General features: G+C 41.4%; 1 protein-coding gene, 1 non-coding gene and 1 pseudogene across 2 annotated transcripts; all 3 read left to right on the top strand.

Moving 5' to 3' along the window:
• The first annotated feature begins 9457 nt into the window (after window positions 1-9457).
• Window positions 9458-9604, top strand: LOC145537875 (small nucleolar RNA SNORA79). Its single transcript, XR_014076470.1, has one exon. It is a non-coding gene; the product is annotated as a small nucleolar RNA SNORA79 (small nucleolar RNA).
• Window positions 9605-53660: 44056 nt separating this feature from the next.
• On the top strand, window positions 53661-55547 carry LOC145537648 (heat shock transcription factor, Y-linked-like). The gene is made up of 2 exons (XM_081568505.1): window positions 53661-54307; window positions 54741-55547. Exons 1-2 carry the CDS (start codon window positions 53795-53797, stop codon window positions 55473-55475), a joined length of 1248 nt encoding a protein of 415 aa, XP_081424631.1. The 5' UTR covers window positions 53661-53794; the 3' UTR covers window positions 55476-55547.
• Window positions 55548-71895: 16348 nt separating this feature from the next.
• Window positions 71896-104624, top strand: LOC145537735 (MYND-type zinc finger-containing chromatin reader ZMYND8-like; annotated as a pseudogene).
• The last annotated feature ends 39555 nt before the right edge of the window (window positions 104625-144179 follow it).

The following is a 144179-nucleotide window of genomic DNA, read 5'->3' as shown; positions in this document are numbered from 1 at the left end:
TCATAATTCAAACATATGAAGGCTGAATATCACGCTGGTAAACAACTAACAAATCACTGTGGAAATACAAAAAAAATATCAAAATATGCATAGAAACGGATGAAAATGAAAACACAACAACCCAAAACCTATGTGACCCTATAAAATCAGTGCAAAGGCAAAGGCTCATAGCAAAAGAGACTTACCTCAAGAAACAAGAACAAAGTCAAACAAACAACCTAACTTTAGGCCTAAAGGAACTAGAGAAGGAACAAATGAAGAATCCCAGGGTTAGTAGAAGGAAAGAAATCATATAATAGGGCAGAAATAAATGTAAAATGAACAAAAGAGACTAGAGCAAAAATCAACAAATCTAAAAGTGAGTTCTTTGAGAAGATATATAAAATTGACAAACCATTAGCCAGACTCATGAAGAAACAAAGGGAGAAGAATCAAATCAACAAAATAAGATATGAAAATGGAGAGATCACAATAGATAACACAGAAATACGAAAGATCATATGAGACTATTATCAACTAGTACATGCCAATAAAATCAACAACTTGGAAGAAGTGGACAAATTCTTAGAAAAGTACAACTTCTAAGTACAACTTAGTCTGCCACTGAGCCCTTTCAGATTAAGTCAGTGTCTTTCTGGTCTGCCTGCCCCAGTGGTGAAATTTGCTTTTGAAGTTGAGGTATCAATCAAGGCATCTCTGTGGATCCTGCAGGGATTTTGTTGTCCCTGGTTTGATATTCAGGCTGAGCCTGAAGCACAGGAGAGTATAACCCAGTGCTTCCCATTTTCAAATTTGTTTTCTCTGTGGCAGCACTGGCATTGAACTGGGGATACCTTAGGTACAATTCCCTAGTGTTGTTTCATTCCTAGTACATCATATATCTACCCTTAAACTCATCACAAAAAAAACCCAGAAACAACAAAATAATAGAAAAAGAAAAGTGTCAGCCATATCCAACAATGGAGAGGCCCTGGTGTACCATGCTGAACTGCTCCCCACCCAGGCTTTTTCTCTCTGAAAAGGCTTTCACTTTTGAAGTTTTTGGTCTACACATTGCCTTGGGATGTCCAGTGATTTTGCAGACCTAAACCAGGCCTCTGATAGAGGGAAAGAAAATGGTGTTCCATGAGAGCTGGGATTTTCATTTTCATACTCTAGCTGCTATCGGTGACAAATTCCCCACAATTCCCCTACAGGCTCCCAGCTGCCACTCCTGTCATTAACGTCCTATGACACTCGGACGTTGTCCCAGGGCATGCTACATGTTGAAGGAGGGTAATGTATGCAAAGTACACTGTACGTATGCAATTGACTCTGCCTGATTATTATTATTGTTATTATTATTATTATTACCTTTTTTTTTTTTTTTGCTCCAACGTTGTGAACAGTCTTTCTCTAGTTGGGGCAAGCAGAGGCTACTTCTCACTGCAGACTGCAGTCTTCTCATTGAGGTAGCTTCTTCTGTTGCAGAGCAAAGATTCTAGAATATGGTGTCAGTTGTTATGGCCTGGGGGCTTAGCTACTCTATAGCATGTGAAATCTCCTGGGGCCAGGGATTGAACCTGTGTCCCCCTGCATTGCCAAATGGATTCCCAACCACTGGACCAGCAGAGAAGTCTGACTCTACCTAATTGAAAAGATGAAATTAACATGAGGAATGCCTACAGAAAGATACAGAAATGCTCAAAGAATAGGAAGAAAAGGTTAGCAGCCAGGCCTTTTGGGGCATGAGAAGCAGGCAAATTTGGGGATCAAAGTATCAAGAGCCCACTGATATTTTCTTCTGCATCCTACTCTTGGGATGAACCAAGGCCAACCACTTTTTGGAATTGCCTTCGAGCTTCAAAGTCCAAAGTGGGAGATAGAGAGGGTTTCTTTGGCGTGGCCACTCACTGCATGCAGGGGACAGAATGACTGCCTCTCAAAAAACCAAACATGTCCCGTGACACCAGAAGACAAGAGAATGGAGGCTGACTGGGCACGAGCATAGGAAGCCACCATTGGTTTGGAAGTTAATGGAAGCTCTGATCCTGCTTCTTCCCGAAGCCAGATACTCACAGAACCCTCACGCACTCGGGGACATAGTGAAACACAGCCCTAAGCTCACCTATGGGTCTCCTGGTGAAAAGCTCCGAGATCCCCACAGTAACACTGTCTCCTCTCCATCCCCATGTCCTCGTCCATCTCCCCAGCACCTACAACTTCTCCACTGATGGCTTCCACAGTTCCGCCCGGGAGCCAGGCTGTGCCTGGTTTCCAGTGTGCACGATGGTGTGGACTGGATGAGAAAGCTGTCCTTCCAGAAACATTGGGTGAAGGAAATGTACAACGCTTACAGGAACAATGTCGGCAGTGACTGAGCCAGGGAGAGGGCCATCCATGGTGGTTGAAGGGTCTGCCTGCCTGGGCTCCAAGAGCACCCCAGGACCAAGGGAAATTCATCAAGAATGGATGCTGTCACTCATATCCCACCTGCTCAGTGCCAGCTTCCAAGAGGCTTACAAATCCTAGCTCACTCAATGTCACCCTCATAACACCCGCTGGGAGAGGATCTCATCATCCCCACTTTGGGTCTGGGAAAGCTGACAGAGAGATGACTTGTCTTGCCTATCCATGATTATGCCTCGAGCCCCACCGTGGTGCTCCACATGTGGTTCTTGGACCAGCGGCAGCAGGGTCACCTGGAGGCTCCTTGGAAATGCAGATTCTCTGGTCCCCATGTGAAACCTGTCAGATCTGCAGCTCTGGGGTGGGCCTGGCCCTCTGCATCTTAACTGGACTTCCAGGTGATTCCGATGATTGTTGAAAGTTGAGGACCACGGGCTTTGCCCTGACTACGCAGGCAGTGGTCCCTGAAGCAACCACACGAGTTCTTCTCCTGGGTGCTTGCTAGAAATGTAGACCCCAGGCCCCTCCCAAGGCAACTGGGTCAGATCTGTGTCTTTAACAAGACTCCCAGGTGATTTGTGAAAACACTTGTTGGCAAGCTTGGTTCATTTTGGGATCCCCTGAGGAATTTACCGTTCTGCTTTTTTTGGCCTAGCTGCTGCTTGGCATTGGGACTTACTGAGTTCTCTGGGGGATTCTACTGTGTGGACAAGTTATGAAAGCCACCAGCTACCATGTCAGGAGAGCATTGGTTTATCACACTGAACAAGAAACCTGCAAGTTGCTGGAGGCAGGGTTGATTCACCAGTGATCCTTGATCACTATTTCTGGAATTCTCTAGGTCTTTGACTCTTTACAGGTGAGGCTGCTTCTCCCCCAGGAGACACGTGGGGATGTTTTTGATTATCACAATTTCTCTAAGCAGCTACTGGCTGGTAAAGGAAATACTATTTGTGTATGTGGATAATAAAATGTGCCACCTGCACCTTGACTCCATTCTCAGAAAGAGTAGAGTCCCAGGAAGATCTTCGGGCCTCTGACTGGACAGAACCCATTTCTAGTCCCAACGCTGCCACTTTCTTACTCTTCAAGCCTTAGTTTCTAAGTCGGTGAAATGGGGATAAAAATAATTCTGCATCCCTGGTGACTGAAAGGTTTGTTGTTCATGCATACAAAAGGCAGGATTCTGTGCCTGGAGTACAGCAGGCACTCAGTAGCATTTATCACTAGTTCCTTTCAGTTTTGCTTGAGAGTCTTTTAGATTCTTCTCTGTTGTCTGCTTTCTACGGATAGACCATCAGTTCTTCAGGACAGATTTTCTGTCTTTTCTGTGTTTGCAGCCCTGGCAACAGGGCATGGTTACTGAGCATGTCCTCTATGAAAGGCTCTGTTATGAAGGCTTTTTGTCCAAGAGTAATAGCTTCTTTTGCTCTTTGCAGCATCTCTGTAATGTAAGAATTTCACATAGTTAAGTTCTCTATTGATTTATTTGGGGCTGTGCTGGGTCTTCGTTGCTGCATGAGGTTTTTCTCTAGTTGCAGAGAGCAGGGGGCAACACTAGAGTTGTGATGCAAGGGCTTCTCGTTGCAAGGGGGTTCTGGTGGCCACGGCTCTGTTCTTGGAAAAGAAGGAGCTGCTAAAGTCCTGGGTCTGGACCTGTGTGCACCACCCCACAGAGCCTGCCAGCCCCCACCCCACCCAGAGGCCTGGCAAGTGGATCGTTAATGTCACAGAGCTTAATTTGGGAGACATGGTTTGCCACTTCCTGCTTCAGAAACAGATTCTAATGAAATGCAAAAATGATTAGGGTCTCAACAGATGAAACCTATGAGAAGATGGAGGGTCCTGAGAGAGGGGTTCATGAGAGGGAAATCTTAGAAAGATTTACCTATATCATTCCAGCCTCCTGGAAGGCTGCTCCCCTTGCCCAGCTCTTTGGACTCATCCTTTTCCAGCCTCGGCCTCACTCCAGAGCAAGCATTCCCTTCCAGCTCACACTCCAACCTTTCAGCTCAGTCAGGCCTGCCTGCACTTCCTCCCCTAACTCCCAATATTCCTCCTCCCCTCTTGTCAAGAAAGAGTTACCTTTGTGACATATGGCTTCATCACCGACCCTCCACGTGGAGTGTAAGCTCCATTAGCTGAGCACCTCCTGTGTGCTGGTCTCTCATGCACAGTCGCTCTGCATGGGCTGTGAGCAGAATATGCAGGCCGTCTCACCCATCACTCAGTTCATGGCCTGGCTACAAGCAGTCAGCACCTAAGTGTAACAAGCTTATCAGTTGACCACCAGATCTTTGGAGAAAAATAAAGTGGAGAAAGGAGAACAGAGCAGGCTCTAGGGATAGGCAGAATGGGAGTGTATGTGGTGATCAAGGCCTACCTGGTTTTGAGGTGACAGTAGGACAAAGGTGAGAGGAGAGGAACTAAGCCAGGTCCGCATAAAAGGGGTGGAATTTCCGGAGAGGAACCAAGGAGTTCAAAGGTCCAAAGGTTGGAGCTGCCTGTGGAGAGACATTGTGCCCTCAGGGATGCACCAAGCAAAGGGCAGTGTGGGTGGGGGTGGTGTGGTCATGGAGGTGCCTGGGGACTTCGGAGGCACTTCCACATTTTGTCCAAGCACTTATTTTTAAAACAGATTTCTTTAACTTTAACAATGAATTCATATAGAGGAACTTCGTTACTTGGCTGTCCTTAACACTGGTGATTCAGGGGCCCCAAAGCAGGGGCACAGGTTTGACGTCTGCTTGGGGAACTGAGTTCCCACATGTCACATGGCATGGCATGGCATATATTGAGTTTGGAGGAGACAATATTAATAATAGCTATAAGAATGACCATGGGAAAAGCTGAGCGCCAAAGAATTGATGCTTTTGAACTGTGGTGCTGGAAAGACTCTTGAGACTCCCTTGGACTGCAAGGAGATCCAACCAGTCCATTTTAAAGGTAATCCATCCGGAATATTCATTGGAAGGACTGATTCTGAAGCTCCAATACCTAGGCCACGTGATTGGAAGTAGTGACTGATTGGAAAGGATTCGGAAGATGGGAAGGATTGAAGGCAGGAAAAGAAGGTGACAACAGAGGATGAGGTGTTGGGATGGCATCACTGACTCAATGGACAGGCGTTTGAGCAAGCTCTGGGAGTTGATGATGGATGGGTAAGCCTATGGCAGGGTGTACTGCATTCCATCGGGTCGCAAAGAATCAGACATGACTAAGCGAGTGAACTGACTGATAGGGGTGATACACCAGGATCTGACCAAATCAGTGGTGTGAATCTAATGAATTAGCACATGGTTCCAGAACTGGTGTACCAGGTCAAGTGCTGGTCTCAGGTGAGCCTATGTGAAGCCCTCTGTTGCACTGGGAGGGAGAGTCTAGAGCTCCTTTTCCAAGTTCAGATCTAATTGAGAAGAACCTCTACCCTGAGCATGTGACAGAGATCAAAAGAAACTTTGCTTCTGTCAAAGTTAGTTTGAGAACCTGCTTAGGCTCCTCGTCGTGGGAACCCTACTACATGCCCACTCATTCTTACCTGGAGAATGACAGAGAAGTCCATAGAGCTGTCATTGCTATTCTCTTGCTTTCTCATGTTAAAGGGGGTTTCCTAGGGTGGTGTAGCAGATGTTTTGAAATGATGATTTACTATCCTGAAATGAAATACTAATGGATAATAAAACCTCCTTAAAACCAAAATGTTCTTTCCCAGGAAATTTTTAAAAAGAAAGAAAAACACAAGTATCTTGGAGATCAACATCCAGTACTACAAAGAGAAATAGGGAGTGAACACCCTGTTGGTTCAGTGGTTAAGACTTGACCTTCCAATGCAGGGGGTGCAGCTTCTATCTACATGGAGCTAAGATGCCACATGTCTCGAGACCAAAACATAAAACAAGTGATATGATAACATAAACATAAAAGAAGTGGTATGATAACAAATTCAGAAAGAGCTCAGAAATGGTCCACGTATTTTTTTTTTTTTTTAAGAACTAAGAGTAGATCATTTATACTCAAGCGTTCCTCAGATGGCGGTAGTGGTAAAGAACCCACCTGTTAATGCAGGAGACATAAGAGACAAAGGTTTGATCCCTGTGTCAGGAAGGTCCCCTGAAGGAGGCCATGGCAACCCACTCCAGAATTCTTGCCTGGAGAATCCCAGGGACAAAAGAAACTGGGGTCTATAGCGTCACAAAGAGTTGGACACAACTGAGCACACACATGTATTTATACTCACAAGAACGCATGCTCCAGTAGGTCAATGTTTGAGCACACACACTTGCACCCAAATGTGTCCTCACTGAGGATTCAGCCTGGCAAATGCAGGAGGACACAAGTGTGCAGTCTCAGCCATTGAGAAAGCCATCGAGGTACTGTGGCCATCATGTGATTGCCACAAACTGCAAAGCAACCCATGGTTAGGCTCTGAATAAAACAAAATATAGACTTCTCAGGTTTACACAATAATTGCAGCTCTGGAAAACTTTTATTAAACTTATGGGACAAAGTGCAGATAAGGGTCTCCACTCAGCGTATTATGAATGGTTTTGGACTTCCTTAAATATCTGGCAGAACATTTGAGAATCATTCATGTCTAACGTGTATGCCATGAAGCAGGCACCTGCCCCCATGTGTAGTGCCCCCCCATATCATGACAACAGTCAAAAATCACACCCCTAGAATGTGTCACAGTCACTCCTTCTTCTTCAAGAACTGCTGGTCTAGGGCCGCCCTCCCTTAGTGAGCCAGGATGAGGTAGAGCTGACAGAGATGCCGCTTTATAAACTAAAGTGAAGTGAAGTGGATTCACTCAGTTATATCCGACTCTTTGTGACCCCTTAGGCTATACAGTTCATGGAATTCTCCAGGCCAGAATACTGGAGGGGGTGGCCTTTCCCTTCTCCAGGGGATTTCCTGACCCAGGGACCAAACCCGTTTCCTGCATTGCAGGCAGTTTCCTTATGAGCTGAGCCACCAGGGAAGCCCAAGAATCCTGGCTTCGGTAGCCTATCCCTTCTTCAGGGGATCTTCCCAACCCAGGAACTGGGCTCTCCTGCCATTGCAGGGTCTCCTCCATTTCTCCTATGGGATTCTTTCCCAGTGTAGTAGCTATAATGATCACCTGAGTTAAATTTGCTCATTCCAATTCCTTTTAGTTCCCTGAATCCTAAGATGTTGAGGTTTACTCTTGCTCTCTCCTGCTTGACCCCATCCACCTTACCTTGATTCATGGACCTAACATTCCAGGTGCGTATGCAACACCATTCTTTACAGCATCAGATCTCTACTTTCATCTCCAGACACATCCCTAGCTTAGCTTCATTTCTGTTTTGCTCCAACCACTTTAGGATTGCTGGAGTCATTGTTGCAGCTCGGTAAGGAGGCTGTTCCTACTGGCATCTAGAGAAGGCTCTGCAACAGAGATTTGCTGGATTGTGCCTGGGTTGACAGACTTGGTTAGAGCAGGAAAAACAGGAGACAGGGGCTCAGTTTTCAATTTTGCAAGTTTGAGATGCCTGCTAGATTCCTAGGTGGAGAGGACATGAGGGTAGGTGGAGGCTTGAATCGGGCCAGGTCAGGACAGGACATGTAATTTTGAGAATATGGATTTATTCATGGGGTTGGATTCAAAGCAGTAGGTTTCATAACTTAGGGGAGGTGGGGAATGAGGGATGCTACTGGCAAGTGATTGTTGAGCAGGGGTGCTGCTAAATTTTCTGCAGTGCACAGAACATTCCCCATGACAGAGAATTATCCAGCTGTAATGGCAGTAGTGCTAACGTTCAGAGACCCTGACCCAGAGCATAAAGAAAGAGTGAGAGGCCTGAGCCACTTGCCCATGTTGTTGTTTAGTTGCTCAGTCCTGTCTGACTCTTTGCAGCCCCATGGTCTGTAGCCCCCAGGCTCCTCTGTCCATGGGACTTTCCAGGCAAGAATACTGGAGTGGGGTGTCATTTCCTTAGAAATATAAAATATAAATATAAAAATATACACTCAGGGCCGGGGCAATGGGATGACCCAGAGGGATGGGATGGGGAGGGAGGTGGGTGGGGGGTCCAGGAAGGGGAACACATGTAAACCCATGGCTGATTCATGTCAATGTATGGCAAAAACTATTACAATATTGTAAAGTAATTAGCCCCTAAATAAAATAAATAAATTTATAAAAAAATAAAATAAAATAAAATAAAATATATAGTAACCTTCAAGGTAAGGCCCCACTGCACAGAGAAATATAGTTACCTACCCAGGATCATGCATGGTTTGTGGTTGAATTTGGCCTTTAGACTTGGGTCTGTCTGCCATGTAGCTTGTGTTTTCAACTAAGACAAATGAACTGCAATGTTGCAGGACAGGGCATCTTTTCACTTTCATGGACCCTCACCACTTAGTGTTGTAGGGTTCGTTGTCCCAGAGGTAGGAGTCAAGGCTTAGGTGAGGATTTTTATGGGAGTGGAATGAAGCACAAAGTGCTTTTTTCAAGGAAGCAGCTCCCACCCATTGAAATAGTCCTATCCAACCCTGAATTTTGAAGAAAAGAGAGATCCTCACACCTGAAAACTTTCGTCTTTTTTATTCTTCCACTGTCAATATCACCAGCCTCCTTGCTTTTCTCTGCAGAAAGCAAGACTTTGGAAGCCAGAATTTCTTTGAGGGCATGGATGCAGGGCCGGGTACCCCGGATTTCCAGATGTTGTCTTGATTTTTTTTTTTTCTTCTTACACAGTGAATGAGATGAGGAAGATCTCTGCTTTACTGAATGATAAGAGCATCTGCCAGGATGTCCTGTCTAAATATACTATTCCTTTGAAGGAGCCATTATCTGGTGCCTCCTGAAAGACCATTCTTTACAGTCTGCCCATGTCTTCTGAATAAAGGAGTTTTTACCTTTTTTTAACTTAAAAAGAAGTGCTTATAATTTTGTTTTAAAACTTTGTTGGAGGTGGGGCATGACTCATGGCATGCAGAATCTTAGTTCCCTGACCAGAGATGGAACCTGTGCCCCCTGTAGTGAAAGCATGGTCTTAACCACTGACTGCCAAGGAAGTGCCCTTAAAGCATTTTGTTTGGATGGCTGTTCCTCTTACGGATGGAGACTTAGGTAGTGGGATTTTAGTCCATCATGTATCTAAGCTGGCTTGTCTTCCTTCAGTACACCACAGGGATGACTTGGGCGTTGGTTAGTGTGTTTTGATTTTTGCAGAATCACATAGTTGAAGAAAAAGAAATGTTTTGATTTACATAATGAATGCACATGGGAGCAAACAAAGTACGATCCCATTAGGGCCCACCTGGCTCTTCTGTCCATGGAATTCTTTTTTTTTTTTTTTTGTAATAAATTTATTTATTTTAGTTGGGAGCTAATTACTTTACAATATTGTAGTGGTTTTTGCCATACATTGACATGAATCAGCCATGGGTCCACATGCGTTCCCCCATCTTGAACCCCCCTCCCACCTCCCTCCCCACCCCATCCCTCTGGGTCATCTCATTGTCCCAGCCCTGAGCCTTTGTCTCATGCATCAAACCTGGGTTGGCATTCTGTTTCACATATAATAATATACATGTTTCAATGCTGTTCTCTCAGAACGTCCCACCCTCACCTTCTCCCTCAGAGTCCATAAGACTGTTCTATGCATCGGTGTCTCTTATTCTGTCTCGCATATAGGGTTTCGTCACCATCTTTGAAATTCCATACATATGCATTAGTATACTGTATTGTTTTTCTTTCTGGCTTACTTCACTCTGTATAATGGGCTCCAGGTTCATCCATCTCAATAGAACTGATTCAAATGTATTCTTTTTAATTTCTGAATACTATTCCATTGTGTATACGTACCACAGCTTCCTTATCCATTCGTCTGCTGATGGACATCTAGGTTGCTTCCATGTCCTAGCTATTCTAAACAGTGCTGCGATGAACATTGGGGTATATGCGTCTCTTTCAATTCTGGTTTCCTCGGTGTGTATGCCCAGCAGTGGAATTCTTAAGGCAAGAATACTGGAGTGGATTGTCCCCCCTTCCCCAGGTCAAAGTACGGAAAGATGATTAATGAAAAGCCAATCTATACCTGCAACTTATGATCACTGTTCCTCTTTATCAACTTCCTCGCCCACCAAAAAAAAAAAAATGTGACCAGTGTTGGCTCTTTTTTTTTTTTTTTCATCCTGTGTCCCTGTTGTCTCTATTTAGTCCCTTGGGTAGCTCTTTTAAACCTCAGTCTGGGTGATCTGGACCCAATTTAACAATGTCTAGACACTTTTGAAGCAGGGAGTCCAGGGGAGGGCTGCACTGTGTGTCTCATGTGGGATCTTAGTTCCCCAGGGATCAAACCTGTGCTTCGTGAGTTGGAAGATGAAGTCATAAACACTGGACCACCAGGGAATCCCCTGGACCCCTTTTTATTGTCCCAGCTGGAATGTGAGTGCTACTGCCATGTAGTGTGTGGAGGTCAGCATTGCTGTCAAACATTTTGCAGTGTCAGAATTGCTCCAGGCCCTCTACCCTGACCCCACTAGGCCCAAATGTCCACACTGAGAAACCTAAGAACACACATATTAGTATTTGCGTTTCCTTTCCTCCTTTTTTCCCTTTCTTTTTTCTTCCTTCCTTTCTTTTCTTCCTTCCTTCCTTCCTTTCTTCTTTCCTCTCCTTCTTCCTTCCTTCCTTCTTTCCTTCCTTCCTTTCTTTCTTTCTTTCTTTTAATCCCTGGTTTGCATTTATAGCCTAAGCTGTCTTCCTATCGGCTGAGAAGTTCGAATGTTGACAGCCAGGGTGAATTCTGCATGTATTCCCGATGTAGAAGAGCAGAGGTAGAAGGAGTCCTGATAAGCTACTAGGAGACAAATGAGAAAGAGAAGCTTATCTTTTCTCTCTTTGGAAGACAGTTGAGTCCATACACAGTTGAAAGTTTGAGAGACTTAACTCCTAAAGGTCCACTCCCAGGGAGCCTAGAGCAGTCCACTCCCTGGCTTTGGGTGGTTTCTCCTTAGAATACACATTACAATAGCTCATTGACCTCATGTTTTGTGAAAAGAAGTGTTTTATTTTTCATTGCTCTTGATTATGAATATTCAGTTTTTAGGCTAAAATTAAGAGATTGCACTTACTCTAGATACACCCGGGGAGGCAACATGCCCTTTAGGCTTCCCATGTGGCTTTGTGGGAAAGAATCCACCTGCAAGTGCAGGAGACGTGGGTTCGATGCTGGGTCAAGAGCATCCCCTGAAGAAGGAAATGGCTATCCATTCCAAAATTCCAGCCTGGGAAATCTCATGGACAGAGGAGCCTGGTGGACTGCTGTCCATCAGGTTGCAAAGAATCCGACATGACTGAGCACACATACAAACAAAAGCAAAAACAAACAAACACAAAATTCAGTGTAGACACACACAAGTACACATGCATGCTCAACCTTGAGTATTTTGGTGATGTGTAGATCTGTTCGTATTAACCCCAAAGTTTCATACAAGGTGCACAAGGATTAAGGCAAATCATGCAGCATTTTCTTTACTCATGGACAACATTGGTCCAAAACAGGAGCTTAAGGCCTTACCTGCCAATTGTGAACACCTAAGGAACTTTATATGGCCAGTGCGCAGGCCTTCCCTCATGCCGCTGAATTCAGTCTCTGGGAGTGGGGACAAGTAGTCAGGGTTATTTTTCTAAAGCTCTGGACTGGAGCCATGCCAATGTTAAGCCAAGTTTAGCAGTCAGCAGCTGGCACAGTTTCCAGTCTGTGAACAGAATCTGGCCCCCAACTTGTTTCTGTAAATAAAGTTTTATTGGAACGCAGCCACATGCATGTAACACAGTATTTTGTGGCAGTTTTGGAGTAGAGCCTGTACTCCTGCAGAGATTCATTTACTCTGTAGCTTGTTATGGAAAATATTGGGTGACCCTTGCCCAATATGATTAGTTGTGTTTTTCGGTAACAATTGTGTGGAATCTGTTAACCACATAGGAATGTTGTAGAGAACAAGATGTCCTCCTGTAACATGGGCAACACTGACATCTCCAGCTACTCCGCTTCATGGGAAGTATTTTTGTGAGATACTTCTTTTCCAACTTTACGCATGAAAAGGCTGCCTGTGTTTTTCCTCTGGAATGCAGTGGTTCCTCATTTCTGAGAGCAGAAATGACGAAATGGGCCTCCTGTCTTTCCCCTTTTACTGTCATGTTCTCAGTTCAACAGTTGAAGTCCTAATCATACTACTGTTTAGTTGGAACTTCCTCTTTTCTATGTTCATCAGTCCTCCTCCTCCTTTTTTTTGGGGGGGTGTTGTTCATTTATCCCTCTTTCATGCTGTCTGTTCAGTTTGTAAGAGGCCTCTCCAGTAAAATTGAATGCACATTCTTCCCCCTCTAAAGTAGCTGCACATTCAGCCATTCTCCTTGCAAGCATCTTCAGTCCTGGCCCTGAGAGTCTCTCTGAAGGGCCCCAGATCAGCAGGTACACACACAACAGACAAGCACATGAATGCACACGTGCACACTCGCGTGAGAATTTTTAGAGCTATTTCTTTAATGACAAGATTGTTGTCCCAGTTTACTTTGAAAGCTCACTTTTGGATTCTCCCTGGTGGTCGACCCCAAGTGTGTCCTTGGGACAAGACCCTTCCTAATCTTGCCTCATTATGGTGAAAAATGAAGTTAGAGCAATTTGGGCCTCCAGTCTCCTATGAGTAAGTGGGTTGGGTGGGGATTTGGGGTGACTGCCTGTGGCCCCTTAAAATGGTAAGTCTCTGGTGTGTGGAATTATGAGCATCACTCCCCCCCCCCCGGCTTCTTGGGTGCAGGGCAACATGCAAGGGTCATGTTAAGGGGGAGAATGAAGGCTTTGGAGGAGCCCTGCATTCCAGCATTCAGTCTGTACCTTGGTCTTTGTACCAGGTTGGTGGATGGAGGTGACGTTCTGGGTAGGGATAGCAAAGAGATGGGAGAAGTCAGCAGTGAGCTCAGAGCCAGTGGAACTAACTCAGAGGTGGCTCATCTTTGTTCCTGAGTGATCCTTGAGGGATCCCACATCCTTTCTGACCTGCTTTCAGGGATCAGTCAGAGGAACTTGGCACCCCTTATCAGAGCCCAAGAGCATTCGGGTCTATCGGAGGTGATGTCAGGGTGAAAGACAATGTTTCCTGTCTGCATAGTCTCTCACTGTTTTCTGGGACTTTGCTGCTTCCACCGTTTTGTCCCCTTGCTATGGTTTGGGAGTCACTAGAGGTGACAGCAGAGGAAGAGGGGAAGGAATTCAAGAAATGCAAGCTCATGGATCCTTGGGAATCTGGGCCAGCTTGGTCAAACAAAGACCCACAGCAGACATGGGGGTTGAGTTGGTGGTAGGGACAGGTGGGAACTTTGGACCTGAGTCATTAAGTAGAGGCCTTTGCCCACAGTCAGTGTGAGGAGGAGTTGGCACCCTACCTGAGCAATAAGATGCACGTTCATGTGCAAGACTAATCAGTCCCTATTCCTCAGATAGATGCAAGGAGCCAAAAGGAGATACAGCACACCACCTGGAGTATCTGTCTGTCTTCTATTTTCCCATTCTATAAATATTTATTTGGCTAGGCAGGGTCTTATTTGTGAGACGCGGGATCTTTGACCTTCCTTGGTGGCATGTGAACCCTTAGTTGTGGCATGTGGAATCTAGTTCCCTGACTAGAGATCAAACCTGGGCTCCCTGCATTTGGAATATGGAGTGTTAATGTCTGTACCTGCAGGTACCAAGGAAGTTCCTATTTTCCCTTTCTTTCTAATGTGAGCTTGAGATTAGGATGACAAAGAATGAAGTCTCTGGGTAAATGAGGAGCTGGGCTCCCCGTATTTATCAAAGAATTGATTCTTTTGAACTGTGTTGTTGGAGAAGACTCTTGAGAGTCCCTTGGATTGCAAAGAGATCCAGCCAGTCCATCCTAAAGCCAATCACTCCTGAGTGTTCATTGGAAGGACTGATGTTGAAGCTGAAACTCCAAGACTTCGGCCACCTGATGCAAAGAGCTGAATCAATTGAAAAGACCCTTATCCTGGGAAGGATTTGTGGGCAAAGAGTTGGGCATGACTGAGCAACTGAATTGATTACAGTATCATCAAGAATTCTGTGTGCATACAAAACTGAAAATAAAAATCAAGGTTAATGGTGAAGCAACTCTCCATAGTCAGAAGTAAGAAATAGGATTCACAGAAATACACAGAGCGGAGATATAGAGGTGTCTGGGAGAAGAAAATGGAGAATCAAAGTGGGATACAGCAGTCAACTCGGGATTAAAAAATATAAATTAAAACAGATCCTAAAGGTTAGATTCCTAAGGTTATATCATTGATAGCAAATTTAAAAACAAATTAAGAGCTTAGAAAGAGAGTAGACTCCCAGATCACAGTTGTTTTCTACCTTACTATATATGAAATGTATATATATGAAATATTTTAATAAATAGGTTTGCTTAGTAGTATTATTATTATTATTAGAAAGGCAATCATTCATTTCACTTCACTTCAGTTATTCAGTCATTTGCAACCGCATGGACTGCAGTATACTAGGCCTTGCTGTGTCTCACCAGTTCCTGGAGAGTACTCAAACTCATGTCCATTGAGTCGGTGATGCCATCAAATCATCTCCTCCTCTTCGTACCCTTCTCCTCTCACCTTCAATCTTTCCCAGCATTAGGGTCTTTTCAAATGAGTCAGCCCTTTGCATAACGTGGACAAAATATAGAAATGAAAGTTAAGGAAATAATAATGAAAACAAACTTAAAAATGATAATAAGCATAATTTAAAGAGAGGTCTAGGTATTTCCTTTGAGTTGTTTGTTATGTGATGCAGTTCAGTGTCAGATAGTCACTTGTTCCAGATTCTACTTGTCATGAATGGCTACGATTGACCCTCAACTGAACAATCTCCATATTAGCTGCTGAGTTTTAATCTGTTGCACATGTTACTTCTGGGGTATTTTACCCTTCTTCATTTAATTTCACTTCCTTTGTTTGCAAGTCAATTCTGTGTTGATTTTCCACCCTGAGGTGAGGGAGCAGCGACCCCCATTCAAGCTCACATGCTCAGTGGTTTGGTGGTGAGAATGGGAACATTGAAAACAATTACCACTGAGATATCTGTGGATTTTTGAATGGATGGACCACTGTGGGCTTACCATTTCCAAAGGTGTCATGTAGTTTCTTGATCCACTCTGTTCAGGTACCTGGCTGTTCCACAGGTCCACTGAACCAAACGAGCCCTGCATTTCATACACTTTCCAGGTCTAAGCAACTCAGTTTCTCAGGTTTTCTGCAAGGCAACTGATTTTGATTGTCTATGTGCTTTGTCCCGTGGCAAGGTCCGTGAGGATCAAGTGAGTGGGTGGTGAGCAAGGCACTGTCCCAGATGGGCTATGCATCTTACTCACCTGTATGGTCCCAGGCACTCTCTTTGCTGGCTGTGCCAAAAGGGCACGGTTGCAGGTGTGCCACTTGTCTCCAGAATGGAGCCGATCTCAGGCTGTGAGGCTGCTGGCCAATGTGAACTGTCCATGAACCCAGGAAGACACGGTGAACAATCGGCAGCCTATTCAGAGCTTGGTGGGAGATGTCGTCTCTGTGGCTGAGATATGAGCAGCACCTTGGCTTCTGCCTCTTGCTGTCACACACATTGCACTCTGCCTCCCTGGCAAAAAGGTCGTAAAATGTGGCTGACGTGGTCTCCTTGTGTATTTTCCAGTGTGTAAATGCTTGTTTTGTGAGCATGACAGCATTCACTATGTGGCCTTACAGCCTTTTTGGAAGAAAGGTTGTTTTTTTTTTCCCATAATTTTTATCTCTAGTTTCCCCACAGTTTAGGTTGCTATACCACCTTTGCTCTGTCAAATTGTCCTCAAGACATTAAAGGCTGGCCTTTACCGCAGGGTAGATGATATGGTCTGGGCCTACCTTTTAAGACCCATTAAATGATCGTGTACAGGAGTTTCTGAGTCACTTCCTTGCGGATAATTGCATTTAAGGATATAGTCTGTGTTTTTGTTTTTGTTTTGTTCTCCCCAGGTAGGCTGCCATCTGCGCTCACAAGCTCCCCATTGACATCGATGTGAGAGGGTTTCCTATTGTGTGCAAGCTTCTCCTCCTTTACGAATCCCTCTACAAAATGGGAATCCACCCCCAGAGTAATTTATCTCTGTTTATGTTTCTTATAGTTTGTCCTTCCACCTCTTGAAGAAATTTGTTTGCCTTTCTGGACATCTAGGTGGTGAAATTCCAGTTGGGCTATTTCAAATCCTGAAAGATGATACTGTGAAAGTGCTGCACTCAATATGCCTGCAAATTTGGAAAACTCAGCAGCAGCCACAGGGCTGGAAAAGGTCAATTTTCTCCCAATCCCAAGGAAAGGCAGTGCCAAAGACTGCACAATCTACCGCACAATTGCACTCATCTCACATGCTAGTAAAGTAATGTTCAAAATTCTCCAAGCCAGGCTTCAGCAATACATGAACCATAAACTTCCAGATGTTCAAGCTGGTTTTAGAAAAGGCAGAGGAACCAGAGATCAAATTACCAACATCCGGTGGATCATCAAAACACGCAAGAGAGTTCCAGAAACAAACACACAAAAAACCCATCTATTTCTGCGTTATTGACTATGCCAAAGCCTTTGACTGTATGGGTCACAGTAAGCTGTTGAAATGTCTAAAAGAGATGGGCATACCAGACCACCTGACCTGGCTCTTGAGAAACCTGTATGCAGGTCAGGAAGCAGCAGTTAGAACTGGACATGGAACAACAGACTGGTTCCAAATAGGGAAAGGAAAAATTCAAGGCTGTATATTGGCCCTACTTATAAAACTTACATGCAGAGTACATCATTAGAAACGCTGGGCTCTCACGAAGCACAAGCTGGAAACAAGACTGCTGGGAGAATTATCAATAACAACAGATACGTAGATGACTCACCATTATGGCAGAAAGTGAAGAAGACTTAAAGTGCCTCTAGATGAAAGTGAGAGAGAAGAGTGAAAAAGTTGGCTTAAAGCTCAACATTCAGAAAAACTAAGATCATGGCAACTGGTTCTATCAGTTCATGGCAAATAGATGGAGAAACAGTGGAAACAGTGTCAAACATTGTATTTTTGGGCTCCAAAATTACTACAGATTGTGGTTGGAGCCATGAAATTAAAAGTCATTTACTCCTTGCAAGGAAAGTTATGACCAACCTAGATAGCATATTACAGAGTACAAGGGACTGGTGCACCAGGATGACGCAGAGGGATGGGATGGTGAAGGAGGCGGGAGGGGGATTCTGGAAGGGGAACACATGTACATCCATGGTGGATACATGTCAATGTAAGGCAAAACAAATACAATATTGAAAAGTTAAAAAATAGATAAATAAACTAATTTTAAAAAATAAAATAAAATAAAAATCAGGGAAATTACTTTGCTAACAAAGTCCATTCAGTCAATGCTATGGTTTTTCCAGTAGTCACGTATGGATGTGAGAGCTGGACTGTGAAGTAAGCTGAGCACCGGAGACTTGATGTTTTTAAACTATGTTCTTGGAGAAGACTCTTGAAAGTCCCTTGGACTGCAAGGAGAACTAACCAGTCCATGCTAAAGGAGATCAGCCCTGGGTGTTCATTGGAAGGACTGATGCTGAAGCTGAAACTCCAATACTTTCTTGCAAAGAACTGACTTATTAGAAAAGATCCTAATGCTGGGAAGGATTGTGGGCAAGAGGAGAAGGGGACGACAGAGGACGAAATGGCTGGATGGCATCACTGACTCAATAGACATGAGTTTGGGTAAATTCTGGGAGTTGTTGATGGACAGGGAGGCCTGGCATGCTGTGGTTCATGCAGTCGCAAAGAGTCGGACACGACTGAGCAACTGAAATGAACTGAACTGAACTGAGTTGAAGGGCCAGGCAACAGAGTTAACAAGTTGTTCTATGGAAGTTGTTCCATGTGCCAATGATCCTTAGATGCATTTATGCAGAAAGAATTGGTTGAAACATTTGCGATTTCAAAAATTTCCTAGCAAGTTTCAACTGGAAAGAAATCCTGGAGCCACTGAAAGTGTTATTTACTGTTACTATACAATATATTTTTACTTGTGGAACACAATAAATTCGAATATGTATGTATTTAAAACTGCTAATGGAGGTGTTTAGTTGCTAATAACTTTGTATGCTTAAATGAATCGGTTTTATATTTGAGCTATGCTTTTTCATTTTACCGTGCTTTATAAACTCACTAATTTTCTTCTTGGGATTTAGAAACAGTTTTATCATAATCTGAATTTTAAACGAGGCTATCCTCAGCTTTTTGTAAGAATGAAAACAATAAACTGGAATTAAAAATATCTCTCCACTATCTTCATTATAATAAATGATGACAAGAAGAAGCATGTTAAAGCAAGGGACAATGTGGATTGTCACAATCTAGTTTTCCTCTGCTTTTCCTTCTGAAACTAGAGGAGTGTATTTTCAGCCTCAACAAGTTTAAGTGTACCTTTCATACTAAAACCTTCTACTAGCCAGATGATTGGTAATACACGTGCCCCAAATCAAAGGGATTTTTCTTCTCCATCATCAATATCAGTTAGGCCACCAGAGCAAACTGTGATAGATCAACCTATGGTTTTCAATCACTTGAACATTTTTCTATCAACACTCACATAACAGCTACATCAAACAAATGATCATATTGAGAAGTTTGCTACTATGGCTACCTCTATGTCACAGTACCACATCTTATCTCCATGACAGAGCAGTTATTTTGGACTAATGATTGAGATGTCTAACTTTCCAGTTAGGTACAGAGATATGTCAGCACATTATGGTCCTTTCTCTAAGCTGGAACATACAGGAAATTCATGGTTCCCAGCGCCAATGATCGCCGATACATCTGCTGCCTCTCTTTCAAGGTTAACTCATCAACTGTCTTTCTTATATGAAAATTATGCAAATTACAATGATCTAACAAACAAGTGTCAGCTTATGCAGGGTAATGAAGAGTGAAATTAATGCTGGTACACGTTAATAAATTCTTACATCTCTTATTTCAACAATAAGATATATGCTCATCTTAGTTTTTTTTAATAAGAGTAAAATTACACTTTCCTTCAATATCTGGCTATTGGACCGCATTTTAATATAAACACTTTACTTCCAGGAACTTTTTGATAAGCATCCTATGTAAATTATATATAATCAATTGTTTGGAAAAAAAAAGGAAATGAAAGCAAAAGGCAAAGAAGTCATGGATAAAGTGACTTTTGAAATCACTCAGGCTGATCTGAATGGATATCAAAATTAGGATGGTATGGGAGAAAGCAGAGATACAAATCTATCTGAGAAAAAGCAAATGCACAGTATGTATCTTACTGCTGTCTCAGCTGCATCCTAGTCTCTCACTTAAAAGAAAAAAGTTAGACATGAGGTTATCTCCATTAAAAAGTATGTTTCACACTTGAAAATATATGTGGTGTAGCCTGCTCAGTAATCGTGATCAGGATGATAATATCAGAGAGAAGATGACAGAGTGAAAAATTGTAACATAGCACAAAATAGATATTTTACAAATGGTATTATAAACGGTCACTTTTGCTCTTCTGTCTTTGATGCATATGTTTATTTCCTACCAACAGGATTTCACATTATTTTTCCAAATGTATATTTTGATGTTTCTTGCCTGTTCCTGCAAAGACAGACTTACATCCTTCTGTGGAATGCAACACCTCAGCTTGGTTCAGATATTCTTGGAAGACCTAATATCTGCTTGCTTTAGTAGCTTCATTAAATGCCTCTTTCACTGTCCTTCCGTAGCTGCAGAAGGCAAACTACTTTCAGTCATGTTAAGCCCTTTCTCACCACTTTGCTTCAACCTTTTCTTGCAGTTGGAAGGCACCTGTTAGCCTACCTACCAAAGTAAGCACAGATATCAGGCCTTCTATGTATTTACACACATTTCCTTATGTATCTTGCACATCAGCAAACATATAGTGCCTGCCAAATGAAGTATTTTAAGTACTTTCTGGGTTAGCAGTAAAGAAGTGTAATAACCAATCAAAAGATATATTCATTACTCAACAACATCCCATATCCTCCAGTATCGCTATAATTGACCCTTATAATTGACTGAGAATTTTTTGCTTTATCAAATATGTATTATATTTATGTGCAAGGCAAATGAGATAATTCAAGTTATAGAATGATTGTATCTTCTCAAGAAATTTACAGTCTATTAGAACTCATTCTAAGCATGTTGCTTCAGCCTGCACTTCCATAAAATTCAATAGGAATTATACATAAATATAAAACAAAATGTTAGCATTCAGTTTAATCATCTAGCAAAATCATGGAGAAAGCGTAGCCCAAAATCAATGGCTGCTGCTTAATATATTGTGCAATGAAATACTCTGAGCAGAGTATCTGCTTGCTGGCCTGTGCTACCCAGACTCTTATGAACTCTATTTAGAACTGTGGGCGATCTCACTTGTAGCCATTCCCTTAGGCAGTGGTGGCAACATCGAGTCATGTCCGTATGTTTGTTTGCTACTCCACATAGGGCAACACCAAGTTAAGGTCATCATTCTCATTCTTGCAGCTAATGCACAGTGAGGTCTGGGGAATCTTTGCGTAGATAAGGGAGTTGTTCACAGGAGCACATTCTTCTTCTTGCACTGAAAATTGTCTTTAAAATGCAGGTCAGAATATTATGCATTAGAGAATTAAGCATTTTGCAGCAAATCTGAGTCACTGAAATTGGTGTCCTTAATTATCATTTCAAGCACTAAGTAAAATAGCCTCAGTTTAGATTTCAGGCATCGTGATATGTAGGCAAAAGTGCATGCTTTGAGCAGAATCTACATAAACGTGATTGCATCTTCGATTTAATTGCCTTCTACAGACTATTCCTTCTGACTCCCTTTCAGCTTCTTTTCATATTCTACCTTATTTAAAAAAAAAGGCATGGATATTGGCATCAAGATATCTCAAGTTGACAAGCCTCTGCTTCTATGCACTCCTGAATAATATCAAATTGGCACATATTATCAAATTATGCCTCAATCATCCAACCTAGGGAAACCTGGCTACATCCTCACATATCTTGACACATTACACCTTTGCTCTATTCCTATATGTCTTTTTTTTTTTAATAAATTTATTTTAGTTGGGGGCTAATTACTTTACAATATTGTAATAGTTTTTGCCATACATTGACATGAATCAGCCATGGGTTTACATGTGTTCCCCTTCCTGGACCCCCCACCCACCTCCCTCCCCATCCCATCCTTCTGGATCATCCCATTGCCCCGGCCCTGAGCCCTTGTCACATGCATCGAACATGGAATGGTGTTCTGTTTCACATATGATAATATACATGTTTCAATGCTATTCTCCCAGAACGTCCCACCCTCACCTTCTCCCTCAGAGACCATAAAATTGTTCCATGCATCTGTGTCTCTTATTCTGTCTCACGTATAGGGTTATCGTTACCATCTTTCAAATTCCATATATATGCATTAGTATACTGTATTGTTGTTTTTCTTTCTGGCTTACTTCACTCTGTATAATGGGCTCCAGTTTCATCCATCTCAGTAGAACCGATTCAAATGTATTTTTTTAATGGCTGAGTAATATTCCATTGTGTATATGTACCACAGCTTCCTTATCCATTCGTCTGCTGATGGACATCTAGGTTGCTTCCATGTCCTGGCTATTGTAAACAGTGCTGCGATGAACATTGGGGTACACGTGTCTCTTTCGATTCTTATTTCCTCGGTGTATATGCCCAGCAGTGGGATTGCTGGGTCATATGGCAGTTCTATTCCCAGTTTTTTAAGGAATCTCCACACTGTTCTCCATAGTGGCTGTACTAGTTTGCATTCCCACCAACAGTGCAAGAGGGTTCCCTTTTCTCCACACCCTCTCGAGCATTTATTGCTTGTAGACTTTTGGATAGCAGCCATTCTGACTGGTGTGAAATGATACCTCATTGTGGTTTTGATTTGCATTTCTCCAATAATGAGTGATGTTGAGCATCTTTTCATGTGTTTGTTAGCCATCTGTATGTCTTCTTTGGAGAAATGTCTGTTTAGTTCTTTGGCCCATTTTTTGATTGGGTCGTTTATTTTTCGGGAATTCAGCTGCAGAAGTTGCTTGTATATTTTTGATATTAATTGTTTGTCTGTTGCTTCATTTCCTATTATTTTCTCCCATTCTGAAGGCTGTCTTTTCACCTTGTTTATAGTTTCCTTTGTTGTGCAAAAGCTTTTCATTTTAATTAGGTCCCATTTGCTTATTTTTGCTTTTATTTCCAATATTCTGGGAGGTGGGTCATGGAGGATCCTGCTGTGATTTATGTCGGAGAGTGTTTTGCCTATGTTTTCCTCTAGGAGTTTTATTGTTTCTGGTCTTACGTTTAGATCTTTAATCCATTTTGAGTTTATTTTTGTGTACGGTGTTAGGAAGTGTTCTAGTTTCATTCTTTTACAAGTGGTTGACCAGTTTTCCCAGCACCACTTGTTAAAGAGATTGTCTTTTCTCCATTGTATATTCTTGCCTCCTTTGTCGAAGATAAGGTGTCCATATGTGCGTGGGTTTATCTCTGGGCTTTCTATTTTGTTCCATTGATCTATATTTCTATCTTTGTGCCAGTACCATACTGTCTTGATGACTGTGGCTTTGTAGTAGAGCCTGAAGTCAGGCACGTTGATTCCTCCAGTTCCATTCTTCTTCCTCAAGATTGCTTTGGCTATTCGAGGTTTCTTATATTTCCATACAAATTGTGAGATGATTTTTTCCAGTTCTGTGAAAAATACCATTGGTAGCTTGATAGGGATTGCATTGAATCTATAGATTGCTTTGGGTAGTATACTCATTTTCACTATATTAATTCTTCCAATCCATGAACACGGTATATTTCTCCATCTGTTTGTGTCCTCTTTGATTTCTTTCATCAGTGTTTTATAGTTTTCTATATATAAGTCTTTTGTTTCTTTAGGTAGAAATATTCCTAAATATTTTATTCTTTTTGTTGCAATGGTGAATGGTATTGTTTCCTTAATTTCTCTTTCTGTTTCCTATATGTCTTTATTGTATCAGTGTTTACAATCCTGAAAAGGTTAAGAAAATATAGCTCAGTATATTAGTTAGACAGTGTGCATGAATTCATTTTTTTTTTCAGTCTGGTGCCTAAAATAGTAAGAGTGAAAAAGTAAATTTCAGGGAGGAAAATGCAGAAATTTTGGAAAAAATATAAAATGATGGGTAAGATCAGAGGATGGAATTGGATGCTTAAAGTGTAACAAGCAAATGGGTAAATGCAGGACACAGAGGTCAGTGTGACTTTAAAATTGTTTCCTGACAGCATAATTTTATGTAGCCAATCACAGAATAGTCTTACATACAAAATATTCTAAGAAACCCTGAAATGTAGAACAAAGATGTATCTTTTAAAGTGTTATTGCTTAGGATGTCACTAGAGTGAAATCATTTAACTACAAAAATAACTTCCCACATTTGGTCAAAAAAAAAAAGAAAGAGAAAGAGAGAGAGAGAGAGAGATTTTTGGTATCAGTAAGGCTCCCTGAGTTAGAATTCTTAGTTTTCTTTTTTTTTTCCTGTTATTTGTGATTTGGGCATATATGAATGTGACAGGGCTTGTGTGTGTGTGTGTGTGCATAGGAATAAAATGTTTGTGCATGTCTGAGTGTTCTTTTTGACTTCCACTTTACAGATTTTTCCCTAAAAAATGATTAACCCAGAAATATAAATAGGGAAATGAAATACAAATGTAAATGAACTTACAAAGGACTACTTTCTCTATTCACAGGGGTGAATTAAAAAGATTGAGATCAATTAGTTAATAACCAAGCTATTTCAGCAAAACACAGCTAAAAACTCTGGAACTTTCACGGTCAGCCAAGCATAAATTGAGTGGGACCTTAGATGTCTACTATCTGTCAATAACAAAACAGTCTCCCTCTATTATGGCAGTAAGAGAGATGGACAACTAGACATGTGAATTTTATATCAGACTTTCATGTAATGGAATATTCCTTCCCTTTCTAGCCAGGAAGATACAGTTAAGAATTATGGGGGGCAGGTAGGCTGCACACTCATCAATAAGGAAAAATACTCTTGGGAATCAAATGAAACAAAGAATGAAATTTGGAATTCTGTTCCCACAAGGTGGAACATGCCTTCCTCATGTCCAAGTATATCAGAAAGACAGTTAAAATAGACAGAAGGTATAACATCCATATTCTTCTCACCTAATATCTTCAAATTCCAAGCTGCACCCCACTGCTAAGCTGCTGACTATACAGGACTTCTGGCTTCAACTGTCTGTAGCAACCAGCCGATAAGAATTTCATGAATATAATTTATTTTGATATGCATTGGTAGTGTGTGTCTTAAAAAGGCCACAAGATTTGAGAGCTGACTCGAAGTGGAAAATTTTGTACTCTCAGTCTTCAATTTTTTGGGGCTTCAATACACATTCACTTACTTTCCCAACACTTACCCTTCGTATGTAGACAAAAACTGCAACATTAAGAGGAGAGGAATGGCTTCTTCACAGAGAAGGCAATTGGGAAAGCAAAAATGAAGCATGTAGCCTACTTTCCTATATGCTCAGTAAAGTCAACCCATATAAGTATTTCTAAGGGCTACTAGCATGCACAGGTCAAATATGCTGCTCCCAGGATTACAGAGCTTGATTGAGATGTTTTAGATTTGCCTTACCTCTCATCTCCTTGCTCAGGTCACATGGCAGGCATGCCAACACCTCCAAAAATGGTGAGGTCTAGGAAGTATTTAGAGACAATGCCTGCTGCTGCATAAGACCAAGGTTTTACATTCGAGTGGCATGTGGGGTAAGGGTTCCATCTCAGCATTCCACGTGACTCTACAGAAGTATTCCTGCTCTGGAAAGCTCTCCAAAAAATTTTGTAAAATTACATTTTGAGGAAGGATAGGAAGGAAACTGACAAGAACTGCGTGCTTTCTCATTGTCCTCAATCTCACTTATCACCCTATGTACTATGAGAGATTAATATGCTTTATGAAATATCCCACAAGCCGTGCTACAGTTAATTTATGATGTTTTGTTGTGTCTGACACTCGGAGACCATGTACTGCATTATATTGGGGTCCCTGTCACATTCATGTCCATCGATTTGGTGATGCCTTGCAACCATCCCGTCTGCTGTGTTTCCCTTCTCCTCTTGCCCTCAATATTTCCCAGTATCAGGTTCTTTCCAGTGATTTGGCTCTTGGCCTCAGGTAACCAAGTATTGGCACTTCAGATTCAGCATCAGTCTTTCTGTGAATAGTAAGGGTTAGTTCCCTTCATGGTTGATTTCTTTGATCTCTCTGCTCTTCACAACATTCTTCTCCAGCCCCACAGTTGCAAGGCATTGATGCTTTGAAGCTCAGTTCTTGTGGTCCCTCTCTCAGCTCCATACATGACTGTTGGTAAACAAGAGTTTGTATATTCAGATATTAGCCAGGAATGTCTTCACATTTTATTTTATTTTATTGTTTTAATAAATTTATTTATTTTAGTTGGGGGCTAATTACTTTACAATATTGTAATAGTTTTTGCCATACATTGACATGAATCAGCCATGAGTTTACATGTGTTCCCCTTCCTGGACCCCTCACCCACCTCCCTCCCCATTCCTCTGGGTCATCCCATTGCCCTGGCCCTGAGCCTTTGTCTCATGCATCGAACATGGAATGGTGTTCTGTTTCACATATGATAATACACATGTTTCAATGCTATTCTCCCAGAACGTCCCACCCTCACCTTCTCCCTCAGAGTCCATAAAATTGTTCTATGCATCTGTGTCTCTTATTCTGTCTCACATATAGGGTTATCGTTACCATCTTTCAAATTCCATATATATGCATTAGTATACTGTATTGTTGTTTTTCTTTCTGGCTTACTTCACTCTGTATAATGGGCTCCAGTTTCATCCATCTCAGTAGAACCGATTCAAATGTATTTTTTTAATGGCTGAGTAATATTCCACTGTGTATATGTACCACAGCTTCCTTGTCACATTTTAATATGTTGAAAAGATTAGTCAAAGCTTTTCATCTAAGGGACAGGGTCTTTTAGTTTCATGGCTGCAGTCCATGCCCTCAGTGGTGTTGTAGGTCAAGAAAACGATTTATTTCACTGATTTCATTTTCTCTTCATTGATGCACCTGGAAATGATGGGACCAAATGCCACATTCTTAGTTTTTTGAATATGAGTATCATTCCAGGTTTTCCATTCTCCTCTTTCACCTTCATGAAGAGGCTTCTTAGTACCTATAGCTCTTCTGTCACTTGGGTGATGTCATCTTGATAACTAAGGTTATTCATAACTCCCACATAAATTTTATTTCAAGCTTGAGATCCATCATGGATTTTACTTTTCATGATGTTATCTGCAGAGAAGTTAAATAAGCAGGGTAACAGATATATAGTTTTGACATATTCCTTCCTGATTTTGAACCAGTTAGTTGTCCCATGTCCAATTCTAACTGTTATGCCTTGATTAGCTTACACATTTTCTAGGAGGTGGTCTGGTATTTTTTATCTCTTTACGAATTTTCCACAATTTGTTGTTGTTGTGTGTATGCTTCACAGTGTACACGTCATTAACAGGGACAATTAAGCAGATATAGATGATTTCATGGTATTCCCTTGCTTTTTCTACGATCCAGAAATCAAGTGATAATTATGATCAAATCACTAACTATACATGCCCTGTTTTTTTTGTTTGTTTTTTTTTTGTCGTTGCTGTTGCTGTTTTCCTCTTTATCAGGTAGTCAAATAACAACTGGTAGTTTCCTCTGAACTTGCCATATTACTTCTACAAGAATTAAATTATGCTCATGGCAGTCTCTGATCTTCAACACCCACTGAATGGAGTTAAGCTTCAAGATCCGAAATCTGACATGTGTACTCTTGGGAAAATGTCAGGAACGTTCAAAATATAGCTAGATATATTCAAGTGTTGATTTTTGAGCCAAATTATGCTATTATATTTTATGTGGAAAAGTTCTGCACTCCATGCTGAGAACAATTCCTCATTAACAGAAATTTCCGGGTTGGGGGTAGAAAAACGACAACAAAATGTGCTAGATTGCATGTCAGAAGTCAAAGTAGTATCAATTATGTGTGTATGAATGGTACTTCCCATCAAATAGATTAAGTCATGTCAACTAATGTTTCATGTTTTGTTATCAAGGAAAAAATGAATAACAAAGCTTTCCAGGTAAAACCGAGAAGTTCCAAGAAGGCAGAAATGTAGGAGAACGTGAAATACATGTCTCTCAATGAATGGATCACAAACAATACACCGATGCTGACAATAGTTCTCCCAGAGTATCAGATCAATACTAACAAACAGAAGACTGGTCACCAGAGTGGCCCATGTGGATATCAGACATACCTGATTGGAAAGGAATTAAGATGGGAGAAGGAGGATGAGAGGAAGCAAGACAAAACTTGTGCCTTGTGGTGGGAGGTGGAGAAGCAGGGAAGAGATTTCCAGCAAAAAGCAAGCCCCTTCACTAAAGGGTAAATTACTTTGCACTGAAAGGAAGCAAGGTAAAACAGCTAATGACATATAATTTGTATATAGAGAGAATCACACAGACAATGTGTATCGTGGCCCTACCTGCCCCAAAGTGCAATACAGCTCAACCTGTGTGCACGGGGTCTGGAAGCTGAAACATGGGGTTTAGAAAGCCCTCCTGGGAGAGGACTGCCGTTGACAATGTGGACATGACATGATGGAACACATACAAATAGTTGTGTAGCAGGGACTGCCTATTGAGAATTCTCAAACTGCTAAAGAGGCAGGACCTTACTTTCTGTGTCACACTCAGGAGGTAGAGATACTATTACAGCCCCTCCTCTTCCCACCTGTTAACACCTACTACAAAGCAATAGAAAAAGGCCAGCCAGAAGTATCACTCATGTTCCTACAACCTGAGGATAAAACAGGATCCCATTAAAGCCAAATATTTTCTGCCCATGGCTGCTGGCTCCTATTGATAATTGGCACCACCAGGTTCCAGCAGTCCAAGCAGCTCTACTACCTCCTGTGCTCACCAAGACAGACCACAGTGCTCCACAAGTGTCTCAGGACAGACTTCCTTGGTGACCACATTAGAGGAAGGATGAAAATTACATCTGAGACTCAGGAACAGAGCCATTAAGGCAGTGGCTAGCATATCTTCCAACAAGTTGAGCATGCTGCAGCTTAAATACACATGATTAATGACACAGACCCTGTGTCTATGGAATACATCAGAAGACAATAAGAGTTCAAACGAAAGAAAATGCCCAGGCTCAGGCAGCTGTAAGAATGCACAGGAGTTATAGCAGTTTTGAGTCTGAACTGTCCCTAGGGAGATCCAGAGTCTAATTATTTCCACCTTTGGAGAGCTTCCAAAAGAGATGTAATTGTCCTGTGACTTATGTTGGGGAGGACACTGATCAGATGAGGCACTAGGGAATATGTATTATTGTGATGCTTTCAATTCTTGTGTTGTCGGTGCACTATTTTTCTCAGTTGTAGGCTTCTTTGTTCCCACACACTGATTTGGTCTTTAAAGATTATTTCAACCAATTTTTGGTATATATATTTATATTTTTATTTTGGTTTCCTATTTGCTGTGCCTTTCGGTGATGTTGTGTGTCTTCATTTTTTATTTATTTTTTAATCTTTTTTAATATAAATTTATTTATTTTAGTTGGGGGCTAATTACTTTACAATATTGTAATAGTTTTTGCCATACATTGACATGAATCAGCCATGGGTTTACATGTGTTCCCCTTCCTGGACCCCCCACCCACCTCCCTCCCCATCCCATCCCTCTGGGTCATCCCATTGCCCCGGCCCTGAGCCCTTGTCTCATGCATCGAACATGGAATGGTGTTCTGTTTCACATATGATAATATACATATTTCAATGCTATTCTCCCAGAACGTCCCACCCTCACCTTCTCCCTCAGAGTCCATAAAATTGTTCTATGCATCTGTGTCTCTTATTCTGTCTCGTATATAGGGTTATCGTTACCATCTTTCAAATTCCATATATATGCATTAGTATACTGTATTGGTGTTTTTCTTTCTGGCTTACTTCACTCTGTATAATGGGCTCCGTTTCATCCATCTCAGTAGAACCGATTCAAATGTATTTTTTTTTAATGGCCGAGTAATATTCCATTGTGTGTATGTACCACAGCTTCCTTATCCATTCGTCTGCTGATGGACATCTAGGTTGCTTCCATGTCCTGGCTATTGTAAACAGTGCTGCGATGAACATTGGGGTACACGCGTCTCTTTCAATTCTGGTTTCCTCGGTGTATATGCCCAGCAGTGGGATTGCTGGGTCATATGGCAGTTCTATTCCCAGTTTTTTAAGGAATCTCCACATTGTTCTCCATAGTGGCTGTACTAGTTTGCATTCCCACCAACAGTGTAAGAGGGTTCCCTTTTCTCCACACCCTCTCGAGCATTTATTGCTTGTAGACTTTTGGATAGCAGCCATTCTGACTGGTGTGAAATGATACCTCATTGTGGTTTTGATTTGAATTTCTCTAATAATGAATGATGTTGAGCATCTTTTCATGTGTTTGTTAGCCATCTGTATGTCTTCTTTGGAGAAATGTCTGTTTAGTTCTTTGGCCCATTTTTTGATTGGGTCGTTTATTTTTCGGGAATTCAGCTGCAGAAGTTGCTTGTATATTTTTGAGATTAATTGTTTGTCTGTTGCTTCATTTGCTATTATTTTCTCCCATTCTGAAGGCTGTCTTTTCACCTTGCTTATAGTTTCCTTTGTTGTGCAAAAGCTTTTAATTTTAATTAGGCCCCATTTGTTTATTTTTGCTTTTATTTCCAGTATTCTGGGAGGTGGGTCATGGAGGATCCTGCTGTGATTTATGTCGGAGAGTGTTTTGCCTATGTTTTCCTCTAGGAGTTTTATAGTTTCTGGTCTTACGTTTAGATCTTTAATCCATTTTGAGTTTATTTTTGTGTGTTATTTTTTAAATAGATATGTATTTCTCTATTAACTGTGATATTCGGCTAGTCTGTATGAGCTGCATGTGATCTTGTCAGATTTGCTTTCTTTATTCGTCAGTTGACACTCTATTCTGGTGTTGTTTTTTACCTTGAGATTCATTTGATCAGTTTTCTTTATGAATCTGCCGTCTTCTCTGTTGAGTTTATTGCTCGTGCTGCTTTGGGTTTTGCTTGGTTTTGTTTTCTTGCCATTTATCTATGCTACTTTTTTAATCTTCTAAATCACTTAATGTGGTATTGTGGTTCTCTGAACAGAAATTGGCCCCGATCTTCCAGCGTGTCAGCACTGAGACCAAGATCATGGGACACCAGGAACATCTTGTATACAGTGAATATTAACTGGTGGCATTCTCCATGAAGGGCTCCTTTTTAATCTAAAATGCACTCCACCCAACTGCCTGCACAACCCAGAGCTGACGCCTCATGCCACACAACAAGCATGACAGAAACACAAACCAAATTATCGGCAGATAGACTGGCTAATGTCAGACTAACCCCGTAGACACCTGAGAATGATACAAAGAGACACGGTCCCACCATTAGACAGGGAAGACTCAGCTGTAGATTCAAGAACATAGTTGCTATCTCTCCCACTCCAAAGCTCACACTAGCCACTTGATCAACCTTATCGAATAGGAGTAGAGACTAGGACCAAGAACTATAACCCAGCAGTCTGGGAAGAAATGACTGTTAATACAGTAAGCAGGGAAATGTGAAGACAGAGAAATATGTTGTGCGCAAAGGGACATGGTAAATACTCAAAATATAATTAAAGAGGAAATGGGAAGGCTCCCTGAAAAAGACTTGGGAGTAATGATAGTAAAGATGATCAAACATTCCAGAAATAGGAGGGAAAAATACAAGAAACATTTTTGAAGGACCTGGCAAAATAAATAAGCAACGACAAGGAATTAACGACAGAAAAACTGACATTGGTATACTATAGGCTAATACACATTCTTGTACTGCTGATGACAACCCAACATTGGGAAGCAAATATGCTCCAATTTACAAATGAAGTTTAACAAGAAATTCAAGTGTTCAATGATCCAACAGACTTGACAAGGTTATTTGGTACTTATAGAATATTTCACCCAAGCCCAGCAAAATATACATTTTTCTAAAGTGAAAATAAAGTCTCTCCACGATAAATCAAACTGGATCTCAAATCAAGCCTTGGTAAATTTAAGATAATGGAAATTGTATCAAGCATTTTTTTTTCTTTTTAACCACAATGCTATGATTTACATACCAGATTTTGGTGGGGTGTGGGTGGGGGGTTACTCTAAAATCTCAAATACACGTAGCTAACAAATACACCTCTACATGACCAAGCAATAACTGATGAATTCAGAGAAAATAAAAGAATAAATTTAGAAGCAAATAATATTCAAAACATGATTATACAAAATATATCCAGCATGCTAAAGCACTAAAAGAGGAAGTTCATAAATACTACACATCTCAAGTGATCAACCTAACCTATGTTTGTGTGAAAACCCCCAAACTCATCCTAGGTAAATCTAAATCATTGAGAGAAAGAAGAAAAAGCAGACAAATTTCCTAAAAGTGAATAGAAGGGAGAAAAGGATAAAAATCAGAGCAGAAATTAAAGAAAAGATAATGATGAAAAAATAGCCGAAGTCAACATCACTAAAAAGAATCTCTTGGAGAGGAAAAAATATTTGGATAAATCCAGACTTATCAAGAAAAAAAAAAAAGAAAAAGAAAAAAAAAGGTCAAATACTTAAATCAGTAGAATTTGACGTGAAAAATGAGACAATATAACTGATACCATAGAGATAACAAAGGATCAGAAGAGACTACAACAAACAAATATAAGTTAATAAAATTTAGAATCTGTAATCTCTGGACAAACACTCAGAAATTCAAATAAGAAGAAACAGAAAATAAGAACACAGCTATTAGAAACAATAACATTGAAACTGTGATGGAAAAAAAAAAATTTCCAGGAAACAAAATTAAAGTCATATGGCTTCACAGAGAATTTTTATAAACCAGTCAGAGAACCACTAACGGATGAGCTTCTGAAACTCTTCCAAAATTCTAGAGAAGAAGAGAAACCCACAAACTCATCCTACAAGGTCACCATCACCCTGATACCGACAGCAAGATAACACAGAAAAGGAAAATTAGAGGCCAATATCACATAGATGAACAGTCAAACATTGTTAACAAAATGCGACCAAGAAAACCCATCAAGCCCTTAAAAGGATTGAACACCACTATTAAGTGTGGTTTATCCAAGATATGCAAACATTCTTCAGTAGCTGCATATCAATATATATTGAAGGATTAAAACTATATGATCACCTAAATAGATGTTGAAAAACCTTTGACATAATTTAGCAAGTGTTTGTGATAGAAACTCCCGAAATTGACCATAGCAAAAACTACCTCAACTTAGCAAAGGCACACAAATCAAAACTATAATGAAGTATCACCTCATACCATTCCCAATGGCCATCGATAAAAGCAAATCTACAACAGGGGACTTCTCTGCTAGTCCAGTGGCTAAGACACCATGTTCACAATGCAGGGGTCCCAGATTTGACCCCTGGTCATGGAACTATATTCCATATGCAGTAACTGACATGTGTCTCAACCAATAAAGAAGTAAATATATGTATATGTGTATATGTATGTATATATATACATATATATATAATTGTATAATAATATATGAATAAGATGGTGTAGAGAATAGGGAATCTTCCTGTCCTCCTTCACTATTGTTAGAAATGTAAATGAATGCTGCCAGGATGCCGAATATTATGAAAGTTCTTTAGATAATTAAGAATAAAACTACCATATGACCCAACAATCTCACTATTTCGTATATACTCAAAGGAAACGATAATTGAAATAGACATAGGTACCCCAGTAACCATTGCAACACCATTTATAGTAACCAATAAAGGGAAGCAACCTTAGTGTCCATTGAAAGAATGGATAAAGAAGCTATGTTACATATGTAGGATGAAAAATTACTCACCCATAAAAAGAAACAAAATTGGATTATTTGTAGAGTTACAGATGAATCTAGAGCCCATTATTCAGTGAAATAATTCAAAAATGGTAAGGCTAATATTGAATATAAATGTATATAAATGGAATCTATAAAACAGGTACTGAAGTACCCGTTTGGAGGATAGAAAGAGATACAGTCATAGGAAACAGACTTGTGGACACAGAGTGGGATGGAGAGAATGGAATGAATTGGACAAATTGCACTGACAGATGTAAAATACCAAATATGTAGTAGCTAGCTAGTGAGGAGTTCCTGCTTAGTGCTATGAAGTGCTTTAGTGGAGTGCGTTGTGGGTTAGGAGAGCAGACCCCTGAGGGATATGGGAGGACTGTTCAAAAGGAAGGCTCAGATATATTCACTAATAACTGATTTATTTTGCAGTGCAGCAGCACCTAACATAACATTGTGTATTTATTACATTCCAAATTTTAATCACTTTTTTTAAGTGAAGAAAGAAACTCAGTCCTTGGCCAACTTATGCAAGTGACAAGAAAGTGACATCACAGTGTGTGTCAAGTAAAATGCGTAACCATGATTCCTTTAGTATGTATAGACAAAGAAAACAAAAAACAAAAAACTTAAAATGCAGAGCTAAGTTACCCAGAATAAATTGAGACTCTACACTTAGGTGTCCCTTCACTTCACCCTTGTCATTGTTTCTAAAAGTAAAGAAGATGTTTTTAAAATTAAAGTAAACATGTATAGTTATCAGTTTTCCTAAATTGATGTCACGAATTTAAGAAAAGATGAATTCCCACACGTTTTAATAAGTAGTACCAAACCTTTGACTTTCAGAACAATGCTAAATAGGAATTAGTATACATAGTCTAAAGCTGAGATGCTGCATGAGAATACCTTATTTTGCAATTCTAGCATGTGTGCTACTGACTAAGAATAATGCATAGCCTAAAAGTGACTAATTATGCTTTCTTCCTTAGGACTTTCATCCTAAGAAGGATTTAATCATGTGGATCAACTTCTCAAGTAATGCGAAAAAAACTGCTCTGAAGAAGGATCGGAGGAGCCAGGTTTTACAGAAGTTTTGGTACAATGATTAGGTATGGAGATTGTGCAAATATTATGGTTAATGAAATAAAATCAGGACACAGCAAGTGAATGGATTGAGATATTTTCTACCTATGGAAAGATGCAAGATTCTGGTCCCCTTGAAATAATTCCTTTGTTAAGCACCTTAACTATGGCTAATATGTATTCTTTCTGTCTCAAGTCAGTTTTTCGGGCACTGGTGACAGCTGTTGTAGCTAAGAACTTGACAGTGGGCAACCTGATTTCATCAAGGGATGGATACAATGGCTTATAACTTGATGCCCACAGCCTCTTTTGTTTACTGATATGGCTGGCAACATTCTTGATTCACAGTGTGCTCTATTCCCTACCACCTCAGACAAAGGTTACTGTCTGTAGAGAGATTCTTATACTTAAAAAAAAAAAAAAAGGTGACTGTGGACTTCTACCTCAACAGGACATAGAGTGGACCTAAAGTAATGTGAACATACTTAACACAGGTTTACTACAAGTCCCAAAGAGACAGCAGACTGAATGCAATATATAAATTTAAAGAGCATCATCTGAAACACTTCAAGATCAAGGAAGGGTAAGTAGGAGGGGGATGTTAGGTTTTCAAGTCATATACCTATATATACATGTATATTGTATATATACATTGTGTGTATACACACACACACACATATGTATATATACACCCACACATACACATACACACACACACATACATTCATATGTATCTGAACATTCTCTCGAAATTCTTATAAGTACGCTTTACATTAAGACATAAAAAATCTTTAATGATAACCCTATATGCGAGACAGAATAAGAGACACAGATGCATAGAACAATTTTATGGACTCTGAGGGAGAAGGTGAGGGTGGGACGTTCTGGGAGAATAGCATTGAAATATGTATATTATCATATGTGAAACAGAACACCATTCCATGTTCGATGCATGAGACAAGGGCTCAGGGCCGGGGCAATGGGATGACCCAGAGGGATGGGATGGGGAGGGAGGTGGGTGGGGGGTCCAGGAAGGGGAACACATGTAAACTCATGGCTGATTCATGTCAATGTATGGCAAAAACTATTACAATACTGTAAAGTAATTAGCCCCCAACTAAAATAAATAAATTTATATTAAAAAAAAAAGACATAAAAAATCTTTAAGTATTTCAAATGACAGTGTGTTATCTGAAAATCAAGAAGTGGAGCTAAAAGTTAAAAATGGGATACATGTTTGCAAATTTGTCAATCTGTGGAAAATTAAAGAATAAATTCCTAAAGACCAAATGTGTTCAAGAGTAAGTCACAACAGAAATTAGATACTACTCTGAGGTGAATGTAAGGTAAAGCACATTTAGCAAATCATCAGATCCTGCAAAGTATATATCTGCAGTTACGTACCTCCTGCTAAATATATACTATAATCTATAGACAGCAAAATTATATATTTAAACTGTCGACATATACATAGGCATGTATATGTGTAGGTATGTGTGTATATCAGTTCAGTTCAGTCTCTCAGTCATGTCTAACCCTTTGTGACACGGCAAATCGCACCATGCCAGGCCTCCCTGTCCATCACCAACACCCAGAGCTTATCCAAACTCATATCCATTGAGTTGGTAATGCCATATAGCCATCTCGTCATCTGTTTTCCCCATCTCCTTACATCCCCAATCCTTCCCAGCATCAGGGTCTTTTGCAATGGCTCAAATCTTCACATGAAGAGCCCAAATATTGGAGTTTCAGCTTCAACATCAGCCCTTCCAATGAACACCCAGGGGTGACCTTTATAAGGATGAACTGGTTGGATCTCCTTGCAACCCAAGAGAATCTCAAGAGTCTTCTCCAACACAACAGTTCAAAAACGTCAATTCTTCGATGTCCAGCTATCTTCACATTTCAACTCTCATATCCATACATGACTACTGGAAAACCATAGCCGTGATTGGATGGACCATTCTTGGCAAATCAATGTCTCTGCTTTTTAATATGCTACCTAAGATGGGCAAAACTTTCCTCCCAAGGAGTAAGCATATTTTACGGCCATGGCTGCAATCACCATCTTCAGGGATTTTGGAGCCCAAAAGGAAAAAGTCTGTCACTGTCTCCTCATCCACTTCCCCTGAAGTGATGAGACCAGATGCCATGATCTTAGTTTTCTGAATGTTAAACTTTAAGAAAACTTTTTCACTTTCTACTTTTGCTTTCATCAAGAGGCTTTTTAGTTCCTTTTCACTTTCTGCAGAGAGATATTAAGATGCTAAGAAGAGGTGGCAGTAATACTCAGAGGAATTATTCAAAAAAGATCTCCATGACTCAGATAATCACAATGGTGTGATCACTCGCCTAGAGCCAGACATCCTGGAATGTGAAGTAAAGTAACCTTAGGAATCATCAATATGAACAAAGCTAGTGGAGGTGATGGGATTCCAGTTGAACTACTTCAGTTGCTGAAAGATGATGCTGTGAAAGTGCTGTGCTCAATATGCCAGCAAATATGGAAACCTCAGCGGTGGCCACAGGACTGGAAAAGGTCAGTTTTCATTCCAATTCCAAAGAAAGGCAATGCCAAAGAATGCTCAATCTATACCCAGTTGCACTCATCTCACACACTAGTAAAGTAATACTGAAAATTATCCAAGCCTGGCCTCAGCAATACATGAACAGTGAAAGTCCAGATATTCATGCTGGTTTTTGCAAAGGCAGAGGAACCAGAGATCAAATTGCCAAAATCTTCTGGATCATTGAAAATGCAAGAGAGTTTAAAAACAAAATCAATTTCCGCTTTATTGACAATGCCAAACCCTTTGACTGTATTGATCACAATAAAGTGTGGAAAATTCTGAAAGTGATGGGCATGCCACATCACCCAATCTGCCTCTTGAAAAACCTGTATGCAGGTCAAGAAGTCACTGTTACAACTATATATGGAACAACAGACTGGTTCCAAATAGGAAAAATAATAAGTACGTCAAGGCTGTATATTGTCACCCTGCTTATTTAACTTATATGCAGAGTACATCATGAGTAATGCTGACTGGAGGAAATATAGGCTGGAATGAATATTGTCAGGAGAAATATCAATAACCTCAGATAGGCAGATGACACATTCTTATAGCAGAAACTGAAGAAGAACTAAAAAGACTTGATGAATGTGAGAAAGAGGAATGCAAATGTTGACTTAAAGCACAACATTCAGAAAACTAAGATCATGGCATTTGGTCCCATCTCTCCATGACAGATAGATGGGGAAAGAGTGGAAACAGTGGCTGACTTTATTTTTCTGGGCTCCAAAATCACTGCAGATGGTGATTGCAGCCATGAAGTTAAAAGATGTTCACTCCTTGGAAGGAAAGTTATGACCAACCTAGACTGCATATTAAAAAACAGAGATATTACTTTACCAAAAAGGTCTGTATTGTCAACATTATGCTATTTCCAATGGTCATGTATGGATGTGAAATTTGGACTACAAAGAAAACTGAGTGCCAACGATTTAATGTTTTTGAATTGTGGTGTTGGAGAAGACTGATGAGAGTCCTTTGAACTGCAAGGAGACCCATCCTAAAGGAGATCAGTCCTTCAGCTTCATTGGAAGGACTGATGTTGTAGCTGAAACTCCAACGTTTGAGCCACATGATGAGAAGAGCTGATTCACTGGAAAAGATCATGATGTCTGCAAAGATTATGGGAAGGTGGATAAGGGGATGACAGAGGTTGAGATGGCTGGATGGCATCATCGATCTGATAGCCATGGGTTTGAGTGGACTCCGGGAGTTGGTGATGGACAGGGAAGCCTGGCATGATGCGGTTTATGGGGCCAAAAGAGATGGAGACGACAGAGAGACTGAAATGTCCTGAAGTCATTTTCTGCCATAATTGTGGTGTGATCTTCATATCTGAGGTTATTGATATTTCTCCCGACAATCTTGTTTCCAGCTTGTGCTTCTTCCAGCCCAGTGTTTCTGAAGATGTATTCTGCATATAAGCTAAATAAGCAGGGTGACAGAATACAGCCTTGATGTACTCCTTTCCCTATTTGGAACCAGTCTGTTTTTACATGTCCCATTCTAACTGTTGCTTCATGACCTGTATAAATGTTGCTCAAGAAGCAGGTCAGGTGATATTTCAGTCCCATCTCTTTCAGAATTTTTAACAGTTTATTGTGATACACACCATCACAGGCTTGGCAAATATATATATATATATATATATATATATGCCCATTATATAGACATGTGTTTGTGTATATATATATATATATACACACACACATACATACAAACACACACATATAATGTGTCATAGAGATGTAGGTTTGATCCATGGGTCGGGAAGATCTTCTGGAGCTAGGCATGGAAACACATTTTATTTCTTCTCCTTGAGAATCCCATGGATTCAAAATACATATGGGTGACAATTGTGTGACGAAGTGTGTCAGACAGGAGTGTAGTGACTTAATACACTTTAAGGTGTTACCAATATATATAGTACACCTGTGTCTTTAATATATTGCCAATGAGATACTCAGCACAAATAGCAGTATAGTACAGCAGAAAAAAAAAAAAAATCCGGTTCTATGGGCTTACTTATGAGCAATGCGTTAGGCAATCCAAGTTTTTTTTTTTTTCATATGAGTGTATTCGTTTTTTCCAGTTTTGAAAATTGTTTTAGCCATTCTGTTATTCTAGCGATTTGACTACTTCACATAGCTTGAGACTATTTTTGACAGAAATACCTTTCGTAAATACCAAAAATTCCTCTTTATTTAATATGTTTAAGAGCAGCTTCATTCTACCAAAAATTTGGAGAAGAGCTAACACCTATCTTACTCAAACTCTTCCAGAAAATTGCAGATGAAAATAAACATCCAAACTCATTCTAGGAGGCCACCATCACCCTAATGCCAAAACCTGACAAAAATGCCAAAAAAAAAAAAGAAAGAAAGAAAGAAAAGAAAACTACAGGCCAATATCAATGATGAACATAGATGCAATAATCCTTAATAAAACCCTAGAAAACACAATCCAACAACATATTAAAAATATCATACATCAAGACCAAGCGGGATTTATCCCAGGGATGCAAGAATTCTTGAATATCTGCAAATCAATCAATGTAATACACCACATTAACAAATTGAAAAATAAAAACCGTATGATTATTTCAATAGATGCAGAGAAAACCTTTGACAAAATTCAACATTCATTTATGATAAAAACCCTCCAAATAGCAGAAATAGAAGGAACGTACTTCCACATAATAAAAGCTATATATGACAAACCCACAGCAAACATTATCATACATGGTGAAAAATTGAAAGCATTTCCCCTAAAGTTAGGAATAAGACAAGGGTGCCCACTCTCACCACTCCTATTCAACATAGTTTTGGAAGTTTTGGCAACAGCAATCAGAGCAGAAAAAGAAATTAAAGGAATTCAGACTGGAAAAGAAGACGGAAATATCTCACTGCTTGCAGATAACATGATTCTCGACATAGAAAACCCTAAAAGTTCCACCAGAAAATTACTAGAGCTAATCAATGAATATAGTAAAGTTGCAGGATGTAAAATTAACACATAGAAATCTCTTGCATTCTGATACACTAACAACGAGAAAACAGAAAGAGAAATTAAGGAAACAATTCCATTCACCATCACAATGAAAACATTAAAATACATAGTAACATATCTATCTAAAGAAATAAAAGACCTACATGTAGAAAACTATAAAACACTGGTTCAAAGGGGAACACATGCAAACCCATGGCTGATTCATGTCAATGTATGGCAAAAACTATTACAATATTGTAAAGTAATTAGCCCCCAACTAAAATAAATAAATTTATTAAAAAAATAAATAAATAAAAGCAAGCAGAGCTGAGACAAAAAAAAAACACAACAAAGTGGACAGAAATAGATGGAGAAATATACCGAGTTCATGGATTGGAAGAATTAATATAGTGAAAATGAGTATACTACATAAAGTAATCTATAGATTCAATGCAATCCCTGTCAAGCTGCCAATAATATTTTTTCAGAGAAGTAGAACAAATAATTTCCTAATATGTATAGAAATATGAAAGAGCCTAAAATAGCCAAAGCGATCTTGAGAAAGAAGAATGGAACTGGAGGAATCAATCTGCCTGATTTCAGGCACTACTACAAAGCCTCAGTCATCAAGACAGTATGGTACTTGCACAAAGACAGAAATATCGATAAATCGAACAAAATAGAAAGCCCAGAGAAATCCCACGCACCTATGGACACCTGATCTTCGACAAAGGCAAGAATATACAATGGAGAAAAGACAATCTCTTTAACATGTGGTGCTGGGAAGACTGGTCAACCACTTGTAAAAGAATGAAACCAGAACACTTCCTAGCACCACACACAAAAATAAACTCAAAAAGGATTAAAGATCTAAACATAAGACCAGAAACTATAAAACTTCTAGAGGAAAACATAGACAAATCACTCCCGACATAAACCACAGCAGGATCCTCTATGAACCACCTCCCAGAATATTGCATATAAAAGAAAAAATAAACAAATGGGACCTAATTAAAATGAAAAGCTTTTGCACAACAAAGGAAACCAGAAGCAAGGTGAAGAGACAGCCTTCGGAATGGGGAAAATAATAGCAAATTAAGCAATGGACAAATAATTAATCTCAAAAATATACAAGCAGCACCTGCAATTCCAGGAAAATAAACGACCCAATCAAAAAATGGGCCAAAGAACTAAACAGACATTTCTTCAAAGAAGACATCCAGATGGCTATCAAACACATGAAAAGATGCTCAACATCACTCGTTATCAGAGAAATGTAAATCAAAAGCACAATGAGGTACCATTTCACGCCAGTCAGAATGGCTGCTATCCAAAAGTCTACAAGAAATAAATGCTGGAGAGGGTGTGGAGAAAAGGGAACCCTCTTATATTGTGGGTGGGAATGCAAACTAGTACAGCCACTATGGAGAACAACGTGGAGATCCCTCAAAAAACTGGAAATAGAACTGCCACATGACCCAGCAATCCCACTGCTGGGCATACACACCGAGGAAACCAGAATAGAAAGGGACTCGTGTACCCCAATATTGATCACAGTGCTGTTTACACTAGCCAGTACATGACAACAGCCTAGATGCCCATCAGCAGATGAATGGATAAGGAAGCTGTGGTACATACACACAATGAAATATTACTCAGCCATTAAAAAAATACATTCAAATCAGTTCTAATGAGGTGGATGAAACTGGAGTCTATTATGCAGAGTGAAGTAAGATAGAAAGAAAAATACCAATACAGTATATTAACACATGTATATGAAATATAGTAAATTGGTAAATATAATCCTGTATGTGAGGCAGCAAAAGAGACACAGATGTATAGAACAGTATTATGGAGTCTATGGGAGAGGGTGAGGGTGGGATGATATGGGAGAATACCACAGAAGCATGTAAATTATCATATGTAAAACGAATCGCCAGTCCAGGTTTGATGTATGATACTGGGTGCTCGGGGCTTGTGCACCGGGATGACCCGGAGGGATGGGATAGGGAGAGAGGTAGGAGGGGGGTTCTTGAAGGTGAACACATGTACACCCATGGTGGATTCCTGTCAATGTATGGCAAAACCAATACAATATTATAACTTAAAAAATAGATAAATAAACTAATTAAAATAAATAAAAGCAATGATATACTATTCATTCTCATTTCAGTAATTAAATCTTCTCTTTTTGTTTGTTTAGTTTACCTAATATTCTTTTTACTAATTTTGTTTTTTGTTCAATTTTCTCTACTCCTTTACTATTTATAGTACCTTATACCCATATTAATATTTATTGATTTCCAATCAGGCCTTAATATTCATTGGAAGGACTGATTCTGAAGCTGAAACTCAAATTCTTTGGCCACCTGATACAAAGAGCTGACTCATTAGAAAAGACCCTGATGCTAGTACATCAGGTACCTCTGCCCTTCTCAGGGCAGGAGGAGAAGTGGTCGACAGAGTATGAGATGGTTGGATGACATCACCAACTCAGTGGACATGGGTTTGGGTGAACTCTGGGAGTTGGTGATGAACAGGGAGGTCTGGCATGCTGCAGTCCATGGGGTGGCAAAGAATCAGATGTGACTGTGTAGCTGAACTGAATATATTTAATGTCATTTGTTTCATTTTTTTTTTTATTTAAAATCTGTCTTGTCTACTATTAGTATAGTAGCTATGGCACTCTATCACTTATCACTTGCATAAAATTTTCCTTTCAACATAATGTTTAAAATCTATTAAATTGTAAGTGTTGTCTCTTTGACAGTCTATTATGGCCATATCACAAAACAAACAAACAAAAAAACAAAAAAAATTGTCCTGTCTTCTAGTATACAACCTTAATGTGTTCTGTTGTTATTGTTCTCTTTGTTCTTATTTCTCTTACTAAATAGATTTTAGAGGGATTGTAAGAATTAACTCTAGATATTTTGATTGCTGTTTTTCAGTCATTCAGTCATGTCCAACACTTTTGTGACTCCCTGGACAGAAGCACTACAGGCATCCCTCTCTTTCACGGTCTCCCATAGTTTGCTCAAACACATGTACGTGGAATTAGTGAAGCCATCCAACCATCTCATCCTCTGTCACTCCATTCTCCTCCTGTCCTCAGTCTTTCCCAACATCATGGTGTTTTCCAGAGTTGGTTCCTTGCGTCAGGTTTGGAAAATCCTTGAGTTTCAGCTTCAGCATTAGTGATTCAAAAGTATATTCAAGGTTGATTACCTTGAGGATTGATTGGTTTTATCTCCTTACAGTTAATGAAATCCCTACGAGTTTTATCCAGCATCACAGTTAGATGGCATCAGTTATTCAGCTCTCAGCCTAGTTTATGTTCCAATTCTCACAATCTATACATGACTACTCGATAAACCATGGGGGTTTGCAATTAAGGGGGCCTTAGTTAATAAGCTGATGTCACTTATTTTTAACAAAAAAAGTCTAGGTTTGTCATTGCTTTTCCTCCAAGAAGCAAGTATCTGTTAATTTGATGACTGCAGTCTCCATTCACTGTGATTTTTGGAGCCCCCCAAATTAAGTCTGTCACTGACTCCACGTTTTTCTCTTCTATTTGCCAAGTAGTGATGGGACCAGATTCCCTGGTTTTGGCTTTTTGAATGTTGAGTTTTCAGCAAAGTTTTTCACTTTTCTCATTCATCCTCATCAAGACACTCTTTAGTTCCTCTTCACCTTCTCTTCCTACAGTGTTCCCATCTGAATATGTAAGGTTGTTAAAGCTTATCCCAGAAACCTTGATTTCAGCTTATTATTCATCCAGCCCGGCATTTTGAATAGTATAGTCTGCATATATTTCACATAAGCAGAGTGATAATCATCAGTTCTGTCACTATCTTTTCCCAGGTTTAAACTGGTCAATTGTTCCATGTCTTTTTCCAATTCTTCCATCTTGACCTAAGTACACATTTCTCAGGTGAGAGGTAAGATTGTCTGTGACTCCTGTCTCTTTCAAACTGTCCACAGTTTACTGTGACACACTCAGCTAATGTCTTTGGTGGAATCACTGAAGCAGAAGTAAATGCTTTTCTGAAATCCCGTTGTTTCCTCTAGAAGCCAATGAATGTTCCCAAATTGTTCTCTGGCACATCTATTGTTTCCAAATTTAGCTTTCACATGTGGGATTTCGTGGTTTATGTACTGCCTACAAATTTTGAGTATTACCTAGCTAGCATGTGAAAGGAGCAAGAGTGCATGCTTGTTTGAACACTCTAGCTTTACCCTCCTTTGGTGTTGGAATGAAAACTGACCTTTTCCAATCTCATGGCTGTGCTTGAGATTTCCAAATCTCATGACATATGAACCCAGGCCCCAATTTAACAGCATCCTTAACAGTTTAGCAAATTCATGTTAATGAATGTGTGCGGTTTTGGATTAAATGATTCAATTTCTCCTTCATATCTGAATGAGATCCTTGTTGGTTTTATATTTGGCTCATTCATCATTTTGAGAATGTGCTACCATCCTCTATTGGACAAAAGAATTTCTACTGAAAGATCAGCAGCTATCCTTATGGGGATCCAAATGTATAATATTTATGTCTTTCTTCTAGTGGTACTTGATGTTTGCTTTTGTTTGTGTGTGTGTGTTTAAATTTTCTGTGTTTAATTAAAATATTTGTTGTGGGGTGTTTCAGTTTGGATTCATCCTATGTGGGACTCTCTGGTGTGTTGGGACTGAGGGAGCTATTTCTTTCTCCATTTAATGAAGGTTCTTTACTTTTATCTCTTCAAGAATTTTCTCATGGAGCAACCTCTCCCCCCTTTTTTTTCTTTTTTTTTTAGTCTTCTCCATTTGGAGACCTACAATTCTCATCGTAGGATTTAATATTTTCACAGAATGCACAGAGCTTTTCCTGTTTCCTTTTCTTTTCTTTTTTTTGCACACCACACTGTGTTTCGTTTATTTCCTCTTTTCTACCACCAGCTTAATAGTTCTTTCTCTCTCTCAGTTATTCTACTGTTGGTTCCTTCCAGGGTGTTGTTAATCTCCATTTTTGCACTGACCATTACTGCTTGACTTTTCTTTATTCCTTATAGATCCATGGTAAATATGTTTATTTCTTCTCAGTGTGGGCCCCCAGTTCTATTTACTGGTGACTCCATTTAGCGTTCAAGCTTTTGGTCATCTTTACTATCATTATTCTGAGCTCCTTTTCAGGAAGACTTCCTATCTCCTCTTCCTTTGTTTATTTTGGTGGGTTTTTATCATGTTCCTTCACCGGCTGCATATCTCTCTCCCATTTCATTTTGTTTAGATCCTGTGGTTTGGGTCCCCTTTCTGCAGGCTGGAGGGCTATGACTCCACTTTGCTGTGGAAGCTGATCTTTGTGGGTGGGATTGGACCTGTAAGTTGTCAAGGTTTAATTCTTGGGGGATCTTGTTCCTGTGGTCTGTCAGGTGGAGCTTGATCACTTCTCTCTGAAGTGCAATCAATTGTCCTATAATGTGCTTTGTGGTGTCTGTGACTTTGATATGGCTTCATGCAGCACCTTTTGTAATATTTATTTTTGTGTTTCGGCTTTGCTGAAAAATAGCTGTGGGTTGTCGTGCACTGAAATTACTGGCTTCAGCTTAGGGCTTGATTTCCATGTAGGCATGGGAACTTTTGGATGCATTTCTCTTTTAATGTTCACTGATGTCAGAGGTTCAGAAATGATCTAAAGATCTGGAATTGACCTCGTGGCCTCTGGGTTTTGGTCCCTGAGTTACAGTAGCATCAAGAATTCTGCATCCACAGAACAGAAGATAAAACCCAAGGTTGATGGTGAAGCAGTTCTCCATAGCCAAAAACAGTCAAAGGGATTCATAGAATTATACAGAGCAGAACAAGTTGAGGAGGGAGATAAAGATTTCTAAGAGGAGAAAAGGGAGAGTAAAAATGGAAGAGTACAGTCAACTCAGGAATTAAATCCGTAAATGGAAATCAGTTCTAAAGATCAAATTCCTAAAGGTATAATCATTGATTTAAAAAAAATCAAAAAGCAAAGATTAAGTACCTAGAATAGAATTTAAACTACTATAAATACTGGAAGAAAGATGGAAGCCAAAGTCATTCTCAAAATTATAATGTAGTGTATAGAAATGAAAGTAAAGGGAATGATAAAGAGCAACAACAACAACAACAAAACATGAAAATAATAGAGAATAGTCTAACAATTTCTCTAAAGTTGCTCTGAGCTTTGTTGTGTCAGACCAGTGTCAGATAGCCTCTTTGTCCTCCTTCTACTTGTTGTCAAAAGCTATTGTTGTCTCTGGATTACACAGTTTCTGCATTAACTTCAGTGCTTCCATTTGTTGCACCTGTAACTTTTGGGGTACTTCGCCCTTCTTTGATTATTCTTACTTCCTCAGTTTGCAGCTCTCTTTCATGACTAATTTACTTATGACTAGTTTGCACCTGGAGAAGGAAATGGCAACCCACTCCCGTGTTCTTGCCTGGAGAAACCCAGAGGCGGGGGAACCTGATGGGCTGCTGTCTATGGAGTCACACAGAGTTGGACAACACTGAAACGACTTAGCAGAAGCAGCAGCAGTAGTTTGCACCATGACACGAGGGGACAGAAGGCCGTTATTCGACCTCACTTGCTCAGCGGTGCAGTGGTGGTGCTGGTGGAGATGGGGAGGACACTGAAAACAAATACCACTGGGATATGTGGGGTGCTTAAGGTGGATGGGCCACCAAAGTGGGCTTGCCATTGACTAATGTGACATGTACTTTCTGGGTCCACCTTGCTCAGGTTCCCAGGTGATCCGCGAGGTAACTGTCCAAAGTGGGCCCTCTGTTTCACGCATTTCCCAAGTCTAAGCCACTCAAGTTCTCGGGTGGTGTGCAAGGGCACTGACCACATTCGACTATGTGCTTTGTTTCCCTCCCAGGTCCAAGTTTCTCAGGCAATTGGGTGGCAGGCAAGGCACTGTCCAATGTAGGCCATGCATCTTAAGTATCTATCATGTCCCAGCCACTCGGTTTGTTTTTAGGGTAAGGGAGTTAGAGAAGGTGAGGTTCAGAAAAATAATGAGACTGGCACTTTATAGGAACAGGTCACCTTTAATGAGGCAAAAGGGGGCAGCAGTAAGGTAAATGAGCTGCTGCACTAATCCAAGAAAAGAGTAAGTATATATAGGCATATATGTGGAAAGCTACTCTCTTAAGGGGGCCTGTTCTTCTCCAAGGTTGTTTTGAGTAGACATCTCTTAAATGGCTGGAGCAAGGAATTTTGGAGATTAGCCAGAGGCTAGACCCACTTGGAGCTGGGTATAACAGCCTTAATGTCTATGTTTCTTTCAGGTGAGACCGTTCTTTGTTTTTCATTGAATGGTTTAGAGGACATTACGGGGAGTTTTAACTCCAGGCTATTTAGCAGCCATGCAATTAAAAGACCCTTACTCATTGGAAGGAAAGTTATGACCAATCAAGATAGAATATTAAAAAGCAGAGACATCGTTTTGCCAACAAAGTCCGTCTAGTCTGGGCTATGGTTTTTCCAGTAGTCATGTATGGATGTGAGAGTTGGAAAGTGAAGAATGCTGAGCACTGAAGAATTGATGCTTTTGGAACTGTGGTGTTGGAGAAGACTCTTGAGAGTCCCTTGGACTGCAAGAAGGTCCAACCAGTCCATCCTAAAGGCCATCAGTCCTGGGTGTTCATTGGAAGGACTGATGTTGAAGCTGATTCTGCAATAGTTTGGTGACCTCATGAGAAGATTTGCCTCATTGGAAAAGACCCTGATGCTGGGAAGGATTGGGGTACAGGAGGAGAAGGGGACGACAGAGGATGCGATGGCTGGATGGTTTCACTGACTCGAAGGAGATGAGTTTGGATAAGCTCCAGAAGTTGGTGATGGACAGGAAGGCCTGGCGTGCTGCAATTCAAATGGTTGCAAAAGTCAGACACGACTGAGGGACTGAGCTTAACGGAACTGATTTAGAGACATGCAACTTTTATTATGGAAGAAAGCAAAGAAGAACGAAAGAGCCTCTGGACGAAAGTGAAAGAAGAGAGTGAAAAAGTTGGCTTAAAGCTCAACAATCAGAAAACTAAGATCATGATATCTGGTCCCATCACTTCACGGGAAATATATGGGGAAACCATGGAAACTGTGTCAGACGTTATCATTTTGGGCTCCAAAATCACTGCTGATGGTGAATCCAGCCATGAAATTAGAAGAGGCTTACTTCGTGGAAGGAAGATTGTAACCAAACTAGATAGCATATTGAAAAGCAGAGATATTACTTTGCCAACAAAGGTCCGTCTAGTCAAGGCTATGGTTTTTCCAGTGGTCATGTATGGATGTGAGAGTTGGACGGTGAAGAAGCCTCAGCGCCGAAGAATTGATGCTTTTGAACTGTGGTGTTGGAGAAGACTCTTGAGAGTCCCTTGGATGGCAAGAAGGTCCAATCAGTCCATCCTAAAGGAGATCAGTGCTGGATATTCTTTGGAAGAACTGATGTTGAAGCAGAATCTCCAATAGTTTGGCAACCTCATGCGAATAGTTGACTCACTGGAAAAGACCCTGATGCTGGGAAGGATTGAGGGCATGAGAAGAAGGGGAAGACAGAGGATGAGATGGCTGGATGGTATCACTGACTAGAAGGACATGATTTTGAATCATGGTTGGTGTTGGACAGAAAGGCCTGGCATGCTGCGACTCATGCAGTTGCAAAAGTCATACATGAGTGAGTGACTGAGCTGAACTAAACTGATTTAGAGACATGTAACTTTTCTTTATTATTGGCTTTGCCATCAGGACAAATTGCAAGAGTGTGTGTGTCTCTGGAGGGGTGCTGAACTCAGGCTCTGACCCTTCTCTCCTATGTAAACTGTACATGAATGCATGAAGACATGATTAGCAACTGGTAGCCTGCTCAGATCTTGGAGGGAGATGTTGTCTCGGAGGCTAATACAACAGCAGCATCTTGCCTTCTTTTCTCACTGGTCCAAACATTCCTCTCTGCCTCCGTGGAGAAAAGGGCCATAAATGTTAAGTATGTTACACACCTTTGATATCTGTAATGTGTAATATTTGTGCTGTGAGTGTGTCAGTTTTCTCTATGTGGCCTTCGAGACTTCTCTCAAGAACGGCCCCTTTTTGCATTTTTGTCTCTAGTATACCCATGGTTTAGGTTGCTACATCACCTCACCTCTGTCAGATTGTCCTCAGAGCATTAAAGCTGGGTCTTTACCATAGGGCAGATGATACAGCCCAGATATCCCTCCCAGGTCCACCTCAATGACAGTGGACAGGAGCATCTGAGCTTCTTCTCTGCTGGTAGTTTCACTTAAGGACATGTGTTTTTGTTTTTCTTTCCCTTGATTATGTTGCTCTATGTGATCCCAGAGTTCTCCACTGTCACTGATATCAGAGGGTTTACTACTCTTTTACAACATCCTCTCTAAGACCAGCCTCAGCCCCTAAATACTTTGTCTCTTTTTATACCTCTTTTATTTTGTCTACCTCCTTTTGAAAAGACATGTTTGACTTTCTCGGTATCTTGGGCCAGTCAACCGTGTTCACAATTTGTTTTCTGAAAGTTCTTCCATGTGTAGTTGATCCTTAGATGAACTCATTGGGGAGAGAGTGGTCTTTGTCTCCTATTCCTCTGATATTTTGGAATCAAACTTCAATATGCAAGTGCCATTTTATTAACTGAAGTGTTGCTGTTCTTCAGCCACTAAGTCATCTTTGACTCTTTGTGTCCCCTTAGACTGTAACACATCAGGCGTCTCTGTCCCTCACCATCTCCCATAGACTTCCCAAGATCATGTCCTATGAATTGCTGATGCTCTCCAAATGTCTCATCCTTTCTTACCTATTGCTCCTCCTGCTTTCAACATTTTCTAAAGATCAGGGTCTATTCTAATGCGTCAGCTCTTTGCCTCAGATGGACAAGGTTTGGAGCTTTATTTTCAGCATCAGACCTTTCAATGAATCTTCAGTGCTGATCACCTTAAGACTCACTGGATTGATCTTCCTGCAGTCCAAGGAACTCTCACTAGGCCACCACAGCAGAGTAGTTGAAAATAAACAATACTTTGGTGTTCTCACACCTGTACATGTCTTTGGAAAGACAGTGGTTGTGACTCTATTGGCCTCTACTGGCCAAATCATGTCTTAGTTTTTTTAAAAAAATTCTAAATTTGTCACAGCTTTTCTGTCAAGAAGCAACTGTCTTGTAATTTTAAGGTTGTCGTCACCATTTGCAATGAATTTAGAGCCACAGAAAGTGAAATCTCTCATTTTTTTCTGCATGTTCCCGTTTTATTTGCCTTGAACTGGTGGGAACAGACGCCATGATCTTATTTCTTGTAATACTGACTATTCAAATGTACTGTTTAGCAAATGTTTCTGTATAATTAGTGACAACTATTGTTTTCTTGTAACTTTGTTTTCCCTCAGTGTTTAAGATAAGAAATTACTCTCTACATGTTTTCTAACACAATAGCTACTCATTTTATGTAATACTGATGATTTTAATTTTCCTACTGAAATCGTGTTTACTATGATTCTGTGAAAACTTGGTGAAATGTTGATAAAATACCCAACCTGTGAAATACTTTGACATTAACGTAATGTCTTAAGACTGTTCAAGATATCGGGTTTTTCTTTTTTTCCCCCCTAATATGGAAACTAGGCAAATGCAAAGGATGACAATACCAAGAAGATATGACATGGAGAGGGGGCAGGCAGCTGAACCACCATGGTATGAAGGGACAGAAATCTGATTCATCCATGCTTTCTATTGTAATATTTGGAACAAAAAGTTAGTGATGAAATAAAATTTTACCTATTGAGGTATGGGGAAGATATTCTGATGTATACAACATTGACTTTCATTGTTAGGCTATCTAGAGTAGCCTGATTATGACCTATGCACTGTGCATTTTGCATCTATTTTACCCATTAAAGGGTAATATATTTTTTTTTTAAAAAGGTAGTAGCTGTATCCCAAATTTAAGTAGTTGACCACTAGGAATATTGTTCAGATATGTTCCTTTGCAACTGGAACTTTAATTTTTAAAATTTTATCCAATGTAAAGATAGCAGCTGCTTTCTTAGAACAAACAATTAATCTCAAAAATATACAAGCAACTTCTGCAGCTGAATTCCCGAAAAATAAATGACCCAATCAAAAAATGGGCCAAAGAACTAAACAGACATTTCTCCAAAGAAGACATACAGATGGCTAACAAACACATGAAAAGATGCTCAACATCACTCATTATTAGAGAAATGCAAATCAAAACCACAATGAGGTATCATTTCACACCAGTCAGAATGGCTGCTATCCAAAAGTCTACAAGCAATAAATGCTGGAGAGGGTGTGGAGAAAAGGGAACCCTCTTACACTGTTGGTGGGAATGCAAACTAGTACAGCCACTATGGAGAACAGTGTGGAGATTCCTTAAAAAACTGGGAATAGAACTGCCATATGACCCAGCAATCCCACTGCTGGGCATATACACCGAGGAAACCAGAATTGAAAGAGACGCGTGTACCCCAATGTTCATCGCAGCACTGTTTACAATAGCCAGGACATGGAAGCAACCTAGATGTCCATCAGCAGATGAATGGATAAGGAAGCTGTGGTACATATACACAATGGAATATTACTCAGCCATTAAGAACAATATCTTTAAACACTTTACAGTTGCAATTTTATGGGCTGAAGGTCTCATCAGATATACGAAATCCAGCTCTTATTATAGAAAGAATAACAGAAGATGAGCAAGGTAATGGCATAGCCTTGAGCAAGAGGACCGAAATTATTCAGCCTGAAACTTATACCAAATAGTTCATTTACTCTCTTGGGTGTGGCAATTGTTTTGCCAGCTTAATAAACAGGCTTGAAATTACATTTTCACAAAAAAAAGAGAGAGAGAGAAAAACTTCAAACAAGACACAAGTATGAAGCCATTTAAAGTTGTATTTACTGGAGATTTGTAACATATTTTACTTGAGGAGAATAATTTTTACTGTTATGTAAGTTTTTAAAAATACTACTGCAGGGGGTTATTTGATGCTATTAACTTCTTATGATTAAAGGAATCGATTTTTCTTAGTTTTTCTGATTTACCTGTGTTTAAAAATTTACTAGATAAATGTTTTCCTTTGATGTTAGTTGCATTCTATCATAATCGAAATTTTGAATGAGGTAATCCTCAAATTTAGTAAGAATGAAAAGAAGAATTGGGAATAAAAATGTCTCTACATTATCTTCATTAGTCTGAGATTATAAGAAGCATGTTAAAGCAAGGGGTAATGTGGATGATCAAAACTCTGACTTTCATCCTGAAACTAGAGGACAGTGTATATTTTCAGCCTGAACAAGTTTAAGTGTGCCATTCCTATGAAAGCCTTTTACCATCCAGAGAGCTCCTGATACATGTGCCCGAACTTGAAGTGATTTCTCTTCTCAATCATAAATATCAGTTAGGACACAGAAGCATATTGTGATACAGCAATCTGGTGCTGCTTTAGTTGTTGTCATTGTTTTAATTGAAGAATAATTTCTTTACAGAATTTTTCTGTATTCTGTCAGAATTCAAAATAAATCAAACATACAGGCACATATATCCCTTCCCTTTGGGAATACCCTCCCATCTCCCTCCCCATCCAACAATCTAGGTTGATCATTTGTCACGGGACTACACATAGCCACTACACTAAATCAAATGTCTCCAGTGAAAATTTTCCAGCTATGTCTACTTCTATTTCTTTGTACCATAACATATCTCCATTACAGAACAGTTAGTTTGGACTGAGGATGGAGCCTTCTACCTTTACAGGTTTGTATGGTAATATGTCAGCCCATGGCCATCCTTTTCCTAAACTACAACAGTCAGACAATTTATTTTTCCCAGTGCCAAGGTCCCTGATACATCTGCTGCTTCTCTTTCAAGATCCACTCATCAACCATCTTCATTATTTGAAAACTGTCCTAAGACAACTCATCTACCAAATAGGTGTCAGATTATAGAGGATATTGAAGTGTAAAATTAATGTTGGGAGATGTCAACAAATTCCGACAATTCTCTTATTTGAAGAATAAAGTTACATATTCATCTTCATAGTGCCAATTTCTATTTTGAAAAAATTAAGAGTAAAATGAGTCTTAATTTAAGTTCTTATTTTGCTCGCAGTAATATAAACACTTCTCTTCAAGGTCATACAAAAAACAGTACACTTGCTTTCACTGAACCCCACAGTCAGTTGATTGACATTATTGCATAGAAGTGAGCAGACCCATGTTTGGTTTGGTAACAGTCTGAATGTTAAGAATGTGTATAGAAGGGTGATCAATCACTTTTATTTCAGGAACGAAGTAGATTTATTGATGTGATTTTTCTGTGTAAAAATACTTTAGCAATGACATTTTACAGGTTTCATGTTTTTGGTTACAACCTTTATTTTAAGTTGATGTAGAAGTAAACACTGGTTGAACATTGCCCTTCAATTGCGAGAAGACCAGTGACTTTATGATGTCAGAGCTACCCTTCAGTTGCTAGGAGACCAGTGACTTTGTGATGTCACTGCTTTTTGACTTTGAGAACCATGCTGATGGTCTAGAGAGTTTATCTCTGTATGCCAGCCAAGCAGCATTTGAAGTTGGACTGTGTAAAATCAGACAAATGAGGAAAGTATCTGAAAAAAGATTTCTCTGAGATGGCACATATTCCTTCAGAAATTCAAGATGTGCCTCGTAAAGATGAATCAACTGGTTCCGAAACCTCCATTAGATCTTCTTTGTGTGATTACACACTAACTGGGGACTCAGTTTTGAGATCTATGATTGAAGAATATGCTTTCCAGGCTTTGTCTGAGGAAGTTGGGATAAAAAGGCCATGCTACATATTTTCTGTCTCTGAAACAAATGAGTTGAATGATTTTCTTTCACTAACTTTTCCACAAAAACTCTGGACTATACTTGAAAGTGAACAGTTTGAATCTATTTGGTGGGATGAGAGTGGCACTTCTATAGTGATCAATGAAGAATTCTTTAAGAAAGCAGTCTTGGAAAGAAAGGTCCCTTTCAGGATATTTAAAACTGATAGTATGAAAAGTTTAGTTCACCAGCTTAACCTTTATGGGTTTAGTAAAAAGCGACAAACTTATCAAAGTTCTGCTTCACTACCTGACTTTCTGGAAGAAGAAAGCAATGTCTCTGTTTTGAGCAAGGTATTCCAAAATTTCCACTTATTGGTAATATGTAAGATTAATTCATGTGACTTACAAAGCATGTTCACATATATAGCTAAAACTGAATTTAAAATTGAGATAGAAAATTGTTGAAAACATTTTATTTTTTGAAGTTGAGAACAGCTGGAGGTTAAAATATTTGATATTTAACATACTCTCCTAGCAACTTGAAACCAGATACTTGTCCTCAAGCTACTTTAAGTGGTATTTACTGTATATATAACAACATATTTTTTTAACTGAGGAGCATACCTGTTTCTAACATGTAAGGTGTTAAAACTACTAATGGAGACGTTTTATATGATGCTCTTTAATTGGTATCATTAAAGGAATACATTTTTATAGTTTAGCTTTGCTTTTCAGGTGTACCTTGGTGTATAAAAAATGAAATAATTGTATCCTTTGATTTTAGGTACAGGTCTACCATAATCCAAATTTCAAAAGAGGTTATCCCCAAATTTTAGGAAGAATGAAAAGAAGAGTTGGGATTAACAATGTGTTTCCAAAATCTTCATTAGTGCGAGATTACAAGAAGAAGCATGTTAAAGCAAGGGTTAACATAGATGATCGTAACTCTGGTTTTCATCCTGAAACTAGTGGAGAGAGTCCATTTTCAACTTCCACAAGTTTAAGTGTGCCTTTCACACAAAAGACATATACCAGCCAGATAGTCCCTAAAACAAGCTCCCTTTCTCTGGGTGACTTATCTTCTCCATCATCAATATCAGTTAGACAAACAGAACAGAATGTGGTAGATCAACCTGCTCTTTTAAACCAGTTGAGCGTTTTTAATTGGCACTCCCATAGAACCTACACTCAAGTAAATGGCCACATTGAGGACTTTGCTACTACCGCTACCTCTACATCTCAGAACCACATTCTATCTCCATTTCGGAGCAGTTCTTTTGGACTGATGGTGGAGCCTTCTACATTTCCAGGCAGGTATAGCGATATGTCAGCCCATGACAGTCCTTTTCCTAACCAGCAACAGAGAGGCAACTCAAGGTCCCCAGTGCCAATGATCGCTTATACACCCACCTCCACTCTTTCAAGTCAATTCATCAATTATATTCCTTATGTGAAAACCATGCTAATTAAAACTGACCTATCAAATAAGTATCAGCTTATGGAACCTAATGAAGATTAAAATTTACGTTGGGAGATGTCAACAAATACCTACAATTCTTGTATTTGAACAATAAAGTTACATGTTCAACTGCACAGTTTTGTTTTCTATTTTGAAACAATGAAGAGTAAATTAAGGCTTTATTTCAATGTCTGGCTATTTTTCTGCACTCTTTTATAAACTCTTCCATTCAAGAAAACATCCGTTAGGCATCCTAGGTAAATGGCACCTAATCTATTGTTTCTAAGCAAGAAAATGAGAACAAAGGGAAAAGAGGTAATGGATGTAAAGTGATTTGGGAAATCATCCCTGCTGAAATGAATGAGTGTCTAAATGAGGATGGTACAGGTGAAGGAAGAGATACAAATAAAATTTAAAAAGTGCACATACACAGTACATACCTTAGTGCATTCACATTTACATGATATTCTATAAGGTGTAGGTAGGGTCTTAACAAGACCTTCTAGAACTAACACTTAAAAAAGATGTCCTTTTCATTATAGGGGACTGGAATGCAAAAGTAGGAAGTCAAGAAACACCTGGAGAAACAGGCAAGTTTGGCCTTGGAGTACAGAATGAAGCAGGGCAAAGGCTAATAGAGTTTTGCCACGAGAATGCACTGGTAATAGCAAACACCCTATTCCAAGAACACAAGAGAAGACTCTACACGTGGACATCACCAGATGGTCAACACTGAAATCAGATTGATTATATTCTTTGCAGCCAAAGATGGAGAAGCTCTATACAGTCAGCAAAAACAAGACCGGGAGCAGACTGGGGCTCAGATCATGAACTGCTTATTGCCAACTTCAGACTTAAATTAAAGAAAGTAGGGAAAACCACTAGACCATTCAGGTATGACCTAGATCAAATCCCTTATGAGTATACACTGGAAGTGACAAATAGATTTAAGGGACTAGGCCTGATAGACAGAGTGCCTGAAGAACTACGGACACAGGTTCATGACATTGTATAGGAGACAGGGATCAAGAAAATCCCCATGGAAAAGAAATGCAAAAAAGCAAAATGGCTGTCTGAGGAGGCCTTACAGATAGCTGGGAAGAGAAGAGAAGCGAAAAGCAAAGGAGAAAAGGAAAGATATTCTCATGTGAATGCAGAGTTCCAAAGAATAGCAAGGAGAGATAAGAAAGCCTTCCTCAGCGATCAGTGCAAACAAATAGAGGAAAATAATAGATTGGGAAAGACTAGAGACCTCTTCAAGAAAATTAGAGATACCAAAGGAACATTTCATGCAAAGATAGGCTCGATAAATGACAGAAATTGTATGGACCTAACAGAAGCAGAAGATATTAAGAAGAGGTGGCAATAATACACAGAAGAACTGCACAAAAAAGATCTTCATGACCCAGATAATCACGATGGTGTGATCACTCACCTAGAGCCAGACATCCTGGAATGTGAAGTCAAGTGGGCCTTAGAAAGCATCACTACGAACAAAGCTAGTGGAGGTGATGGAATTCCAGTTGAGCTATTTCAAATCCTCAAAGGTGATGCTGTGAAAGTGCTGCACTCGATATACCAGCAAATTTGGAAAACTCAGCAGTGGCCACAGGGCTGGAAAAGGTCAGTTTTCGTTCCAATCCCAAAGAAAGGCAATGCCAAAGAATGCTGAAACTACAGCACAATTGCACTCATCTCACATGCTAGTAAAGTAATGCTCAAAATTCTCCAAGCCAGGCTTCAGCAATACATGAACGGTGAAATTCCAGATGTTCAAGCTGGTTTTAGAAAAGGCAGAGGAACCAGAGATCAAATTGCCAATATCCGCTGGATCATCGAAAAAGTAAGAGAGTTCCAGAAAAACATCTATTTCTGCTTTATTGACTATGCCAAAGCCTTTGACTGTGTAGATCACAATAAACTGTGGAATATCCTGAAAGAGATGGGAATACCAGACCATCTGATCTGTCTCTTGAGAAACCTGTATGCAGGTCAGGAAGCAACAGTTAGAACTGGACATGGAACAACAGACTGGTTCCAAATAGGAAAAGGAGTAGGTCAAAGCTGTATATTGTATCCCTGCTTATTTAACTTATATGCAGAGTACATCATGAGAAACGCTGGGCTGGAGGAAACACAAGCTGGAATCAAGATTGCCGGGAGAAATATCAATAACCTCAGATATGCGGATGACACCACCCTTATGGCAGAAAGTGAAGAAGAACTAAAGAGCCTCTTGATGAAGATGAAGGAGGAGAGTGAAAAAGTTGGCTTAAAGCTCAACGTTCAGAAAACTAAGATCATGGCATCTGGTCCCATCACTTCATGGGAAATAGATGGGGAAACAGTGGAAACAGTGTCAGACTTTACTTTTTTTTGCTCCAGAATCACTGCTGATGGTGACTGCAGCCATGAAATTAAAAGACGCTTACTCCTTGGAAGGAAGGTTATGGCCAACCTAGATAGAATGTTTAAAAGCAGAGACATTACTTTGCCAACAAAAGTCTGTCTAGTCAAGGCTATGGTTTTTCCAGTGGTCATGTATGGTTGTGAGAGTTGGATGGTGAAGAAAGCTGAGCACCGCAGAATTGATGCTTTTGAACTGTGGTGTTGGAGAAGACTCTTGAAAGTCCCTTGGACTGCAAGGAGATCCAAACAATCCATCCTAAAAGAGATCAATCCTGGGTGTTCATTGGAAGGTCTGATGTTGAAGCTGAAACTCCAATACTTTGGCCACCTCATGAAAGGGTTGACTCATTGGAAAAGACCCTAATGCTGGGTAGGATTGGGGGCAGGAGGAGAAGGGGACGACAGAGGATGAGATGTTTGGATGGCATCACCGACTCGATGAACATGGGTTTGGGTAGCCTCCGGGAGTTGGTGATGGACAGAGAAGCCTGGCGTGCTCCAAATCATGGGGTCGCAGAGAGTCGGACACGAGTGAGTGACTGAACTGAACTGAACTGAGGGTCTTAAGATGGAGAAGAAAATGGTGCCCCGCTCCAGTATTCTTGCCCTTGGAGAATTCCCTGCAAAACGGCTCCCGGTGGGCTGCTGTCCATAGGGTTGCACAGAGTTGGACACAAGTCAAATGCCTTAGCAGCAGCAGTCTTAAGACATTAGACAGGAGAGTGTCTTCATTATAGAAGTTCATTTCATGCCTGAAAATATAGATATTGTAGCATGTCCAAAATTAGGATAACCGTTATACCGTCACTATGATATCAAACATTACAGGATATAATCAGTGACTGGACAATGCTCAGCACAAGATAGATATTTCACAAGTGGTATTGTATAGTGTCATTTTAGCTCTGCTCTCCTTAAAGCATACTTTTATTTCCTGCCACGGTGATTCCACCCTATATTTCCTGATGAATATTTATATTTTGTCTATCTGTTCCCTCACGACAAAATAAATTCCTGTGGTGATTGCAGCATCTCAGGATGGTTAAGTTCTTTGAGGACAAGATATTTGTTTTCCGTAGTAGTTTCATTATCGTTTTGTTACACCTTGCTTCTGGAGCTACAATCACACACACTGCTTTCAGATGTGCTAAGCCCCTTCTCACAATTTTGCCTCAACTCTTTCTTGACGTTGGAAGGAACCTCTGTTCGCCCTCCTACCAAGGTGAGCACAGGTATCAGGGCTTCAATGTGTTTTGGGTCTACCCCCTTTTCTTTATGTATCTTTCACATCAGCTAAAACGTAGACCCTGCAAATGACATTTTGTAAGTACTTACTGAATTATCAATAATGAAAAGTAATCACCAATCCAATGCTATATACATTACTCTACAACAGCCTACAACCTGCACTATTATCATACTTGGCCTTTCCTACTTACTGAGAAAATTTTCCCAGTTGAGAAATATATATATTATATTTACATGAATGTCAAATGTGGGAATTCAAATTATACAATGATTGCTGCTCTTATGAAGTTTACAGTCTATAAGAACCCATACTGAGCATGTTGTTTCAGGCTGCAGTTCCCTAAAACTCAGTAGTAGTTATAGAGATACTTATGAAAAAACAAACAAACAAAAAGGAATCATTCATTTTAATCATCTAGAAAAGTAATGGAGTAAGGAGGGATCAAAATCAATGGCTGATCCTTCATATAGTTCACAACGAAATACGATGAGCAGAGTGTCTGCCTTTGGACTATGCAGACTCTCATGAACACTACCTCGGGATCTCGGCAATGTCCACTTTGTGGCCATTCCTTTAGACGGTGGTGGCAATGTTAAGTCATGGCCCTGTTCTGGTATGGTAACCCATACAGGACAACACCAAGTTAAAGTTCACCGTTCTCATGTTTGGGGCTAATGGACAGTGACAGCTGTGGAATATTTGTGTAGATAAGGGAGGTGTCCACACAGCACACTCTTCTTCTTTCACTGAAAGTTTTCATTGAATTTGGCTGAGAATACTATGCTTTAGAGAGGTAAGCATTTTGTAGCCATTATAAGAGTTATTGAAATTGGTGTCCTTCGTTGTCATTTCAAGCCCAAAATCCAATGGTCTTGTTTCCGATTTCAGGCATCTTACTTTGTAGTCAAATTTGCATGCTTTGAGAAATAGCACCTTAAAACAATCACGTCTTCTATTTCATTGTCGTTTACTGATTATTCCTTCTCACTCCCTTTTATCTTCTTTCCTGTTCTGCTTTGTGTGGCAGGTTCTTCTCAAAAAGAACAGGATTAATTCCCTTAGTGCTCTGTGGTAACTGGGAAAAGGCATAAGGCCATTCACTATATCATGTGGAAAAGCTACTGTTTTTGTTCCCTCCTGAAAACATATTATTAAATTGTCCCTCAATTGCCCTACCACGGGAAGCCTGGTTACATGATACATTACCTTGTTGATCAATTCCCATATGGCTTTAACATATCAGTACCTTTAATTCTCAAAAGCTGATAGAGAAAATAGCTCAATACCTTAGGGAAATATTGTACAAGAGTTCAATTTTCTTTCCTTTACTTATTTATTCTATAATTGGTGCCTAAAATAGTAAAAGTGAGAACAAAATTTAAGGGAATTAAACACAGAAGATGAGACAAGAAGTAGAAAAACTGATGGGAGATGATCAGAGGATAAAATTGGATGTTTACAATGTAACAAGCAAATGTGTAACAGCAGGACCTAAATAGGTCAATATGACTTCAGTATTGTTACACTACAAATTATTTTCATTTTAGCAAATCACAGAATAGTCTTACATGCAAAACATTTCAAGATCCCATGGAATGCACAACAAAATTATATCTTTTAAAACATTCTGATTTAAAAAGTCGCTAGAGAGAAATCATTCAAGTACAAAATAATTTCCAAAACTAAGCCTAGAGACGTATCAGAGAAACTCTGGGAAGTTCATAGGTGTCCTTCAGTGAGTCCTTGGGTTTTCTTTTCTTTTTGTAATTGTGTTTAAGCATATAAGATTGTGACTGTGCGTGTGTGTGTACATCAGATTAAGAATGTGTTTGTGAGTATATGTCTGAGCTCTCTTTTGGTCTTTTATGTCAGAAATTTCTGCTGAAGAAATAATTCATTCAAAAGTATAAACAGGTACAAATTAAAATGCTCATTCAAAAGTCTTCTTTTTCTTTTCAAAGTGCAAGATAAACGGATGCATCAAAGGTTGAAAACATTTCAATAATACCCAAGCTACTCCATCCAAACATAATTAAAACTTTGAAACTCTCCCAATCAGCCCAGCAAAAGATGAGTGGGACCTTAAGTATCTATTATGTCTGGCAGTAACAAAACACCCAGCCTCTAATATGGCAGTACCAAAGAAGGCCATGTAGAGGCCTGGAGTTTCAACCGGGCCTTCCTGTAATAGGATACTACCTTCCTATAGGAGGCTGCACACTCACCAGTTGGGGATTTCACATGCATTCACACACTTCCACAATGCTCAACCTTCATCTGAAGAAAAAACTGTGACATTAAGAGAAGAGGAATGGTCTGTTCACAGAAAAGGCAAGTGGTAAAGTCAAAATGGATCCAGCTTCCTGCCTACATCCATGCTCAGTAATGTAATCCCTTGCAAGCATTCCTAAGGGTGACTAGGATGCACAAGTCAAAGATGCTTCTCCCAGGATTACAGAGATTGATTGAGAAGCTATAAGTTTGTTTACCTCTCACCCCTTCCTTAAGATCACATATCATGACTGTTAACACATAAGCCAGAAAGAAAAACGCCAATACAGTATACTAATGCATATATATGGAATTTGAAAGATGATAATGATAACACTATATGCGAGACAGAATAAGAGACGCAGATGCATAGAACAGTCTTATGGACTCTGAGGGAGAAGGTGAGAGTGGGACGTTCTGAGAGAATAACATTGAAACATGTATATTATCATATGTCAAACAGAACACCATTCCATGTTCCATGCATGAGACAAATGCTCAGGACTGGGGCAATGGGATGACCCAGAGGGATGGGATGGGGAGGAGGGGGGTCCAGGAAGGGGAACATATGTAAACCCATGGCTGATTCATGTCAATGTATGGCAAAAACTACTACAATATTGTAAAGTAATTAGCCCCCAGCTAAAATAAATAAACGTACCAAAAAAAAAAAAAATGGGCAGCTCTAACACATATTTAGAGACAATGCCTGCTTCTGCCTAAGACCAAGGTTGTAGATCCAAGTGGCATATAGGTAAAGTTTCCATCTCAGGATGCCACATGACACCTCATGAGTTCTCCTTCTCTGCAAAGCTCTCAAAAAACATTGTGAGAAGTATGTTTTGAGGGAAGGAAACAAGGAAACCGACAAGAGTTGTGTTCTTTCTAATTATCCTCAGTCTCACTTATCATCCCATGTATAATGACAAAGCCCCTCAAGCACTGCCAATACCAATTTTTTGATGTTGTTCAGCCACTCAGTCTTGTCTGACTCTTTGTGACTCCATGTACAGCAAGAACCCTGGGTTCCCTTGCCTTTCAAATCACCAGTTTACTCAAACCCATGACTTTTGAGTCAGTGATGCTTTGCAGCCATCTCACCCTCTGTCGCTCCCTTCTCATCCTTCCCTCAATCTTTCCCAGCATAGTTAAGGTGCTTAACAAAGGAATTATTTCAAGGGGCCCAGATTCTTGCATCTTCCCATAGGTAGAAAATATCTCAATCCATTCACTTGATGTGTTCTGATTTTATTTCGTTAACCATAATATTTGCACAATCTCCATACCTGATCATTGTACCAAAACTTCTGTAAAACCTGGCTCCTCTGATCCTTCTTCAGAGCAGTCTTTTTGCATTACTTAAGAAGTTGCTCCACGTGATTAAAACCTTCTTAGGTTGAAAGTCTAGAATATGATTAAGAACTCTTACAACTCAATAATAAAAAAAGACAAACACCCAATTTAAAATGGGCAAAGAATCTAGACAGACATTTCTCCAAAGAAGATGTACAGTTGTCCAACAAGCTCATGAAAAGATGCTCTGACATCATTAGTCATCAGAGAAATGCAACTCAAAGCCACAATGAAATACCATTTCATGTTCATTATGATGGAGATACGATATATATGACAATAAAAAGTGTTGATGAGGATGTGGAGAAATTGGAAATTGATGCAGCCTCTAAAAAAAATAGACTTGCAGTTACTCAAAAGTCCAAATATTGAGTTACCACATAATCCAGCAATTCCACTCCTAGGAATATATACAAGGTTAATGAAAACATATGTCCTCAAGAGGAGGATCATAGCAGTATTAGTCATAATAGCTAAAAAGTGGGAACAATCCAAATGTTCATCAACTGATGAATGTATAAATAAAATGTGGTATCATCTATGGGATGAAATATTGCTCAGCAACAAAAATAAATGAAGCAATAAAATATGTACCAACAGAAAAAAAAAAAAAAAGAAAGTCCTGATGAAGAAAACAAAGAAAACATAATTAGTCACTTTTAGGCTATGCAGTTTTCTCAGTCATTAGCACAAATTCTAGAATTGCAAAAAAAAAAATTTTAAAAAAAGGAAATTCTTGTGGAGCATCTCAGCTTTAGCCTATGTTTACTAATTCCTACCTAGCAATGTTCTGAAACTCAAAGGCTTGCTACTACTTATTAAAACCTGAGGGAATTTATGTTTTCATAAATTTGTGACATAAGTTTAGGAAAACATATAACCATACATGTTTACATTATTTTTTTTTTTTTTTTTTTTTTTTTTATAAATTTATTTATTTTACTTGGGGGCTAATTACTTTACAATATTGTAATAGTTTTTACATTATTTTAAAAAACATTTTCTTTACTTTTAGAAACAATGACAAGGGTGAAGTGAAGGGACACCTAAGTGTAGAGCCTGAATTTACTCTAAGGCAGTCCCGGTTACACATTTTCCATGACACACACTGTGATGCTTTTCTTGTCACTTGCACAAGTTGGCCGAGGACTGATTTTCTATCTTCACTTGAAAGAAAATGGTTAAAATTTGTAGTATAATAAATATACAATGCTGTGTTTATTTCTGCTGCACAGCAAAATAAATCAGTTATTCGTGAATATAGCTGAGTCTCCCTTTTGAACAGTCCTCCCATATCCCTCAGGGGTCTGCTCCCCTAGCCCACAACACACTCCACTAAAGCACTTCATAGCACTGAGCAGGAAGTGCTATCTACTACATTAGCTATCATTAGCTACCTACTACATATTTGGTATTTTACATCTGTCAGTGCAATTTGTTCAAATCATTCCATTCTCTCCATCCCACTCTGTGTTCACAAGTCTGTTTTGTATGACTGCATCTCTTTCTACCCTCCAAACGGATTCTTCAGTAAGAGGGTTCCTTTTTCTCCGTACCCTCTCCAGCATTTATTGTTTGTAGATTATTGGATGGCAGGCATTCTGACCAGTGTGAGATGCTACCTCGTTGAGGTTTTGATTTGCATTTCTCTGATAATGAGTGATGTTGAGCATCTTTTCATGCGTTTGTTAGCCATCTGTATGTCTTCTTTGGAGAAATGTCTGTTTAGTTCTTTGGCCCAATTTTTGATTGGTTCGCTTATTTTTCTGGACTTGAGCTGCAGGTGTTGCTTGCATACTTTTGATATTAATTCTTTGTCAGTTGGTTCGTTTGCTATTAGTTTCTCCCATTCTGAAGGCAGGCTTTTCCCCTTGCTTCTAGTCTCCTTTGTTGTGCAAAAGCTTTTAAGTTTCATTAGGTCCCATTTGTTTATTTTTGCTTTTATTTCCATTATTCTTGGAGGTGGGTCATAGAGGATCCTGCTGTGAATTGTGTCGGATAGTGTTTTGCCTATGTTTTCCTCTAGGACTCTTATAGTTTTATAGTTTGTGGTCTTACATTCAGATCTTCAATCCATTTTGAGTTTATTTTTGTGTACGGTGTTAGAAAGTGTTCTAGTTTCATTCTTTTACCAGTGGTTGACAAGTTTTCCCAGCTCCACGTATTACGGAAATTGTCTTTTCTCCATTTTATATTCTTTCCTCCTTTGTCACAGATAAGGTGTCCATAGGTGCATGAATTTATCTCTGGGCTTGCTATTGCGTTCCATTGATCTATGTTTCTGTCTCCGTGCCAGTACCATACTATCTTGATGACTGTTACTTTGTAGCATAGCCTGAAGTCAGGCAGGTTGATTTCTCCTATTCCATTCTTCATTCTCAAGATTTCTTTGGCTATTCGAGGTTTTTTGTATTTCCATACAAATTGTGAAATTATTTTTTCTAGTTCTCTGAAAAATACCGCTGGTAGCTTGATAGGGATTGCATTGAATCTATAGATTGCTTTGGGTTGTATACTCGTTTTCACTATATTGATTCTTCTGATCCATGAACACGGTATATTTATCCATCTATTTGTGTACTGTTTGATTTCTTTCATCAGTGCTTTATACTTTTCTATATGTAGCTCTTTTTTCTCTTTAGGTAGATTGAAGTTTTTAAAGGCATAAGCCACACTTCTTGCATGGCTCTGCAGTAAAACATACTCTGCTTTAAACTTTAATGTTTCGATATTGCTTGGCCCAAGGTTGTTGGGTACAGGGGTATTTAGTTACAGTAACACCTTATCTCTTAAGTCTATGGAGGTTAACAGAATCTCTTGAGATAATGTCTCACTTCAAAACCACATACACTCATAAAAGGATGAGCAGTTTTTTTCTTGTGTGTGAAGCAAGTTAACAGACACTGAGAGCTCTCCTAGTTACCAGGTGAATTTAGGACAAAGTGTGACAAAGGTTTTCATCAGGTCTTACTTGAGGACTACTCATTATTTTGGAAACTTTGTCATGAGCTGATTTGCTAGGATATATAGAGCGAGTATATCTTTTATCTTTTCCATCGTTTAGTAGTTTGCTTCTCATGTGTGTCACATTATGTTTTAATATGTGCATACATTTTCATACTGTAAAATATAGGGAATTCCATTCTCAATTTGGAAAGTTTGTGGTGAGATATTCACAGGCGAAATGCAGCGAATTCTGTATTTCATTCAGGAAATCTACATGCATGTATTCAGATGTGAAATACCAACTTCCATGCTTCACATAGAACATTTTTGCCCTCATGTCTAAATGTGATACAGACATGGAATTCTCTCTGTTGAGAGAAATTTATACAGAGATGCTAAGGATAGCCCCCCACCAAGGGCCACGGCTCTCCATTGCCAGAGGAATTGAAGTCTGTCCATTTATTGTACAGAGGCCCTTTCAAAGTGGTTCTGTTCTCATCCAGCCTCCCCGTGAGAACACAGCCCAGCCTACACCATCAGCCCAGGCCTGTGGGACTGGGAGGGGTGAGAGGATCAACCCAAGACACCCTTTTAAGGAGTGATGTTTCAAACTGACAAACTGCATGTAGCAGGTGCTTATGCTACAGTGCCACCAGTCTCCCAAACCTTACAGAAAAGGGCAAGCTGTGCTCAGATGCCTGGTCATGTCGAGGATAGAATGGTCCTGCACTTGAGAAGGACAGAAAACCCTTTGTAGCTGGGTGTCCTAGGGGCTGTGCATAGCCCCTCTTCTGTGCCTGGGAATCTGGCTCACTCCATTTCTCTACTCCTTCGCATCCTCCCTGACTGCACCCAAGTGCTTTGTTCTTGCCTCTCCTTTCTGCTCAGGGATCCATGTTTACACTTACAAGCCTGTTTACACTTCTAGCTTGCTCTGTCGGTGAGATCCCTGGGCTTTTTTCCATGGCGTCAGTGCTTCTGCTGCCCTATGATCTTTACATCTTACACAAGCTCTTTCGCGTTTTCAGTGTCCATTCTTCCATCCCCCAGCCAGACCAGTTCAGACGGCTCACACACACATTTGTGTCAGCGCACATGTGTGTGCATGCTCACCCACCCACCTACCCACATACACACACAAACAATCCTGAAAAGAAACTTGCACAGATGTGCAAATAATTGCTTACTTGTCCAGTGTAATGGACTTTGGTAAGCACCCCTCTTTTTTTGGCCCAGTTATTATTATTTTTTTCCCCTCACTAGTTGATCAAATCAGCATCCTATTCTACTTCTATGATAATCCTGGAAGGTGAATGGGATTTTTTCTTGAGGGGGACTGACATTCAAAGAGTTTGACAGGGCCGGAAGTCCTCACTGTGGACGGTTGAGTGACGTGTGCCTCTGATCTCTACTCCCATCACAACAGACTGATTCACAGTGTCAATCTCATTGGCATGATTCCATTCCCTGTGCTTTCCTTCCAGAAAAAGCACAGAAATAGCAAGGGGCTTTGAACTTGTAATTGATCATGCAAGCCCCTTTCCCCAGGCTATAGAAGGTCACTGAGGACAAGAATTCTTTAACAAATTCCTATTCACATAAAGGCAAGCCCCAACTCTTACTGCCTGAGTGATGCTTCACTTAAAATCATGAAGAAATTCTGCATGGGTAATGGCAGGTTAACGATCACTGCAAGAAGTGGTAATAGTCAATGTCCTTCTTTTCTGCAGCAGTGTTTATAGAACACTTAGCAATGAACCCCAAATCTCTCCTGACAGACGAAAAATTTTCTGACAGATGCATTCCTGCAACATCTTTGCCTTTTGTGATCCTAATTAATACTCTCATTTCAATGAGTGATATTCTTGCCCAACGGGCATTTCTGTAAGTATGTGGGTATTGCTGTTTCCAAACGTGGGTCACTGTTAACTATTCCTGCGATAAAGCATTTCTTGCTGTTCACAAATATCGTGTATCTCTTAAAAAAAAAAAAGTCACAATTCAAGATGTTGGAAACATTTGATCCAGGAATGGAAGAAATCATCCAATTCACACACAATCTGACAAAGACACACAAACTTAGAAACCAAAAGTGAATACAAGCAACACAATTCATGTGTGTTGAATAGGGCCATGCAAGAACTGACATAGCTATTGCAGCAGAGCTGTGTATAATGGCACAGGCATTGGTGCCACATCAAAGAAGACAGGAGTCATAGGCAGACCCACGGGAAGAAACATCAACTGACATTCATGGGCAGGCACAACAGAGACACCCAATCTTCATTCTAAACAGAGGAAAACATGAACATATCCAGGGAACAGGAAACAAATGCAGCTCAGGGTGATTGAGCCAGAATGCTCAAGAAATTATCAGTAATCCGCCAAGTCTCACACACATTGATATTCAGTGGAAGAAAACCTTACACAACACGTCCAAGTGTGCAGTCAAATCTAATAGCGCCTAGACCTTAGGGCCCAAGTGAAAGCCCGAAAGACATGGGGACACATGTCATGGCAAGTTTCCAGAGAATGACCATCAAGTCAACCATGCATAGTTCAGGTTTACTAACCGATCCATGACTATCTCTACACTCTTCACTCCACGAGAGGTTAGAGCTAAAGCCACCCCTGGTACTGAAGCACTGGTACTGAAGACAGAAGATATTAGGTGTTGGGGAACCCTGTCCTTAACGTTTCTTGTCTTTAACTTCTTTGAAATGCCTTACTAAAACTTCCGAATGTGGATAACTACCACGCAGCCCCTAGAATGAGCCCAGTCTAAGGTCCCCCAAAACATGCACCAATACACCATCCCACACCCACAGCAGAGTTATTACAGCATAGTTTCTGCTTTGTGTTGTTTTGTTTTGAACTGGCGCTGAGAAAGACAGGTACCAGCCTGCCGGAGCCCCCAGGATCCTTTGAAGATGACAGATTAAGAAAGTAAGAAGACATGTTTCCATTGTTTGCTGCGCTGCTTGTACAGAAAGCACCCAGAGAAGGACAAGCCTTGCCTTCTGGAACTGTAGATGCTCCTCTGTAGAAGGGGCATACTAGGGTGAAGATATTCAAATGCAAAAGTTGGCCCTGAGCAGGAGATCTCATTCAGTGCACCTTGAAGGGGGCATCCATAAACCCATGAACTTTGACGTTCATCCTTTACCCTTTGCCCTCCAAAGAGATGCTGCTGTCGGGAGACAATTTTTGGAGTGAGAACTCCATGTGAGACAGAAATATCACCCACAGGAATGCCCACATGGAGCCATTGTATCTGGGGTGAGAGGACAAACGTTGACCTCTCCCTACTCCCTTTGTGCCAGTCTGTCCTTTGCCCAATCCAGAGGTGGACGTGATTCCGGAAAGCAGTCATCTACCTGGAAAGGTCCACCCTAAGTTCGACCAGTCCCTCCGTAAGCTCTGTATTCTCCAGGTGTTCCCATTGGCCCTTGGCCCACAGAGTAGCGACGAAGCCCAGAGGAAGGCCACTTGTGGTTTATACAGCCTGTGCTGAGCCATTCAGCAAGGAATAGACACTGTCACCAGAGGGTTTGTGGAAAAATGTTATTTCTACACCTCGGCCTGACAGAGGGCCTTGGGCACAGAGCGTAAGCCTTCCTGGAAAAAAGGATATTAAGCACTGAGCCATCATGCGACACAGAGTGCACGGCTGGGTAGGCTGGACTTTGCCTGTTTAACATCCCCATTCCCCTGACTTCTGCCCCTGCAGACTTTGTATCTAAACTGAGTTCTTGGAAAAAAGAACAGAGTTCACATGAGCTCAAACATACATGATGGGATCTGTTTTTGTTTGTCTGTTTCCTGGTGATTTATCTTTTCCCCTGGTCACTTTTGCCAGAAATTAATATCCTTACTGCCTTCCCACCCCCTCGCTTTTGCTCTGGGCCACAGCCCCTCCATATACTTTATGCCCCCATCCCCTAAGATGTTACCTGGAACCCTAGGCCTGGGAAGCTGACTCTGAGAAAAGGTGAACTGTGCAGTCATATACACAAGGAGGCTATGTGGTTCAAGTGAGTTGAATGTTAAGGCTTTTTCCTTGTCCTGTACTCTTAAAATGCCTGATGATATCCAACAGTGATGATACCTGGGGCACCACCTTCCAACAAAGTTGTGTCCCACTATTTCGATCTCTGGCTCTTGTTCACCAGACCCTTTCCATGAACATCCACATTTCCCTTGTCAAGTTGCCAGACCCACAGTTAATGGCCCCTCCTCTTCCTTCTCCTTCCTCCCCAACCCCACCCCACAGGAAGAACTTGTCCCCTGACACAACCCCAACATATGACTTAACCCCCTCTATAACTCTCCATGGTCTGGTAATTCCCACGCATTAAAGAGAGAATCCTACATGGAGTTGAAGTATCTGTCCTGAGGACCTGGCCAAACAATACACAGACACCTATGGTTGATGCTTTCTATTTATCCTTCAGAATTATTTCATGTTTACTGGTTTCTCCCTATCGATCTGTTTCACCAGCAGACCACTCTGCATTACTTTCATGTCAGAGAGGACTAGTTGGCCATTGATCTTCATGTGAAGCACCTTCTTAGGTTTTCTATTTTAGGTAAAGGGGGACACTCCAACATAAGTTTCTCAAAATCGGGGGTTTCCTTTCAAAACGGACAGAGAAACAGATACATATATGTCAACCTAGCCTCCCGGAACAACACTAATGACAGCTTTAACCTTTCAAGTCAGTTTCCAGGAGAGAGAGTCTGTGAACTTTTACATTTCCTCTCTCAGTTCGGTTCAGTTCAGTTCAATCGGACAGTCGTGTCTGACTCTTTGTGACCCCATGAATTGCAGCACTCCAGGCCTCTCTGTCCATCACCAACTCCAGGAGTCTACCCAAACCTATGTCCATCGAGTCAGTGATGCCATCCAACCATCTCATCCTCGGTAGTCCCCTTGTCCTCCTCCCGCCAATCCTACTCAGCATTAGGTTCTTTTCCAATGAGTCAACACTTTGCATGAAGTGACCAAAGTATTGGAGTTTCAGCTTCAACATCAATCCTTCCAATGAACACCCAGGATTGATTTCCTTTAGGATGGACTGATGGCATCTTCTTGCAGTCCAATGGACTCTCAAGAGTCTTCTCCAACACCACAGTTCAAAAGCATCAATTCTTCGGCGCTCAGCTTTCTTCACCGTCCACCTCTCACATCCATACATGACCATTGAAAAAACCATAGCCTTGACTAGACGGACTTTTGTGGGCAAAGTAATGTCTCTGCTTTTAAATATGCTATCTAGGTTGGCCATAACCTTCCTTCCAAGGAGTAAGTGTCTTTTAATTTCACGGCTGCAATCATCGTCAGCAGTGATTTTGGACCCCCCCAAAATAAAGTCAGACACCGTTTCCAATGTTTCCCCATCTATTTCCCATGAAGTGATGGGACCAGATGCCATGATCTTAGTTTTCTGAACGTTGAGCTTTAAGCCAACTTTTTCACTCTGCTCTTTCACTTTCATCAAGAGGCTCTTTAGTTCTTCTTCACTTTCTGCCATAAGGGTGGTGTCATCTGCATATCTGAGGTTATTGATATTTCTCCTGGCAAACTTGATTCTAGCTTGTGTTTCTTCCAGCCTAGCGTTTCTCATGATGTACTTTGCATAGAGAGTTAAACAGGCAGGGTGACAACATAGAGCCTTGATGTACTCCTTTTCCTACTTGGAACCAGTCTGTTTTTCCATGTCCAGTTCGAACTGTTGCTTCCTGATCTGCATACAGGTTTTTAAACCACGCACCCCAATCTTCACTGTACAACTATTTACAAGAGCTAGGGTATGCAAGCAACCTATATGGCCATTGGCAGATGAAGGGTTAAGGGAGTTGGGGTACATATACACAATGGTATGTTTCTCAGCTCTAAAAAGGAATGCGTTGAACTCAGTCCTAATGAGTTGGAATGAATATGGAGCCTATTAAGAGTGTGAAGAAATCAGAAAGAGAAAAAGCAAATACTGCATGTTAGTACAAATATATGGAGTTTAGGACCACGTAGGTGGTACCGGACATCAAACATGCAGAACAGCAAATAAGACACAGACATATAAAGAACAGACTTTGGATTCCGTGGTGGAACGTGAGGCTGGGTTAATTTGAGAAAATAGCCCTGAAACATTTACATTACCTTATGCAAAATAGATGACCAGTGCAAATTTGATGTGTGAAGCAAGGCAACCAAAGTCATGTTGTGGGAAAACCCAGAAAGACAGGTAGGGGATGGCGGTGTGTGGTGGGTTCAGCATTTGGGGGGACACGTGTATATCTATGGGTGATTCGTGTTGGCCAATGTAAAGCAAAAATTGTCATGGTTTTGTAAAGTAATCATCCTCCAGGTAAAATAAATAAGTTAAAAGACTATTCTCCATAATCCTACACAGTGGTGAATATTCTCAGAATGAGAGTGGCATGTGGAAAAAGTGTAAAAGAAAGCAAAAATAGAAACAAGTGTGATGATCAAAATGGAATCAAATGATGGTCAGTGGGGAACAGCCTAGCAGAAAGGAGACTCGCAGACTGTTGTAGAAAGGGGATTTCAATAGTAGGTGGGCCCCAATTTAAGAGGAGCCTGAGGGTTGCCTTGTTGGCCATGGAATGCCAGTTCAGAGATGTGCAGCTGAGCCAGATATAAATTGGAGTGACATTGTCCTGACCAGGACACTTCATCTACCTGAAGCTTCTCTACTTAGAACCTGTTTTTCACTACAGTTCTCTACTTCTGCTGTCTCTTGCTGATTCCCTCATTCCATGGTGTTACTCTGCATTCCACAGAGTCTCACTTTCTCCACAAGTGAAATAAATGACCCAAGTTTCTGGAAAACACTTATGCCAGTGCCCAATCCCTGGGCTCCTTGCCTCTCGTCCTCCCAGTACCTCTCGTGTCAGAGCCTTCCTCCTCATATAGTACCACACGGGATTGGGCCAGAGATCCTTTATGATGAACTGTCAGGGCAATGAGCGAGGTCAGCAAGGGGCTGGCCAGACCCTGAGCCCTCCTGTACACCGCCAAGAATTCCAACATACATCACCAGTTCTGGCCCAGTGGCCGCGTGGGACCCTACCTCAGCAATCCGGTCAGATCCTGTGAAATTGTGGTCAAAGAACCAGTTGAAGAAGTTAACGCTGCTGTCATGGTGCCTGCGGCTGTATGCCTTGCGTTCAAATCCCTGGTTCCAGTGAATTAGGGTGGAATGAGATGCTCGATATCCTGCAGGAAAAGGAGTATGGGAGAAAGACCTAAATCACTTTCCAATTCAACCTACACTTTTCTGCCCCCACCCACCAAATCCAAGGAGCTGCCTCTTACCAGTGACATTAATGAGATAATCCTTAACAATCACTTCATTCTGGAAATACCTATTCTTCCAGAAGGACAATGTGATCTTGCAGTGATGAGAGGGATGCCTGAGTTCCTCCACCTGCCAGGACAAAGTGTGGGGAGTAGGGTAGGGGTGGATGGGTGTGAAACCCCTTTACAGAAGAGCTGTCCTTTCCTGTTTTCAGGGGTAAATCATGTCCTCTCCCCTCCGCAGTCACCTTCCCCCCACAATTATCAGTGTCCCCTGCCTGACCTTTAAGTTGGTCATGAAGTGAAGTATGTCTTCATCTTGGTCAGCCATCATAGCTGACATTTGAGGGTGGTTCATAAACTGCTTTAGGTCAAGGAGCCTCTAGATGCTAGAGGAAAAAAGTGCTGGAAGGACAAATCTAGCCTAAAGTGTAGAATGGCGCTGTCTGACTTCATCTTGCGATGAGATAACTCATCACATTTCTGTTAACGCAGACTGTATGAAGGCATGACAAGCCCCAAGGCTGTGCCTATAAATGCACTACCAGAGCAGGTTCTGTTCCTAACAGGAAAGGCCCTAAGCTCCATCTCAGCCTCCTAAAACTTAGCTTACTTCTGGAAAACAGGCACTCCTACATACAAGCAGCATGAGCATTTACACATCCCAACCTCACCGCCAAATTCACGCAGCTTTTCAGAGAAGACCTGGATCCCAGACAAGCCTTTTCTCTGAAGAGTCCCTGGTGCTAATGACAATTCTGATTGGGACCTCTGCAAATAAAGCCCAAGTAGCAATTTGTGCTACCCAGAACAGCAAGGACATCACACCTTCTATCGGGAACAGATACACAGAACGGTAACCAATACTCAGCATCCAAAAAATACATTTTGTACCAGAACTGCCAGATCTCTAAACTGCTTCTGCAATTACCCAGATTGAAAAAAAAAAAAAAATTCACAAGCACCACACCAAGGGATACAACTTCGACCCAGAATCCACGGATTCCCTCGATGATGGCACTTCTGTGTTCTAGATGCAGCTTCCGCCTCTGGCAGTTCTTGTGTTTCAGGCGAGTGCGGGCCCTTTGGGCTTTCTTATTCACGAAATCCAGCTCCAGCTGCAGGGCCATCAAGGCCTCCAGTGCGGGCTGATCCCTGGGGGCTCTGGGGCTTGGATGTTCCTGGCCCTGCTCCTGCGAGGACACCTGCTCCTGCTCCTCGTAGGCCACCACCTCCACCTCCTCCATGATGTCTAACACCAGCAGCTGGAACTCCTGCCCGAATCCCGCCAACTCTCCCTCCTCCAGGGCTGCACCTTTCTCTACCACCTCCACCCAGAAGAGGGCGGCCTCTTCGCCTGGTGCACTACCTGCGGCCTGCATTGCCTCTGCCACCTCCACCGCGCTGGTAGGCCCCAGGGTCCCTCCCTCGAGAAGACCCGGGCTCACAACTAAGACCCAGGATCCCGGGGTGCTGCCGCCTTCCTCTGGCCCCGTCTCACTCTCCATGGTGTTCTGGCCGTAGCCCAGAGCCACAAAGAAGCTGGACGTGAGAGCACAGCTGGCGGCCGGCAAAGCCCGCCAACCAGCCGCAGTCTACGTGGCACAACCAACTGGTTACTTGCCCACAGCCAATGAGCAGGGAAAGGGAGACAGGCATGCGCAGAACCGTGTGCCACCACGCACGGGTAATATGGTGGCGGGAAGGAGATGAACTCTATACCCTGACCTCCAGACCTCATCACAGAACCAATCAAATGGAGTCAAAAGGCGTTCATTCACGGGACAGACACTCCCCTTGGAATTCTGGGCACGCAGGGGCCCAACTTGGCTCAGTGCACAGTGCGCCAGTCCACACAAGCCGTTTGCCTGACCAACAGTATAGATGTGCCAGACCAGCGACTGGGCAAGCCAGGCCAGGTGACACAAGGTTCGTGGGTACGTCAGGGACACAGGTGCTCACCTTAGATCTAAACGGCAAGCCACGGGCAGAGCGTGGGTGGGTTTGGTGGGGGGTGGGGATCGGCGGGGGAGGCGCTGTTACCGCTGACCTCACCAAAGTTCACCGCCTGCAGAGTCCGTCCCTAACCGTGTGCCTTAGGCTTGAGCAGTGTCAGGAATGCAGCCATACTCTGAGGATGAAGCAGCACACTTTCCTTGGCTCGCTCTTTGGGCCCCACAATGCAGCCCCAAGCCAAACCACCCTGGAGCCCCTGGCCTGCTGTCTGTCAGCTCTTGGCCTTTCCCCTGGCCCACGGCTTAAAGCAGGCACCCCAGCGGCTAAGGATGTGCTCCTGCGGATGCAATTCCCAGAGAAGCAGAGCTCCTCCTGCAAGTGTTTCAAGTGGAGTAAAGTGCTCCTCCTGACCATTGCTTACTCTCTTCCTCTCGACCACATAGCTAACGTGGGCACACTCACGTTAAGTGCCTGGATAGATGCAATGCTCACACTCTGCCTCCTAGGATGTCTGGTGTTTCACACTGAGCACCTACATTAGGCCACACACACACACACACACACACAGGAACAGGTGACACAAGCACATATGTGTACACACACACATGTAACACACAGGGACACAAATGCAAACAGGTGTTTCAGAGACTGAAGAACCAATGGTTTACATGAAATGCAGAGATTTCCTTATTTCTCACAGGGAAATGTTCATTCTGATTATCAGATGTGAAATATAGAGAAGTTCAAGTTTCATGAAGGAAAATTAGTGCCTAGATTTTGATGCAGTTAATACAGAGATCTCCATATTTCATGGTGGACAGTTATTGTTTTCTATGTAAGAAATACAAAGAATTAAGTATTTCATGAAGAAACAGTGGTGCCCAGAATTTCTTTTATGAAATAGAATTCCAATTTCCTGTTGGTTCCCATATCTTAATTGCATACTTCATGTCAGTAAAATTTCATTGAGATTTTTACATAGGAAATGGATACAACTTCAGAGATCAGACAGGAAAGCATATGCTCAACTTTTCATATCTGAACTATCTGGAATTCCCCATTCATGTAGGAAAAAGTGTGCACAGATATCCACATGTGAAACAGACAAGATTCCATATATGATGAAAAAATTATACAAGTAGATTTTCAAACATGAGGTACATATTTCCTATTTCACGTAGAAAAATCTGCACCCATGTTCTCACATGTGAGATAAAGAAAATTACATGTTTCATACAGAAAAATCATCTTTCAGATTTTCCTTGGCACGAAGCAGGGAATGCAAAGCAGTGCTCTGGAACAACCCAGAAAAATAGCATAGGAGGGGATGTGGGAGAGGCTCCAGGATGGGTGGGACCCCGATATACTTACGGCTTCTTAATGTTGATGCATGGCAGAAACCATCACGATATTGTATAGTAATTAACCTCCAGTTAACATTTACGAAAATGTTACAGTATGAGAAAAGTGAAAGAACAAGGGCACTCGACTCTGCTCTGTGGTGACCTAAATGGGAAGGAAATCCAAAAACGAGGGGATATGTGTACACCTAAAATGGATTCACTTGGACATACGTACTCAGAAACTAAAGCATCATTGTAATGCAACTATACCCCAATGATAATTGTTTCAATCACCTTACACATCAAGTATAATTCCAGCAGTGAATAAATAAATGGTAGCCTCGTTTGCAATATATATCCATTGAGACATTATTCTAAGTTAAATATTTCAGTTAGAGGAAGAAGAAATCTTTTACATCACATGACATTGTGAAGTTGAAATCCCTTCATTATAGAAACAGAGTAGAATGTGGTCCTTGGGCTACTGGACATGGTCCGTGATGGTCCAAGTTACCAACTTTTAGTCCCAGGTTGAATAAGCTCATCAAGGAAGATACTGTGATAGAGGCAGGGTGGAAAATGGTGCTGCAGACCTCAGCCCAAGACCTTTAGTGGCGTTAGAAACCCCAATACCACCAACAGAAAGCCTCTGAGCAGAGTGTAGTGAGATATATTACAGCCTTCCCATAGAGCCCTCTAGGCCCTTGGGCCTTGGGATGGGGAATGAACTGTGGAGCTTGGGAACAGGCTGTGTCTTGCAGAGTCCCAGAGCCCTTGCTGAAGCCACTGACTGGTCTGGACTAGGTTTGAAAGCAATGGCCAACGTGTTCCATCCCCACTTCCATGACCGAATGGTTGTGGCAATCTGCATGGGTCACAGTCTACAGGACCCAGCTCTCCAACTGGGTAGACTGAGGAGGCTGAGGGTCAGCTACATGCTGGGTGCCTGGCTCCCTCATTGAAGGTGGCTGGGCAGTGTATCGGGGCCTTGGTAAGAGGAGGGCACAGAGAACTGAGAATTACCTCTTCCACCTAGGACTGAGCACTGCTGGAAGTAACAAGAGTGGGTGCTAGATGAATGCTCCATGACTAGAAAAACCAGCCTGCACAGGGACCCCTCCCCCCCAACCAGGACCATGGAGGGTGAACGTCAAGCTTGGGACCTATCTTTTCAGGAAATAGGGAATAGGGAATAATATTTGCTTCCCTCAAGTATTACAGGAGCACAGTTACCTGACCACCACCTTACTTCAAGAACATAAGATCTGACAGCAAGAAATTTGCAAGAGCTAATCACACCTATCCCTCACCTTTCCTATACATAGCCTTTGCTGAACGCTTTGAGGGAGGTTTTGTTTTTGTTTTTTCTCTTTTCCATTGCCTTAGGCTTTTATTCATTTTTAATAGAAGCATTTAAAATTGTGAACACTTCTAGACATGCATCTCATGAATTCTGATACGCTGTGTTTTTATTATCACTTAGTTAAAATATTTGCTAATCTTTCTTTTTATTTTTTACCTCTTTTTTAAAATTTATAGCAATTTGAGGCTAATTACTTTACAATAGTGTAGTGGCTTTTGCCATACATTCACATGATGCAGCCCTGGGTGTACATGCGTTCCTCATCCCGACCCTCCCATCTCCCTCCCCATCCCATCCCTCAGAGTCATTCATCCCAGTGCACCAGCCCTGAGCACCTTGTCTCATGCATCAAACCTGGACTGGTGATCTATTTCACATACTATACATGTTTCAATGCTATTCTCTCAAATCATCCCACCCTCGCCTTTTCCCGCCGAGTCCAGCAGTCTCTTCTTTACATCTGTCTCTTTTGCTGTCTCACATATAGGGTCATCATTACCATCTTTCTAAGTTCCATATATATATGCGTTAATTTACTGTATTGGTGTTTTATCTTTCTGGCTTACTTCGCTCTGTATAATAGGCTCCAGTTTCATCCACCTCATTAGAACTGATTCCAATGCATTCTTTTTAATGGCTGAGTAAAATTCCATTGTGTGTATGGGTCAGAGCCTTCGTCTCCATTCATCTGCCGATGGACATCTAGGTTGCTTCCATGTGCTAGTTATTGTAAACACGGCTGCGATGAACATTGGGGTACACGAGTCGCTTTCGGTTCTGGTTTCCTCGGTATGTAAGTCCAGCAATGGGATTGCTGGGTCGTGTGGCCATTCTATTTACAGTTTTTATCTTCAGATTTCTTTGTCACTGGCTGCTCTGAACCTTTGGGTGAGAAAGGAGCTGTAGTTGGATGTCACCTAGGCTGTCTAACCAAAGCACTCCTTGCTGGATTGCCCATTTGGTTAGGACATTGAGTGACGTGGATGAACTATGCAGTCCATATCTTTCTTGGGTTCTTCCAGGCAGCTAGTCTAGCTCCTCGATTTGTTATTGTCAATAAGGAGTTATGGAGGACTTCCTATCCCCCCGGCACTGTGCAAAGATTGTCCTGGAAGGTTGATAATGTTATCAAACCCATTGTCCAGGGGAAGAAACTGAGGCTCAGAGAGGTAGTTCACCCGTTCAGGGTCACACAACTAATAGAAGCAGAGGGGCAGGATCTGAATTCACCTCCTTTGGGCTCCAGTATCCAAGCAAATGTGGACATGCTTGTCATTCTTGGGTCCGAACATTAGTTACCAACTGCACCAGCCCTGAGATCCAGAAATCAAACCAGATTGGATTTTTTGATTCTTTCCCTTTGAGCCCTGGAGGAGGTGGATATAGTTCACTCCTGATCCTGCTGGGCTGTTTGTGGCTCTTGCCCTTTTAAGCTTTTCTCTTCCATGATCCCACTCATGGTAACCATTGCTCTAGAATGAAGACAATACAGAGTTGATGGGGATTTCCTCTTTTCAAGCTTGTAGGGTAACGGATTATTTACCTACAGATGGATGACGCTCAATATTGGGAGTAGGAAATACAAACAGGTTAAATGAAGTTATTGTTAGAAATAGACTTTTGCCAATTTTTGCTTGTATATGTAGGAAACTCCTGTTGTTTTATTGGTTTTCCTTTTGCTTGAGACATGGAAATGGGTGCCTTTCCTCTGGACTCAGTTACCAGTAGAAAAACAGTAGAAGCACAATGATGGTTGACTCTGCTTCAGGGCAGGGAGCAAGATGAGGGCTGGGCAGCTGGGTGACCTGGAGACAGTGCTCCCCCAACCGAAATGGGACAGTACTTCTCAGCCCCAGCCAGGCTTGAAGCCCTGTGACTGAGAATGGCCAGGTCTTCTGCTCTTTCAGGCAAGCCTAAAATCTTAATTTCTGTGTGAAACTTCCTGGTTTCTGAATTGGCCAGCACATTCTAAGTTAAAAGCGACAAATAACGAAAGATTGGAAAGCATTGGGTCAAATCATTGCTTCCTAAATAACACGTCTGCTTGCCCCACGTGGCTCTTGGGCTGTGAGTTTGCAATCCCTGCTTTAAGGCTTGGCTTATTTCTTTGAGTCATGGACAGAAAGAGTAAAAGACTTAATGCTTTGGGAATATGTGGGAAGGGCCCAAGTGGTGACTCAAGAATCCATGTCTCTAGCCTCGCCTCTCTGTCTTGGTTTTCTTTGTGTCCCAGGACAAGGGATTTCTCAGGCCCTCTTTTATTTCTAATCTGTAAAATAGAAGCACAAGCTGGAACCAAGATGGCTGGGAGAAATATCAATAACCTCAGATAGGCAGATGACCCCACCCTTATGCCAGAAAGTGAAGAAGAACTAAAAAGCCTCTTGATGAAAGTGAAAGAGCAGAGTGAAAATGTTGGCTTAAAGTTCAACATTCAGAAAACTAAGATCATGACATCCGGTCACGTCACTTCATGGCAAATAAACGAGGAAACAGTGGCTGACTTTATATTTCTGGGCTCCAAAATCACTGCAGATGCTGATTGCAGCCATGCCATTAAAAGACACTTACTCCTTGGAAGGAAAGTTATGATGAAGCTAGACAGCATATTAAAAACAGAGACATTACTTTGTCAACAAGGGTCTGTCTAGTCAAGGTTATGGCTTTTCCAGTTGTCATGTGAATGCTAGAGTTGAACTATAAAGAAAGCTGAGAGCTGAAGAATTGATGCTTTTGAACTGTGGTGTTGGAGAAGACTTTTGAGAGTCCCTTGGGCTGCAAGGAGATCCAAACAGTCCATGCTAAAGGAGATCAGTCCTGAGTGTTCGTTGGAAGGACTGATGTTGTAGCTGAAACTCCAATATTTTGGCCACCTGATGCGAAGAGCTGACTCATTAGAAAAGACCCTGGTGCTGGGAAAGATTGAGGGCAGGAGGAGAAGGGGACAACAGAGAATGAGATGGTTTGATGGCATCACCGACTCAATGGACATGAGTTTAGGTGCACTCCGGGAGATGGTGGTGGACAGGGAGGCCTTGAGTGCTGCTGTTAATGTGGTCGCAAAGAGTCAGACGAGACTGAGCGACTGAACTCAACTGAACTGAAAATTGATCAGTTTTAACAAATCCTGTGTAGTGTTCCCTTCCATCCCTCCCATTCTATGTTTCCCAGTACTTACCTATGCTGCCAAGATTGAGCTCTGTATAAATTAGAAATGCACGTGGTTTGGTCCGATGTCATTTTTGAATGTCAGTAACTGAAACACTCTCCAGGCAAGTTCCATTTGTCACCTCTATTCACCTGCAACTTAAGTCTACTGCTAACGCCACCAGGCCAGTGTGAGGCAATGTGTTTTTGTTTTTTTTTTTTAATTTCAGCATTGAGCATGTTAAATATTTGTGGTTTTGTGGTCCTGCTCCTTTTTCTATGAGCATGCTACATCCTGTTTTCTTTCTTTCTTTTTTTTAATGTAGGCATAAATGAAATCTCAGAAGATGTTTATATGACTGTCAAGCCCAGCGATTCCAGGAATACAGAGAAGTCAGATAGTAGCGAAAGTGACCCTATCAGTGATGAGGAGCAGAGGTCCAAGAATGAGCCAGAAGTTGCTGAAGACACAGAGTTGTCTCAGATGGGAAAAGGGCCATCTGCTTTCAAAAAAAAAAAGAAAAGAAGAAAGTCCAAATTGGCAAACCCAGTAGAGATAGAAGAGGAGCTGAAAGCATGTCACCAGCCAGTGAGAAAGGCAAGATCAGTCAAGGAGAAGATGAGCCCCCAGCTTGAGAAGGACTTTTCAGACAAAGCAAAATTCTTTCCTCATCCCACAAAGGATAAGCTGAAGGGAAAAGGTGAGACTGACTCCCCAAGAGTGCATTTGGGCCTGGATTCTGATTCAGAGAGCGGATTTGTCACAGATTTAAGAGAAGACCTTTCTGCACTGGAGAGTCGAAAACCTAGGAAGTAACCCAAAGAAACATCTCCCAAGCAGGAGGGTAAGTGACTGTATCAGTTTCTGCTTTCTTGATTTGGTTTTAGAATGCCACATTGCCATTTATACTATCACATGTCATGTCACCCTCAGACATCATGAAGTATGCACAACAAAGCTTGGGGTATCTCCAAGTCACCTAGCTAGTTACTGAGCAGGACAAGGACTTGAGCTGGTCCTGCCTACCTTTAACCTTCTTTTTTTTTTTTTTTTTTTTTTAGTTTAGTTCTTTGTGTATAACCTTTTTTTTTTTTTATTTTACATTTAATCTTTTTTTTTTTTTTATAAATTTATTTATTTTACTTGGGGGCTAATTACTTTACAATATTGTAATAGTTTTTGCCATCTTGATACCCAATGTGGTTGATTTTGAGCACAGGAGAAGAAGTCTCTTAGAAAGTAATAGGTGCTTCCAGCAGTCAGGTCATTTTGAACCTAAGCAGTTTCCTTTCCAATATGTTCACTTACATGTCTCAAGTGGTTATCAATGCTAAGACGTTGGACAGGGCTGAAATTGAGAAAAGCGTTCAGTTCAAAGACCTTGATGAGTTTATTCTCCCTTACCTCCCCTCACACTGCCCAGGCATCTCAAAATACATTTTCTTACTAGAGTGTAAGGTTTTCCGGGTGAGCGGCACCAGACTGCTGAGTTCTTCTTCAGGTGTGTAGAAATCCAAGGGGCATTGTATGATGCGCACCAGATCCTGTTTTCTGCCATATTTGCATTTAGCTGACATGGGCCCAAGGCCTCTCAACCTTGGCGCTATTGACATTTTATGCTGGACAGTTCTTTGTCCTGTTTATTGAAGGATGTTTAGCAGTATCCCTGGTCTTTACCAACTGGATGTCAGTAGCATCTACCCAGTGGAGGACTTCAAAAGTGTCTTGACAAAGCTAAATCTCACCTAGTTGTGAACTGCTGCCTGAGTCTTAGCAGTTCTCCCTTTACTGCTGTTAGGGACTGAACCAGCAGTGGCTTCTTTCAAACTTGAGACACCCCAGGCATGTTGGTAGATCCTACAGTGGAACATCAGTCCAGTTCAGTTCAGTTGCTCGTTTGTGTCTGACTCTTTGTGACCCCATGAATTGCAGCACACCAGGCCTCTCTGTCCATCACCAACTCCCGGAGTCTACCCAAACCTATGTCCATCGAATCGGTTATGCCATCCATCCATCTCACCCTCTGTCGTCCCCTTCTCCTCCCGCCCCCAATCCTACTCAGCATTAGGGTCTTTTCCAATGAGTCAACACTTCGCATGAGGTGGCCAAAGTATTGGAGTTTCAGCTACAACATCAGACCTTCCAATGAACACCCAGGATTCATCTCTTTTAGGATGGATTGATTGGATCTCCTGTAGTCCAAGGGACTCTCAAGAGTCTTCTCCAACACCACAGTTCAAAAGCATCAATTCTTCGGCGCTCAGCTTTCTTTACCGTCCAACACTCACATCCATACATGACCACTGGAAAAACCATAGCCTTGACTAGACGGACTTTTGTTGGCAAAGTAATGTCTCTGCTTTTAAATATGCTATCTAGGTTGGCCATAACCTTCCTTCCAAGGAGTAAGCGTCTTTTAATTTCATGGCTGCAATCACCAGCAGCAGTGATTTTGGAGCCCAAAAAATAAAGTCTGACACTCTTTCCACTGTTTCCCCATTAATTTCCCATGAAGTGATGGGACCAGATGCCATGATCTTAGTTTTCTGAACGTTGAGCCTTAAGCAAACTTTTTCACTGTCCTCTTTCAAATTCATCAAGAGGCTCTTTAGTTCTTCTTTACTTTCTGCCATAAGGGTGGTGTCATCCACATATCTGAGTTTGTTGATATTTCTCCCAGCAATCTTGATTCCAGCTTGTGTTTCTTCCAGCCCAGCGTTTCTCATGATGTACTCTGCAGAGAAGTTAAATAAGCAGGGGGACAATATACAGCCTTGACGTACTCCTTTTCCTATTTGGAACCAGTCTGTTGTTCCATGTCCAGTTCTAACTGTTGCTTCCTGACCTGCATACAGGCTTCTCAAGAGACAGGCCAGATGATCTGGTATTCCCATCTCTTTCAGAATTTTCCACAGTTTATTGTGATCCACACAGTCAGAGGCTTTGGCATAGTCAATAAAGCAGAAATAGATGTTTTTCTGGAACTCTCTTGCTTTTTCGATGATCCAGCAGATATTGGCAATTTGATCTCTGGTTCCTCTGCCTTTTCTAAAACCAGCTTGAACATCTGGAAGTTCACAGTTCACGTATTGCTGAAGCCTGGCTTGGAGAATTTTGAGCATTACTTTACTAGCGTGTGAGATGAGTGCAATTGTACGGTAGTTTGAGCATTATTTGCCATTGCCTTTCTTTGGGATTGAAACGAAAACTGACCTCCTCCAGTCCTGTGGCCACTGCTGAGTTTTCCAAATTGTCTGGCATATCGAGTGCAGCGCTTTCACAGCATCACCTTTGAGGATTTGAAATAGCTCAACTGAAATTCCATCACCTCCAATAGCTTTGTTCATAGTGATGCTTTCTAAGGCCCACTTGATTTCACATTCTAGGATGTCTGGCTCTAGGGGAGTGATCACACCATCATGATTATCTGGGTCGTGAAGATCTTTTTTGTACAGTTCTTCTGTGTATTCTTGCCACCTCTTCTTAATATCTTCTGCTTCTGTTAGATCCATACCAGTGGAACATAGGAATGATTTAAAAGATATTTGGCCCATTGGTGAAGCAGTCAGTGAATTTCTCCGCTGGCTTGGCAAGTGGCTGTTGATATGCCCAAGAAAGATAAGAATTAATTAAGAGCCCAGGAGAAACATGGCCTAAGAACAAGTTGGAGATTGTAGCCATAAAACCTCTTGTACTTTGTGAGTTACATACACGGATAGCCAGTTTTAATTATGTAGCTCAGTGGTAAAGAATCTGCTTGCCAATGCAGGAGACGCAAATTTGATACTTGGATTGGGAAGATCCCCAGAAGCCAATGACAACCTACTCCAGTAGTCTTCCCTGGAGAATTACATGGACAGAGGAGTCTGGTGGTCTATATAGTCCATGGGATCACAAAAGAGCTGGACACGACTTAGTGACAAAACAGACAACGGGCAGCTTCTGATAGGACCCATCTTCTCAGTTGTGTGTGCCCTGGGGTTTTCTTAGTCTCACTGCTTAAAGCAGGAGGGGGGATGGATTTTGAGCTTTTATCCTCTGTGTTTGTATCATTGTGAACTGTTCCTGAACCTCAGTTCCTGGAATTCATTGAAAGAGGAGAGAATATCTCTCAGTGATGCAGGGTAGGATGATAGAGAGCAGTTGAGTCGGTCAGGAAGGATGGATCACCACCTCATCCCTTAAAATTATGAGTGGCATCTGAAACATCCAATTCTGTGTGGATTGCGGTTTGAGGGACCACTTCTGATGCTGCAGAAAGCAACAGGAGTAGCATTTTTTCCATGAAGTTTGTGGAATTGTTGGGTCCCAGATGGCAGTGTTCCTATGAGTGATAGATTTAAACTATTCCTTTCTTTCTGAAGTCGACTGTTTGTTTAGTTGTGGATTTTTTCACTGCTTCCAGAAAGGATTTCAGATATACTGATAAAATGGAAATCAAGACACCGAGAAAAATGAACATGAAATAGTGAGAGATGTAGGGAAATTTTACATACAGAAATAACTATGTCAGCCTTCAGAATTAGCAAAGTCACTCTTCCCTTTTGGCCCTGAGCTTCCTGCAGTTGAAATGAAAAGGGAAAAAACATATGAGTGCTTTAAAAGTGCTCATGCCCCCTCCAAATACAAGTCACTCCAGGTGATAAAATGAAGCTGAGCTGTTCCTCTCACTGGTGTCGGAAGGAAGTTTCTCTAGGATCCTCTGAACGTGGTGGGAATTTTATGTAGAGTATGATTCTGAAACAATAGGTCAGTTAGAGGAACTTCACAGAAGTTGAAATCCAGAGCCACCTGTGGATGATTTCGGTCTTGAAGAATTGGCTTCATGTCAGACTCTTCAGTTGAGCATCTTTTCAAAGGTGTGATTTCACTTATGTGTTTATTAAGTGACTGGTGCTTTGAAGAGTGCTTGGTGACCTCCAAGTGATCTTCAGTTAGAAGTGCAGCTTATACAGAGAAACTGAATCCTCAGATCGAAAGATGGCTTTTCTAGCTAGAGATGCCAGAGCAGAGGCTAATGGAGCTCGCTTCAGGACCTTGACTCCACTTACATGTGTCATATCAGTCGTTTCCAGCCTTCTCTGAAAAAGTCCTTTTTTAATGTACAAGACAGTAACCTAAGTCTGATATAAGTAGGCTAGTTGGGTGGGGTCGCCTTTGGAGTGTTGACTTTTAAGAAAGTCACTTCTTTTTGAGACTGCAGGTGAGTATATACTCCAAAATTTTTAGGACAAATGGAATTTTCCATGGCCTTTCCTCTTCCTCCCCACCGTCCCAGTAAACCTTCCATATCCTTTAGAAATTAAAGCGTTTTAGTGACTAAATGAAAACTCCCCCAAAGTGTGTCAAGCCTGGAAAGTTTTCAGATTGCATACTCCTGCTTTGTTGTTGTTGTTTGTTTGTTTGTTATTTTAATTTGAAAAAGAGCCCGAATGGGACTCTTTCAGAGAAGTTACCACTCTACAAAGCCAGTTGTTTGCTTTTGCAAGATGAGAGAGAGAAAGGGGTTTTGTTGTGGTTGTCCTTTGCCCAAGAAGGTATCAGACTAGCTTATCCACAAGGACAGTATATTTCTTAATCACATGGCAGAAAAGAGAGGCACTAATATTGCTTTTGCAAGTTAGAAACGTTGCCTGTGGGATCTCTGCCTTTTAAAAGGGGCAAGCTCAAAGCCACTTCTGCCCCTGCAAGGGGAAGGGGCAGAGGCTGTGACCGATATCTGAAAGGTTGTCCTGGGAACGGGTGGGAGCAACCTCACTCTAGGTAGAGATCTTCTCTCAGTCCCACCCTGTGTTCTGGCCCAGGACTTGGGCTGAATTCTTCCCCGGAGGAGCAAGAGGGCCAGTCAGTTGTGGAACCACCAAGACCCCCTCCCCCCTCGGGTGGAAAAGTCAGCCTGTCAGCACTCTTCTCCTTTCACACTCCTTGGTTTTCCTAGAACAACAGTTAACTGAAAATTTCCCCTAGAATAATCAAGAACTCACGTCTTTTCTGGGTGACAGAAATCTAAAAATGACAGGCATGGAGTCATGCAGTGGAAGCATGCTGAGCCCCCCAAAAAAGGTGTTGTCATTAAGGGCTTGCTTGGTGACTCAGATAATAAAGAATCTGCATGCAATCCTGGAGGCCCAGGTTTCTTTCCCTGGGTTGGTTAGATACCCTGGGGAAAGAAATAACAACCCACTCCAGTATTCTTGCCTGGGAAATCCCATGGACAGAGGAGCCTGGAGGGCTACAGTCCATGAGGTTGCAAAAGAGTTGGACACGACGGAGCAAACTCACTTTCAGTCCTTATTAAACCTAGTTTTATGTCCAGGCACATCGTCTGAGACCAAGGATGCTGACTTGCATCCGTGTTTTTTTGTGTGAACCCGAGGGAATCCTCTCTGGGGATGGATGTTCATCTGTCCAGTGCCTGGGGCCCCTGCAGTCGTAACGGACCCCTTCGCTTACAGATGAACACTCCTGTGGTCACCCCCGGGCCAGCCCTTCTCACTGCCTGACCTCACCCTCCAAAATTCTGCCTATTCCTGGGCATGTTTTGGCTAAAACTATTCTCTTCCAAATTTTCCCTGCTATCTGTTGAAATCCTGCCCTCCACTCTCATAGCTCATTTTCTCCCAGTAGATGCACTCCAAAAGGCAGCATTTTTCAAACTCAGCCACTCGTAGTCATTATTTTTGTCATTCCCAAAACCTCCTTGTTCACTTATTGCCCTAGTATATTTTTTTTATCTGAAGCAGCAGCTGTTTAAAAAAAAATGAAATCAATTTGGAACTTAAACTTAACTAGCACACAGTAGGGAATACAGTATTTTGTGCTGTGCATAAAAGATGCAAAATGGAGAACTACAGTCAAAACGAAAGCAAGGCTTCTAAAGTCTCCATAAATACCATTGTGCTGGGGATGGTTCTGTCCTTGGTGTGGAGTTCCCTTGAGTGATAGGTGTCAAGACTGCCAGGACCACACTGAGACTCTTCGGGAAGGAATTAGAAGAGATGAAAGGGAACACTCTTAATTCTGGGTGGTTCATTGGTATTCAGTGCTTTGGCCACTGGGAGGCTGTCTGGTTCCTTGGGGTACATGCTCTGTAGGTTTCCTGTCCAAGTAAAGGATTCCTGTTAATGACCAGAGGGACTTTGGCTAAGTCTTTCTCAAAGTGCTTACTGAACTCTAACTGTGAAACAAGGTACTTGCAGCGATTCTGTTCAGCCAGTGGGTCATCGACTAACAGGTGGGCAACTCCAGGCCAAGGGCTGTGTCATGTTGGCCTCAGCCCCTCAGAGGCCTTGACAAGTTTCTCAAATGTGAGCAAGCCCACATTTGAGTAACCCAAGGAGTCTGATATTTGAAGTTGCACATGCTGAAGAAGTGGCCTAAGCATATAAAGAAAGAATATGCCCATTCATGGGGAGGCCCTTGGCATGACAGCCTGGGATGGTCACCTAGAACTCACTGACCTGGAGACCCTGCAGGTCAGCCTGAGTCCCGTCTACTTTCTGTTTTGTTTTTTCATGTGTTGGCTTCCGCCAGAGGTGAAGCTCCATCATCCACAACAGTGGGCAGCCAGTCTCCCCCCGAAATGCTGGTCCTCACCCACTCATCCTCCCAAACTTCCACGGCTGGGGTCACGCCCACCAATGGCACCGTCTGCACAGTCACGGCCCAGCAACCACCACCACCAGCAGCAGCAGCAGCAGCATGAGAAACCCAGTGAAAAAGCAGAGGCCAGTTTTACCAAAGGAGACTGCCCTGGCCATGCAGCAGGTTGTGTGGAACTCATCAAGTAAGTTTCAAACGTCCTCCCAAAAGAGGCACATGCAGAAGATGCAGCACCAGCAGAAGCAGCAGCAAAGCTAGCAGCAGCAGCCTCAGTCTTCCAAGAGGACGAGATATCAGAACAGACAGGCTGTGAAATGTACCGAGCCTCCCTACTCTGCACTCCATGGCACCAGCTCTTTTTTTGCCACATGGACAGGAGAAAAATAGTCCTTGTTTTATTTGTTTAGTTCCCCTTGGTTGCCTGGCCACCGTATCCTAGAGGTCTGACACGTTCCATTTGGCATTATTTTTAAAAATTAATTTGCAGCTTGCTGTTTTACTTTTCTTTTTTCTTTTCTCATTTTACAAACAGTGCATACATGTCTTCTTAGAACGAAGTGAAATGGATGCCTAGACACACAAAAATCTACAGTCTTGATTGAATGCATATTTCATTCTCCACCCTTTCTCAGAGATATTGTTAACCATAGGGTCTTTTTCTAATTCACGTATGCATATGTATTTTTCTGTAAGTTGGCTTAAAGCTCAACATTCAGAAAACTAAGATCATGCCATCTGCTCGCATCACTTCTTGGCAAATGGATGGGGAAAGAGTGGAAACAGTGGCTGACTTAAATTTTCTGGGCTCCAAAATCACTGCAGATGCTGTTTGCAGACATGAAATTAAAAGATGCTTACTCCTTTTTGAATTTATTTTTGTGTATGGTGTTAGGAAGTGTTCTAGTTTCATTCTTTTACAAGTGATTGACCAGCTTTCCCAGCACCTTGAAAGGAAAGTTATGACCAAGCTCGACAGCATATTAAAAAACAGAGACATCACTTTGTCAACAGAGGTCAGTCTAGTTAAGGTTATGGTTTCTTCAGTGGGCGTGTGTGGATGTGAGAATTGCGATAACAAGAGGGCTGAGAACAGAAGAATTTAAGCTTTTGAGCTGTAGTGTTGGAGAAGACACTTAAGAGGCCCTTGGACTGCAGGAGATCCGACCAGCCCATGCTAAAGAGATCAGTCCTGGGTGTACATTGGAAGGACTGATGCTGAAGCTGAAAGTCCAATACTTTGGCCACTGGATGCAAAGAGCTGACTCATTTGCAAAGACCCTGGTGCTGGGAAGGATTGAAGGCAGGAGGAGAAGTGGACGGCAGAGGATGAGATGGTTGGATGGCATCACCGATTCAAAGAACATGGGTTTGGGTGGACTTCGGGAGTTGGTGATGGACAGGGAGGACTGGCGTGCTGCAGTTCACGGAGTCACAGAGCGCTGGACATGACTGAGGGGCTGAATGGAACTGAAGTCTCTTATGTGTGAACCTTCAAGTTGGGAATTTTGAAAGACGTGAATGTTTGCATGTTTAATCCTGTAAGTTAGTTCACCTCCCTGGCGTACATTGTCACCCGCACACATCCTCTACAAGTCGTTGTGCTTTGTGTGCTTTACTGTACAGAGTGCAGTATTACAGTATCTTTATTTCAAGCCCAGGATGTCCATAAGAAAGCATAAAAGCAGCAGTGATGTACCTGGTATTGTACTATCTAGCTGATTGTGTTAGTTGGTTGCTTAGGCTAACTTTGTTGGACTTCTACAAAGAAACTGGACTTAGGAACATGCTCTAGGAATGGAATCTGTTCATAAGTAGGTCACTCACTGTACTATTTATTTTGAAAATCTGGTCTTTTTGACTTTAAATGGCTTTTACTGGAGCATCTCTTAGAAAAGATGGACCACTGGTATTTGTTTTTTATTTGTTTGTTTGTTTGTTTAAGCAGAATTTCTCATGAATTTGAATTAACCAACTGACAACCATCTGGGGGAGGCGAGCAGAGACCAGGCTTCCCTCTCTTTGACTCAACACATGACATTAACCCTATCGTGATAGCTGGAGCTTCCAAGCCCTATTGACAGCAAACGCCCAGATGCACTTTATAAGTCTTTCTGTCTCCATACAGATCCACAGGCTGAGGATTGAGATACAAAGGGGAAACCAGAATTGAAAGAGACACGTATACCCCAGTGTTCATTGCAGCCCTGTTCATAATAGCCAGGATATGGAAGCAATCTAGATGTCAATGAGTAGACAAATGGATAGGAAAGCTGTGGTACATATACACAATGGAATATTACTCAGCCATTAAAAAGAATACATTTACCTCAAGATTGCTTTGGCTATTCGAGGTTTCTTATATTTCCATACAAATTGTGAGATGATTTGTTCTAGTTCTGTGAACAATACCATTGGTAGCTTGGTTGGGATTGCATTGAATCTATAGATTGCTTTGGGTAGTATACTCATTTTCACTATATTAATTCTTCCAATCCATGACCACGGTATATTTCTCCATCTGTTTGTGTCCTCTTTGATTTCTTTCATCACTGTTTTATAGTTTTCTATATATAAGTCTTTGGTTCTTTAGGTAGATATATTCCTAAGTATTTTATTCTTTTTGTTGCAATGGTGAATGGTATTGTTTCCTTAATTTCTCTTTCTGTTTTCTCATTATTGGAGTATAGGAATGCAAAGGATTTCTGTGTGTTAATTTTGTATCCTGCAACTTTACTATATTCATTGATTAACTCTAGTAATTTTCTAGTAGAGTCTTTAGGGTTTTCTGTGTAGAGGATCATGTCATCTGCAAACAGTGAGAGTGTTACTTCTTCTTTTCCTATCTGTATTCCTTTTATTTCTTTTTCTGCTCTGATTGCTGCGGCCAAAACTTCCAAAACTATGTTGAATAGTAGTGGTGAAAGTGGGCATCCTTGTCTTGTTCCTGACGTTAGGGGAAATGCTTTCAATTTTTCACCATTGAGGATAATGTTTGCTTAATGGAACTGGAGGAATCAACCTGCCTGACTTCAGGCTGTACTACAAAGCCACAGTCATCAAGACAGTATGGTACTGGCACAAAGATAGAAATATAGATCAATGGAACAAAATAGAAAGCCCAGAGATAAACCCACGCACATATGGACACCTTATCTTCGACAAAGGAGGCAAGAATATACAATGGAGAAAAGACAATCTCTTTAACAAGTGGTGCTGGGAAAACTGGTCAACCACTTGTAAAAGAATGAAACTAGAACACTTCCTAACACCGTACACAAAAATAAACTCAAAATGGATTAAAGATCTAAACGTAAGACCAGAAACTATAAAACTCCTAGAGGAAAACATAGGCAAAACACTCTCCGACATAAATCACAGCAGGATCCTCCATGAACCACCTCCCAGAATATTGGAAATAAAAGCAAAAATAAGCAAATGGGACCTAATTAAAATGAAAAGCTTTTGCACAACAAAGGAAACTATAAGCAAGGTGAAAAGACAGCCTTCAGAATGGGAGAAAATAATAGCAAACGAAGCAACAGACAAACAATCAATCTCAAAAATATACAAGCAACTTCTGCAGCTGAATTCCAGAAAAGTAAACGACCCAATCAAAAAATGGGCCAAAGAACTAAACAGACATTTCTCCAAAGAAGACATACAGATGGCTAACAAACACATGAAAAGATGCTCAACATTACTCACTATTAGAGAATTGCAAATCAAAACCACAATGAGGTATCATTTCACACCAGTCAGAATGGCTGCTATCCAAAAGTCTACAAGCAATAAATGCTGGAGAGGGTGTGGAGAAAAGGGAACCCTCTTACACTGTTGGTGGGAAAGCAAACTAGTACAGCCACTATAGAGAACAGTGTGGAGATTCCTTAAAAAACTGGGAATAGAACTGCCATATGACCCAGCAATCCCACTGCTGGGCATATATACCGAGGAAACCAGAATTGAAAGAGACGCGTGTACCCCAATGTTCATCGCAGCACTGTTTACAATAGCCAGGACATGGAAGCTACCTAGATGTCCATCAGCAGACGAATGGATAAGGAAGCTGTGGTACATATACACAATGGAATATTACTCGGCCATTAAAAAAATACATTTGAATTGGTTCTACTGAGATGGATGAAACTGGAGCCCATTATACAGAGTGAAGTAAACCAGAAAGAAAAACAACAATACAGTATACTAATGAATATATATGGAATTTGAAAGATGGTAACGATAACCCTATATGCGAGACAGAATAAGAGACACAGATGCATAGAACAATTTTATGGACTCTGAGGGAGAAGGTGAGGGTGGGACGTTCTGGGAGAATAGCATTGAAACATGTGTATTATCATATGTGAAACAGAACACCATTCCATATTCGATGCATGAAACAAGGGCTCAGGGCCGGGGCAATGGGATGACCCAGAGGGATGGGATGGGGAGGGAGGTGGGTGGGGGGTCCAGGAAGGGGAACACATGTAAACCCATGGCTGATTCATGTCAATGTATGGCAAAAACTATTACAATATTGTAAAGTAATTAGCCCCCAACTAAAATAAATAAATTTATAAAAAAACAACAACAACAACAAAAACATTTAAATCAGGTCTAATGAGGTGGATGAAACTGGAGCCTATTATACAGAGTAAAGTAAGCCAGAAATAAAAACACAAATACAGCATACTAATGCATATATACATATATATATATATGATTCAGAAAGATGGTAATGATAACCCATAAATGCGAGACAGACAGGGAAAGAGACACAAAGGTATAGAACAGTATTTTAGAGTCTTTGGGAGAGGGAAAGTGTGGGATGATTTGGGAGAATGGAATTGAAACATGTATATCATTGCATGCAAAATGAATCACCAGTCCATTTTTGATGCATGAGAGAGGGTGTTCGGGGATGGTGCACTGGGATGACCCAGAGGGATGGGATGGGAGGTGAGGTGTGGGGTGGGTTCAGGATGAGGAATACATGTATACCCGTGGCAGATTCATTTCTATGTATGTCAAAAACACTACAATATTGGGAAGTTATTAGCCTCCAAATAAAATAAATAAATTTATATTTTAAAAAATTAAAAAAATATAATAATGGAGAATTTGAATGAGGAATAAATATATAACTGCATGGGGGGGGATATCCAGTGGCTGCACCAAAAGGAGCTCTTGGACATGAAATACAACTTGGGTAAGTGCTGCTGACCTGGCCTCCACTGACAAAGGTTTGGATAGGAACTTCTTGGCATGTCTAGAGTTAGGCCCAAATGTGCACTCAGTCAAAAGTAGTCCAGGCCGCCTTACCAATCATAGGGAGAACACAACATCTTAGGGAGTCTAACCTGGAGAAACCAGGTATGAAGCAGGAGCTGGCAGAAACCCGTTTTCCTCTCTTCCAAATACCAACATCAGCAACAAATTCATGACAACAACTGTGGTAGCTTTTCCTGCTTGTGAGCTCTGACCTGTTGTAAAACTGAGAGAAATCTCAGTAGCCTGAGCAGTTTGATCATTGTCCTGTCAGTCCAATGATCAGTCCTGATGCCCTGTCTGGAAGATTAGATCTGCTGCCACTAAACACATCAGAAAAGAAATATATCCAAGTTGTAGCCCCAGCTCTGCTCATCTTAGCTCTGTGCCTCAGTTTTCTCATCTGTGAAATGAGTATTATAGGAGTATACACCTCCTTAAGGTTGGAGTAAGGATAAAAAGAGTTCACATTTATAAAGTGTTTACAACAGTGCCTACAGATCATAGGTACTCTGTATTTGATAGAGAAAAAAGCTTATACAAATGATAAATTTCAAAGTGAATTCAGTGGACATTTTTCAGAGGTTTTATGTGAGTACTTCCTACAGAATCACCGCAGGGCCCCATTTTCAGTATCCTCAGGACCTGACGTTCATGATCATGCTTACATTCGTGGTCAGCGTGGTGGATGCCCATTTTACAGATGAAGACATTGGACCTCAGGGAAGCTGGGTGATTCTCTGCACGGGCTCATATGACCAGGGCATCCCCGACCCAAGGTTTCACACCTGTTAGGATTCACCTTCTGACCTGGTGTGAATGAACCCATGGCTTGGTATGGGCAATGAAGTCAGTATCCTCTCCCCTCCCCTCCTCTGGCAGAGTTGAAAAAGGCAGAGATGCGGCAAAGCCTAGAACAGGAGCAGGACCAGCTCATTGCTGAGGTGAAGAAGCAACTGGAGCTGGAGAAGCAGCAGGCAGTGGCCGAGACCAAGAGGAAGCTGTGTTGTACCAACTGCAAGAAGGAGGATGTTTTCTACTGCTGTGGAATACCAGCTACTCTGACTATCCCTGCCAGAAGGCCCACTGGCCCAAGCACATGAAGTCTTGCACCCAGTCAGGTGGGACCAAGAGTGTCCCCTGGACCCGACTGTGGTGGACGGGTCCTTGGCTCCTCCTGGATCACAGGGCACTTGCCACGCTCACTCACCACAAATGACTCCTACATACACGAGAGTAGCAGGCAGACACATAGCCAAGTCTCCAGGCACCATTGTCTCCACCCTCCAGTTTACTTGGATGCATTCACTTGTGTGAATGGAGCTTGTAATGACAGCCCAGATGACTTTAGCTTCATGTGGTTTGCTGTGGTTCCCTGCTTGGGGCAATATTTGTCTCTGCCCCAAGCAATGTGGTCATCCCTGGTAGCTAAGGTGGTAAAGAAACTGCCTGCAATGCAGGAGACCTGGATTTGATCCCTGGGTCGAGAACATCCCTTGAAGAACGAAATGGCAACACACTCCAGGATTCTTGCCTGGAGAAGGCCGCAGACAGAGGAGTCTGGCAGGCTACATTTCATGGGGTTGCAAAGCGTCGGAAATGTGAGTGACTAAGCAGACACACACACACACACACACACACACACACAAATCAAACACATCTTCTACCCCATTCTGCAATGCACAATGTACAATATACTAGACAGCCCCCACCATGGAGCCCATCTTGGACTCAAGGCTATAACAATCACTAGTGTTTATGTGAAAGAGAAAGTACGGCTTTGGAACTAATCTGCCTTTTAAATCTCTTTCCAAAACACAGCAAGCAGATCCCAGGCCAAGAAACTCTAGCTGGAGACACCACCTAGTAAGACTTGATTAATAATATGTATTAGTAATATTTTATACTTAGTGCTCATTTATGGCCAATACTAGATTTCTGTGTTTAGAAGAAGTCTCCACTTCAAAGAATATATTTAAACACAAATAACATAAATAATGTGACAAGGAAATGTGTCAGTGGATTGCTAAATTTTTAAGGGTGGTAGATAAATGACTCAAGTTTGAGAAGCTTAGGCAGGGGTTCATAAGCTTTTTTTAAGAAGGTCTAGAGAATAAACGTTTTAGGATTTGTGGTCCATGTGGTCTGTGAAAACCTTTCAACTATGCTGTAACAGGGTGATAGCAAGTGCATGGGGGTGCACACTCATCTAAAATAGGAAATTATGAAATTGGAACAGTCGTACTATTTGCTTCACGAACATGCTTATATCTCCAGAATGATTTAATAAAACTGATGGTGACTGCCGCCATGAAATTAAAAGACACTTACTCTTTGGAAGGAAGGTTATGGTCAGCCTAGATAGCACATTTAAAAGCAGAGACATTACTTTGCCAACAAAAGTCCGTCTAATCAAGGCTATGGTTTTTCCAGTGGTCATGTATGGATGTGAGAGTTGGACGGTGAAGAAAGCTGAGTGCCACAGAATTGATGCTTTTGAACTGTGGTGTTGGAGAAGACTCTTGAGAGTCCCTTGGACTGCAAGGAGATCCAATCAATCCATCCTAAAAGAGATCAATCCTGGGTGTTCATTGGAAGTTCTGATGTTGAAGCTGAAACTCCAATACTTTGGCCACCTCATGTGAAGTGTTGACTCATTGGAAAAGACTCTAATGCTGGGTAGGATTGCGGGTGGGAGGAGAAGGGGACGACAGAGGATGAGATGGTTGTATGGCATCACCTACTCGATAAACATGGGTTTGGGTGGACTCCGGGAGTTGGTGATGGACAGGGAGGCCTGGCGTGCTGCAATTCATGGGATCGCAGAGAGTCAGACACGAATGAGAGACTTTCAGTTCAGTCAATCTGTCATGTCCCACTCTTTGCGACCCCTAGAACGGCACCACACCAGGCCTCCCTGTCGTTCAGCAACTCCCAGAGTTTACCCAAACTCTGCTGGATGGTGGTGATGCCATCCAGCCACCTCATCTCCTGTTGTCCCCTTCTCCTCCTGCTCCCAGTTATTCCAGCGTTAGGGTCTTTTCTGGTGAGTCAACCGTTAGTATCAGGTGGCCAAAGAATTGGAGTTTCAGCTACAACATCAATAATTTCATTGAACACCCAGGGCTGATTTTTAGGATGGACTGGTTGGATCTCCTTGCAGTCCAAGGGACTCTCAAGAGTCTTCTCCAGCACTACAGTTCTAAAGCATCAATTCTTCGGGGCTCAGGTTTCTTCACAGTCCAACTCTCCCATTCATTCGTGACTACTGGAAAAACCATAGCCTTGACTAGATGGACTTTGGTTGGCAAAGTAATGTCTCTGCTTTTTAATATGCTATCTAGGTTGGTCCTAAATTTCCTTCCAAGGAATAAGTGTCTTTTAATTTCATGGCTGCAATCACCATCTTCAGTAATTTTGGAGCTCCACAAAAAAAAAAAGTCTGACACTGTTTCCCCATCCATTTCCTATGAAGTGATGGGACCAGTTGCCGTGATCTTAATTTTCTGAACGTTGAGCTTTCAGTCAACCATTTCACTCTTCTCTCTCACTCTTAAAAATGAACATATCTTCCAACACAGTCTGGAATTCCTGTGTCTGGGAAGGCTTCGATCCAGCTATTCAGGGACCACACTGTAACCTGGGTGGAGCTGGTTGGCATGTCTTAACACATGGTGGTTTGCACAGAGCAGGGTTCCCCGCAGTCCTGGGAACTACTATGCTCGGCGTATATGTGACTTCTGTCCCCCTCTGCACTCAACTACCACCCCTGAGCAGGAAGTAGACCCCGAGGTGAACACGGAAACACTAAATAAGTTATCCCAGGGCGCTTCCTCCGAAACTCAGGCAGCCCCCCTGTAAACCAGCGCCTTGAAAGCGAAGGGGACGCCAGCTGAGAAATGCAAGGACAGTGGCTCGGTGAGTATCCATCACACACACCTAGGGCCAAAGAGAATCTCAGAGCAGCCCCCTCCCAATACCATGGTGATTCCCGTGATGTGGGAAGTTGTCTGTCTTCAGGCTGCATGTAGAGGGCAAGTGTTGTCTAGTAGAACCTTCTGTGATGATGGGAATGTTCTACATACATGTTCTACAATGTTTCTACTCTGCCCATTGTGAAAACCTGCGAACAGCCTCATATGGCACTTGAACAATGAACAATTGAACTGGGGCTAGTGTGACCAAAACCTGGATTTCAGGTTAATTTAATGATAATGAATGTAGATACAATAGCCATGGGTGGCTGGTGATTGCCATATTGGACACAGACATCAAATTTCTGATTTTCCCAGGGGGTGCCATATTGATTGCATGCAGATGTTATTTTAGAGGACACATTGGTCATTTTTTACATTTGTAGTCATTATGATTTTAATTCGTGTGTATCAGGGAAAAACATAAATTCATCCCAGAAGTCAAACCTCTTTGACTTTATTGATATCATTGCCTAGGAAGAGGTTATTGTGGAATAAAAGTGAATTGATATAATATGATTTAGTATATAGGTAGCCTTGTCTATCCATGGATTTCTCATGTGTACATGCAAACAACCAAAATTCCATCTCTGTTTGGTTGAATACATGAATGTGGAACCGTTGGATACAAAGGCACAGTTGTATTCATCCTTCTACGCCATTTTATATAAGGAACTTGCATGTCCTTGGATTTTAGTATCCTTGGGGGGTCCTGGAACCATTCCACCTTGGGTACTAGGGGATGGCTGTACATCCTTTGGGGATAGGATAGAAATCCAGAGAGTAGAATAGGTCTGAGAGGGGGGAGTTGACAAACAGTGTTCTTGAAGCTGAGGCTCTAGCATTGAGTAAGGGGCCTCCCTAGTTCTGTGTCCAGGGAGATGGAGCAAGGGCACAGGGCTTAGGCCCACTGACTTGCCTGGCCTTCCCTCCCTGAGCATGCCAGGCAGAGGGTGTTAAGGTGTTGTCGGGGCCATGATGAGCACCCCTATGGATCCCCGGGCTTCCCTGGGGCGGGGCACTGGGGAGGCCCTGTTTAAAACAGTGCCTTGGCTCCATCTGTCTTTTTCTGAATTTCTAGATCCTTGACCTCTCTGGGTCCAAGGAAATACCCTCTCCTTTCTCTTATGCTCCAAGCTAGACTCTGGTACATGGCCCCCTGATGGTTGTATGTACTCTCATGTTCCGCAGGGGCAGGGGAGCCATCTCCTCCGGGGGAGTCTGAAGGGTTCAGGGAAGTGGTTTGCAAACTGTGGTTCCTTGGGGATCTTTGAGGGAACCCTGGGCTGGTCAGTAGAGGTGAAGGATGGCTTAGCAAGCAGCTTTGAGGCATTTCTCCAAGTTGAGAATTTACCTTATTTGTGTTAGTTTTTTTTTTTTTTTTTTGCTGTGTTTTGTTTTGTTTTTTTCAGTTCTGAATCAAAGACAGAGAGAGTTTCTATTGCTGAACTGAGGTGGGGCAGAAGATACATTTGGTTTGGACAGTTCTTCTGCCCTCAGAAATGACCATAGTAAATTAAACTGTGTGAACTTGTCCCTGAGGTCCCAGCATCCACATTCCGTGGAGGCCTTCAGGGGAGAAAAGCATTTCTACGGAAGTGATCTTTCTGTAGAAATATTACTTATCGAGGAATAACCTGGCAGGCTGTTTTGGGTAGATTATCTGGCACTAACTTTTCTAGTTCTCTTCTGTGGAGTTTGAGCTGTGTTCTTTAGGCTTTCCCCTGCAACCTCTCAAGTAAGTTTTAGGGCATTCTAAAATGGTTCATCCTCAGTGAGAACAGTTCTGCTTCTTTCAGCGTCCTTCAGCTCCAGGGTCTTTCTCTCTCCCAGATTATTGTCTTCAGCTGAAAACCAAACTTTTGTTTGTTAGTTAGTTTCTGCATATTGAGTACTTAGAGCAAGAAATGATGTATCTTGTTAGAGTGGCTGGAGGTTTCCCAGTGGCACTGGAAGCGGGGTTTAGATCCAGGAGACATGATGAGAGAGTGGCATGAGCTGATTTTAGGGGGAATATGAAGATGAATAGGCACGGAAGTATGACTGAACCGCCTGTCAATTCCCTTCTCACTCTCACTCGGGTCTTGTGACTGCATCTGGAGGACACGTTGAGTTTGGAGCTGAGGTGTCTTCCTCATCCCTTCTTCTAGCTTCTCTTTTTAACAATGGCAGAGGAGACTTGAGACTTCAACAGCAGCACAGCACCCACCTCGAGTTTTCTGCTACAGTTGGGTTTTCATTATGTTGATTTGTACAGTTGCCGTCTGTGTAGGGCAGGTATTCTGACTTCCTGCTTTTGGTGTTGATAAAAGAGTTTTTGTTTGACTTAAGTGGAAAGTGAGTTTAGAAACATTAGCTGAGCCATAGTAGGGGGACTTTGGATGTGTCAAAGCCGTGGAGGTGGTTGGTCGGTGGAAGGGTTCAAGTTGGGAAAACTCTGCTGCAGGCAGGGAGCCCTGTTGGGGATTTGGAGCAGCACAGTGGTGTCATCCACATGGGAAGAGGAGGATTGGTGATGCTGTGGGGTACAGAATCTGGTGTGACAAGGAGGCTTGCATGTACAAACGTGGTTGGGAGATACAGCATCTGGCAGTTGTGAGGTGAATGAGGTGTTTCCTGGCCTAGGGGTTGGTGGACCACCAGTTTTTATCAGAACTGCTGTTGTCAGATGAAAGCAGCCAGAGATGGCACATAAAGAGACGTTCCTGTGCTGCAGTGAACTTGCACTTGGGAAAGCAGGCATTGGGCTGGATTTTGCCTGTGGACCATCATTGGTTGACCACCCGACCTGAAGCACCCTAGTGTGTGAGGGGATGAAAAGGGAGGGTGGAGAGAAGAGGTAAGGGTCTAGAGATGCTGGTGAGTTGGTGCAGAGGCTGGAGTAGGAGAAGAACATCTCAGTGAGCCTGATGACTAGAGGGGACAGAGGGAAGGAGCCTCAATTGTCAGCATTTATTAGGGAGTGTTTCAGGATTATTCTAGAGTGTGAGCTGAGCTGGAGGTTCCTGGATGCCTGATCAGGACTGTGAGCTCAAGCCTGTTCATTTCCCCCTGTTTGCACTCCACAGCCTTCTGGCTGAAGGCTTGTGTCAAAGCAGACAGACCAGCTCATTTTCTCATTCCTCATATGCCTCACGACTTCTGTATGTGCTCACTGCTTGCTGACAGTGTAGGTGGAAGCTGGAGGAAAGCTGAACATTACAAACATGGAGATTCCTGTGCTCTTTATCAACCTCTGGAACCAGGCTGGTTAAGATGAGGGTCTAGTTGAGAGAAAGAAAGGTTAAACAGGAGTTAGGAACTTCCTTTGGGTGTCCATATCACCCTCCTGTTCACTTGTCTCTTCATCTTAAGATTTTAAAGTGATGCATGCATATCGAGTTGACCCTTGAACAACATGGGTTTGGATTATGCAGTCCAAATCTGAGCGGAATTATGTTCCTGTAATGAATGAATTTCTACACAATCTGTAGCTGGTTGAATCTGTGGATGTGGATATGGAGGGCTGGCCATGAGATTAAGTTTCCATGCAATCTGTTGTCCATGGTGGGTCGTGGGATGAATCCTCTGTACCATTCCTGATACAACGGGATGTGTGTAGTCAGAGAAAGTAAAATCACACAGGGAAAAACAATTCCTTGCCCCAGTCTTCATGGCTATTTTTTGCATCCTGTACTTATTTATAGATAACTTATTTCCTCATATTTCTGTTTCTTGACTTTATCTAGATGTTGTGTGTTGACTTGTGACTTTTGAAGATGAGAATTGGGGTCACTTATCACCTCTCTTCTCCCCTCTCTCCAAGACCACTCTGTCACTGTTTGACGTGCTCTATAGGCTTCCTTGCTCCAGTACAACACTTATTCCTTAGTCCTTGTTCTCCCAGCTGGAGGAAACTGTCTCTGGACCCCTCTCTTGGTGCACATTTATTCCCTCACCTCTCCTTCACTTTCATTTTCAGACTTTTCCATTTTCCTGCTCTGAGTTCCCATCACCAAGGTGGAGAGATCTTGTGCATTCTATTCTATAACTGCAGATGGTCCACCTCAGTTCCGGCTGTTGGCTGAGTCATAAATGTTGCCAGATGACGATCTGTGTGTCCATCATTATGGTCGTGCTGTTGGTCTCAGAGTCAACTAGTGCACTGTGATTACATTTCCATCTCTGTATAGCCTTACTTTTCCCTGGGTGTTTTTTCTCCCCACTCACCACTCTCATATCTTCAACCATTTCCCTGCCAAATTCTTTACCATAAGGGTTGTTTTCTTGAGACACTTCATGGCGCACATTTTGGGCTCTTCCATTTCAAATAAGTATGTGTCTGAGTCCTACCATCATGGCTGAGGTATGGTCCAGTAAAATATCACCTGTGGCTCCTTCCTCAACCCTTGTCACTCCATGCACCTCCATCACACTCTCTTTCCTGATCTCTCATCAGCCTTGGCAGTAGATTCATGATTATACTTAGCCTAAATAATCTAGGTTCCTTTGATGGAGCCTTGCCACCTAAGTGTGGTGGAGCCAGTGCCTACAGTTTCCCTGGATGAACTAAGCTCTTGGCAGAGTGGTTCTGAAGGAAATTTGCTTTCAAACTTCTGGGAATTTATGGCTTTTACATCATGGTATGCCTTATTTCCACCTGCAATCTCGTTCAGCGTCCAGTGATCTTAGTTCATGGTTTAATATACATTTGTAAAAGCCTTAGTCTTCTATGACTGCCTCAAGTTGGAAAATGGCAACACTGACTCAGAAGCTCTCCAATTCTAAGATCAGTAGCCTGTTGGACAGCAGGATAGAGAGCTGGTGGGTTTGTACGGACTTGAGCTCTCTTCCAGACTCTAGCTCTCTGCCAGTCTCTGACGTTGCCTTGCTGTATCTTCAGTTAGCAACAGGTGTGACAAACCACCTGCCTGTGCCCCCAAACATCACAGAGCACCAGCCTCACCAAACTACCCAGTGCAGAAGTGGAAGTATGAACTAACTTCATGACAGCCAACGGGGATCTTTTCCCAGCAGGCAGTGTGCTCGTCTCCTGAGTGAATGTGTGTGTGTGTGTGTTTTCTTTGTGAGCATGTATGTTTCTGAGTGATGGGTCTTGGCTTTGCCTGGTTTCTTCCTCACTGTGCTCCTGATGGCCATTGGAAACAGCAGGAGGATATGAGAGAGAGAGGATGGATGGTCTGGCTTCTCTCTCTCTCCTGCTTTTATTTTATTTTATTTATTTATTTATTTTTTGACCATGCTAACCAGCTCATGAGATCTTAGTTCCCCAAGCAGAGATTGAACCTGTACCCCTGGCAGTGAAAGCACGAGGTCCTAACCACTGAACTGCCAGGGAATTCCCGATCTGGCTTCTTGAAGGGGCTTCATCCTTGCTATTTTCATGGTGAGTGCTGAAGTAACACCCATTTCCTCTGCAGTGATTGGCTGAATCAGCCAGAGTGCCCTGTCCTGTCCATGGGAGAGGTCAGGCTCTGCACTTACTCAGGTGGCCTTGCTCTGGGATGTAGCTCCTGTGCTAAGTAAGCTAAGCCCCGCTGCCTAGCTGTTCTCTGCCTTCAGCAGAGCTGGGGAGATTCGATGTGACTTGAGTACATTGTTGTCAGAGTTTCCGTGTCGTGATGACCAGCTCAATCACCGACTTTCCAGAGGACTAACAATGTAGGTGTCACGAGTAGGGAAGAATGTCTAAGAAGGGGTGGATTTGGACTCAAGAACCCTAAGATAGCTCCACCCTGGAACCCAGCTCTGCCCACCACAATAGCGCTCCCTTTGGGTCATAGATACAAGTGACGAGAATGTGTTCTCTCCTGAGTGAATATGTGACTTGGGAGATCCTTATCACTGTCTTTGCTGCTTCTCTTCTCGAACCAGAGCTCAGAACCACACACATTCTGCCTATCACTAGGCGATGATAAGAGTACTTACCCTTCTAGGTGATGATCTGGTCCCTTGCTCCCCCACTCTGATTCTGTCTCTAAGCTTGATAGTTGACCTCTTGTGTTCATATATTATCATCCCACCTCAAGAAGTTAAAAAAAAAGAAGTTTTGTCCCTATCTGTCTGAACTTGGTAAACGATCTAATATAAGATGAGATCTCAGTGATGTGCTGGTGGGTCTCTCAGAGTCGGCCATCCCACTGAGACTGCAGGCTGGGTGTCTCCCCGCTGGACAGACAACTCATTTGGCTCTTCATTCAGTGTCCTCACGTCTTACTCATCCACGATGTAGCTCCTTATGGTGCATGTGTCCTTGAAACTCCCTTAGCCCTTACTGTGGTTCTTTCATCCTCTGTTGACCCATTAGCTTGTCCATACTCGGAGCCAGTTGGGCTTAACCGTTAAGCCCAGGTGGGCTTGACCATTCTGGTCTTCACTCTTTTTCCTTTGGCTGGTTGAGGTATAAGTCTGCTTTCAAGTTGTCTATACAGTGATGAAAGAAACTCCGTTAACAGGATTAAGTAGACTGAACACCAAATCTCAGTGCCTTTCTTGGTGCCCAAGGTTAAATATAACAAGAGCTTGGGGTTCTTTGTGTCTACACATGCAGTAAGAGTGCCTGGTCCCAATTACTGCATAAGAAACCCCTTTCTCGATACGTTAGTACGTTTCCTCCCTCATCTTTATTTTTTCTGAGCACAAAGCCCTTCTGTTTTTCCAACCAGCTCTTGTTAAATCCTTAAAGACCCAAAAATCCAGATCAGTAAACAGTGGCAGGATTTCCCCCCTGTGTGTTGGAGAGTTGGGAGGGGAAGGTGGCTTCCTGGGGAAGCAGGTGCAGATCAAGTAGAAGGGGATGGGCAGAAATGGCCAGGGATGGGCAGGAAAGCTAAATCTCCATTTCCCCTTGGCTTTCCCCCTCCCAGACCATTCCCAGAGCAGTAAATCTACTTGCTGGAGCGGCAGTGAGGAGAAGCGAGGCTCAGCCCACTCTGAACAGAACACTGGTACCAGTTCAATGAGCCTCATCCTGAAAGAGTCCCACCTGGGCACCTTCTGTGCCTAGTGACATGCTAGGACACACACCACCCACTCCATAGAGGGAAAAAATCCAGACACCAGGGAAACCAGAAATGGCAAAGAAACATGAGACAGGAGGACTGCCACCCTCTGACTTGGCCTCTGCAACTGGCATGGAGGGCAGGGCACATTATATCATGTCTGGCATTACCCTTCACTGTGGAATGTTCCACCCACATGAAATCTTTGCTTTAGATGTAAATAATATACAATTTGTGACTGTCATCAAGCCTAAAGTACCTTCCCCTTTTCACACTTGTACTAACTTTAACTTCTTTAAAAGACAGAGAGAGAGAGAGAGAGAGAGAGAGAGAGAGAGAGAGAGAGAGAGAAGCAAAACAAAACAAAACAAAAGACACACACAATAACAAAAAGAATGTTTGGATGCTGGAGAAAGGATGGTCACCCAGCCAGTCTGACACAGGGGTACAGAGAGGGGACAGGGGTTGCTTTACGGTGCACAGCTCCTTCTCTGTGACACCCTGTGAGCTGTTTCCATTTTATGTCTGCACACAGCACATTGGGATCAGGAATTTCCAGCACGGAGTTTAGTGCTGCTATGGAGACATCACATGCACCCACTGGCCCATTTCAAGTACTATGTTACCATGTTTTAAAAGGGAAGCTCTCTGGACCAGAAGAGCACATAGATGTGCTCATTAATCTGATGTGATTTCCATGATGACTCTACTCCAATAAAAGGGACAAAAGAAAAAAAGGAAAAACCCATATCTTTGTTTACAGATGATTAACTAGAAACAACCCCGCTCACCGCAGTTTGCAGAAGAGAAGACCGTAGAAAGCATTCAAGTCCGAAGCTCCAAAACAGAGATTTTCTTTGCTTTGTGGTTCCTTTAAAGACACTTACACCTTCTTGGTAAGAGATGGCCATGCTTCATAGAAGTGAAAAGTCAAAGGCAAGACACACTCGGAGGACATTTGAGCCTGAGATGAAGCATGTATGTAATGTTTATATGATGGAATTTTAGGTTTTTATGTCAATATGAAACAAAAGCAGTTTGAGGGGAAGCAGGACACCACTCTGCCGTTACACTCTGTATGCTATCGTACCATTTTGTATGTATGTTCAAGAAGCATTGAACAAAGCAAAAAGGTGATGTATGTATAGGATAAAAATTAATTGTACAATATCATTTCAGTACATTTTGTTGTACACTTTAATCTTGTTTCCTTTCTCTTCATTATTGATAAGAGGATGTGAACTGTATAGTTTCCAGCTAGTTACTCATAATAAAAAGAAATAAAAAAGAGTGTACTAGAGGAAAACAAGAAAGAACATTTGTCAATTGCAGTTGTCAAAAGAAACAAAAACCTAGCCTTATTTGTGAAGCATAATTGCTTTTCGCATACGGAAGTATTTTTTTCACAATTTCTTTGTATAACATTTGTATGAAACTTAAATATCTTCTCTGATGAGGGTGTTTCTTTGTGACTGAACCAGTAGATTCACGAGGTATGTTCTTATGGGTTCTCCCCACCCCCTAATTTTTTCAGAATCTTCACCTTTTTTAAATGAAGCTGTTTTGGAAAAAATATGCCTTGCTCTTCCTCGAACTGACAGTTTTCCATTTGGTCAGGATGGATGTATCAGGTTTGGGCCAAAGACGGAGATGGGGTCACATGAGGTCAGGAAGGTTTCTCTCCACATTATAAATAAATGTCCCCACTTGCAGCTTTCCTGGGAAGTTCAGTTCGAGAGAATTTACTGACAGAGATGGAGACAGAAGGGAAATCTGGGGTCAGTCTCAGAAGAACACTGGCAGGGAATGAATTTGTCTTTCAGTAGCCAAGATGGCAACCTGAGCTACAGGAGCTCTGTGGGCAACGTGTGACCTTGACTCTGCCCAGGCACATCCTGGTCATTTCATCTTCATGGGTCACATAAGTATTTTTTTCCATCATTTAAACATGGGAACACTCCTCAGCTCCATGGCTAGACAAAAGCAGGGCATGTTTGGCCCCTCAAGCCATCCCTGGCTGGTGTTGTGAAAGGAATGGAATGGAACTAGTTTAGAGAAGACCTTACAAGAGCTTCCTTATTCTTCTCTCGGGGTATGGGAGCCTGCCACGTGGAAGGTGGCAGTGTGTGTCACAACTCCCAGTTGATGGATATTCAGGTTGTCTGCTGATACCAGCCATGGCCAGCAGACCAGCCTTGTGTGCAAGTCATCAGCTAGGTGAGGGACCTATGGAATTCATCTCAGGAGGTTACATCCAGGGCTCGGGGACTGGCCAGGACTTGGAGGTTCCAGACAGGGAAGCAGGACCTTCTGCCTCTGACTTTAGTCTGAGTGGGCTGTTTTCAGGGCTCAGTGGCTCAGAGTCTAGAAATGAGGAGGAGAGGGAGGCCACCAACTGTCTGCCGTGGTCCTTTCTCCTTTCTCTGAGCAATGGCTAAGCACAGGGCAGGATGGGCCCCACCACCTACCCCCTTCTACCACTGCCCCGACCTTCACAGTTGGCCTGGTAGGTCTCCTGCTGCTGCTAAGTCCCTTCAGTTGTGCCCGAGTCTGTGGGACCCCATCCATGGCAGCCCACCAGGCTCCCCTGTCCCTGGAAATCTCCAGACAAGAACACTGAAGTGGGTTGCCATTTCCTTCTCCAATGCATGAAAGCGAAAAGTGAAAATGAAGTTGCCCAGTCGTGTCTGACTCTCCACGACTCCATGGACTGCAGCCTACCAGGCTCCTCCATCCATGGGATCTTCCAGACAAGAGCACTGGATTGGGTTGCCATTGCCTTCTCCATTGGTGGGTCTAGAGATGACCTTTAATGCAGCCAGGCACTATCGCCACCTAATGGTCGTCATGGAGAACTGCAGCCCTTAGAGCGGAAGCTGGACCCAGGAGGGCACCGGTGGAGGGTCATTCATGAAACAGTTGTGTGCTGAGCATCTGTGGTGAACCAAGCACTGAGGACACAGGCTCTGCCTTCATCCATCTGACATTCTCACTGGGAAGCAGATCTGTATATGATAGAATCTTAGGTGGGACAGAATCAAATATGTAGCATATGGAAGGGAAGTAGTTGGTGTGATTGGGGACAGCCTCTTGTAGAACTGGCCTTTGAACTGAAACCTTTATGTGGGAACTGAGCATGATGCCTTCAGCAGTGATTTAGTAGTGCTGGCTGAATGTTAGAAGTGTCTGGCAAGTATTAAAACAACAATAAATGTTCAGGTGCCACCCTCTTTCCCCAAGTAACGATATCTGACTCTCTCAGGTGGGGTTGGGGCATTCATAAGTTATTCAGGTGATTCTGCTGGGCAGCTAGATCTCAGAGCCTGTACCTTTATTGGAAGAACACCCAAAGTAGAAGGGAGAGCAAATAAAAAAACCTGAGGGGGCTTCTGGATCTTCTCAGAATAGGAGAAAGTTGAGGGGGCCAGAATGAGGGATTCAGCATTGGAGATGGAGCTGATGAGATCAGAGAATGAAAAGAAATCAAGGGGTATGGGGGCAGAATTATGATCAGAAGGAACTGGGAAGCCAGGTTGGTTGACATTTTAAAAAGGATTTATTGAGATAGCATTTAAAGTGTATAATTGCTTTGGGTATTTCACATTTTTTTTTTAAAATATGGTAAATGAGATGTAACAAAATTTGTCCTTTTAATCATTTTTTAAGTGTGTTAGTCAAGGTTGGGGTTTAAACATGTAAATCAGCAGGAAAGGAACATAATAAATGTGCACCAAACCAAGCAAAAGAGGAGGAGATAGAGAGTCTTCCAGAAAAAGAATTCAGAATAAGGAGGTTAAAAAAGATCCAAAATCTGGAAGACAAAATGGAGTTACAGATAAATAGCCTGCAGACAAGGATTGAGATGATGGTGAATCATTGAACAGGGACCTAGATGAAAAAAAAAAAGAGCCAATCAATAATGGATAATGGAATATATGAGATCAAAAACTCTCTGGAGGGAAAGAAAAGTAGAATAAGAGAGGCAGAAGATAGGATAACTGAGGTAGAATTGAATGGTAGAAATAAATGAAGCAGAGAGGAAAATAGAAAAAAAAAAGAATTAAAAGAATAGAGAACAACCTCAGAAACCTCTGGGACAATGTTAAAGGCCCCAACATTTGAATCAGAGGAGTCCCAGAAGGAGAAGAGAAAAAGAAATGCCATGAGAAAATACTTGAGGAGATAATAGTTGAAAAATTCCCTAAAAAGGGAAAGGAAATAGTCACCCACATGCAAGAAACCCAGAAAGTCCCAGGCTGGATAAACATAAAGTGAAACACCCCAAGACACATATTAATCAAATTAACAAAGATCAAACACAAAGAACAAATATTAAAAGCAGCCAGGGAAAAACAACAAATTACACACAAAGGGATTCTCATAAGAATAACAGCTGATCTTTCAACAGAAACTCTTCAGGCCAGAAGGGAATTGCAGGACATGCTTCAAGTGATGGAAGAGAAAAACTTTCAACCCAGATTACTGTACCCTGCAAGGATCACATTCAAATATGAAGGAGAAATCAAAAGCTTTACAGACAAGTAAAAGCAGAGAGAATTCAGCACCACCAAACTAGCTCTTCAACAAATACTAAAGATCTTCTCTAGGCTGGAAAAACAGAAAGGTTGCATAAACCTGAACCGAAAATAGTAAAGCAAATGGCAACAGGATCATACCTGTCAATAATTACCTTACATGTAAATGGGTTGAATGCCGCAATCAAAAGACAGAGACTAGCTGAATGGATACAAAAACAAGACCGCTACTTATGTTGTCTACAAAAGGCCCACCTCAAAACAAGGGACACATACAGACTGAAAGTGAAGGGTTGGGGGAAAAAAAAAACAGAAGAAAGCAGGGGTAGCAATACTCATATCATATAAAATACACTTTAAAATAAAGCCTGTGGTGAGAGCTTTATGGTGAGAGCCATAGGCTTTATTTATTTTTTTTTTTTGAGCACCTCCGCAAGGTCTTTATTAGGTCACCAGTGAAGCAGGTTACATGGTAGTTACTGTCCATGTGCAAAACAAGTATTTATTAGGCACTGATTCTATACTAGGAACTGTGCTAAGTGCTAGGGACACAAGACCCAATTCCTGCCATTATCTAGCATATTGTCTAGACAGGAACACAATGACACAAGCAATCCTAACAAAGTAAACCTGTGTTCTATGAGGAGTTTGGTGGAAGCATGTGGTGAGAGCCAAAAATTTTTAAAAGTTTATGCAATGTAAAGATAGCAGCTGCTTTCTTAGAACAATATCTTTAAACACTTTGCAGTTGCAATTTTATGGGCTGAAGGTCTCATCAGATATACGAAATCCAGCTCTTATTATAGAAAGAATAACAGAAGATGAGCAAGGTAATGGCATAGCCTTGAGCAAGAGGACCGAAATTGTTCAGCCTGAAAATTATACCAAATAGTTCATTTACTCTCTTGGGTGTGGCAATTGTTTTGCCAGCTTAATAAACAGGCTTTAAATTACATTTTCACACACACACACACACAAAAGATAAAAACTTGGAACAAGACACAAGTCCTGAAGCCATTTAAAGTTGTATTTACTGGATATTTGTAGCATATTTTACTTGAGGAGAATAATTTCTACTCTTATGTAAGTTTTTAAAAATACTAATGCAGGGAGTTATTAGATGCTATTAACTTCTTATGATTAAAGGAATCAATTTTTCTTAGTTTTTTTCTGATTTACCTGGGTTTAAAAATTTACTAAATAATTGTTTTCCTTTGATGTTAGTTGCATTCTATCATAATCGAAATTTTGAACGAGGTAATCCACAAATTTAGTAAGAATGAAAAGAAGAGTTGGGAATAAAAATGTCTCTACAGTATCTTCATTATTCCGAGATTATAAGAAGCATGTTAAAGCAAGGGGTAATGTGGATGATCAAAACTCTGACTTTCATCCTGAAACTAGAGGACAGAGTGTATTTTCAGCCTGCACACATTTAAGTGTGCCATACCTATGAAAGCCTTCTATCATCCAGATAGCTGCTGATGCAAGTGCCTGAACTTGAAATGATTTCTCTTCTCCATCATAAATATCAGTTAGACCACAGAAGCATATTGTGATACAGCAATCTGCTGCTGCTTTAGTTGTTGTTGTTGTTTTAATTGAAGACTAATTTCTTTACAGAATTTTTCTGTATTCTGTCAGAATTAAAAATAAATCAACCATAGAGGCACATATATCCCCTCCCTTTGGGAACACCCTCCCATCTCCCTCCCCATCCCACAATCTAGGTTGATCATTTGTCATGGGACTAAACACAGCAACTGCACTAAATCAAATGGCTCCAGTGAAAATTTTCCAACTATGTCTACTTCTATTTCTCTGTACCACAACATATCTCCGTTACAGAGCAGTTAGTTTGGACTGAGGATGGAGCCTTCTACCTTTCCAGCTTTGTATGGTAATATGTCAGCCCATGACCATCCTTTTCCTAAACTACAACAGTCAGAGAATTTATTTCTCCCAGTGCCAAAGTCCCTGATACATCTGCTGCTTCTCTTTCAAGATCCACTCGTCAACCATCTTCATTATTTGAAAACTGCCCTAAAACAACTGATCTACCAAATAAGTGTCAGATTATGGAGGTTATTGAAGTGTAAAATTAATGTTGGGAGATGTCAACAAATTCCTACAATTCTCTTATTTGAAGAATAAAATTACATATTCAAATTCATAGTGTCAATTTCTATTTTGAAATAATTAAGAGTAAAATGAGTCTTAATTTCAGTTCCTATTTTACTCTGCATTAATATAAACACTTCTGTTCAAGGTCATACAATAAACACTACACTTGCTTTCACTGAAGCCCAGAATCAGTTGATTGACTTTATTGTGTAGAAGTGAGCAGACCCATGTTTTGCTTAGTAACAGTCCTGAAAGTTAAGAATATGTGTATAGAAGGGTGATCAATCAGTTTTATTTCAGGAAGGAAGTAGATTTATTGATGTGATTTTTCTGCGTAAAAATTCTTTAGGAATGACATTTTGCAGGTTTCATGTTTTTGGTTACTATTTATGTAAGCAGACTTTATTTTAAGCTGATGTAGAAGGTCATGGCAAACCACTTCAGTATTCTTGCCTTGAGAACCCCATGAACAGTATGAAAAGGCAAAAGGATAGGACACTGAAAGGTGAACTCCCCAGGTAAGTAAGTGCCCAATATGCTAATGGAGATAAGTGGAGAAATAAATCCAGAAAGAATGATGGGATGGAGGCAAAGCAAAAACGATACCCAACTGTGGATGTGACTGGTGATAGACGCAAAGTCCAATGCTGTAAAGAGCAATATTGCATAGGAACCTTGAATGTTAGGTCCATGAATCAAGGCAAACTGGAAGTGGTCAAACAGGAGATGGCAAGGGTGAACGTTGACATTCTAGGAATCAGCGAACTAAGCTGGACTGGAATGGGTGAATTTAACTCAGATGACCATTATATCTACTACTGTGGGCAAGAATCCCTTAGAAGAAATGGAGTAGCCCTCATAGTCAACAAAAGAGTCCGAAATGCAGTACTTGGATGCAATCTCAAAAACGACAGAATGATCTCTGTTCGTTTCCAAGGTAAACCATTCAATATCACGGTAATCCAAGTCTATGCCCCGACCAGTAATGCCGAAGAAGCTAAAGTTGAACGGCTCTATGAAGACCTACAAGTCCTTCTAGAACTAACACCCAAAAAAGATGTCCTTTTCATTATAGGGGACTGGAATGCAAAAGTAGGAAGTCAAGAAACACCTGGCGTAACAGGCAAGTTTGGCCTTGGAGTACAGAATGAAGCAGGGCAAAGGCTAATAGAGTTTTCCCACAAGAACACACTGATAATAGCAAACACCCTATTCCAACAACCCAAGAGAAGACTCTACACGTGGACATCACCAGAGGGTCAACACCAAAATCAGATTGATTATATTCTTTGCAGCCAAAGATGGAGAAGCTCTATACAGTCAGCAAAAACAAGACCAGGAGCAGACTGTGGCTCAGATCATGAACTGCTTATTGCCAAATTCAGACTTAAATTGAAGAAAGTAGGGAAAACCACTAGACCATTCAGATATGACCTAGATCAGATCCCTTATGAGTATACAGTGGAAGTGACAAATAGATTTAAGGGACTAGACCTGATAGACAGAGTGCCTGATGAACTATGTACAGAGGTTCGTGACATTGTACAGGAGACAGGGATCAAGAAAATCCCCATGGAAAAGAAATGCAAAAAAGCAAAATGGCTGTCTGAGGAGGCCTTACAGATTGCTGGGAAGAGAAGAGAAGTGAAAAGCAAAGGAAAAAAGGAAAGATATTCTCATATGAATGCAGAGTTCCAAAGAATAACAAGGAGAGATAAGAAAGCCTTCCTCAGCGATCAGTGCAAATAGAGGAAAACAACAGATTGGGATAGACTAGAGACCTCTTCAAGAAAATTAGAGATACCAAAGGAACATTTCATGCAAAGATAGGCTCAATAAAGGACAGAAATGGTATGGACCTAACAGAAGCAGAAGATATTAAGAAGAGGTGGCAAGAATACACAGAAGAACTGTACAAAAAAGATCTTCACGACCCAGATAATCACGATGGTGTGATCACTCACCTAGAGCCAGACATCCTGGAATGTGAAGTTAAGTGGGCCTTAGAAAGCATCACTACAAACAAAGCTAACGGAGGTGATGGAATTCCAGTTGAGCTATTTCAAATCCTCAAAGGTGATTCTGTGAAAGTGCTGCACTCAATATGCCAGCAAATTTGGACAACTCAGCAGTGGCTACAGGACTGGAAAAGGTCAGTTTTCGTTTCAATCCCAAAGAAAGGCAATGGCAAAGAATGCTCAAACTACCGCACAATTGCACTCATCTCACATGCTAGTAAAGTAATGCTCAAAATTCTCCAAGCCAGGCTTCCGCAATACGTGAACCGTGAACTTCCAGATGTTCAAGCTGGTTTTAGAAAAGGCAGAGGAACCAGAGATCAAATCGCCAATATCTGCTGGATCATCAAAAAAGCAAGAGAGTTCCAGAAAAACATCTATTTCTGCTTTATTGACTATGCCAAAGCCTTTAACTGTGTGGATCACAATAAACTGTGGAAAATTCTGAAAGAGATGGGAATACCAGACCATCTGACCTGTCTCTTGAGAAATCTGTATGCAGGTCAGGAAGCAACAGTTAGAACTGGACATGGAACAACAGACTGGTTCCAAATAGGAAAAGGAGTACGTCAAGGCTGTATATTGTCCCCCTGCTTATTTAACTTCTCTGCAGAGTACATCATGAGAAACGCTGGGCTGGAAGAAACACAAGCTGGAATCAAGACTGCCGGGAGAAATATCAATAACCTCAGATATGTGGATGACACCACCCTTATGGCAGAAAGTGAAGAAGAACTAAAGAGCCTCTTGATGAAGGTGAAGGAGGATAGTGAAAGTGTTGGCTTAAAGCTCAACATTCAGAAAACTAAGATCATGGCATCTGGTCCCATCATTTCATGGGAGATAGATGGGGAAACAGTGGAAACAGTGTCAGACTTTAGTTTTTTGGGCTCCAGAATCACTGCTGATGGTGACTGCAGCCATGAAATTAAAAGAGGCTTACTCCTTGGAAGGAAGGTTTTGGCCAACCTAGATAGCATGTTTAAAAGCAGAGACATTACTTTGCCAACAAAAGTCCGTCTAGTCAAGGCTATGGTTTTTCCAGTGGTCATGTATGGATGTGAAAGTTGGACGGTGAAGAAACAGTTAGGGACGGAGACCCATCCCGGGGAGGGAGTCGTAAAAGAGGAGCAATTTCCAAGCACCAGGAAACACTCTCACCGGCGGGTGTGGGGGAAGATTTCTTATCTTGGAGGGCAAAGTAACTGGGAGAAAAAATAAATAAAACCCACAGATTACATGCTTAAAGCAACTCCCAGCAAAGAACTCCAGACTCTCGCATCATCTGCCACCAGCAAGTGGGGGCTGAATGGAGAGGAGGGGGCGGCACTGCATAGGGTAAGGACTGGGCCCGAGTGCCCTGAGGGCAATCTGAGGCAGCTAACATGAGATAGCAACCTAAACTGTGGGACAGCCAGAGAGAGAGAACTATCCTGCGAAAAGCCCAACTCTAAGGCTCCGCCGGCCTGCTCACAGAACAAAGGATTGAGCGATACCAGAGGAGAGCTAGCTGGCTGCGGATCGCCCCATCCCCTGCCAGACACAGCAGGCAGGCGGGGCCAGCCAGAGTCGGAAAGGGGCAAACTCGGCCCCAGAGAGGGCACCCCTACCGAACTGCAAACAGGCTCCCAGTTTCTAAGCAAAGACTGCCTGAGATCCCGGAGGGTCGACAGCTGCCGGGAGTGTTGCAGCCAGAGACCAGCTCCCCAGAACCGACACAAAGCACACCGGAGCCGGGCGCCCAGGTAAACCGAGGTGGGGACCAGGGAGGTGATAAGCCACACTGCCCCAACAGGGGAGAGTGCGCTCGCCAAACTCCTGGCCGCCTGAGCAGCTCCGACCGGGAACGGCACAAGCCGTGGGTGAAACTGAGTCTGCACCTTTGTGGAGTAACCGGGAGCCTGAACCTGAGTGGCTTAGACCTGGGAAGTGCACGCATCTCAGGGCCCACTCCCCGGCCGAGTAACCTGAAGCCTGAGCAGGGTAGACGGGGAAAGCACACACGCCATGAGCAGGGGGCGAACCCAGTGCGGCCAAGACACTGCGAGCTCGCCACACACACGCCAGGTTTGCAGTGTTCCTCCCTCCTCACAGCACGAGTGAACAAGAGAACCTAAAGAGACCACCTCCACCACTTTGTGGCAGGGCGGAAATTAGATACTGAAGAGACCTCCAAACAGAAGCCAAATAATCAGAGGGAAGCGCCTTGGAAGTGACAGGCCAACAGATTAAAATCCCTGTAGTTAATACTGAATACATTGAAAGGGACCTATAGATCTTGAAAAGTATAAGCAGGAACAAGGATCTATCTGAAACTGAGCAGACCCCACACTGCTCACAACAGCTCCAGAGAAAGTCCGGGATATATATTTTTTTACTATTACTATTTTTTTTTAAATTTTTTTTCTCTTCTTTCCTTTTTATTCAAGTCCTCTATTACACCTTTAACTTTCATTTTCATAACCCACTATTAACTTGAAAAAAAAAAACCCTATTTTTGAAGCAAACTCCATACATATATCTTATACCTTTTGTGTTTTCTTTTTTTACTGTTTTTTTTCCTGTTTTACTTTTTTTACTGTTTCTTTTTTTTACTGTTTTACTGTTTTATTTTCTTTTTACACTGTTTCCTTCTTTCTTTTTTTTATATTGTAAGTTTTATAAGAGTCTAACATATACTCTAGATTTTTAATCTTTGTTTTACATATTTGATATCAATTTTGTACATTTAAGAACCCAATCTTTAGGATCCATTTTTACTCAGCAGTGTGATCACTGACCTGATTACTCTCTCCTCCTATTGATGCTCTTTCTTCCCACCCAGGGAACCTCTATCTCCCACCCTCCTCCTTCTCTTCTCAACCCAACTCTGTGAATCTCTGAGGGTGTTCTGGGTACCAGAGAACACTTCAGGAACAGGATACTGCCCAGATCTCTCTCTCCCCTCTTGATTCCTCCCTTTCTACTCATGCTCACTTCTATTACCATCCTCCCCCCTCTCTATGTATCTCTGTGAACCGCTCTGAGGGTTCCAGACTGTGGAGAGCACAGAGTGAAGTGCTTACTGGCTAGACTGCTCTCTCCACGTTGGAGTCCCCCTCTTCCCCTCCTGGTCACCTCAACTGCACCCCCTTCACCTCTCCATGTAACTCAGTGAACCTTTCTGCGTATCCCTCACTGTGGAGAATCTTTTCACCATTAACCTAAAAGTTTTATTATTGATGCTGTATGGATAGAGAAGTCTTGAGGCTACTGCAAGAATAAGACTGAAAGCCAGGGGAAACATTAATTAATAAGACATCATCCAATATCCTCCACATATACACTGAAATCAAGCTGCAGTGAAGAGCCAATAAGTTCCAGAGCAAGACATACCACGCAAATTCACCAGCAATGCAGGAACATAGGCCAGAACATCAATACACAGGCTTCCCAGAGGCACGCCAAATCCATAGACATCTCAAAAATTAATACTGGTCACTCCATTGCACTCTAGAGAGAAGAAATCCAGCTCCACTCACCAGAACACCGACCCAAGCTCCCCCAACCAGGAAGCCTTGACAAGCCACCTGTCCAACCCCACCCACAGTGAGGAACCTCCACAATAAAGAGGAACTTCATACTACCAGAATACAGAAAGGCCACGCCTAAAACAGCAATCTAAACAAGATGAAAAGGCAGAGAAATACTCAGCAAGTAAAGGAAAATGAGAAATGCCGACCAAACCAAACAAAAGAGGAGGAGATAGGAAATCTATCTGAAAAAGAATTTAGAATAATGATAATAAAAATGATCCAAAATCTTGAAAGCAAAATGGAGTAACAGATAAATAGCCTGGAGACAAGGATTGAGAAGATGCAAGAAATGTTTATCAAGGACTTAGAAGAAATAAAAAGGAGCCAATATATAATGCATAATGAAATAAAGGAGATAAAAGACACTCTGGAGGGAACCAACAGTAGAATAACGGAGGCAGAAGATAGGATAAGTGAGGTAGAAGATAGAATGATGGAAATAAAAAAAGCAGAGAGGAAAAAAGAATCAAAAGAAATGAGGAAAACCTCAGGGACCTCTGGGACAATATGAAACGCCCCAACATTCGAATCATAGGAGTCCCAGAAGAAGAAGATAAAAGGAAAGGCCATGAAAAAATACTCGAGGAGATAATAGTTGAAAATTTCCCTAAAATGAGGAAAGAAATAGTCACAGAAGTCCAAGAAACCCAGAGAGTTCCAAACAGGATAAACCCAAGGCGAAACACCCCAAGACACATATTAATCAAATTAACAAAGATCAAACACAAAGAACAAATATTAAAAGCAGAAAGGGAAAAATAACAAATAACACACAAGGGGATCCCCATAAGGATAACAGCTGATCTTTCAATAAAAACCCTTCAGGCTAGAAGGGAATGGCAGGACATACTTAAAGTAAAGAAAGAGAATAATCTACAACCCAGATTACTGTACCCAGCAAGGATCTCATTCAGATATGAAGGAGAATTCAAAAGCTTTACAGACAAGGAAGAGCGGAGGGAATTCAGCACCACCAAACCAGTTCTCCAACAAATGCTAAAGGATCTTCTCTAAACAGGAAACACAGAAAGGATGTTTCAACATGAACTTAAAATAACAAAGTAAATGGCAACGGGATCGTGCTTATCAATAATTACCTTAAATGTAAATGGGTTGAATGCCCCAACCAAAAGACAAAGGCTGGCTGAATGGATACAAAAACAAGACCCCTATATATGCTGTCTACAAGAGACCCACCTCAAAACTAGCGACACACACAGGCTGAAAGTGAAGAGATGGAAAAACATATTTCATGCAAACGGAGACCAAAAGAAAGCAGGAGTTGCAATACTCATTTCAGATAAAATAGACTTTAAAATAAAGGCTGTGAAAAGGGACAAAGAAGGACACTACATAAAGATCAAAGGATCAATCCCAGAAGAAGACGTAAAAATCATAAATATATATGCACCCAACATAGGAGCACCACAATATATAAGGCAAATACTAACAAGTATGAAAGGGGAAATTAACAATAACACAATAATAGTGGGAGACTTTAATACTCCACTCACACATATGGATAGATCAACTAAACTGAAAATTAACAAGGAAACACAAACTTTAAATCATACAATAGACAAATTAGATTTAATTGATATTTACAGGACTTTCCACCCCAAAACAATCAATTTTGCCTTTTTCTCAAGTGCACACGGAACTTTCCCCAGGATAGACCACATCCTGGGCCATAAATCTAGCCTTGGTAAATTAAAAAAAAAAATGAAATCATCCCAGCCATCTTCTCTGACCAAAATGCAGTAAGATTAGACCTCAATTACAGGAAAAAAAAAACTATTAAAAATTCCAACATATGGAGGCTAAACAACACGCTTCTGAATAACCAACAAATCACAGAAGAAATCAAAAAGGAAATCATATTATACATAGAAATGAATCAAGATGAAAACACGACAACCCAAAACCTATGGGACACTGTAAAAGCAATGCTAAGGGGAAGGTTCATAGCAATACAGGCATACCTCAAGAAACAAGAAAAAAATTAAATAGATCAACTAACTCTACATCTAAAGCAACTAGAGAAGGAAGAAAGGAAGAACCCCAGAGTCAGTAGAAGGAAAGAAATCTTAAAAATTAGGGCAGAAATAAATGCAAAAGAAACAAAAGAGACCATAGCAAAAATCAACAAAACTAAAAGCTGGTTTTTCGAGAAGATAAACAAAATTGACAAGCCATTAGCCAGACTCATCAAGAAACAAAGGGAGAAGAATCAGATCAACAAAATTAGAAATGAAAATGGAGAGATCACAATAGACTCCACAGAAATACAAAGCATCATAAGAGACTACTACCAACAGCTATATGCCAACAAAATGGACAACTTGGAAGAAATGGACAAATTCTTAGAAAAGTATAACTTTCCAAAACTGAACCAGGAAGAAATAGAAGATCTTAACAGACCCATCACAAGCACGGAAATCGAAATTGTAATCAGAAATCTTCCAGCAAACAAAAGCCCAGGACCAGACGGCTTCACAGCAGAATTCTACCAAAAATTTAGACAAGAGCTAACACCCATCCTACTCAAACTCTTCCAGAAAATTGCAGAAGATGGTAAACTTCCAAACTCATTCTATGAGGCCACCATCACCCTAATTCCAAAACCAGACAAAGATGCCACAGAAAAAGAAAACTAGAGGCCAATATCACTGATGAACATAGATGCAAAAATCCTTAATAAAATTCTAGCAAACAGAATCCAACATCATATTAAAAAGATCATACATCATGACCAAGTGGGCTTTATCCCAGGGATGCAAGGTTTCTTTAACATCCGCAAATCAATCAATGTAATCCACCACATTAACAAATTGAAAGATAAAAACCATATGATTATCTCAAATTCCATATATATGCATTAGTATACTGTATTGTTGTTTTTCTTTCTGGCTTACTTCACTCTGTATAATGGGCTCCAGTTTCATCCATCTCAGTAGAACCGATTCAAATGTATTTTTTTTTAATGTCTGAGTAATATTCCACTGTGTATATGTACCACTGCTTCCTTATCCATTCGTCTGCTGATGGACATCTAGGTTGCTTCCATGTCCTGGCTATTGTACACATTGCTGCGATGAACATTGGGGTACACGCGTCTCTTTCAATTCTGGTTTCCTCGGTGTATATGCCCAGCAGTGGGATTGCTGGGTCATATGGCAGTTCTATTCCCAGTTTTTTAAGGAATCTCCACACTGTTCTCCATAGTGGCTGTACTAGTTTGCATTCCCACCAACAGTGTAAGAGGGTTCCCTTTTCTCCACACCCTCTCGAGCATTTATTGCTTGTAGACTTTTGGATAGCAGCCATTCTGACTGGTGTGAAATGATACCTCATTGTGGTTTTGATTTGCATTTCTCTAACAATGAGTGATGTTGAGCACCTTTTCATGTGTTTGTTAGCCATCTGTATGTCTTCTTTGGAGAAATGTCTGTTTAGTTCTTTGGCCCATTTTTGAATTTGAAAGATGGTAACGATAACCCTATATGCGAGACAGAATAAGAGACACAGATGCATAGAACAATGTTATGGACTCGGAGGGAGAAGGTGAGGGTGAGACGTTCTGGGAGAATAGCATTGAAACATGTATATTATCATATGTGAAACAGAACACCATTCCATGTTTGATGCATGAGACAAGGGCACAGGGCCAGGGCAATGGGATGACCCAGAGGGATGGGATGGGGAGGGAGGTGGGTGGAGTGTCCAGGAAGGGGATCACATGCAAATCCATGGCTGATTCATGTCAATGTATGGCAAAAACTATTACAATATTGTAAAGTAATTAGCCCCCACCTAAAATAAATAAATTTATTTAAAAAAAAAAAGTGGAAAAAATGAAAATAAATAAATAAATAAAGAGACTCCTGATGAGAGTGAAAGAAGAGAGTGAAAAAACTGGCTTAAATCTCAACATTCATAAAACTAAGATCATGGCACCCAGTCCCATCACTTCATAGCAAATAGAATGGGGAAAAGTGAAAAAAAAAAAAAAAACATATGATTATCTCAATAGATGCAGAAAAAGCCTTTGACAAAATTCAGCATCCATTTATGATAAAAACCCTACAGAAAGCAGGAATAGAAGGAACATACCTCAACATAATAAAAGCTATATATGACAAACCCACAGCAAACATTATCCTCAACGGTGAAAAATTGAAAGCATTTCCCCTAAAGTCATGAACAAGGCAAGGATGCCCACTTTCACCACTACTATTCAACATAGTTTTGGAAGTTTTGGCCACAGCAATCAGAGCAGAAAAAGAAATAAAAGGAATACAGATAGGAAAAGAAGAAGTAAAACTCTCACTGTTTGCAGATGACATGATCCTCTACATAGAAAACCTTAAAGACTCTACTAGAAACTTACTAGAGTTAATCAATGAATATAGTAAAGTTGCAGGATATAAATTAACACACAGAAATCCTTTGCATTCCTATACTCCAATAATGAGAAAACAGAAAGAGAAATTATGGAAACAATACCATTTACCATTTCAACAAAAAGAATAAAATATTTAGGAATGTATCTACCTAAAGAAACAAAAGACTTATATATAGAAAACTATAAAACACTGATGAAAGAAATCAAAGAGGACACAAACAGATGGAGAAATATACCGTGGTCATGGATTGGAAGAATTAATATAGTGAAAATGAGTATACTACCCAAAACAATCTATAGATTCAATGCAATCCCTATCAAGCTACCAATGATATTGTTCACAGAAGTAGAACAAATCATCTCAAAATTTGTATGGAAATATAAGAAACCTTGAATAGCCAAAGCAATCCTGAGGAAGAAGAATGGAACTGGAGGAATCAACCTGCCTGACTTCAGGCTCTACTACAAAGCCACAGTCATCAAGACAGTATGGTACTGGCACAAAGATAGAAATATAGATCAATGGAACAAAATAGAAAGCCCAGAGATAAACCCACACACCTATGGACACCTTATCTTCGATAAAGGAGGCAAGAATATACAATGGAGAAAAGACAATCTCTTTAACATGTGGTGCTCGGAAAACTGGTCAACCACCTGTAAAAGAATGCAACTAGAACACTTCCTAACACCATACCCAAAAATAAACTCAAAATGGATTAAAGATCTAAACATAAGACCAGAAACTATAAAACTCCTAGAGGAAAACATAGGCAAAACACTCTCTGACATAAATCACAGCAGGATCCTCCATGACCCACCTCTCAGAATATTGGAAATAAAAGCAAAAATAAACAAATGGGACCTAATTAAAATTAAAAGCTTTTGCACAACAAAGGAAACTATAAGCAAGGTGAAAAGACAGCCTTCAGAATGGGAGAAAATAATAGCAAACGAAACAACAGATAAACAATCTCAAAAATATACAAGCAACTTCTGCAGCTGAATTCCAGAAAAATAAACGACCCTACCAAAAAATGGGCCAAAGATCTAAACAGTCATTTCTCCAAAGAAGAAATACAGATGGCTAACAAACACATGAAAAGATGCTCAACATCACTCATTATTAGAGAAATGCAAATCAAAACCACAATGGGGTAACATTTCACACCAGTCAGAATGGCTGCTATCCAAAAGTTTACAAGCAATAAATGCTGGAGAGGGTGTGCAGAAAAGGGAACCCTCTTACACTGTTGGTGGGAATGCAAACTAGTACAGCCACTATGGAGAACAGTGTGGAGATTCCTTAAAAAACTGGGAATAGAACTGCCATATGACCCAGCAATCCCACTGCTGGGCATACACACCAAGGGAACCAGAATTGAAAGAGACGCGTGTACTCCAATGTTCATCGCAGCACTGTTTACAATAGCCAGGACATGGAAGCAACCTAGATGTCCATCAGCAGACGAATGGATAAGGAAGCTCTGGTACATATACACAATGGAATATTCCTCAGCCTTTAAAAAAATAAATTTGAATCGGTTCTACTGAGATAGATGAAACTGGAGCCCATTATACAGAGTGAAGTAAGCCAGAAAGAAAAACACCAATACAGTATACCAATGCATATATATGGAATTTGAAAGATGGTAATGATAACCCTATATGCGAGACAGAATAAGAGACACAGATGCATAGAACAATCTTATGGACTCTGAGGGAGAAGGTGAGGGTGGGACGTTCTGGGAGAATAGCATTCAATCATGTATATTGTCATATGTGAAACAGAACACCATTCCATGTTCGATGTATGGGACAGATGCTCAGGGCCGGGGCGGTGGGATGGCCCGCAGGGATGGGATGGGGAGGGAAGTGAGTGGGGGGCCCAGGAGAGGGAACGCACGTGGGCCCATGGCTGGTTCATGTCAATGTGTGGCAAAAACTATTACAATATTGTAAAGTAATTAGCCCCCAACTAAAATAAATAAATTTATATATATATATATTAAAAAAACCTGAAAAGATTCTTCTTCAATCAGAGACCTCAAGACCAAGTTCCCAGTAATTGTGTGATATCATGAAGGAGATCTAATGCAGGTTTTTGAACCAACTGATCTATCTTTAGGAAACACACTTTTAATTTATGAAAAAACTATGTGCCATTTCAAATCATTCTTCAAATACTTTTCTAATTTGTCTGATTTTACACAGTGCAAATTCAAATGATGTGTGGCTACACTACAAAGCTAATCTCTCTAGATCCTCACAGATCATCACTGTTTCTCAATCTGAGCAGCAGTGACATCACACAATCACTGGTTTCCTAACAATTAAAGGGTAACACTCAGCCAGTGTTTACTTTACTATCAAGTGAATTATATCAACCTAAAATATAGGCTGCTTACTTAAATAGAAACCACAAATATGAAACTTGCAAAATTTCATTCCTCAAGAAATTTTACACAAACAAATTACATCAATAAGTCTACTTGGTTCTTGAAATAAAAGTATTGTATCACTCTTTAGTGCACACACTCTTAGAAGTCAATACTTTTACCAAAAAAACTTGGGTGTGCTTGCTTGTGTGCAGTAAAGTCAAACAACTGACTGTGAGCTGTGGTGAAAGCCAGTGTAGTGTGATGTTTATTGTAGGTCCAAGCAAGGAGTATTTTTTGGCATTGCCTTTCCTTGGGATTGGAAAGAAAACTGACCATTTGCAGTCTTGTGGGCACCTCTGAGTTTTCCAAATTTGCTGACACATTGAGCGCAGAACTTTCACAGCATCATCTTTTAGGATTTAAAAACGGAATTCCATAATTACCACTAGCTTTGTACGTAGTGCCTCTTCCTAAGGCCCACTTGGCTTCACATTCCAGGGTGCATGTCTCTAGGTGAGTGATCACACCATGGTGACTATCTGGGTCATGAAGGTGTTTTGTACAGTTCTGTGTATTCTTGTCACCACTAATTAATGTATTTTACTTCTGTAAGGTACATACCATTTTGGTCCTTTTTCAAGCCCATTTTTGCATGAATGTTCCCTTGGTATCTCTAATTTTTTGAAGAAATCTCAAGTCTTTCCCATTCAATCGTTTTGAATTGTTTTCCTCTATTTCTTTGCACTGATCACTGAGGAAGGCTTTCTTAACTCTCCTTGCTATTCTTTGGAATTCTGCATTCAAACAGGTATATATTTCCTTTTCTCCTTTGCTTTTCACAGCTCTTTGTAAGGTCTCGTCAGGCAGCCATTTTCCTTTTTTGTATTTTTTTTTTTTCTTGTTGGGATGGTCTTGATCCATGTCTCCTGTACAATGTCATGAAGCTTCATCCATAGTTCATCAGGCACTCTGTCTATCAGATCTAGTCCCTTAAGTTTGTGTCTTACTTCCACTGCATAATCATAAGAGATTTGATTTATGTCATACCTGAATGGTCTAGTGGTGTTCCCCACTTTCTTCAATTTAAGTCTGAATTTGGCAATAAGGAGTTCATGATCTGAGCCACAGAGAGCTTCCAGTCTTTGCTGTGCTGACTCTATGAAGTTTCTCCAACTTTGGCTGCAAAGAGTATAGTAGAGTTCATGAATTGTGCCTTAGTCAGCTCCAGGTGTGTGGATTAGATTATCAATTGGATCAAATTGCCACTTGCCAGACTCTAAGCTTTAACCTTTTCTGCTTCAGAGAACAGTGTATGCAATAGGTACTATTTAAGCTGTAGGAGCTGAATTATGGAATGAATGTTGGCCTGCAAAGCTCTGTCTTCCTTTTTTTTTTTTTCCTTTCCCTGCAAGCTTCATAATCAAGACAGCTCCCTGGAACTTCTAAACTCTTTCATATATAGATATTTTCAATAGCAACCACTTGGTTATTTTGCTCCTCAGAAGCCTTCTTACTCATACATATTTGAATCTGTGCATCACTTTGTAATAGGACATGCAGTTTAGAGGTGGACCTTACTGCCCGGATTGGGCTTCTCTGATAGCTCAGTTGGTAAAGAATCCGCCTGCAATGTAGGAGACCCCAGTTCGATTCCTTGATGATCAGGAAGATCTGCTGAAGAAGGGATAGGCTACCCACACCAGTATTCTGGCCTAGAAGATTCCATGGCCTGCTGAGTCCATGGGGTTGCAAAGACTCAGACATGCCTGAGCAACTTTCACCTTGACTTTAGAGCATGGATTACTAGTACCAACCATTAAAGGAACTATTCAATAGGACAATTGGACCATGGACCTTGGACTTTGAGTATGGCGGCTAGTCAGTGAAATACCTGGTATTCTCATTGTCCTTGATGTGCACGGCTCAGACAGTAAGATATCTGCCTGCAACGTGGGAGACCAAGGTTCAATTTGTCAAGATTCCCTGGCAAAGGAACTGTCTCCCCATTCAAGTATTCTTGGCTGGAAAATTCCACGGGCAGAAGAGCCTGGTGGGGCCCGGTCGATGGGGTCGCCAAGATCGGACACCATTGAGCAACTGACACTTTCCAACACTTATAATATGTGTGTGTGGCTTGCTTCATGGCAAATTTTAGTGGTCCAAGGGTCAGAGGTAGACTGTTTCAGGCATACAATAAGTAGGAAGACCAGTGGTAAAAACGAGAGGCAGTGTGGCCTGCTGGGTAGAACACACCAGACTATACCTATACCTATATCAGACTGTACCTATATCTGATAGGAAGTGGTCCACTGGAGAAGGGCATGGCAAACCACTTCAGTATTCTTGCCTTGAGAACCCCATGAACAGTATGAAAAGGCAAAAAGATCGGACACCGAAAGATGATCTCCCCAGGTCAGTAGGTGCCCAATATGCTAATGGAGATCAGTGGAGAAATAACTCCAGAAAGAATGATGGGATGGAGCCAAAGCAAAAACGGTACCCAACTGTGGATGTGACTGGTGATAGACACAAAGTCGGATGCTGTAAAGAGCAATACTGCATAGGAACCTGGAATGTTATGTCCATGAATCAAGGCAAATTGAGTGGTCAAACAGGAGATGGCAAAAGTGAACGACGACATTCTAGGAATGAGCGAACTCACATGGACTGGAATGGGTGGATTTAATTCAGATGACCATTATATCTACTACTATATCTACTACTGTGGGCAAGAATCCCTTAGAAGAAATGGAGTAGCCATCATGGTCAACAAAAGAGTCCAAAATGCAGTACTTGGATGCAATCTCAAAAACGACAGAATGATCTCTGTTCGTTTCCAAGGCAAACCATTCAATATCACGGTAATCCAAGTCTATGCCCCGACCAGTAACGCCAAAGAAGCTGAAGTTGAACGGTTCTATGAAGACCTACAAGACCTTCGAGAACTAACACACAAAAAAGATGTCCTTTTCATTATAGGGAACTGGAATGCAAAAGTAGGAACTCAACAAACGCCTGGCGTAACAGGCAAGTTTGGTCTTGGAGTACAGACTGAAGCAGGGCAAAGGCTAATAGAGTTTTGCCACGAGAATGCACTGGTAATAGCAAACACCCTATTCCAACAAAACAAGAGAAGACTCTACACGTGGACATCACCAGATGGTCAACACCGAAATCAGATTGATTATATTCTTTGCAGCGAAAGATGGAGTAGCTGTATACAGTCAGCAAAAACAAGATTGGGGGAAAACTGTGGTTCAGATCATGAACTGCTTACTGCCAAATTCAGACTTCAATTGAAGAAAGTAGGGAAAACCACTAGTCCATTCATGTATGACCTACATTAAATCCCTTATGAGTATACAGTGGAATTGACAAATAGATTTAAGGGACTAGACCTGGATACACCTATATCCAGCCAATATCTGCTGCATCATTGAAAAAGCTAGAGAGTTCCAGGAAAACATCTACTTCTGTTTTATTGACTATGCCAAAGCCTGTCTCTTGAGAAACCTGTATGCAGGTCAGGAAGCAACAGTTAGAAATGGACATGGAACAACAGACTGGTTCCAAATAGGAAAAGGAGTCCGTCAAGGCTGTATATTGTCACCATGCTTATTTAACTTATATGCAGAATACATCATGAGAAACGCTGGGCTGGAAGAAACACAAGCTGGAATCAAGATGCCGGGAGAAATATCAATAACCTCAGATATGTGGATGACACCACCCTTATGGCAGAAAGTGAAGAAGAACTAAAGAGCCTCTTGATGAAGGTGAAAGAGGAGAGTGAAAAAGTTGGCTTAAAGCTTAACATTCAGAAAACTAAGATCATGGCATCTGGTCCCATCACTTCATGGGAAATAGATGGGGAAACAGTGGAAATAGTGTCAGACTTTATTTTTGGGGTGTCCAAAATCACTGTTGATGGTGATTGCAGCCATGAAATTAAAAGACGCTTACTCATTGGAAGGAAGGTTATGGCCAACCTAGATGGTATATTTAAAAGCAGAGACATTACTTTGCCAAAAAAAGTCCATCTAGTCAAGGCTATGATTTTTCCAGTAGTCATGTATGGATGTGAGAGTTGGATGGTGAAGAAAGCTGAGCACTGAAGAACTGATGCCTTTGAACTGTGGTGTTGGAGAAGACTCTTGAGATTCTCTTGGACTGCCAGGAGATCCAATGAATCCATCCTAAAAAAGATCAATCCTGGGTGTTCTATGGAAGGTCTGATGTTGAAGCTGAAACTCCAATACTTTGGCCACCTCATGCGAAGTGTTGACTCATTGGAAAAGACCCTAATGCTGGGTAGGATTGGGGGAAGGAGCAGAAGGGGATGACAGAGGATGAGATGGTTGGATGGTATAACAGACTTGATAGACATGGGTTTGGGTAGACTCTGGGAGTTGGTGATGGGCAGAGAGTCCTGGAGTGCTGCAATTCATGGGATCACAAAGTGTCGGACACGAATGAGAGACTGAACTGAACTGACACGAATGAGAGACTGAACTGAACTGAACTCAGGTCCCTTTCACTAGGCATCCCTCAACACCATAAATCCTGGCCACAAATATTTGTGAAAGGTTCCCTGTTCTGGAAAATTGCCTTTGGTCACATGAAAGCCTCCTCATCCAAGAGGTGAAATTCCCACATCTATGGGTGAGATTTGGACTGAGTGACATGGAAGCAAACATATTAATACAAAGTGAGATAAAGCCTGGTGTAACTTGGTCTCTGCTTGACATTAGATTTTGTTTCCCCTCGGCTATATCCTGCTTCCCTCATACCATTTCTCCTAGAAAACCCTCACCATTGAGTCCTCTGAGTAACAAAGATGGGCTTTGCTTTTAGGAAATCTGACGGAAAACATTCCCACGACAGAATAGCAACTACCATTCAGCAAAAAAGGGAAAGGGAAAAATATTCACACTCTAGCCTCAATTTCTCTTATGGTGAAATGGCACTGTCCGCTGCTATTTACTATCCTTTGTACAGGCCTGTGAGATTACTTTGTTTGTTTGTTTGTTTTTTTCTCCCTTTTTGAAGTTCCTTGACCACATAAGTCATGAAAAGATATGCTTTTCTTAGAAGCTGATGACATTTTTTTAGCTGATCTTGAGATGGACACCCAAAGTTGGTGGTTTTAACTTATAAACAATATACTTCATTTTGTCGAGGGATAGGATCTTAATAATCTGTCTTCGAGTCCAGAGTTTATCAAGATTAGTAAGTTTAAACATGTTTCTTATCGATTCCATTATTTAGGTTGCATGTTTCAAATACAGACCTCTATTCCAGAAGACAATCGAATAAAATCCCAAGCGAAATAGACTTGGGAGATGATCATCTATTCCAGTCAGAGAAGACAATCTATCAAAATGCACTGAACAGGTCAATCTAAAATAATAGTCTAATAACAATCTGTAAAGTCAGAAAAAGCTCCAGAGGAAGTTAAAATAAGATCTCACAGGCATTAACAAACAAGAGAAATCAAGGGGAGCAGTAGAATGGCATAGGCACAGATGGTGAGACTAAGCAGAACAGAGCACTCACTGAAGGGTCAGTGTAATTGAAGAATAGAGTTAAAGGAACAACATGAAGATTGAGAATAAGATAGAATCCAGAGTCCTCATAGGCTCTTCTCAAGATCTTGCTTTCCATCACATGGCTTAGCTGGTGAGTGACAATTTTCCCTGATTGTAGCAAGGTAGACAGTGTCCGAGGAACATACATGGATGCTAGAGAATGGATTGCAGTCCACTGAGTCATCTGCAGTTGAGAAATCTGGACATCTTGTGCCAGGTGAGTGTAGATAAAGACAGTGTTATGTGGCTGAATCTAAAGCATGATAAGGGGTAAAATTAACATAACTGAAGTATGGATACGGTGAAGTGCATTAGAAAAGGAAGTAGTCAAGAATGAATAGTAGCGTCAATCACAGAAGGAGAGAATTTGTGTTGTTATTCAGTCAGTAAGTCATATCCAACTCTTTGGAACCCCATGGACTCTAGCCTGCCAGACTTCCCTTCCCTATTTCCCAGAATTTGTTCAGATCCGTGTCCATAGGGTTGGTGATGTTATCTAACCGTTTCATCATCTGCTCACCACTTCTCCTTTTACCTTCAACCTATCCCAGCATCAGGACATTTTCTACTGAGTCAGCTCTTTGCATCAGGGGGCGAAAGGAAGAAAGAACACTGAAAGATAACGAAGTTTTCCAAGGAGAGGCCTTGAAACTCTTTTGGATACGGATACAGTAAACACTATTGACAACATTCAACACCCATTCATGATGGGTGTATGCAACAACCTGTACAGGCAGTGGGATCACAGGGAATCTTCTTCAATCTAATAAAGGCCACTACATATGAATAAATCCACTGCACACAAGATTCACAATGGTAAAAACCTGAATACATGTCCCCTAATGTTATGAATAAGATAAAGATGCCCAATCTCACCATTGTTACTCAGCATAGCCTCTGGACCCCAAGTGCGAGCAATCAGAGGAGAAGAAGAAAACAATTTTCAAACGAACTGGGAAAGAAGAGGTGAAACTGTCACTGTTTGCACATGACATGATACAATGCCCAGAGAATCCAAAGATACCACCAGGAAATGTCTATAACTAATCCAGGACTTTAAGGAAGTGGCTGGATACAAAGATAACACACAGAACACTCTTGCTTTCCTATAAAATAGCAACAAAAAAATAAAAAAATAGAAACGAAGGAAGCAATCCCATTCACCATGGAAACAAGAAGAGAAAAAATTCTGGGAACAAACCACCCTAGGCTGGGAACAAACTTGTGCACAGAAAAAAATAAGGCATGGATGAAACAAAGGTGATATAAAGAGATAGTGAGATACACCATTCTCATGTACTGGAAGAAAAAATATTGTGAAAATGTCTACACTACAAAATGCAGTTTGCAGATTCAGTGCCATTCCTACGAAATTACCAATGGCATTTTTCACAGATAGTAGAACAAAAAAGTTTTACAACTTGTATGGAAATACAGAAGACCTTGAAGAACCATGTTGCCTTGAGAGAGAAAAACAAGAGCTGGAGGACTGAGACTCCCTGATTTCAGTCTATACTACACAGGTACAGTAATCAGTATGGTATGGAACTAACACAGAAACAGGAATATAGAGCAATGGAACATGACAGAAAACCAGGAGATAATCTCATGCCCAAATGGGTCCCCTAATCTACGACAAAGGAGGCAGCAATATGGAATGGAGCAAAGATAATCTCTTTTATAAGTGATGCTGGAAAATCTTGACAGCTAAAGGTAAAAGAATGAAATTAGGAAACTTCCACATTGTTGTTCTGTGGCCACGTCGTGTCTGACACTTTGTGAAGCTGTGGGTGGCAGCACACCAGGGCTCCCTGTCCTCCACTATCTCCCAGAGTGTGCCCAGGTTCATATCCATTGCATCGGTAATGCTATCCAACCATCTCATCCTTGTCTCTGGCTTCGCATTCTGCCTTCAGTCTTTCCCAGCATCAGGGTCTTTTCCAGTGAGTTGGCTCGTCACATCAGGTGCACAAAGTTTTAGAGCTTCAGCTTCAGCAGTGGTCCTTCCAATGAGTATTTAGGGTTGATTTCCTTGAAGATTGACTGGTATGGTCTCCTTGCTATCCAAGGGATTCACAAGAGTCTTCTCCAGCCCCACAGTTCAAAAATCATCAGTTCTTTGGCGTTCTGCCTCCACTGTGGTCCATCTCTCACAACCATAAGTGACTACTAGAAAGACCGTAGCCTCGACTCTATGGACCTTTGCCAGCAACGTGATAGCTTTGCTTTTTTACACACTGTCAATGTGTGTCAGAGCTTTCCTGCCAATAAGAATTTGTTTTCTGATTTCATGGCTGCAGTCACCATCTGCAGCGATTTTAGAGCCCAAGAAGAGGAAATCTGGCACAGCTTTCCCGTTTCCCATTTCTATTTGCCATGAAGTGATGGAAACGGATATTCTGATCTGCGTTTTTATCCTGAGTTTTATGCCTGCTTTTGCACTGTCCTCCCTCACACTCATCAAGAGATTCTTTAGTTCCTCTTCATTTTCTATCATTAGGGTGGTATTCATATGCATATCGTAGGTGGTTGACATTTTTCCCAGCAATCATGATTCCACGTGCAACTCATCCAGCCTGGCATTTCTCATGATGTGCTATGTGCTTAAGTTAAATAAACAAGGTGACAATCAACAGCCTTGCCATCCTTTCTCAATCCTGAAGCAGTCAGTTTTTCCATACGTGCTTCTAATGCTTGGTTCTTGACCTGCCCACAGGTATCTCAGGATCAAGGTAAAAGATGGTCCTGTATTCCCATCTCTTTAAGGGTTTCTCACAATTTGTTATGATCCACACAATCAAAGACTTTATAGAGTCATCAGTGAAAAGGGGGTAGAGGTTTTTCTGGAATTAATTTGCTATTTCTCTCATCCAGCAAATGGTGACAACTTGAGCTCTGGCTCCTCTGCTGTTTCTAAAGCTACCTGAAGATGTGGAATTTCTCAGTTCACATAGTGCTGAAGCCTAGCATGAAAGATTTTGAGCATACATTTTTAGCATGGGAGACAAGCACAATTGTGTGGCGGTTTGAACGTTCTTTAGTCCTATCATTCTTGGGAATTTGGAAGAGGATTGACGTTTTCCAGGCCTGTGGCCATTGTTAGGTTTTCGAGATTTGCTGACATCTTGAGTGCAGCACTGGTCATAGCAAACACCCTCCTCCAACAACAAAAAGAAGACTCTACACATGCAGATCACCAGATGCTCAACACCAAAATCAGATTGATTATATTCTTGGCAACCAAAGATGGAAGAGCTCCGTGCATTCAGCAAAAAAATAAAGACCGGGAACAGACTGTGGCTCAGATCATGAACTCCTTATTGCCAAATTCAGACTTAACTTGAAGAAAGTAGGGAAAACCACTAGACCATTCATGTATGACCTAAATCAAATCCCTTATAATTATACAGTGGAAGTGACAAATAGATTTAAGGGACTAGATCTGATAGACAGAGTGCCTGATGAACTATGGACAGATGTTCATGACACTGTAGAGGAGAGAGGGATCAAGACCATCCCCATTGAAAAGAAGTGCACAGAAGCAAAATAGCTTTCTGAGGAGGTCTGAAAAATAGATGGGAAAAGAAGAGAAACAAAAGCAAAGGAGAAAAGGAAAGATACTCCCATCTGAATGCAGAGTTCCAAACAAGAGCAAAGTGATATAAGAAAGCCTTCTTCAGTGATCAATGCAAAAAAAAAAAAAAAAGAGGAAAACATCAGAATAGGAAAGATTAGTGATCTCTTCAAGAAAATTAGAGATATCAAGGGAATATTTCATGCAAAGATGGGCTCGATAAAGAACAGAAATGGTACGAACCTAACAGAAGCAGAAGATATTAAGAAGAGGTGGCAAGAATACACAGAAAAACTGTTCAAAAAAGATCTTCACGTCTCAGATGATCACAAAGGTGCAATCATTCACTACAGCCAGACATCCAGGGATGTGAAGTCAAGGTGGCCTTAAAAGCATCCCTATGAAAGAAAAACACCAATACAGTATACTAATGCATATATATGGAATTTGAAAGATGGTAACAATAACCCTATATGCAAGACAGAATAAGAGACACAGATGCATAGAACAGTCTTATGGACTCTGAGGGAGAAGGGGAGGATGAGACATTCTGGGAGAATAGCATTGAAACATGTATATTATCATATGTGAAGCAGAACACCATTCCCTGTTCGATGCATGAGACAAATGCTCAGGGCTGGGGCAATGGGATGACCCAGAGGTATGGGATGGGGAGGGAGGTGGGAGGGGGGTCCATGAAGGGGAACACATGTAAACCCATGGCTGATTCATGTAAAAAACTACTACAATATTGCAAATTAATTAGGCCCCAACTAAAATAAAAAGAAAAAAAATAAAATAAAAGCATCACTATGAACAAAGCTAGTGGAGGTGATGAAATTCGAGTTGAGCTATTTCAAATCCTGAAAGATGATGCTGTGAAAGTGCTGCACTCGATATGCCAGCAAATCTGGAAAACTTAGCAGTGGCACAGGGCTGGAAAAGATCCGTTTTCATTCTTGTGTCGCAGAAACGCAATGCCAAAGAATGCTCAAAAACCGTAAAATTGCACTCATCGCACACACTAGTAAAGTAATCCTCAACATTCTGCAAGCCAGGACTCAACAATACATGAACTGAGAACTTCCAGAAGTTCATGCTGGTTTTAGAAAAGGCAGAGGAACCAGAGATCAAATTGCCAACATCCGCTGGATCATCGAAAACACAAGAGAGTTCCAGAAAAACATCTATTCCTGCTTTATTGACTAGGTCAAAGCTTTTGACTGTGTGGATACAATAAGCTGTGGACAATTCTGAAAGAGATGGGAGTATCAGGCCATCTGAACTGTCTCTTGAGAAACCTGTATGCAGGTTAGGAAGCAACAGTTAGAACTGGACATGGAACAACAGACTGCTTCCAAAAAGCAAAAGGAGAACGTCAAGTCTGTATATTCTCACCCTTCTTATTTAACTTATATGCAGAGTACATCATGAGAAACGCTGGGCAGGAAGAAACTCAAGCTGGAATCAAGATTGCCACGAGAACTAGCAATAATCTCAGATGCGCAGATGACACCACCCTTATGACAGAAAGTGAAGAAGAACTAAAGAGCCTCTTGATGAAAGTGAAAGAGGAGAGTCAAAAAGTTGGCTTAAAGCTCAACGTTCAGGAAACTAAGATCATATATCTGCCCCCATCACTTCATGGGAAATAGATGGGGAAACAGTGAAAGACTTTAATTTGGGGGGCTCCAAAATCACTGCTGATGGTGATTGCAGCCATGAAATTAAAAGACACTTGCTCTTTGGAAGGAAGATTATGACCAAATTAGATAGCATATTTAGAAGCTGAGACATTACTTTGCCAACAAAGGCCTGTCTAATCAAGGCTATGGTTTTTCCAGTGGTCATGTATGGATGTGAGAGTTGAATGGTGAAGAAAGCTGAGCACGGAAGAATTGATGCTTTTGAACTGTGGTGTTGGAGAAGACTCTTGAGAGTCCCTTGGACTGCGAGGAGATTCAACCAGTTCATCCTAAAGGAGATCAGTCTTGGGTGTTCATTGGAAGGACTGATGTTCAAGCTGAAAGTCCAGTACTTAGGCCACCTCATGTGAAGAGTTGATTCACTGGAAAATACCCTAATGCTGGGAAGGATTGGGGGCAGGAGGAGAAGGGGATGACAGAGGATGAGATGGTTGGATGACATCACCGGCTCGATGAACACAGGTTTGGGTGAACTCCGGGAGTTGGTGATGGACAGGGAGGCCTGGTGTGCTGCGATTCATGGTGTTGCAAAATGTCAGACACGACTGAGCGACTGACCTCAACTGAACTGATCTGAGTGCAGCACCTTGACAGCATCGTCTTTTAGGACTTTGAGTAGCTCTGAGGGAACTCCATCACCTCACTTGATTTCACACTCCTGGATGGCTGGATCTGGGTGAATGGTCACACCATCGTGCTTATTTGAGTCGTTTAGGCCTGTTTTTCTACACTTCTGTATATTCTTTCCATTTCATCTTGATCTCTTCTACTTATTTTCAGTCTTTACTGTTTCTGTCCTTTATCATGGCCATCTTTGGATGAAATGTTCTTTTGATATCTCCAATTTTCTTGAAGAGATCTCTAGTCTTTCCTTTTTATTGTTTTCTTCTATTTCTTTGCATTGTTTATTGAAGAAGTCCTGCTTGTCTCCCCTTGTTTTTCGCTGAAACTCTGCACTTAGTTGGGGTAACTTTGCCTTTTCCACATGCTTTTTTGCTTCTCTCCTTTCCACAGCAACTTGTAAACCCTCCTCAGACAGTCACTGTGCCTTCATGCTTTTAGTTTTCGTTAGGATGGTTTGCTCACTGTACAATATTTTGGACCTCCTTCCACAGTACTTGAGACACTCTGTTTACTAGATCTAAACCCTTGAAACTATTTGTTACCTCCATTGCATATTCAGAGGGGAATTCATTTAAGTTGTACCTGGCTGACGTATTCGTTCTGCCCTCTGCACCCCACCCGAACTCCTCCCCGTTTAGTTTAAGCCTGCATTTTGCCATGAGAAGATGATGATCGAATGATGATCCACAGGTCTTGTTTTTGCTGACCTTATGCAGCTTCTCCCACTTGATTGCTACCAAGAATATAATCAATCTGATATGGGCAGAGACCATTTGGTGACATCCTTCTGTAAGGCCGTCTCTTCTGTTGTTGTAAAAGATGATTGCTATGACCAGTTCATTTCTTGACAGAATTTGATTAGTCCGTGCCTTGCTTGGCCTTTTACTCCAAGGTCAAACTTGCCTGTCACTCCAGATACCTCTTGACTTCCTACTTTTGAATTCCATCCCCCTATGATGATAAGGACCTCTTTCATTTGATGTTAGTTCTACAAGGTCTTGTAAGTCTTCATAAGAACTGATTATTTCAGCTTCTTCAGCATCTGCATTTGTGGGATAGACTTTTGTATTTCACGTAAAAAAAAATACATCTTGGCAGAGACCTAATCCATGAGATAATGAACTTTTTATATTTCATTTAGGAAAATCTGGGTCATGATTTTCCTACATGAGATATGCAGTTCTCTATATTTCATGAATGACAATCTAGGCACTGATTTTCCTACATGAAATATGGCTTTCTCTACTTTCACATTTGAAACTCGAGGCACAGAGTACTTTCCCCTGAAATCTGAAGTTCGTGTGTTTCACATAGAATTGGCAATAAATAAGATCACGTTTTGTAACAGGAAATATGGAATTTTTCATATTTCTCATCTGAAAACCTGTGTGCTGACTTTCCTTCATGAGCTACAGAATACTGTATATTTAACAATTGAAACACTTGGCATCGATTTTCCTAAAGAAATATAGAAATTTCTACTTCATATATAAAGTGGTTTTCATGCTTGAGGTGTGAAACTCTCTGTATTTCACCCAAGAAAACTTGCATGAAGCTCTTCAGTATGAAATATGGAATTCTGTATATTTTGCATTTGAAAATCTGGGCACAGATTTTTCTCATGTGAGGTACAAAATATCAGTTATTCACATGTGAATATTTGTGTCAGATTTTGACATATAAAATACAGAATTTTCTGTGATTCAGAAATTGAGATCTTGGCCAGGCAGTCAAATAAAGAATCAACTATATTTCATATATGAAAATCTGGCCACAGATTTCCCTATTGAAGTTTGGAATTCTGTGGATTTAACTTCTGAAAATCCGGGTGAAGGCTGCCCTGCATGATATATGGAATAATCCATATTTCACACATGAAAATCTGGGTGCCAATATTTCTACATGAATTGCATAAATCTCTGGAGTAACATTTTTATTTCTATGTTTTGATTTTCCCATATGAAAAATGTGCATCTGTATATGTCACATATGAGACTGTGGAAGCCTTTTTTTTGGCATAATATATGAAATTCTCTGTATTTTATTTATGAATATCTGCATGTCTGTATTACTACATGAAGTTTTGAAATTCTGTGTATTTCTCATCAGAAAATCTGGGCATCCATTTTCCTATATTAAATATGAATTTCTCAAAATTTCCAACATCTACATCACAGCACAGTTTTCATTACATAAAATATAGACTTATTTATATTTCACATCTGGAAATCAGGGTGCAGATTTTCCTGCATGAATGACGGCATTATCTCTGTTTCTCATGTGAAAATCCAGGCACCAATTTCTTTTTTGTTGTTTGGTTGGTTGGTTTTTGCTCACAATAAACAATTTAATAGAAATAGATATATTGTTTCATTCAATAAAAATGTGAAACATTATGTCTAAGCAGATGTAAAGACTGGAAGGAAATCTACTCCATCTTTTCAGTAGTCAAAAAACAAACAAAGAAACAAACAAACAAAAAAAATTGATGCCTAGTCCAAACTGAAGGGGCAGAATGGAACGAAGTTTAGTTCCCAGGACTTGTTAGTTCTAGAGCATTCTTTTTTTTTTTTTTGCTTTCTTTTTTACGAAAATGTAATTAGTTTATTTTCAGGTAACTTTTATTTTTAATATAAATTTATTTATTTTAATTGGGTGCTAATTATTTTACAATATCTCAGTGGTTTTTCCATACATTGACATGAATCGGCCACGGGTGCACATGTGTTCTCCATCCTGAAGCCCCTTCACACCTCCCTCCACATCCCATCCATCTGGGTCCTCCCAGTACACCAGCCCCGAGCACCTTGTCTCATGCATTAAATCTGGCCTGGCATATGATATGATATGGCATATGATCTGGTTTGACATATGATAATATACTTGTTTCAATATCATTCTCCCAAATCATTCCACCCTTGCAATCTCCCACAGAGTGCAAAAAACAGTTCTATACATCTGTGTCTATTTTGCTGTCTCACATATAGGGTTATCGTTAACATCATTCTAGATTCCATATATATGTGCTAGTATACTGTATTGGTGTTTTGCTTTCTGACTTACTTCACTCTGTATAATAGGCTCCAGTTTAATCCACCTCGTTAGAAGGGATTCAAACATTCATTTTAAAGGCTGAGTAATATTCCATTGTGAATATGCATCACAGCTTTCTTATCCATTCGTCTGCTGCTGGCCATTTGGGTTGCTTCCGTGTCCTGGCTATTATAAACAGGGCTTGGATGAATAATGAGGTACACATGTCTCTCTCAGTTCTGGCTTCCTCAGTGTATATGCCCAGCAGTGGGTTTGCTGGGTTGTATGGCAGAACCTCCACACTGTTCTCCATAGTGCCTGTACTAGTTTGCATTCCCACCGAGAGTGTAAGAGGGTTCCTTTTTCTCCGTACCCTCTCCAGCATTTATTGTTTGTAGATTATTGGATGGCAGGCATTCTGACCAGTGTGAGATGGTACCTCGTTGTGGTTTTGATTTGCATTTCTCTGCTAATGAGTGATGTTGAGCATCTTTTCATGTGTTTGTTAGCCATCTGTATGTCTTCTTTGGAGAAATGTCTGTTTAGTTCTTTGGCCCAATTTTTGATTGGTTCGCTTATTTTTCTGGACTTGAGCTGCAGGTGTTCCTTGTGTACTTTTGAGATTAATTCTTTGTCAGTTGCTTCGTTTGCTATTAGTTTCTCCCATTCTGAAGGCAGGATTTCCCCCTTGCTTCTAATCTCCTTCATTGTGCAATAGCTTTTAAGTTTCATTAGGTCCCATTTGTTTATTTTTGCTTTTATTTCCATTACTCTGGGAGGTGGGTCATAGAGGATCCTGCTGTGATTTGTGTCGGATAGTGTTTTGTCTATGTTTTCCTCTAGGACTTTTATAGTTTTATAGTTTGTGGTCTTACGTTCAGATCTTCAATCCATTTTGAGTTTATTTTTGTGTACGGTGTTAGAAAGTGTTCTAGTTTCACTCTTTTACCAGTGGTTGACAAGTTTTCCCAGCTCCACGTGTTAAAGAAATTGTCTTTTCTCCATTTTATATTCTTGCCTCCTTTGCCAAAGATAAGGTGTCCATAGGTGCATGAATTTATCTCTGGGCTTGCTATTGCGTTCCATTGATCTATGTTTCTGTCTCCGCGCCAGTACCATACTGTCTTGATGACTGTTACTTTGTAGTATAGCCTGAAGTCAGGCAGGTTGACTCCTACTATTCCATTCTTCTTTTTCAAGATTTCTTTCGCTAGTCGAGGTTTTTTGTATTCCCATACAAATTGTGAAATTATTTTTTCTAGTTCTCTGAAAAATGCCGCTGGTAGCTTGATAGGGTTTGCATTGAATCTATAGATTGCTTTGGGCAGTATACTCGTTTTCACTATATTGATTCTTCTGATCCATGAACACGGCATATTTCTCCATCTATTTGTGTCTTGTTTGATTTCTTTCATCAGTGTTTTGTAGTTTTCTATATGTAGCTCTTTTTTCTCGTTAGGTAGATTGAGGTTTTTTAAGCCATAAGCCACACTTCTTGCATGGCTCTGCGATAAAACATACTCTGCTTTAAACTCTCATGTTTCAATATTGCTTGGCCCAAGGTTGTTGGGTACAGGGGTATTTAGTTACAGTAACACCTTATCTCTCAAGTCTATGGAGGTTAACAAAATCTCTTGAGAGAATGTCTCATTTCTAAACCACATACACTCATAAAAGGATGAGCAGTTTTTTCTTGTGTGTGAAGCAAGTTAACAGACACTGAGAGCTCTCCTAGTTACCAGGTGAATTTAGGACAAAGTGTGACAAAGGTTTTCATCAGGTCTTACTTGAGGACTACTCATTACTTTGGAAACTTTGTCATGAACTGATTTGCTAGGATATGGATAGAGAGTATATCTTTTATCTTTTCCATCGTTTAGTAGTTTGCTTCTCATGTGTGTCACATTATGTTTTAATATGTGCATACATTTTCATACTGTAAAATATAGGGAATCCCATTCTCAATTTGGAAAGTTTGTGGTGAGATATTCACAGGTGAAATGCAGGGAATTCTGTATTTCATTCAGTAAATCTACATGCGTATATTCAGATGTGAAATACCAGGTTCCATGCTTCACGTAGAACACTTTTTCCCTCATGTCAAAATGTGATACAGACATGGAATTCTCTCTGTTGAGAGAAATTTATACAGAGATCCCAAGGATAGCGCCCCACCAAGGGTCACGGCTCTCCATTGTCAGAGGAATTGAAGTCTGCCCATTTATTGTACAGAGGCCCTTTCAAAATGGATCTGTTCTCATCCAGCCTCCAGGTGAAAACACAGCCCAGCCTACCCCATCAGCCCAGGCCTGTGGGAGTGGGAGGGGTGATAGTATCATCCCCAGACACCCTTTTAAGGAGTGATGTTTCAAACTGACAAACTCTGCATGTAGCAGGTGCTTATTCTACAGTGCCACCAGTCTCCCAAACCTTACAGAAAAGGGCAAGCTGTACTCAGATGCCTGGTCATGTTGAGGATAGAATGGTCCTGCACTTGAGAAGGACAGAAAACCCTTTGTAGCTGGGTGTCCTAGGGGCTGTGCATAGCCCCTCTTCTGTGCCTGGAAATCTGGGCCACTCCATTTCTGTGCTCCTTCGCATCCTCCTTGACTGCACCCAGGTGCTTTGTTCCTGCCTCTCCTTTCTGCTCAGGGATCCGTGTTTACATGTACATGCCTGTTTACACTTCCAGCTTGCTCTGTCGGTGAGATCCCTGGGCTTTTTTCCGTGGTGTCAGTGCTTCTGCTGCCCTATGATCTTTCTACCTTACACAAACTCTTTCACGTTTTCAGTGTCCATTCTTCCAACCCCCAGCCAGACCAGCTCAGGCAGCTCACACACACATTTGTGTCAGCACATGTGTGTGCATGCTCACCCACCTACCTACCCACACACACACACAAACAATCCTGAAAAGACTCTTGCACAGATGCGCAACTAATTGTTTACTTGTCCAGTATAATGGACTTTGGTAAGCACCCCTCTTTTTCTGGCCTGGTTATTGTTATTTTTTTCACTCACTAGTTGATCAAATCAGCATCCTCTTCTTCTATGATACATCCTGGAAGATGAATGGGATTTGCTCATGAGGGGGACTGACATGCAAAGAGGTTGGCAGGGTTGGAAGTCCTCACTGTGGACGGTTGAGTGACATGTGCCTGTGTTCTCTACTCCCATCACAACAGACTGGTTCACAGTACCTATCATGGTGGCATGATTCCATTCCCTGTGCTTTCCTTCCAGAAAAAGCACAGAAATAGCAAGGGGCTTTGAACTTGAAATTGATCATTCACCCCCTTTGCCCAGGCTATAGAAGGTCACTGAGGACAAGAATTCTTTAACAAATTCCTATTCACAGAAAGGCAAGTTCCAACTCTTATGCCCTGAGAGATGCTTCACTTAAAATCATGAAGAAATTCTGCATGGGTAATGTCAGGTTAACGATCACTGCAAGAAATGGTAAAACTCAATGTCCTTCATTCCTGCAGCAGTGTTTATAGAACACTTAACAAGTCAACCCCAAATCTCTCCTGACAGATGATAAATTTTCTGACAGATGCATACCTGCAACATCTTTGCCCTTTGCGATCCTAATTAATATTCTCATTTCAATGAGTGATATTCTTGCCCCACAGGAAATTCTGTAAGTGTGTGGGTGTTGCTGTTTCCAAACGTGGGTCACTGTAAAGTATTCCTGTGATAAAGCATTTCTTGCTGTTCACAAATATTGTTTCTCTTAAAAAAAAAAAGTCACAATTCAAGATGTTGGAAACATGTTATCCAGGAATGAAAGAAATCATCAAATTCACACACAATCTGACAAAGACACACAAACTTAAAAAAACAAAAGTGAATAAAAGCAACACAATTCATGTATGTTGAATAGGGCCGTGCAAGAACTGACACAGCTATTGCAGCAGGGCTGTGCAGAATGGCACAGGCATGGGTGCCATATCAAAGAAGGTGGGATGCATAGGCAGACCCAGAGGAAGAAACATCAACTGACATTGATGGGCAGGCACAACAGAGACACCCAATCTTCATTCTAAACAGAGGAAAACATGAACACATCCAGGGAACGGGAAACAAATGCAGCTCAGGGTGATTGAGCCAGAATGCTCAAAAATCATCAGTAACCCGCCAAGTCTCACACACATTGATATTCAGTGGAAGAAAACCTTACACAACACGTCCAAGTGTGCAGTCAAATCTAATAGCTCCTAGACATTAGGGCCCAAGTGAAAGCCCGAAAGACACTGGGACACATGTCATGGCAAGTTTCCAGAGAATGACCATAAATTCAACCACACACAGTTCAGTTTTACTAACCGATCCATGACTATCTCTGCACTCTTCACTCCAGGACAGGTTAGAGGTAAAGCCACCCCTGGTACTGAAGAACTGGTGCTGAAGACAGGTGATATTAGGCATTGGGGCACCCTGTCCTTAAATTTTCTTCTCTTTAAGATCTTTGCAGTGCCTTACTAAAACTTCTGAATGTGGATAACTAGAATGAGCCCAGTCTAAGGTCCCCAAAAACATGCACCGACATGCCATCCCACACCCACAGCAGAGTTATTACAGCATAGTTTCTGCTTTGCATTGTTTTGTTTTGAACTGGAGCTGAGAAAGACAGGTACCAGCCTGCCGGAGCCACATGGATTCTTTGAAGATAACAGATTACGAAAGTAAGAAGACATGTTTCCATTGTTTGCTGGGCTGCTTGTACAGAAAGCACCCAGAGAAGGGCAAGCCTTGCCTTCTGGATCTGTAGATGCTCCTCTGCACAAGGGGCATACTAGGGTGCAGATATTCAAATGCAAATGTTGGCCCTGAGCAGATCTCATTCAGTGCACCTTGAAGGGGGCATCCATAAACCCATGACCTTTGATGTTCATCCTTTACCCTTTGCCCTTAAAAGAGATGCTGCTGTCGGGAGACAATTTTTGGAGTGAGAACTCCATGTGAGACAGAAATATCACCCTCAGGCATGCCCACGTTGGAGCCATTGTATCTGGGGCGAGTGGACAAACGTTGAACTCTCCCTACTCCCTTTGTGCCAGTCTGTGCTTTGCCCAATCCAGAGGTGGACGTGATTCCGGAAAGCAGCCATCTACTTAGAAAGGGCCACCCTAAGTTCTGAGCAGTCCCTCAGTGAACTCTGTATTCTTCAGGTGTTCCCATTGGCCCTTGGCCCACAGAGTAGTGACAAAGCCCCAGAAGAAGATACCTTGTGGTTTTATTCAGTCTGTACTGAGCCATTCAGCAAGGAAGAGACACTGTCACCAGAGGATTCGTGAGAAAAATGTTATTTCTACACCTAGGCCTGACAGAGGGCCTTGGGCACAGAGCTTAAGCTTTCCTGGAAAAAAGGATATTAAGCACTGAGCCATCATGGGACACAGAGTGCACGGCTGGGTAGGCTGGACCTTGCCTGTTTAACATCCCCATTCCCCTGACTTCTGCCCCTGCAGACTTTGTTCCTAAACTGAGTTCCTGGAAAAAAGAACAGAGTTCACATGAGCTCAAACATATATGATGGGATCTGGTTGTGTTTGTCTGTTTCCTGGCGATTTATCTTTTCCCCTGGTCACTTTTGCCAGAAACTAATACCCTTACTGCCTTCCCAACCCCTCACTTTCGCCTTGGGCCACAGCCCCTCCATATACTTTATGCCCCCATCCCCTAAGATGTTACCTGGAACCCTAGCTCTGGGAAGCTGACTCTCAGCAAAGCTGAACCGTGCAGTCATATACACAAGGAGGCTATGTGGTTCATAGTGAGTTGAATGTTAAGGCTTTTTCCTTGTCCTGTACTCTTAAAATGCCTGATGATATCCAACAGTGATGATACCTGGGACACCACCTTCCAATAAAGTTGTGTCGCATTATTTCAACCTCTGGCCCTTGTTCACCAGACCCTTTTCATGAACATCCACACTTCCCTTTTAAAGTTGCCAGACACACAGTTAATGGCCCCTCCTCTTCCTCTTTCTTC

Source organism: Giraffa tippelskirchi, chromosome Y (genome assembly GCF_054371585.1).
Source record: "Giraffa tippelskirchi isolate mGirTip1 chromosome Y, T2T-mGirTip1v1.2.pri, whole genome shotgun sequence".
NCBI lineage: Eukaryota > Metazoa > Chordata > Mammalia > Artiodactyla > Giraffidae > Giraffa > Giraffa tippelskirchi.
The sequence above is the reverse complement of the archived record's forward strand: the minus strand, read 5'-3'. Positions and strand labels throughout refer to the sequence as shown.

What these genes read in the sequence shown, in the direction of transcription:
- LOC145537648 (XM_081568505.1), top strand. Translation starts at nt 53,795, where the DNA reads ATGGCACATATTCCTTCAGAAATTCAAGATGTGCCTCGTAAAGATGAA. An exon ending in ATGTCTCTGTTTTGAGCAAG is followed by an intron (nt 54,308 to 54,740) that starts GTATTCCAAAAT and finishes CTTTGATTTTAG; the next exon opens with GTACAGGTCTACCATAATCC.